Here is a 144,179-nt window from a genome sequence, read left to right on the forward strand (position 1 = left end):
CCTCTTTAACATATTTTTATGTATTGCTAGATGCTTATGTCCAGCAGTGGGCCTGAGTTGGCGATGATGATCTAAGCAGCACTAAAGTATTGCAATGTCTATTAGATATTTATATTTAAAAGTAGCTATATTGAAAACGTAAAATATAGGTTTATGTATACGGATGAATGTCACACCAAACCCCAAGTATAACTAACGCCTCAGAAATTCACCAAAAGTGACGTGAAGCGTGGTTTCTTAGACAACAACCCGCACCTGTTGGTCGAGCTACTCAGAGAATTATTTCGTCCCCTCTTCGAATGCAAACAAGTTCATAACTTCGGAATAACAAGGTTTCCTAACGTTTCTACTAAAACCGGATAAAAACAGCCCCACGGAGGCGTGTTTCCGGACCCTTGACTTCAATTCATTCCTGTACCGGCTTCCAAGTAGTCGTAAGATGAAATAGCTGTGATTTTTAAGACCCCTTTTTTGCGTTGTGTGCGTATTTTATAAAAAAAAAATATAGAATGGTTAAAGTAAACTAAATAATATTGTGTTAATTTTTATGTTTTTCGGTTTACTCACGTAACTGTTTGTCTCACGAAAGTTATAATATAAATGGTACAGATTTTTTTGTTATATTTATTTAATGTTCGTTTGATACTGCGAATAGCGATACCTTATACAAAGCAATATCAGTAATAACTGTTCTAGGTTCAAAATCCATAAAATAGTCAAAGTTCTGACAAAAACTGACATCATAAACTGATACATTTGTACCTGCATACTTCGTATTCAATATTCACCATTAAATCAGGTTATTACTAATAATGAAACAACTCACCAAGGGCAACAAGAACTTATAAATCACACAAATTAATATATTTCGCAATAAACATCTACGAGTACATCGAAACTTTGTAAACAAACACTACTCGTATGTAGCTGAGTACGCGACATCGACATTCAATAATCTTAATCCGGGTGGTCCCATGTGTGTTCCCGATTGCCATTGCTCGTTCCAATATCCCGGTCATGGGTGAAAATTTTTGCAACAGAAAAATCCAATTAGATTCTGAAGTTCACTTTGTAATTAAACCTGTGTGGAACTATCTCTGATGTAGTGGGCTTTAGTGGTTATTGAAGCAACGAGGTTGACTAATGGGTTGTCGTTTTATGGGTCACTGAGGTTTTAGAGAAGGGTTTTATTGACAGTAGTAGGTAGTATTAATTGTAGCAATTATAATGTTCAAGGTAGGCCGAGTTGTTCTGTAGTATAGATATGGTTGCAAATAAATGAATTGTTTATGGATTATTGTGGTTGACATCGATAAAGAGGGAAAATGTCTATGTAGACCGTCAAACAACACGCAATTTTTGCTAGTTCTTTTATTTATGAGTTATTTCCAAACATCAGTTACAACTCCAAGCTCCGTATTTACTAAGAAATCTATAAAACCGAAAATATTGCAATTGTACTTTGCTCTACAGGTTATTGGTTGGTCACTCTAAGGTTTTTTGACTAAAGGACATTGCATACTTCAACGTGCCGTTAAAACATGATATTATATCCGCTCTAATCCAGCAATTAACTTGTCATTGAACCCTGAATCTTATGTGGTTTGATATATTTCACAACGTCAATACAAAAAAAGCTGGAAGCGAGCGGTCCCTGCATTGACAGCGCGCTTACAGCATTTTTACCCAAATCAAAAAACACCGTGACGTGTCTGTGCCATGTAAGAGGGCGATGACCCTACCGAGTAATATTTATCCAGTGCTTATAATAGTCCGCAAAATTCCCCAGCTCAACACTTGCTCATTGATTGCTGAACCCTGGCAATGTGTTGTTGTCATTGAGACTAATGACACGGGATTACAACCGCCTAATCCTGCGCCATAACTAATCACTAGCTGATCTTACTTATGGCTTTGCTAGGTAATGAAGACGTAGGTCACCTAAGTTCTAGGAGATATTATGTTTATGTAGAACTTATCGCTGTACTTAGAGTCATTTAATGGTTACTTAACCCAGTACTTAGCAATTGTTTTCGGAACAAAATCGTTATTTAGGAATAGTCTAAGTAATCATTAAATGTCTCTGAGTACGGTAATTAGATCCTGGTTTAAGTGACGTAAGGCAAAAACATCAACTTTGTATCAAACTTAGTCTCAGTAAATTGAATCTGCATTTGGTATCATATACTAATTGTTCTAACAAAAGGCAACATAATTTCTAAATGCAGTACAGACGAATATCCTATTGGTATATCTATTTCTATATCCTAACTTAAATAACTAGTCATCAAATACGTTGCTCTTTGTAAAGGCCCTTGATAACTTTAAAATTGTGTCAAGCATACCTAACACTTTACCACCAAAATTGAGCCAAGCATTTATATTTCACAATGCACTACCAAAATCAACACATCTTTACAAAATGAGTTACACACAACTGTTACATATTTAGAGAGTCCCATAGAGGAAGTAACACACGCTTTAGGCTTTTAACTAAACAAAGGGTTGCAAATAGCTCAAGGACATTTTGAGGACACAATCCATGGGTACCAAAAAGGAAACCACTAACACATGCGCCCCAGGGAAAACATGGGAAAAAAATCTATTCGAACAATATTTTTTGGGCATCTATAATTCTAGTCACTATTCGAAAAGTATTGGTACTTGTGTGGTGCTTGTAAATAAAGAAATGTTGGCATTTATAGTTTGAAAATGAAGTGTCGAAAATCAAGTGATTTTATGGAATAAAAGTAAGAGAGAATGTGCCGAAATTCCTAAGAGACCGAAATGCATTTGATGCATCTGTGCAATATCGCGAGTAAAGACGCTAAAAGTTAAAATATTTTAGCAAATAGAAATCTCAACTACTAACCCTTACCTTATTTTCACTGCTTTTTGCGTTGCTGGATTACATGTCGTCTTCAGAAGGCAAATTCTTAATATTATTTTTTATATTTAGATTTTACATATATGTAATAGGACACAGCAAGACTTCATTGAAATCAGTTCATGCACCGTCATAAATACAATAAAAAAAAAACTTGATACTACTAGACTTTTCAATTTCAATTCCTTAAGTTTTATTTGTAAAAAAGCTACCAGTATCGAAACTCGATCTTCTTCAAACCAATCTGGAGCTGAGATCAGTCTTTATTGGAGCTCTCTAAATAAACTGAGCCACATACAGTCGCATGTTTTATCAGCAAATAATGAATGGAATCAGTTCTCTTGGGATAGTACGCTAGAATTAGTAATTCGAGTGATGCAACCTCAATCACAGTGCATACAGCTGAAATTATTTATTTATCAGAAGTTTCTGGTAGCGGTTTTGCCTGTTTTATTGTATATTGGATAAAAAGTAGTCCATGGTTTTGAAAAAACATTTCTATGCTATATTTCATTTAGATTTGTTTTTGGGAGAAAGGAACTAACATACAGAATTTATTTACATTCTTACTAACTTCCATCAGCGGTCTCACCCATGTATCCGTGAGATAAAAAGTCCTATCACCCAAGTCAGCTCATGCCCTGCCTATACACCAAATTATATCAAAATCCGTTCGGACAACGGACGGACAGACGGACAAACATTTGGATGTTTATGAACATGTGAACGTTTACACACACTTTCACATTTATAATATTAGTGTGATAAACTTTTGTTTCTAGGAAGTAGCATATTAAGATTCTTTAGTTTCATTCATAGAAAATTTTCACCGAGCACAGCTTATTATAGTTCTAAAGGGACATTTCCACAAATTTTGCTTCGAAATTGAAGCTTATATTAGTTTTCGAGAGTTTTGTAGAAATTTTTGGAGATTTTCAAAGTTAAGGATTTTTTTATTGGTTTTCTAATGAGTTTTGACTTCAACTTCGTCAGTTTTAAGGCGTATGAAAAACGCTGCAAGCGTCGTTGCTTTAATATAAAACTGGGAAAAATAAATGCGCTTTACAGCGCTGTTTACCTCCACAGTGAATAACAAACGCGATAGCAGTCAGAATATAAACGTTTTAGCAATATAAAAACCTTAATACAAAAAGTTTACTGCCAATACGGTTTAAGTAGAAATCAAATTGAAGCAACATAGCAGAGAAAATTGGGTAAACATTATCCATAATAGCTCTCATACGATCGAGTAGGTATCTTCACTCAGAATGGGTAGCATAAGCGTAACTTTTTATGAGCTACTTAGTTAGCAAGCAGAGCCGTTGCTCTATCGCGCTTAATACACTCCTCAGGAAACCCGGCTTCTCCCGTGATATCGATATTTTACCATTTTATAAAATAAATACACTTATTTGCTCCGTCCACATGGGCGCGTAGTGAATATAAAAAGTCCATAACAGTGGATATAACAAGATTTTCGCCGAGCCGAGGGATAAAAACAGAAGGCGCAATTTGCCCTCAGCGCGCTTGACTGATCCCCAGCATTATCCTATAGACCAAATCTCACAAAATACGAGTGTTTATATCAGTTCAAATCTGCCGGGACGGTTTTCGATGAAGGTCGGCCGAGCGGGCGAGTTAACGACGCGATCTAACAACTTTACTGTTCGACTCTCAATTGTTTTGGATTTATTCCTCCCAAACATCCGAGAACTCCTAAACGGGTGCCATTTCGGGAACTATTAATGTAGGCTCTCAAAGTTTTCCTTAGAAATGTGCCGTCTTGTGTAATGGGTCTGTCGCTGCGTAACCTGTTCGGGTAGTTCACTCGTTTTAAAAGTTGGGTAATGAGTTAAGCCCTGGGGTGCTGTAAACGGCCGGGGGTCGACAAACGCTTATCGTCAAATGGGTCGCGGAAACTTTCTACCTATTTTATTAACTTCTCTCGCAATGTTCTTTACTGTCTGCATTAAAAAAGCTATTTAGTTAAAACACAATTCCGCCCTTTTGTTCCTTCATTTTGTAGCTAAACATTCCGACAGTTAAAGTTGTTTTAGAGTCTGTTAACTCTTACTTAAAGCTTTTGATTTAGTTAAGTGTCACGGTTTAAAGCTTTCAACTTATTGTTTATTCAAAAGAGAAACATGAAATTGTCAATGCGATTTGGTGATGAAATTTTGGGGTCCGTTTTATTAGATTTAGAAAATAAACGAGTTATTGCGAACATTGTCTCTCAACTTTCTATATTTAATAAGATAATTCAATGACAGTTCTCAACAGGTATAATGCTCAACAGAACACGTTATTTGCAGACACTAAAGGAGCTTAAAATAGTCTCAAATTGAACTGATATTTTAGGAGGACAGACGAAATAGCTGCGTCCGCAACGTTATCTCACAGACGACGGGAATACTTAATGCTGTTAGTTTTCTTACTAAGTTTGCCAAGACACCACTTGCGACACGGAAACTAAGTAGTATTTATTCTGCTGTCTTTGCATTCAAACCCCAGTATTTGTTTGTATTCAAATTAATTTGCAACTATGCATAAAAACAATTGTATTCGAGCATTTCACAAATGTGAATTCATTAGCAATGCTAATATTTTCTTTGTTGCAATTTGTGTTATTGAAATGGGAAATGAAAATGTATTTTTAGCGCAAATTAGTTGTTAGTTGAAGACGACAATTGTATGATTAAAAAATATTGAAATAAGTTTAAATTGAAAAGGGATTTTATATGACTGGAATTAAAAACTAAGTACATAAGACGATTCACTCACCTACATTAATAGAGAAATGCTCTACTAGTTTCGAGTCATAGATGGGAAGCTTAGCCTGCTAGGCTGATGAAGAGTCCTTCTGTGACTCGAAACTAGTAGAGCTTTTCTCCATTTATGTACGTGAGTGAACCGTGATTTTTTAGTTAATTTTGTAATAAAAATATACAAAAAACAGGGTGCAAGAAAACAAGCAATAATTATATGTAAACCAACGTGTAATACATTTATATTATAAAGAGATAAAATTTCACATCTTGTAAATATTAGACATAATTTTTCATACAAATTCAGCGCAACAGACTGTTACACGAAACACACGATATAATAACATTTATTCATTAACTACTGTCGGCTCCTCTAGCTCCACATACGTAAGTATATGATTTCAACGTAAACGATATGAAAAGGAACGCACTGAGTAAGAAAACTGCTCAACTTTGCAAAATATGTTTGGTGTCTTTTATTCAGCAAAAAATTCTGTAATAAAAAAAAGCAACCTGAATGTTTCCGTTGCTATCACGATGATATCAATGAGAATCATTCGATAAATAAATACTGCAGTAATTGGCGGATTTCATAATACTTCATTTTAAATTGTACTACAAGTTTTTCTTATAAATCTTGAATAGAACTGTTACAAATATTGCACAAGATTACTTTAATTCGCAGACCTGTCGTAACTTTAATAGCGGCAACGTTTGGCCGTAGCAGTCAAAATGCCTAGTGCGTTCCTCCACAAGAGCTTGGATACATTACACGGAGAGTAAATATATGCCTTGGTTTGATTGATACGGATAACATATGTATGTACAAAGATTTATTGGTACAGACAGATGGAGTAATCCGCAAATATCTTTATTCTGTAGACAACTTATGCTATCAAATCCCCTTACGTGATAGGTTTACATGGAAACGCCGCACATTTCCCGCGCCCAGTAATTTCCCGGAACGTTTTACTCTTCGTGTAATATCTCACAAACTATAAAATAAGTAGTTGAGGAAGTTATCAACTAGAGTGAATCGAATAAAATATATTTCACAAAAATTACCATCGTAATATACAATCACATTTATATACAACTTATGCTAAAGGGAGGGTAAATTGTATGAATAATAAAATCCTATAATTACGCAATGATTTTTGTTTACAATACTTATGCGTAATTGACAATATTTATAGCGCCACCAACTTATCTGATCAGGTGGTGAAAATTGGAACTAAAAGAAGCGTCAACAAATTACCAATGCATTTTTATTCACGAAGATACTAGCGACGCAGTGAACGGAACATTTTAAATCGGTAATACGTCACTATGAAGCAACATAGACTTTATATTTACGTTAAAAAGAAACGTCGAATGTATCAGTAATTCTATTAAATCTATTACAATATAAAATCTAACTTACAATAGGACTTAAAGTTTATATAAAGAGTGTATAGCAATAAGGAAGACATCAATAGCCTGCATGAATTACATCGTCAATATAGAAAATACAGTAAATCATCTTCTGTTTTCAATGCAGTTTCTAATTTACATAAAGTCGTAGGATTAAACAATTTTAGGTCACACTACATATAGGATTAAACAATTAGGTATTAGGAATATTCTACGCCTGACAAGCAGAGTCGATTATATTACCAAGAAAGCGATGGTCGAATTCTCGTGACTGCAAATAATATATAATCTTAATAAATAATAATTATTAGGACCATTTTTCATAATTATTATTAACACTTTCGTTTTTCAAGCCAAGTCTTGTATCTATATTTAGTGTAATTATACCTCTTTTATTTTATGTTGATTACTATTTAATTGCTCGAAGCATGAATTTGATCAACTCACTCATAAAAATAATAAATGAATTCTGAACCTTATCTCAATGGCATTACTGATTATATTAATTTTTTGTTTTTATTTGTATAATTTAAAATCATATGAAAACATCGAGCAGAGATATTCTATATTATCGACATTGATCAAATGCAAACACAATACATTTAAGACAGAGATAATTTATGACTCCATTGATTTATCAATGAAATTTATTTCACTACGTTAGCTTTACTTACACATTATAAGTTTTACACACATTATAATTATCTACATCATATACGCTTTAAGCTTTGCTAGATATGATATTATTTTATAAATTAAATCATTTATACAATGACATTCATTACAGTTTTCATCAACCTTTTCGGTTTCAGAAAACATTGAGACACACTTAATACAATTTAAACATTAATAATTAATTATAAACTGAATGACAGTAACCTCTCCATTTTGACAACATTTATATAATTGTTTATACTTATTCACTCCTAATCATGATATGTTTCTGTTACACAATTGCTCCTTAACATTTCTCATTAATAAAATACGGCGTCGCACAACATGCCTCTTACGTGGTTCTATGCAAATGCTTTCACTAGAAATACGCCTTGAATTTATGTGAAAATTATGCTTGTACATTGGACTTTGAAATATGTGGTTATTTAATCACATTTTTGTTGGAAAACTGGTCTTCGGACGAATCAAATCATGAGGATAGTTATTAATTTCCGTGAAATGATGAATAGGTGAAATTATAAGTACATCATTAGGAAACGGTTAGGCCTTCATTTTTTTCTCTCAATAGCTAATGAGACAAACAGCTACATAACTATAAAAAATATAGTATAAGTAAACATTTCAGAAACGATATTGCCAACTTTTAATACCGTTAACGATTATTTATCAAATAACGATTGATCGTTTTAAAATCGGTACGTCAGAATATTGTCGTCAAACATTCGAGTGTGCAATGATTGTTGACTTTTAATACTTTTAACGATTATTTATCGAATAAACGATTGATCGTTTTAAAATCGGTACCTCAGAATATTGTCGTCAAACATTCGAGTGTGCAATGATTGCTGACTTTTAATACTTTTAACGATTATTTATCGAATAAACGATAGATCGTTTTAAAATCGGTACCTCAGAATATTGTCGTCAAACATTCGAGTGTGCAATGATTGCAGACTTTTAATACTTTTAACGATTATTAATCGAATAAACGATTGATCGTTTTAAAATCGGTACCTCAGAATATTGTCGTCAAACATTCGAGTGTGCAATGATTGCTGGATCATTAGGCGTCGCGTCGTGTAACACAGTGCAGTCGGTGTGTGCAGAAACGGGCTAACACCACACGTCCCACAGCTTCAGCCCGGCTTTTGTCTACTCTAACACGGATTTCACTACTGTGGGCACTATTAGATAGTAGCAACGATTATACATGCATACATGTAACTGTTGGATTGTATAGTCTCTTTTGTAATTAAGGAATAGGGATACTGACTTTTTTAAATCATACATACGTATGTACATAACTGTTGCGTCTGTCTCCTATGGGGGTAGGCAGAGACAATGGAATGTAACGCAAATTGATACGAATCTTTAAGTCAAAAATGTATGTTACAAATATTGGTTTACTTCAAATTTGTGATGTTTCATAATACATTTGTATGCTAAGATCATCACGACAAATGTATGAAATCGACGTGTGAACTTGCTTTTTTTTTACTACAATCTGAAATTGTTAACGTTGTAACTAGTTCTTGGAGATTATTTTGTCACAACTTACCAATTTTATAACTCGACACTTTTTTAAAGGCTAAGTTTCTAGTGTAAAATTTCTCGTGTAAAAATATCCAGTGCCACCAAAACTAGGTATTTATTTGACCTAACAGCGGTTGAAGTATACTAATCGCTGTACAGCGCTAAGTATGTCAACACCATTGGGCACGACGCGTTGCAAAGTGCTTTCGCACGGCTTTGTCTTTGCTGGCACGGATTGTACCACAGTGCAAATATACTAGAAATAGGTAGGTATATACCATGTAGAGAGTAATATGAGGAACGATTTTAAAACGCTATTTTTGACGTCATTATCAGTGAAAGATAGATGGACGATCGAGTCGATCAAGTTATAAAAGTGCTTGCAATGGTCTTCTAACCACATAAAGTCCAAATAAAAATAAAGTCATCAGCACTTATTTAGCTTAAGCATTGAATTGACTATATTTTGAAGCATTGATAATATTTTTTATATAACTTAGAGTAATATTATTCCACAGAGAAGCATATTTGTGCGACACATTTTTCACATATCATGTACATAGCAAGCATCTTAAGGCGTTTACACACGATCTTTTTTGAACGAGACGATAACGCACGCGTGGCGAACTTCAGATAATATTTATGTCGTATATTAAACTTTATTCTGACTTATCATTTTTGGTTTTTCGCTCACGTAGCTTTTATACTAGAAAAACGTGATATATATAGCAATATATGTAATGATTGTATTATTTCATCATTCTCAAGAGGTTTGTTTAAAACCTAGATGACCTATGTAAAAGTCAGAACAAAGTCTACGAGAGTACATTATATTTTATGGATTCAAAAGTTATTTCAAACTTTGTGACTAAGATTAAAGAGTTGAATCTCGAGTGGTTTATGTCTCAAGTTCGTTTTACAACTGTCATGCATTATACATACCTCAAAAAGTTTCAATGTGTACGCCTCACTCACTTCAATTCAATTCAATTCACTTCATCGATATGTTATAAATCAATTGACATTTTTCGCAATATGTGTAAAATTAAGTATCAAAATGATACACGAAAATTGATCTTAATATTTTACATAGTCTACACAATTGAATTAGTTTTTTCGTTAATCAATTAGGATAGAGTTGAACAATTTTAGGATTGTTTAACTGAAAGTAACATAGAAATTATATTTGGATTTTCAGAGCAAAATACAGTTCACATCAATTTCATTTTGCCTAACATAAAGATTTAATGTACACTACAAGCAGTATAGAAATATACAAAAAACATTTTGAAATAATGACTTTAAATTACTTAGTCACATCTTATTTACATTCACCTACATATATGGGTACATCTATATACGAGAATTCCACAAATACCTAATTATAGTAAAGAAAAGAAAATACAATCGCTCACTTTTGGATAGATATAATTTCTACTGATATGCAAAAGCCAATTTTTATTTTTTAAAGTCACGTATTTACTTGTAATATGTGACTTGTCTCATTTTCACTGTTGGCTTAGCCATTTACAATATATTACATTAAAAAATGGACACGGGCTCTCTAGCAATTGATAGGTGGATGTCAACTCGGGTCATTTACATATCTAACTTTCTAATTCAGTCTCATATTTGCGCATACATAAGTTAAAAAGGGTAAATATTCAAAGGATTAAAAGAAGCGTTGCAAAGCTCATTGATAAATTAATAAAGATAAAATGGGTCGAAAAATGTCAGCCATTTGTAAAATATTTACGGATTATTGGTTTGGTCTTGTATGCAGTTTATTATAAATTTAAAGCAGCATAATTTGTAGTATACTTTGATTAGATCGTCTTAAGAAACATTATTTAAACTTTTTTTTTTGTGATTATAAACCTTGTTCTCACAATTGTTAAAGAAGCACTGAATTTCCATTACTCAATATTTTATTATTTCTCACTTTAAAACTCAGATCTCAGACCGCATAATTATTGCAATGACACTGAAGATTTAAAGTGCGGTTTAAAATTAAAATGGCGGTTAAGATAATTATTTTCCTCATGTTTCTTTCACGTTAAGTTGACGCCATATTTAAAAGTTTACTGCAGTGACTTTATAATGACGTTTAGCGTCCAGTAAGTACCCTTAGTACAAGTTTGCTTTACGTTTATAGTAATAGAAACGAAAGTGAGTTCGGCGCTCTGATTGGTTGGTTTATTCGCGCCGGCCAACCAGAGTGCCGATCGCGATCTCGTTTCGATTAGTTTAAACGTAAAGCAAACTCATACTAAGGGTAAAAATACTTTTAGTAATGCCATTTGTATTCGAGTTTACATTAACTCGTCAAGTATAAAATGTACCATATGTTTTCAAAAGTTACAGTTCAAAAGTTATACAGTATTTTTATTAGGCAATAGTTAAAGTATGAATATTGTTACGATATAGTCCAATTCACAACGATTTAATTAGAAAATGTATCAGCCAATGTCATTTCTTTCATGTTCTTTCCTGGGTTAATCGACAATTACATTTTTTATTTCGAAACAACTGCTTATAAAGTTCATTTTGTTTTGATATGAGTCACTTTAACAAGATTATTATAAACAGAGTAAATTCGGAATTGCCTCATTCAAAGTTATTAGAATAGATTCAAATCGCGATTAACCGAATTCGGTCGACTATTGCCGCCAATTGAGTTGTTACTGAACTTTATTGTACGGAAAATTAAAATGTATTTGTTGGTCGATTTCACCATTATATAAATCTGAGTTATTTTTTGGGAGAATTGAAGGTGTTTTATACAAATAGGTATTTATTATACATCGTTTTTATATGCATACATTGTAGACTTATGGGTCAGTTCATATCTGAAGGAACATGCGTAGCGTATTATCGGTCGCGTAACGCCAGAACAGACAAATGTATAGAAAAACAGTTGACTGTTCACACTCAACCGATGATACGTCAGTACGACCGATGATACGCTCGACGTATTTTACGTCAGATATGAACCCACCCTAAAGGTCTCGCATTAAGAACGGTTTTTAACAAAGACTTTACTTTTACAGTTTGTAAATTATTAGGTAACAACTCCATGTTACTTTTCGCAACAAATTGTGTCTTAAAATATTAGCATTAAGACTGCTAATGGCTTGCTCGTACATCGCTACAAAAGCTAAAAGAAAATAACATAAAAATAATAAACAAAATCATTATTCTTGATATTCTTACAACGTTACAGCAATTAAAAATACATTAATATCGACATGTTCGTTCATTATAACACCTGTCAAATTGTAACGCACGGAACAAGTTATTAGAGGCACGCAATCAAACGTCATGTTGTCCGTAGAAAAATTGAACTTAATTTTGGTTTGGAGATTTTAATGTAAGAAAATGTAATAATAACTAACATTTTGGCTTCATGTCCTTGTAAAATGCTCGTATTAATGTCATTCGTTAACAAACATAAACCAAATTATGATAGGTAACAGAAATTGCACAACTTCAGCAATTAGCACCACAGTCAATTCACTTTTCACAAACAATTCTGTACCCAGTTACCGTACTATACGTTACTAAGCTCATAAAATACGTACTAGTAACATTCGTTTGTAATGTTCATTAGAAATGGGGCGATACGAATATCAAACATCAAGAATGATGTGCATGCGAGTAAAGGCTTCCACATTATTATTGCTCGGCGGGTTTTAACGCAGCACAATCTGTGGCGAATTGAAGCTATTTGATACGACCACCCGTTTGCGCGACCTGCCCTCGCAATAATACGCCTTTATGAAACATTTACTGCGAACCATGAACCTTAAATTACATGAGGACAAATTTGACAGATGTTATGTTTTACAATATACGAGTTTAGTTATAAATATGGCACAAAAATATCGCTAGAACAACTAATAAACGTTCTACGTGACATCGAGCCGATAAATTAAATTGCGAACTAACGATTTTGACAGGCAGCTGAGTTGGCGCCGGTTCGATGCGAACCACGTTGACTGAAAAAGAAAAAAGCGTTTTAAAAATTGTCGTGCGATTTTTAAGCGTTCGAAACGAGGGTAATTTAGCCAGGATGGAATTTGGCTACACATGTCCCGCTATTTAATTTTAAGAGCGCTATAATTACTGTATTTCCTCGGTTAAAATTTGAAATGTTTATCCTGCAAAAAATAATTATATCCGTACGGTATAAATAAACAGACACTTATTTCCTCACACAATACCTTCCCTGAACTGTGATGTATCGACATGCCCCAGTGACGTATCTAATTTGAATTTGTCACACGTGATCGGATTTTGATTACGTCACGAATTAGGAGTGATGTTTAACGATTAACGCTAACCCTTGTTTTATTTTCCAAACGGTTTTTGATACCTTTTCGGACATTCTATTTTTAAACGAAAATTCTTTTTTATTGCCGAGATTGCCACAATAAAAGAGCAAAAAGTCCTTATCCCAAAACGCTGGTGTGTTTGCATTAATTAAAAATATGCAAACAACGTAAGTTTAAAATTAGAATCCTTTAAAATTTCGCTTCTAGCTTCAGAACTTTTTTACAAAGCTATGTTTGAAATTAGAATATGCTCCGGACTGCTTCAACGTTTGGTAGTGATAACATGGTTTTGCTTTCAAATAAATTAAAAAATTACGATCCATATTGGGGTGACTTTTTGCTCGATTTTGGACATATACCTCTCAAGGCAAAAAGAACTATTAATTTAACCATTCATTTAAAATTGTACCTTGCACTATTAGTGTTAAGACCTGTTTTTGAAAAAGCATTTCCAGAGTCAGAATTCAATAGCTAATTCGACGTACCTGTGACAGTACTATTCTGTTTGTCAGCAAATCCTTCACCCTCGCTCGCGTAGCTGGGTATGGTGCTTAGACAGGTGATCTCCACAGTCCGGTTGGGGAATAGTTGCAGGGTTGTCAATGGGAAGTGCAGTGAGGTGTTCGTCACGGATAACGGGATCCCATGGTGATGACGATGGACCTTCATCGTTCCGTACGGGGTTGTTAGACTCTCGTCGACCTGTTGGCAGAAATGCAAAATGTATACTATATTTATAGTGGGGATTTTGTGTTATTGGTGGTGATAAGACTAACTGCTAAGTCACTTACTAGCAGTGACTTAGCAATAAGTCCCATTCCTCGATAAGACGCCCACTCTCAGTAAGGTTTCCGAAATTATCAGTAATAATTGGACATTCTACTTAATTCTTGGAAGTAAAATTCTACAGGACAACATTTTGGACTATAGAATATCTTAACGCAATATATTCGAATACAAAGAACGAGTTTAAGTTTAAATTAAATAAATTGACTTTACAAATAAGTATAATAGGATAGATGACAAATTTTATTTTAATGTCCGTCTTAAAATTTAAACACGTATTTTTTATTTTCTTACGGAAATAAATACTTTCGAAGATTGATTTGAAATATCGCGTGACGTCACTTCTAGGTACGTTTTATACGTAGAAATGACATATTTACTCCCACTGCTACAATATTGTTTTCTTTAATATGGTAAAATAAAAAAATACGTGTCTAATATTTTTTCATTACCTAAATAGATTTTAAATTTTTATACTCCGTCATCATCTCTATTACAACTGTTGAAAAACTTTCTAGAATGTTCTAAAACGTTATCTACAGGCGAAAACAAGACCTTTAACCAAACCTTTGATCTTGAGTAAATAAATAACATCATGAAAATAGACTTAATTTATTCAACAATCTAAAACAATTTACTTTAGTATTTCTATAAATACAAAGTACAAATGATGTACACCTACGCTTTCTCTTAGTAGCTATTATAGCATTTGAAACTGTAATTAATTTACAAATAGGTTTATTTTCCCTTGAGTTATTTCTGATCGACGAAGCGTTTATGTTTAGGTACTAAAAATACAATAGTTTATTATTTAGATCTTTAGCTGTTTCATTAGTTTAGCACTTTGTTTTGCAGACCAACAGCAAAACTAATAATAATCTATGAAACTATATAAAAAGGCGTAACACCACAAATAGAGTAAAATAAAATATTATTTCTATTGATTAGATATTAAATATTGTATGTGTTTTGTATTGTTGTATTGTGTTATATTGTATTGTATTGTTGTATTGTATTTTGTTACTTTTAGGATTTTACTTTTCTGGATTTGTTTGCTCATCCACAAATGGTTTGTCTCTGCATCACCCAAAGGTTTGGCTGGTAGAAAAGCCTCTGTGTACACATTTATGTGCATAAAGAGTTAAATAAACTAATAAATATTATTCTTAAAAACTACGTGAAAGGACATTAACAAAATTAGTTATAAAGTCACTCATTTCAGGTTCTCGCACAAATGTACCGCAAGAAATACGCGTAATAAGAAGCCTGGCATACCTAGGGAATCGTCGAAGTCAGATGGAACTTGAATTTGATAAAAGCCTTACGGGCGAACCTAATCAGATTACGAAGATACTAGGAATGAGAAAGAAAATGCCAGGATGTTCGAATGTTCGGAAGTGCGATTGATGAACTGGTGGTCTCTGCTTTAATATCTGTGTGGGATAAGTATTTCTTTAGCCTCAGTGGACACGGAGTCTGGAAAAACTTCGTACGTACATTAGTACGTACGAAGTTTTAAATATTAAATAGTATTTTGAAGACCAAAAGAGTTTTTATGGTAGGTATAAGCTGGTAAACGAGCTGACGGATCACCTGATGGTAAGCAATCACCGCCGCCCATAGACACCCGAAACATCAAAGGCGTTACAAGTGAGTTGCCGAACTTTTGGGCCTTAGGAATTTAAAGGCTGTTGGGAAATCGGGGTTGGGAATATTGAGAAGACGGGTAATTGAGTCTCCGGTAATGTTACTTACACAACGAAATACAATACGTTTTTGTGAGGCCGTGGTATCACTCTGGTCAAGCCAGCCCATTCGTGCCGAAGCATGGCTTTCCCACACTGATGTATTGTATTGTGTTTCATGCTCATTATTAAGCTACATAAAATGCCACAATCAGAAACCCACTAAAACGTAATAAAACTATTTTATCGACCTTCAATTCAATCACATAAACCTGACTATATTTGGAACAATTAGCAGCAATACCAAACAATTTCTTAAATACTAAAACAAAATGAAGTAGAAAATACTACATTGTATAGTTAATATCTTTCGGAAACGGTCAACCTCAAATTTAGCCGTTCTTGGTGTGGCTAAGCGTTTCCTTTAGCCACGAACCAAGGTTAATTTTACCAAACACGCGATACCCTTTAGTTTCTGTATAACTTATACGTAGGTATTTGTAAGTAGTTAGTAGTAGGTACATAAATCCAAGTCATTATTGATGTTTCTTCCAATTTATGTGAACTTGTATTATTTCGTAGTTAGTTGTAAGGATTTTTGAGTAAATTATTTTGACGTTTTAAGGTGCTTACTTTGGAAATAAATTTGGATATTGATGCAAATTCAAAGCAAAAATCTCAATAACTATAATGCACAAGTATGTGCGCAAACACTATACACTCTCTGTTCCCGCACTCCCTAAACCCGATGGGACGGTAGGCCGCCACGACCGGAGAGAGGTCAGATCCATGCAATACGGATGCAATGTTCGCTAGTGTTGCAGCTCAAGAGTACGAAATTTTACGATATCAATGTCGATCGATCGGAACTGGATTCAAGGGTAAGCCCCTCGAATACGATAAATCAAAAGTGTAAAAAATAAATTATATTTTTAAACTAGCTTCCGCCCGCGACTCCGTCCGCGTGGATGTCGGTCTTCGCGTGGATGTTTTATTTCTTAATTTTGAGTAACTCTAACAATGACATCTTATAAATATCTATTGGAGCCAAATACGGCTAGGCCCATAATAATTAAGGATATCCCTCTACTGCTGTTAAGCTTGCGTTCTGTAGTATAAAAGTGAAAAATTAAGTATTTTCTACATATTTTTCCAGGATAAAAAGTATCTTATTTTATGCCCAGGATAATAAGGTATAATTATACCAAGTTTCATCGAAATCGAACCGTTAGTTTTCACGTGATGCCTGAACATAGAGATAGACAGAAAGACAAAAAAAAATCACATATTCCGGTTTAGTATCGATCTATAATTAATAAAAGTACCTACGCCTTTACCTACTTAATAGAAACTAAGCGTAATTCATGTATATATTTGGTGTTTCTGTACCGATTTCTATGATTATTTTTTTTTATTTAATAGGTAATAATGTTAAATTTTTTTAATTAGGGATGAATGAGTGTCGTAAACGTAAGAATAGGTAGACAAATATAATCAGAAAGCTTCAAACTGCTAAGCTATCGGGAGTTATACGTGTTATTGTGAGTCAACCATAAAAGATAGACATTTGCTGTCTCGGAATATTTTTTAAACAATTTTAAGGAGAACATTTTCGTCATACATGATTTCTGTGTAGCTTTAACCATTAAGGCTGCACACGCGACGGAAGCTTCAAAAATGGAGTAAGTTCTCCGGTTTTCCCAACATTTCCCTTCACTGCTCTGCTCCTATTGATCGTAGCGTACTATAACCTGCCCAGGAGTATGAAGAACAATTGTACCAAGTTTCGTTGAAATCTGTCGAGTAGTTTTTGTTTCTATAAAGAACATACAGACAGACAGACAGACAGACAGACAGACAGACAGACAGACAAAAAATTTTCTGATTGCATTTTTGGCGTCAGTATCGATCACTAATCACCCGCTGATAGTTATTTTGGAAATATATTTAATGTACAGAATTGACCTCTCTACAGATTTATTATAAGTATAGATTACTTACATATCCAGATACTCTCATAAAATTAACACAGAAACCTTTTACGACGTTTGCTGTTTTAAAGACTGAGACATGATGGGTCTGTTGACCCTATCTCAATCACGAACTCCTTGTAATATCTATGAATGTAGATAACCTAATATAATAAGCAAGTCCCTCAATATTTTGAAACTTATATGGAATTACCCGAGTCAAATGAAGCACGTATTGTATTACCCTTTATTGCGTGGATGTAATACAACGCGGAAAAATGGGATTTTACTTATACGACACCCAATTTTTCAACATTATGTTACAGTAATTTTTGTGTACATTATGTGTGTTCGTTATTGTCGTTTTTGCTGTTAATGTTGAAGTAAAATAAGCGGAGATTGGAGTAAAAAATATGTAAAGAAATTAGGGTTAATCTTCAAAACGGGCGTGTTCGTGTGATCGCTCTGGTGCTTTTTAGATATAGATATTTAATGGTAATTATGTATCTCATGGATGCAGGTGGCGGCTTGTCGTTCTACGTGGAGGACTAAGGTGGAGGCCTTTGTTCAACAATGGACGTCCTTTGGCTGATAATGATGATGTATCTTATTGAAAATTATAAAAGAATACTATTGGAATATCATTATTTTCAATGAGATACATAATTATTGTTTTTTTTTTTAAATTAGATCTCTGTGTAAAGGAAAAGAAAATACTTATTACTGAAGTGAAACCTTAGAAATCATTGGAACTTTCTAACATGTCACACAATTAATGTTAATATACTTACAAATAAAAAAACTACTTTACCACTCAAAAAACAAAGTCCAATTTCTTAAAACATCGTTTTGAACGATGAAGCATTTCACCTCTAAATCAATACAGGTGGAATAGAACTATGAATATTGAATAACTCGCTAGCACCTTAATTAAAACAATTTCAAGCAACTACCACGTAGTACTATACCATGAAACTTCTGTAGATTTAAATGAAAATGGTTGATTAGTATTCAAAAATTCGTATCATACCTGTACAGAATGATCACATGCATATTTATGAAGTCAAACTGCGAATTCAATAGAGATATTTCGATGAATGATTTTGAATTTCATTGTCGATTTGATAAAAGTTTACAGATGGTAGCTCTGATTTGTTGTGGAGTGAAAGGGTGAGGTATTTGATTCAGAAAATTATTAATTTATTTGTATACCTATTTATTTATTTTGATTTCCACTGTACGGTTAGCGTGATGGTTGGCACACGGCTGCTGTATAACGTTGTAGCGGGTTCGATTCCCGCACAGAGCAACTCTTTTTGTGATCCACAAATTGTTGTTTCGAGTCTAGGTTTTAATTGTGTATGTGAACTTGTATGTTTGTAAAAGCATCGACGACACAGGAGGAAATCTTAGAGTGGGGCAAAGTTTTATTTAACAAAATATATGATTAAATAATGATGAACTAATCTATAATTTAAAAGACATTCTATATACCTATACGAGTATTTCTATCTTCTTTTTATATGGCGATAGATAGCGAACGCTTAAATATTCATATTACGTTTCAGACACATTTGTACAGAACTTATACTAATATCAAAAACATGTAACGAGCTTGCTATCATAGTACGCTGTTTTAGTCAGAACGTAGCTACTAAGTATTAGTGTTGCAACACAGTCTCCTGGGAAGCCAAAATGACGTCATCAGCGAAACGTATGATAGCGATATTATGTTCATGAACATGGCAAAGCGATGCAATGTAGGATATGTCTGAATATGGATAATATGTAAAATAATTTGGCCATTTTTACCATCTGATTATCAAAATGTAACGAACAAAACCAAATGAAAACGAAGAAAGATTTATGCTATAGCGAGGCTTTTCTAACGAATCAATGTTTTTTTGAAATGCGACAAACGATACTAATTAATTTTCTTTGAATTTTATTTTTGGTAATTAGCTAAATGTCACGTAATATTGTATTTCTCAGTAGTAGTATGGAGTTTGATATTGTGCCCAGTATAGACAATACACTTACCCCCTATTACATGGGACTTATAACACTAATGGTGAAAAAGTTGGTGTACTTTGTGTAGTGCCGTAAAGTGCACCTCTGCCTAACTCTTCGAGGGTAAAAGGCGTGACGATATGAGACACAAGTTTATTATAGTATCGCCTAAATACTAATAGTGTTACTCTATCAATAGTTACAAACCATATGTAACAAAAACAGGTACACACAATGTACGAACTTTCCAAAAGACAGAATTACACCTCTAGTTTGGAAACTCCACTTAACAGAGCCTAAATATTCTAGTAACACTTCAACGGAGTGTCGAGCTGTCGACAGCGGCTGAAATGCTCCATTAGACTGTCAATAAGTGACCTCTAACACTGAATTGAGCCGTCAACTGAACGTTATGACTGGACTGAAGTGCACACGTTATAGCTGGCAATAAATGTCAATTCATGAAGTGTGGACGATGCTTTAGTAGGATCAGGATTGAGGATGTGACTTTGTACTGGCTGGGAAGTAATTTTGGAGTTTGAAAGCCGTTATTCATAGTGGGAATGGGTTGTTATTCAGTTATGTAGGTTAGTGGTCAGAGTAAATGATTGAAAGATGTACGGTAACTTAATAGATTTTTGAACATCAAATGAGGAAGTATGGAGATCGAAGAGAGAGAGAGAGAAAAAAATAGTTTATTTGCACCGATGTAAGATAATACAGGCAAAACAAGAAAATAAAAAATAAATAATAATCTACACAGCGCAAAAAGATCATTGCTCAGATAATATGCTGTAGCCAAAGCAGAATGGCTCCAGTCATGGTGCTGATTTTCAGCACTGGCCATTTTTTTGGAAGCCGTCTCTCATAAAAATAGGTAAAACTTTGAAATTGAATGGTAACAAACAGATGTCATATTATTTGTACTTAAGTGGTTCGAAGTATGTTTGAACTGTTTACCATTTCGCAGGAATTCGTTTGGATAATTATAAATAGTTCTCGATATTCCCTCTGTGTATCGAAAAATAATTTCAATAGGAAACGAGGCACACATTCATTCATGACACTTAATAACATTATTATGAGTCCTACTCAGAATTACATTTTATAAATTTCTTGAAACATATTACCAACTCTGCGTTTTATCATGAATGTGTTGAAAATAGATTTTTACTTCAGGCTTTACATAACCGGTCTCCAAAAATGGGTTATTCTGATACTCGTACGAGTAGATCTATTTTATCTTTTTTCGGCACACTACTGCTAACTTTATCGTTGTATTTTTAGCAGGCCAGGCGTTGCTCGCGGTTTGAGAGTCAATGTTCAGCGTCATGAAACCAGTGGAAATCACTTAGATACTCCTTTATTGTATTGTTGAATTACACTAATGTTCAAATGTAGGCATTCTGACTGATATTAGTTTTGTTACGAATTTCTTTGGTTTTCAGAAATTGTGCAGTTTCCTAACTCAAAAATACTTAAATTAGTTTGACTTTTCATTAGAATAAAAAAACCCAAAATAACCGTACTTTTATTCATTAATTTGACCCTATACTAGCTTTTCTTCTCGCAATTTTTTGGGAAATAAGTATGCTATTTGACGCGAAAATTCACAGAAAAGTATCGTATTTCTATAAAAGTATTGAATTTGACTAGATGGAAACAACCGTATTTTAGACAACGGGTAGTAAGTAATAATAATTTAGGTACAGATTAAAAACGTTTCAGTTTACTTATCATATCATTATATTACCAGACTTACAAAAAACAGTCGCCAATCAATTTAGTTTAGACCAACACCTGAAATGAGGTTAACAATCGGTCTTTTACTTATTTCTCGAACTGATATCAGAAACTTACCTTGTTATTATTTATAAACCAGGTGAGGTGCGGGGCGGGGTGAGCAGGGGCGCTCTGACACGTCGCCTCCAGTTGGTCGCTCGAAGATAACTTTTTGTGCTTTATTTTTATCTTAGGACGGAATTTTTGACGAACTGAAAAAAAAATCTAGCATTAAAATAATAATTATTGTCAAAAGTGATATGAGTCATTTAATGGTAACTTAACCCAGTCATACACACACACACACAACGTCACGCCTTTTATCCCCGAAGGGGTAGGCAGAGGTGCACATGCACATTACGGCATGTAATGTCGCTGTACAATGTACACCCACTTTTCACCATTTTGTGTTATAAGTCCAATGTAATAGGGGGTGAGCCTATTGCCATATCCTGGACATAATTCCAGACTCTGTGCTACTACCGCGAAATTTTCGAAAATCCGAAAAAAGCTCAGTAATACTTTGCCCGACCCGGGAATCGAACCCGAGACCTATTGTTCGGCAGTCGCACTTGCGACCACTCGACCAACGAGGCAGTCTTACTTAACCCAGTCCTTGGCAGTGATTTTCCGCGCAAAATCGTTACTAAGAAATAGTTTACGTTTTTTTAACGTTGATAAGTCTGCGTTTGGTTACTAACCCGCTTACTGCCAGGACGGCAAAGCGAAGAATAAGAAGTAATCATTAAATGTCTCATGATGTGGGCGTTTCTGATAAAAATAGTACGTTGAACGTATTCTAATGTCATCTTATTTTCCAAGACTTTGGGCATTGCCTAGGGAATAAAGGTCGATGACTTTAGATGAATGATTGTCGTAAATAAGATTCGACTTTTGCTGATATATTGTATGCCAAGAAAAGCAAATCTTTAGTAAAATATATGACGAACTATCTATTGAAGATTACTTGGAGCTTATGTTTTTAATGTATTTGTCATTATAATCTTCTATGAGACATATTCAACTAATTAACTTGTAAGGCTTTCTCATGTAACTGTCCAGTTGGCAGCGCGACGCTCATTGTGATTTCATATAGCGAAGATTAAGGGCCCCAGGCGTGGCTTGAAACTAGTCGGTTAACCTTGTGGAACAGTGACTTGAGTAAGCCATACCAATTAATATTATTTAATGACTAATATATACAGATGAAACTCACCAATGACATTCAGTTCATGTATCTTGGACACTTTGGAGTATAGAGGCGTTTCAAGAGCGATTTCACAGGCGTATGGGCCTGATGCTGAGAAGTCCAACCTGTCCAACGTGATGGACGTCGGAGACAGGTTCATAAGCTGAGAACAAGAATATCTGATTAGTACTTACTTGCATTGTCTATTTTTTTAAAGAACGTTGCACTTGGCTTTCTTCTTGTATCATGGGTGCGTTTACAAACATCCATTCTTCACATTATGTCATGACATACAGTCCAGAAACAACAATTTATGGATCACACTAAGAGTTAAAACGTGCGGGAATCGAACCCATTGCGCGGCAGTCGGCCACCGTACCAACCGTGCAGTACAAATTTTACTTCGGTTCAAGTTTTAACTTGAATAAAAATATTTCAATTATCACCAAACACTAAATACGATGCTTATTTTTATAGAGATAATGAATCTTTATAAGAAATAAATTATTTTCAATTACAATAATACATATACAACAATGAGCCTTGCTTTATAAACACTAAACAAGAATTTAATTGTGTATAGTCTAGACAGCTCAAGACGAACAATAAAAAAAAAATACTAAAAATATTAGGTTCTACTTAGGTCTTTCTCAGAAGCTTGACTCGAGTATCTTTCATGAGATATTTTTTACTCCCTAACGAGGTAAACGCAGATGTCTACGGGGATTTTAGAAATAAATACTTTTTCGCAATTTTAGAATTTATATCTTAGAAATTAGATATAAAATCCCATTCGTATTCTGTAAGGCTATAGAATTTAGTATATTCGATAGGTTTGTTTTTTAAACTTTGTCTAACACTAGGGTTTTGCTCCTATGTCGTGGGTGCGTTTACAAATATACAAGTTCACATACACATGACAACCAACAATTTTCGGATCACAGAAAGAGTTGCTCCGTGTGGGAATTGAACCCACGACAGTTGCCCAGTCAGTTCTGTTGTGCTTACAACTGCTATAAAAGCTACGGCAATATAAATCATAATAACTTCAAATAAGCACTTAAACAGTCCCTAGCATCAAGTAAACCATGTGTGCTATTACATAATACAACCATTAACAGCAGCCATAATAAATAAACAAGTGTTCGTATATTGTTTGTTCCACTTGCAGCGTTTTAAAGCGTTTGTGGTCGACCCGAGAGAAAGACCGCTAAGGGTCCCCAAAACTCGGAGAAAATAATATTTACGCTAGTTCAGCTAACGAGAAATGTACCGTAAATTGTTTGTTTATGTTGATTTATTTATATTTATTGTTTTGTGGTGTTCCAGCTATTGTTTCCTGGGAGTTTTGTTCAGGAGTCAAGGGTAAACTACGGATTTATAAGGTTTATTTATGACTCATAAATTTCGTGGAAGATTCAGGATAGATATTAATTTGACGTTTCATTTCTATTTATAGAATATCTTGTATTATTTCATTTGTAGTTTCATCTTATAAGAACTTACGACTTTTTAGATTTTTCAATCAAGAGATAAATTTTATTTATAGTATAAAATTGACGTCTGATAGTTTTGTATGAAAAAACTATCAAAAGTTCAATCGCCGATATAATAATCAGGCGTTGGAAAATCGGCCCTTAATCGTGTACCTAATTAACCTAAAATACACCATAAATGAGACTCTAGGTATCTGTCATAAAATTGGTTAATGATTTTGGCATTGTCAAAATATAATGAGGTTAAGGAAGAAATTTAAACATAGAAAAAAACAAAAACGGTCTCTTTAGTCAAAAGTTAGTTGGGAATAAGCAATTCATCCAGGAAATAGGAAAAACAAATTATTAAACATTCTTGAATATTCTACATATAGACACTAAAACAACTTAGAAAACAATAAAAAGTTCTATACAAGAATACAAGTTATCTACTTACTTACACTTGTTCTACAAATACGACAATATTATCGATAGCTCAAAGACGTGTCAATAAAATAATATATTTTGCCAAGTCTTTTTGATATTCTCTTATTATTTATGAAGTAACAAGATGAAGGGTATCAAGTGACACTTTCACAAGAGAAATACGCGAATAAGTTTGTATGAAGTTATTTGTTCTAGGATATGTTGTTTCGTGTACTTTGATGTTTGATGAATAGGGGAATAAATTGATAGTTCCGTATTACTAGAAATAAAATAAAACAAAAATATTACTTCTAGTTCTTTCGCTGAAAGTTCGTTGAACTTTGTGTTGTTAGTAGGTATGTAATAGAAATGTTTTTTACAAAGAGTAACGAATAGAGTTGCTTACTCGTTCTTCTCAATTCAAATCTACATTTTGGAACGAGCAACTATCTTCACTGACAGGCAGACTGATAGACTATTATTTATTTCTTTTGATGACGTCGCAAAAGTACTATTTCTGGCTTAACCTTTCGTGTGCTGGAACACGGATCCACACGAGACACAATGTGTTTTCTATTAAATATTGTCTTATATACCGATACGAGAGGTTAATTGAAATAAATGCTATTAACTTTTAACTTTTCGACTACTTTTCACCGCAATTACGTTAGGTATTAATAGAACTTGAGACGGGACATTCACCATGTTTATTTATTTCGATGAGTTTCCTAAATTCCTAATAATAGTGTTAGTGACCATGCCAGTTTCAAAACTTATAAGTTAGGTACTTATGAAATCCACTGTAACTTTCTATAAATAGATCACCAAATCTCTATAGTATAGAATACATTTGACCACTTGACCAGTCTTACTCAAATATATGACTTGTAAAACGAATTCCTTTATTGTATCACGTTTCCGTCTTGTTGTAATCCCTTGGGTGTTATAGGGAATGAGTCTGGGATGTTATTAAAAACACAATCCAGACCCTTATTGAAATGTATACCCTTGACTGGTGTAGATTTCTTTCTTCCTTCCTTCCTATTTATTCAGAATATATTTAGACTCCTACTCGAGATGAAATCAGATCAGTAGTAACAAATTACTCAGTCAATAGAGTTGTTTTCTTTTTTATGGTATAAGCCGGTAAACGAGCAGACAGATCACCTGATGATAAGCAATCGCCGCTGCCCATGGACACCCGAAACACCAGAGGCGTTACAAGTGCGTTGCCAGCTTTTTATGGGTTAGGAATTTAAGGGTTGTTGAAGAATCGGGGATTGGGTTTTCCCAATGGTAACTGGGGTAATTGGACCTCCAGTAACCTCACTCTCTTTTCTCCATTAAAAATAAATTGTTACCAATCCTATCAGGATATCAAAACGTATGATACTTAGTTACATTCTCATATACTGATTTAATCTAATTCCCTTATTCACACGACAACACACAACGCGAGCATTGTTGAATTAATGCTACAACTGTTTTTAAACCGCTTTAGCACAAATAATACGATTTCTATTTATAAATGGAGCTAAAGAAATACTTTATTATGAGTTCTGTTCTTTGTAACATGTACAATTGTACACAGTATCTGAATACCGGCCTCTATATGCACTGCATATTGTTAGACGATCAGAGATTTGTTGCGTGTTCAACATATTTGAAATTATTGCGCACTGCTTCTGTACATATTCATGAGCATGTTTGATACTATGCTGTAATTCTTTTAAATCTATACATATAATAAAACTGTCTTAGTTCTGTTAATTGAAAATATAAACAAATAAATAGAAAGGAGTGTTACTAGGTAAACAAAAATCTAAATGGTAATTTAGATAAAAAATCGCTGTCCGATTCGATTAATTAGTCCGATCGATTAATGCTGCGTTAAAGCCATTGTATCAAATTCCGATTTGTATATTTATTACTTTACCAACTTATTCATTACAAACCTTATTTGCGAACTACAAACCGGCTAGTCTAGTTCAAACAATAGCACTCGAATTACCGACTGACAGCATTGGATTTCCCGTGTGTCTGCATATTGTTGAAACAGCAATGTAGTTACTCCTACGTGATTTTCATTCCATGTTGTAATAATAATAGCTACATTGTTCCGTCCACAGAGAATATATTTGCAACATACTTCGGGAAAGAAGCTCTTACTGTGTTTGTAAATAAATATGATTTACTACATACGATTGGTAATTCAATTTGTATTCCTTCACTACAATGCTACTGCATTCGAACACACTAATTTAGTACGTTCTGTGAACGTGATTTTGTAAATACGCAGCATTGTTTGCGCAGTTTGATTGGCTCTTGTATTACAATTGAATAATCAAGTCCAATTGCTTGGATATTGTTTATTTTTTCAATTTATTGGATTTACTGGGTTTCGTGGATGAGGAACGGTGGGTATTGTAAAAAGGTCTTAAGTACGTACGTAAGATCGTAAGTAGGATTTGTTAAAAGGTCTTGGTATTTCCAAGACCTTTTAACAAATACAAGGATGTTCATTTATTATGAGTCTTTTAATTTACCTACATAAGTGAACAATGGGATACTACGCTGCTAAGTTAGATATTGATTTATATAGGTAGGTACTTCGCATACCTAAATGTAAAAAATATGGTTGACCACATAAAGAATTGTGGTATGAAAATTAAAAATCGATTTAGTCTGTCAGTTAGGTAATGAAAAATATTAGACACGTACTTTTTTATTTTGTCACAAAGTTTAAGAATGGGAACAAATACGTCATTTCTACGTATAAAATGTACCAAAAAGTGACTTCACGCGATATTTCAAATTGATATATCTCCGAAAGTATTCGTTACGATAAGAATATAAAAATACGTGTCTACTATTTTAAAATAATCTACAAGACGACCATTCATATAAAAATTAGTCATCTACCCTATTATGGTCCTTTCACCTTTTTAGGGCTATAGAATTCTAATTACAATAATTTCTTTCAGGCCTTCGTACCAAATTAAAGTTCGGATCAATAGGTTAGTGGCCTAACCCAACGCTGTGGGGTTTAATTGTTATAGTCTGTCTAAGTAAACTAAGTGAAGTAAGTTATCTAGTAAACCATTATTGGGACTATTAAATTACCGCCTTCAATTAGAACTATTAGAAACAAAATTGAAACAATTATAAGCAAATCTAAGTTTAGTTTATAAAGGCAATGAATGAGCTTGTTGATTCGATTCTCACTTTTATCAAAGTAAAAAGGGAAAGTATTTTTTTAATATTTCTGTTTTTTTTTTTATAGGTATACGAATTCCTAGAGGGTAGGTAGTATGACATCGCATCTTAGTGTACAGAAATTAGCTCGTTCCATACTAATACAGCCTTAGCATCATTAGGGAAGCGTCTAAACCTATCTCTCATGAAATGAAACCTTAAATAATGATTTTGTTTCAACAACATACATACATATTATATACATAACCTTACGCCTGTCTCCCATGGGGAGAGACAATTATTATGAATCTTCCATACGTCTTTCTGTTTAAACAAAGTTCTACTAATATTACTAAAGCTACTATTTATAAAGTATGGTCGCCAGCAGAGAAACATTTTCTCATGTTAATTTTTTCATTTAATTTTCAACTTTATATCAAACAAAACAATAAAGTCGAGAATCCAATAAAGATATTTGCCAGAGAGGGCAAACAGACAACAGAGTGGCAATTAAAGTTGACTTACACTGATGTCAGCGCCGGTGACGTTGTAAAGTTCGAAGGGGGGATCCCTCCCCCTCACAAACTTCATGATGCGTTGACCGTTCTTGAAAAACACCACCTGCAAGGAACGTTAGCGAAGTTTAGCTTTCATTTATTTACTTTGAAGATTTTTCGTTGAGATTTTTATGAGGTAAATAAATATTTGTTTTAGTGGTAAGTTGTTAAAAGTGTTCTTAATCACCAAAGAGGTAGGCAGGGGTGCACATCTATATTTCACTTATATTTATGTCCATTGTCCAATCTATTCTCAGTGATGCTCCTATTTAGTGTTCTTACTAGATACTTAAAGCGCTTATCGCTGTCGAGAATAAGACCGTTCTAAAGAGGGTCTAACGTCCACTATTCAGTTGTTTAAAGTGTACTATGCAATGTTCTATCAAAACATCGATAAAGACTTAAACGCAAATCTATCAAAACCAACCCGAAAGGAAGGACAGAATTATTTATTCAGGCACCACCAGACTGTGGGGACTAAACAATCAAAGCACGACAATTCACGTCTCAGTTTGTATGTTTTTAATCAATATCCCGAAGAGAATGGACACTGGGATACCGTCGTAAAACTGGATCGTATTAATTCCAAGAACTTCGGTCTCTCGGCTAATAACAATCGATTGCAGTACGTCTCTATGTGCGTAGTACATGCGAATCTCCTCATTAGTGCGTTAGGAATAATGAAGTTTATCGTGTGCTGCGAAAGTGTCCCTGGATTTTTCTATTAAGGATTATAGAGTTGGGTAGTTGGGATTTATTTATTTTTTATTTATTGATTTACATCAGGCAACGAAGGCCCATATTAATACAATAATACTATACTAAAACATATTATACAATACTATAAATACATAATTATGATATTAATTATTGAGGTCACACGATGTGACGATGCGTGGCGTCGTATTACGCTGCTCGGTGTCACGTAGCCTGCCTCGAAAACGTCGGTATATGACACCCTTCGGCCAAAATTCTGCCTTGAGGAACTTCTCGAGATGTTGAATTGGAACTCGCACCACAAACGTTTAGTGGTGTACGCAAGAAACTATATTGTGTAGGTAGTTAATTGGTTAAGTTAGTAGACATTAGTATTCAAGACTTTTAGTAGCACGAACTAAAATACATTATGGCTTTATTTACCGAATATAATATGGTGGAGCAATTACCAAATGAAATAAAACTAATACATACTAACAAATTGTTTTAAATATTGTCTAAATAACTGGCCACTAAGATTTTATTTTTAAACGATTTTCCATCAACGCTCAATAGAGTTCCAAACTTCGAACTTTGAATTTCAAATACGATTTGGAATTCGGAATTCGTATACGCAAATCCGCCTTGAACAATCCGGTCTAGGCCGATTTAACGTGTGTAGCGTTAGTGCATTCACTGTTTTCTCTATTATCAGAAGCATTAGGACTATTCTCTTATCATTTATTTACTTGAATAAAAGGATAAGGAAATGATACTATCCGAAAACTTATACATACTTTCAAATATAGTGATATCTATGCAGTACTAAACATTTTTAAATCAAAACAAGTGAAATAAAGGTTGTATGAATTTTTTTTTTTGGTATGAGCTGGTAAACGAGCAGACGGATCTCGCCCATGGACACCCGAAACACCAGAGGCGTTTCAAGTGTGTTGCCGGCCTTCTGGGGGTTAGGTATTTAAGGGTTGTTGGGGAATCGGGGATTGGGAAGATTAGGAGGGACCGGAGGCGGAATTACCTAATTGGACCTCCGGTAACCTTATTCAAACAACGAAACACAACGCAAGCGTTGTTTCACGTCGCATTTTTGTAAGGCCGTAGTATCATCACTCGTGCTAAAGCATGGCGGTCCTACACTTAAAAAATATGTAATCGGTGGTTGCATTATGCAATCGATTACTTGACTAACGAGGTTGTAAAAAACGTCATTAGTAACTTGAAATATGAATGTGTGCATGTAATAACAAGCCTTTGTTATGTTACATAATGAGCTCAGTATATCAGTAGCTCAATCTCGAAGCTCAAATAAAGAATAATTTAAAACAAATCGTAAATAAGTATGTAGATTCCTACGTATTAGTAAGATAATTTTTTTTACAATTACCAATGTGTAATGTATTATGTTGTATAAGCATACGATGGGGTTGACGTAGTGCGGTGGCTGGGCAACCAGCTGTTACGGGTTCGATTCCCGCACGAAGCAACTCTTTGTGTGATCCACAAATTGTTGTTCTGGGTCTGGGTGTGATGTGTATGTAAACTTGTATGTTTGTAATTGACACAGGAGAACATCCTAGTGTGGGACAAAGTTTTTTTTTTAATACAATACAAAAATGGAACTCTTCATCACGAGCAGCGTGCGCAGACGTGGCGACGTCGTACAGCCTGCCTCTAATTAAGTCAACTAGACTAAGCTAGCTGAACATCTCTATTATATTACTTAATACTCATTATAATAAAAGCGAGCCTAAACCAAACATTAAGTAGTTTCCATTGTTCGAAGGCTACAAAGACAACCCCGACTTTGTTCCTAGATTTTGTTGAAAGATATCTGATAGTAGACGAAAGGCCATGTTTTAATTACTGAGTCTATAACCGAAATGTTCAAGGTGACGGAATTGCGTGCCTTTTTATACGGATAATGTCGGGTAACAATACAAAACGAATGTTTTATTTGAAATTAAAGTAGCGATTTTATTAAAGAAATAAGTAATTATATGAATTTTATTTATGATTTGGAATTGGCGATAAATGCGTTTTTCTCGTCGTATTATATTTATTTTTGTTTTTTTTTAAAGACGTTGTTCCACAACCCAGGATTTTTTGCTGTGTAGTGCGTGCGTTTGTAAACATACAATTTTACATACACGTGACACCCAGACCCGAAATAACAATTTGTGAATCACACAGAGGGTTTTCCGTGTGAGAATCGAACCCGCGACACGTTGCACGGCAGCCACCGCACCAACCGTGAAGTCAATATTAGTAGTTGGGAGGATTTCTCAAGGAACTGAACCATAAGCGGCTTATGTCTTTATTTTCATCATAAAATATAGTTTCTTTATTGTTATGTCTCGGGAGCAATAATTCTAACAGTAAAAATTAAGATTTTTTGTGTGGACGTAATTTCGACTGCCGGGCAACAGGGTTTGGGTTCGATTTCCGGTTCGGGTAAAGTACTACTGAGTTTTTTTCGGAGGCTAAAAGGCGTGAAGATATTCGTGTAATTTTTGTAAAACATAGGTTACTTAAAATTGATGAAACATCGTTATAATAGTAAGAGTATTCATAGAACCTACGCAGTTACTCTAAATTTAGCATACTTCATTACTCCATTTCTATGAAACAGCTTCTACAGACGACAATACACACTAATATACACTTTAAATTGTCTTCATACCCAACCATACTCACATGTAGACGAAAACGTAAGCAGCTTTTGCTCTAGTTTAAAGACAGAACCATTTAAGAGGTTCTATTTAAACCCTTACTTACTTACATTGTCGAAATAGAATTAGTTTGTGTTGCTCTGTTCTTAAGCAGCCTTAAGTAAAGTGTTTTAATCAGAGTATACAATCGGAATTATTTTGGAGTTGGTAAGTTACACTTGGGAAGAAGGGAGGCAAAGAAATAGAGCCACTTCTCATGACGTAGCTTTTTTATTTCTTGAGAAATGTTTTCTGTCTCTTTTTATTAATTGGTTAAGCATGTCCTATGATAGCAGTTTAATTACTTTTAAAACTTTCCAATTACTCATACATATTATTTGTCACTCCTAATAACTAATTAGGTATTTAAATAATTAGATTGATAAATAGAATTGGTCCTTATAACGCTAGTGGCATTTTTTTGCTGCCAAATGTAGTAATGCAATGTTCTTAAGCAAATATATGTCTGGAATAAGGTCTATATGTTATCTATATATTAATACGTGATGCAAAAACTTTGGACCGCTTTTTACGAAAATTGCGCGGACGTAGGAGCATAAAATTTGGTACACTTATAGTTTATGTGTAGGAGAAGTGCAGAACGCTAATATTTTTCAAAAATAATGCTTATAAAGTACATTAAATCAATAAATAAAACATTACACACACATGCATAGTATCTGATCGTATTTGACAAAACGTCAAAATCGATAGACATTGCGATGATATTGACGTCTCATATGAATAGTTTTATAAAAGAGTTTGTTTGAGTTTGAGTTAAATAAAAATTATCCTTGAACGTATGTTAAGTGGTATTGTAAATTAAATCGTATATGGTTGAATTTCAACCACTAGGCGACCACTAGTTGGTTATTATTGCGCGGGTACGCGGGCAAAACCGCTGGCAGAACCTAGTTCTAAAATAGAAAAAAAAATGTAACATAAATAGACAGTGCATTTGAAAAGTAAAGAATAAGAAATCTTACACATGTAATACAAAGTAAAAGGCAGCAATAATACTAATTAAGTGTAGAATATAATACAATTTATACCTTATAGAGTGATTCAGGATCAACATTGTGTTCGCAGCGTAGCTTGGCGCTATGGCGGTGCACCACAAAACGTGGCGCATTCAACTCCACCCACACCTCAGACATGCCTGCCACTGTCGACAACGGAAATTAATATTAATTTCATTATACATTTGGTTCAAAATTGAAATTGGTTTATAAATTAATAGATGTATCTTAGTTCTATTTGGTAGATGTATTGAAATAAACGCAATACCGTATCGTAGGTACTGGTAAAGAACATTTTTTGGGTGTTGTACTTTTTAAATTGGCGAGATAACTTTTGATTCTATTAATACGTTTGAAAATGGAGAAATAATAAGTTATTGATACGATTTACTCCCATGTTACTTAACATCAATCATTTGTCAGTATTACGAGTGATCTAAGCGATGGGTACATTGGAAGAGTAAATAGTTTCACGAAAGAAATTACAAGCCGATAATGATTTCTTTTTTAATTTGTGATTACAACTCATAATATAATGCATAATATTAATAGTAGGTATAATGTAATGCGTTTCGCGCGCATCTCTTGTGGTTTGATCAACACAGATGGGGCCCAGTTAGGCTGATGCCCGACCTGGAACTGCGGATAACTTAATGGGTTATCAGCAGTAATAGGAACAGGATGGTTATTAGTCCTTAAGAGTCTGATACTACCCTCTTGCCTCACCCAAGGCGGCACGAGTCATTGAATGACTTTCCCCACTAAAAAGGGTATTAACATAATAAACACAAAATACACATTACTATAATCAACACAACATTTCCACGTGCCAAAATATTCTCTATTAACTTTGACAATAGACCATTACAAGTAAGACACGACTTACAAATAACTATATTATCCCCTACTTTCCTCGTAAAAGCTTTCTGTTCATATTATAACAACACAAGGCTTTGTCCATTGTCCAGGAATTATTTTTGCTAAATCTTTTACCAAGAATATGTTAAGACAACTATTTTATTATACATACGTTAACTTGCTTACTTCATGAAGCTATGTAGACAGGTGTATTTAAATATTTTCTCAGAAAACGTTAGCACTAAACAAATAAAAAAAAAAACAGATATTACCTCTACCTCAAGAGGTGAGGTAACGAGACATGAAAGTTAAGATCACGACACATGGTGCCAGTTATGTTTATAATTTTTCAACCCACATCCTGTATAAGTATTAGTAAAGGTGATACTAGTTTTTGTTGGCGTTTTCTGAAAATTCATTTAGACATCACACGTTATGTTTATTAATTCGTTAGGTTTTTTTTTGAGGGGGAAAATTACCTGATATCTTCTCCCTCCTTGAGTGAGGCGAGAGGGAGTGTCATACTCTTACTAACTAAAAACTACACCACTTTTGCTCTTCGAGTCAGAGCCCCGCCAACCCAGCAGGCCTTCAGCGGCAATTCAACAGACTTTAGTCTGTTTAAAAAAATGTAGTAATGCACTATTAAACAAGTCTCCACGCTTTTCAGATACAGATAAATCAAAAATCCAAAATGCCATCAACGATAGACTCAGCAGAGTCATATTACAAAAAACAAAATTAAAAATCTAATCTAGCCAAAAATAACAACCTCACACACAATATTCAAATAAAGGCAGGTACGAGAACAATGAACATCGTTCTTAATAAAAAATCCTTTCATTTCAGCGATCATAAATTGTGTACAAAAGAACGTCTTTAAAACTTTTGTTCCTAAAGGTAGTATGTGACGGGGTTTAGAGCTAGGCCCGACTTTATGATGATCACTTTCCCGTGCCAGCCTACCGTCGCTAAATGACGCTATATTTCACGTCGCCCCCCGAGATCGGGAGCAGTAAAACCGGTGTAAATTTAATCTCTATCTAAATTTCAACCTCTGCTAATCACGATTTTCGTAGGATTGAAGATTATTTCGAAGGTAATTCTCGTTTAGCGGTTAACGTATTGATTGGTTGGTGTTTACTGTTTCTGTAGTGAGGTGATGTTGAAATTTATTGTGTTAGAATGCGAAGTGATGTTATAGGTTGGTTCAAGAGGTGAAAATAAGGTATTTTACTTGATTGTTGGATCAAAACACATTTTTTTCTTACTTAACTTCAGCGAGATCTTGATACCTTTTTTTAAAAAGGAAATTATCTAATGGCTTCTCGCGCCTTGGGCGAGGCGAGTAGACAGAAACAGTTTCTTACTAATGATGGAACTCAATATAAAACTAAAAATATTATAGGAAACTATTAACTCACAAACAAATGTCTAATTTAACTGAATATCACCGTTTACTTAAGTAAATATTTGGAGAAAAAGCTTAACTAGTTTCGAGTTACAGAGGAACTCCTCATCATGAGCGTACGGTGCTTACGTGTAGACGTGGCGACGTAGCGCAGCTTTCTACACAGTTATTATAAAAATGTCTAATGCGCAAAACCAATTTCTACCCGTTACAATAACAGAACAAGACAGTGAAAATAAATATATCATAACTGTAAGCTATTAAAGCGTAGAAAAAACCTTTAACAAAAACTGGTTGGTAGCAGATGGCAGACAGTGGAAGGAAAATTACTTTATTGGATACATTTGTTATACAAGAGATCAGTATTTATTTTTTCTAGGACTTTTATCCTTATAGATACTATTGAATTGCTATTATGATTGTTTTGTTAACGGGGTTTTGCTCTGAACATTAAAATTGAATCTATTTATTAAACTTGTATCACGAGCTATACTTTGTTCAAGTGGTGAAACGGCTATCGAGGACGAGGTTTAGGAATCGATATCAATTATCTACGTGCCTACTAAATTAAAAACTAAGACTAAAATACGTATAACTTAAAAAATATCTTATTAAAAAAATTAATCTAACTTATATCGTCAAAGAAATAGTCCTCATCGGATTCGTAACGTATGATACCCAAAACTCTACCAGCATTGCCACGTTGAATGGCAATGCTTAACCTTCTACCAAGGTATACGCCAACCTTTCAGTCACCTGAATTGTCTACCATCCTCTTTACCATATATGAAATGCTTTGACAATACTATATTATCTACCTAAGTAATTACATATATAGTTATTGATTCCATATCAATACAAATGTATTGTATAAAGTCATCAGCTAAAAGTTTTCAATACGAAAAAAGAAAACAAATAACCAACATTATAATTTCGTGACGCGAATATTACGAAAATAAAGAAAATAATAAACACGACAGAACTTAATGGATCGTGACAAACTAAAATACGTAAAGCTGTGAACACACTATAAGGATTAGGGATAAGTGAAATATAGATGAGGAAAAGGGTTTACATTGTAACTCTCTTTTACATAAAATTGCTTAGCATTTAATAGTAGGAAGCTTATATAATTAACTAATGCTCAATGCATTAGTTTAGTTTTTATTTTTTTTATGTTTTAAGCTGGTAGCCGAGCCGTCGGATCACCTAAAGCAATCGCCGCGACCCATAGACAATCGAAACACCAGAGGTGTTTCAAGTGCGTTGCCGGCCTTTTGGGGGTAAGGAATTTTAGGGTTATTTGAGAATCAGCGATTGGGAAGATTGTTAATTGGGCCTCCAGTAACTTCACGCTCACAACGAAACACAGCGCAAGCGTTGTTTCACGTCGGTTTTCTGTGAAGTCGAGCTGGCCTAATAGGCTTGTGTCAACTAACAATGAAATCAATGGATGAATGTTTCTAGGCGTAAATTGTGATATTTAATCAAGGAAAACCGGCATAATTCCTCACAAAATAATAAGATTATTGTTATTTTTACAAATACAAAATCAAAAAAATACACCACGCGTCCCTCCGCCGTGAACGCCAATCAGAACGTATGACGTCACATAGTGATATGCGCCATTGTTGTTGTTGACGTTTGGTTAAGATTTCCATACAACAGTACAAGCCACTTCGTTTTTTTGCTATTATTATCGTGTTTAGACAAGTTGAGAGTGCTATTGATTATTACAGATGGTGTGTATAGAGAAATATCACTGTCAGACTGTTCTTCTGGAATCAGTATATTTCTAGTAATCTTCTTTAGCATACATGATGAAGGTCTTGATTTTTTACAGGTTGTTACTTTAAATGGGGATGTAGTACTAGATGTCATAGATGGCTTCAGAGGTGATATTGCTTGATCTATTGTTTTCACATGGGTCTGGATCGCCTTACTTCTATATTTATGTGTAAAGATTACTTGAATGGATTTATCTGCTGTCGGCTTATATATCATGTTTGGTGTATTTTCTTCAATGGTTTGAAAACCTGCAAAAATTATAAGATATAAGATTAGAATCAAAAGAAGCTGTGCATGATATTAAGCATCTATTTAGAATTTGAGTATGAATCTGAGTTTGAAGAATATTTATATGTTTTTGGTTTTCGGTTTAGGCACCAGAGTTGCGTCTGGGAGGCCTGGGTTCAATCCTCGCCGGCCTAATATGTGTTATGTGATATAATTTATTAAGTTTATAAGGTACATACCTGCTGAACTTGTTTGAGGTTGTTGCTCTAGGGGAGTACTTGGTGTACAACTTTCTAGCAGTTCATTGGAAGTGCTAGGTGTACAACTTTCTTGAAGATACTCTGCTATTGTAGACATTCTCTGTTTTTTTATCATGTATGGCCGCTCTGCACTGGTGCAGCTTCGTTTTCTTCTGTCTTCTTGACATTCAAATTTACGTGGTAAACAACCTGGTTTCATTCGTACATAAGATACCGTTCCCATAATATGGTACTCTGTATAATTCAGCATATCGTTTAGCAACTGGAAAAATATGAAGACTGTTTAACACAATACAATGCAAAATGCAATTGCATTGTAATTTAAAACCAAAAAGCTTTGGTTCTTCTTAAGATTTACTAGTTGAATATGTAGTCACTACTTTATTAAATAATACTTACATCAAAATGATTTTCACAAAAATACATTCTCGATGTCGTTGGTAAACTATGAGCATCAGTCCTCCTTGCCAGTTTTAACCACTTTTTCGCATATTTTTCTTGACCGGAACACGTATGAATAATTTAGTCGGAGTTTTTATACTTGTACTTATACACTGGGGCACTATACAGCTTTTAAAATACGAAGTTTCCATTTTTATTTAAACAAAACAAACATTCGCCTTAATGTGATATACCTCTTTGCCACTATGTGACGTCCTTCACGACGCCATGACACTTTCTTGTGTTTTTACATCAGTTTAAAAATATTTTATTCAAACTTAAAATATGTGCTTTAAATATAAGTTTTATCATGAAATATTATTTTTTTGGGGTAATACAGGTACTAAACTATCGAAATAAGCCATTTTTGAAATTTACGACACAGGCCTATTGTGCCAAAGCATGGCCTTCCCACACTTATCTAAATAATGTACCGTAAAACATGGCAACTTTACCATATTTTGGAACAAAAATCGAAATATATTTTTAACCATAAGACGCATAGAAACCAAAACTATATATTTATAATTGTAGTCTATCTGGCTCACTTTACCGTAATCGTCATTATATACAAACGCTTACTTTAGCCGTAGTAAAGAAAAAACAACATGGGTAAAGATACCAAATTTTTGGCAACTTTACCTACGCGCCGTATTCATCGTGTATTGCATATTAAAGAGTTGTTGAGGTACAGAGGGCTTCATCTAGGACCTCTTCGTATTATAATGCAAACAATATGAGGAAATCTATAAAGATAACGGCTACACAGACGTTCGGGAAAGTTGCCACGGGTTTCATCGTAATTTACATACAAATAATTTGTTACGCTCGGGGTTGTCAAAAAATGAGAATTTTTTTATGACATGTATATTTAAAAAAAAAATTATAAACCTTAAACCTAAAGTAAAAAAAAGCATAAATATCTGACAAAAATATTGTTCCCTTTTAAACTAAATTAAGTTCTAAAATTTTAAGTATTTATGTTTAAAATTGTAAAAAAAGACTACAAAATGATGTTTAAACATTTGACTTTTTAATTTTTTGACTTCACTATCTCCATAGCTAATTTTAACATTACTTTCGTATACTTTTTATATTGTCTAGCTCCGAGTTTTCTGCGGTTTTGTTTCATGTGAGCCATTTTGGCTCTAAAACAAAAGGTATTATTAAATACATTATAACTTATCATCCAGGATATTCACTATTATGCTGTGAAATTTAGGTATTCGAAAATGGTTACATACACACAAACAAGAAAAAAACATTTATTGCCAACCCTAACTGTAGGCAAAGTTGCCACAAAGCGGGCCGTGGCAACTTTACCTAACCTGTGTCAACATTACCGAAGCGATTATTTATCAATAAATTAAAGAAAAAGCAATTGCTGACATTACAACAGTAATCCCAACTATATTATACATACAAGATCAAAATTTCACTCACCTGTGACAAATAATTAAGGCTCTGTAAGCACAATTTAGGAACTACTAACTTTTAGCACATTTTCTCGTACTACACTGTGACGGCCATTACTGGCATCATAACAGTCTTGCGTCTACGCAAAATATAGTAAATATTTCCTTTTAATGTCTAAAAAATACTACTATTATAAAACAGAATTCTAGTGGGTAGATTTTTAGATAAATGAGTTTATACCGAATACCTATAGTATGGTAAAGTTGCCAAGGGTCCGGTAAAGTTGCCATAGTTTACCGGTACTAAAACTATTAACTCTAAACGTATAACGTACTAAAACTATTCTCCCACACTTAAATATCCACGGCAAAGTTGTATATAATCATCTGCTATTGTCAGATATTCTACGAAACAGAAAGAAAAATGTGCCTTAATAACTTTTCCGCTTGTATACCCACAGCCTAATGTTTTGAGAATCGTGTTGTGAACGGAGCGTGGCCCGCGACGCCATTATTCATAATCAATCAGCAGCAAAAATATTAGAAACACTCATTAAGCCTACAAGTATCTGTAATTACAATTATTTATAAGAAAGCTGTAAGTTCACGGCTTTCTCTACTAAATTGTTATGTGTGTACAACATGCATATTCCATTTTTATGTTGTTGGAAAGATTTCCATATTTTAGTCAGTTGCAGTATAGTAACTTATGTTTATTCCTTTTCTTGATATTCTGAATAAAATACTGTAATTTTGCGTGAAGAAATGCTGTGGGAATAGAGATAGATCTTGCCCAACAGAGAATTAGTTCTTCAACTATTGGACTATATAATTTTTAGCAGCTAGAATGATTTAAATACAGGCAACATAAGTGTCATCTGGTGAACTCTAAAACGATAGTCCTCATTTAATCATAAAGCAGAGATACTAAACCATAAAGCTTAAAATGATAAACAAAAACACTTGTAACTTTCCCTGAAAAAATACTCATGGTGTTACAACCCACTTTCCCATTTACCATACTCACTCAAACTCATAATAAATAATGCAAAAACGAATGAGTACAGAATCAAAAATTTCCAAGACATGTGACGTACGCACTGGGCCCCGGGTGATGGATTACATTTCATAACCTCACCGAGCACTGGCTTTGAATCTCAGTTGGGTAATGTTCTGATTACAGAAATAGGAAGATTTTTCATGTACAGGAACATATATGTATATGTTTTAAGGGGTCAACCTTTTTTTCACCGTGTAAGGGATCGCTAAAATTGCTGGTTTTGGATTTTGCACTATCGATGTATCTATATAAAGTTTAGTATTAAATGATTATAATATAATGGAGACGGATATTTTTTTGGTTCGAACATGTTTAAATTCTCAGAACCATAAATATAAAGAAATAGGTAGTATGTTTACTTGTTAGGTACAAGTACATACATGTGTGTACCTGAACGTTAAAATCTTATGAAAACATAAATTAATCACGCATTAGGGTGCTTTTCCACAGAGTTTTCCACCACTTTTCTCATCTTCATAGCACATATTACTCGCATAGCTATTTATATATAGCTTAGTATCAGTGGAAATGGTCAGATAGTTTCACAACTTAGCTATTACATCTTCATAGCATAACTACATAGCACATCTCTCATCCTTAACGTTATAACACCACCAAAAACAAAAGATTATTTCCTACAGAAACCGAAACTCAGAGATTTTCATCAAATTATCAATGCAAATTGCATTTACCATTCAAGGATTATAGAAGTCGTTTAAGTAAATCGGTCTCCCAAAGGCGTCCTAGCCAAACTTTGCAAAACTTCACGAGGACATTGGACAGCTGGCGAACAAGTTCCAGCTGTAAGGTAATGCGTAATTAGAGGCGGGGTCATTGACCTAGTTCCACTCTAACCTGTCTGAACACTCGATAGCAATGTATATTTGATGTAATCGCGTTCGTTTGACAAGAGGCCATATTGGAATGTCGTTTGAATGAATTAGATTCGTTTCATTTGACTGTTTATTCCTTCTTTTTATGTTTTGTGTTTTCTTTTTGTGATCTAATTTTCTTTTTTTGTGTTGGTTTGTATTTGCTGTGTAGTAAAAATATACGTTACAAGAATAAAATATACAAATATGTTATTATTTTTCATCACCACCATCATTTTATATGTGGGAGAGCTATGCTTCGGCACGAATGGGCCGGCTCGACCGGAGTGATACCACGGCGTCACAGAAAAAACGCTTGCGTTGTGTTTCTTTGTGTGAGTGGTTACTGGAGGCCCAATTACCCCCCTTCCCAATCCTCGATTTCTCAACAACGCCTCTGGTGTTTCGAGTGTTTATGGGCGACGGTAACTGCTTACCATCATATTCATCAGATTCCATCAGGCGATACATCAGCTCGTTTACTGGCTTATACAATAAAAAACCTATATATTCAGTTTCAGTACAAATTTTCAACTTCAGACAATTACTGCTAATGAGTATTGAAATAGGGACACAACCTTAACCTAATTAAATCTAAAACTACGTAACTGACTATAGAACTGTATACATAGATAATGATCACAAACATTTTACCGCTTAATTTGCGTTTTGGCCAAACATTCAGACCATTGGGCAACCAATGTTTGGTCAAACTGGGTTACGGAATGTGTTTAGACAATGTTCTTTAGTCAATTTTTAACTTTCGTGTTAAAAGTAGAGGGTTGAAAATCGATTATTGAAGAAATTGACTCATTATGGTGGTTAGGTGTACTGACATCTGAATTTGTGCTAGAACTACTAAATATTTATTCTATGTTTGTACCAATGCTTCGCTTGTTTTTTTAACAAAATCTACATTGAGAATGACGTTGGTTTTTGCCATTATTTAGCTGTTTTTACTTTGTTCCCTTCGAACCTCAGTACCTAAAGGCTATTTTATTTATTTACTTTGATATTATAGGTATTAGGGCTCTCTCTATTCTAGTGTTGTCATTGAAGAGTATGGGCTGAACATTATTCTGCTGCTTTATAAGAACCAAACTTATTAAAACAACACCTGAACTCCATTTTGCAGGCAAACGAAAACATTTCTTATCTACTAACAAATAAGACCTTTCTAAAAGGCGATGTTCTGTAAAATGGTTAGAGACGTGACCAAGTACAGATAATATTTCGATTCTAACATGTATATTTCGAGTGCATGGTCACAAATCGAGATATACAAAACCAGTTTATCATGGTCTGGCTTTGTGAGAACTTGCAGTACATTCGACGGTCAGTTTATACTGGTTATATATAGGTTGATGTGCAGCCGTGTGTGCAAATACGATGCCCACGCCCTACCACGTCCAGTCAAGCAGTGTGCTGTATGTTCCGGTGAGGAAGCACGTGAGAGATTCTAGTATTGTGTCGATAAACCTTTTGTGATACTTTCAATTCATTCTTCTTTTGTACTACTACATGCTACTGGTAATGTTTCATGTCGATATTTTCTTTGATGTTGTGCCCCGGCGGTTTAAGACGAGGTAAAGATTCCGACAAGCCCCTCATTGTCTTCGTGACGTGAGAAGTCCATGAGGATTACCACGGCGATAAAAAAGCAAGTCGTGATACTCTTTTGGTTTTTTATATTATGTCTATGTATTGTATGTATGTACAACAGTAGAATTATACACCGTCAATGTCAATAGACACCCCTATTACGTGACATTGATAACAGCTGTTGGAACCTAGACAGTAGGTATACATACCGCAATGTATAGGTATGTAATCAAAGCCAGTCCCTCAGTTACTATCACCAATCACAGCCCTCAGGGCCCGAGGAATCATTAAGGTATCATACCTTGATCAATTGACCTCGATTAACAAAATGACATATGAAATTGGAAGTGGATTAAAAAAATTGGGTCAATGAAAACATGTGGATTGAAAATTATAATTATTATTATTGATTCTAATTCAAATAGTCATTTCGTTAACGATGAACATTGTGACTAGTACTTTTTAACGGTCTGATATTAATAAAAAACATTTCGAACTTTTTAATGATAATTGCAACGAGGATTACTTGGTGGGGCAACAACAAATGTACGGTAATAAAATTTAAAATCACTGTAATACTAAAAGAGCATATATACAAATATTTTGACCATAGAGGCCAAAAACAGAGAACCTCCATCTTTTACGAAGTTGATTAAAAACATCCACTATACCCACAAAAGAAAATACAAAACCACTATTATTACAAACTCAAAAAACGATTAAGCAATTATAATTTCATAAAAGAACTTCGTCTTTACAAAAGGGACGGCTGTACAAAACTAAAGTACAAACATTGCTTTGAAATTCATTTGAGTAGCGTTATTTCACAGATAAAATATTATTTCTTAATTACATAGTGGTTGTCCCAAGAGCCTGGAGGCTGTAAAAGGGTTGAGTAGAGTTGTTAGGCTAACGAAACGAGCGGCAAAATTTAGAAACCCATATCTACTTATATTCCTTTATAATAGGCCTTTGAAATACTTTTGTAAAAAGGAAATGGCACAATTTCGGTCTTAGTTGTGGATTAATAAGGTTTTACTCGTGTAAAGTCTATAAAGAGAGTTATTTTGTGCGATTAATGTTTCGTTATGAAGTTGAAAGAAGACAGAGATATATCATTATGTTTATACCTAACACTAAATAGATTAGCTTTTGAGAATAAATTTAGAATTCTACTTTCAAAAGCACCTAGCTTTTTGAGGAAGAAACTACGGAGTATAGGATTTTTATCTCATGTAAACCTCCCCGGTGACCACATCTGCACCTAAAGAAGGCACCGGGTCTTCTTAGTACTTAGACCACCCCTGGCACAACGCCTGTTATGGCACCTCCTTGGAGACGCATTCATGACGGATTCATGAGCCTCTCTGTGCAAAGTAATGCACAGCAGCATGTGACTCCGTCTTCCTTGTGGTCATAGTTTCAACACCCAGTGAGTACTATAAGTATTGGAACTATTTTTTGTCATAATGTCTGAACTTTAAAGACTCTGTGAGTTTGATTCATCTAGCTTAATTTTAATATCGACTTTTAACAGTGCTATTTACAGCGTATTCGGAAATAAAAATCATCTACCAATTTAATCGAAAAAACTTTAAAAGCTATTGTAAAGAAAATGTACCGTATGTTAATTTTCCTTCTAATTATATCATTATAAGCAAATTTTTACCCTAAATATTCACATGAAAGTTCAAATTTAATTAAGTCGACTAACAACACAAATAAATTAGTGAAAAAAAATGTTGCTACATTAGCTACACATAATAAATACGTTGGAATGTTAAAAGTAACATATTTTCATATTATAAGGCTTTGCGTGTAACAAAATAAAATTTCATTATACCAACTAGGTTTTAGTAGAACGCTAGAATTACTTAGAAACCTGAACGTATGGGTATGTATGGTTCAAGGGTTGTAAGAGTTTAATTTTATATACAAAATAAATATAGGGCCCGTAATCTGCTATAAGAATATGCGATTATTAATTGTTCTGTATTTGCAGAAGTTACTGCACGTAAAATGTATATTGATTATGGTGGTTCTTCAAACGAAGAAACGGAGAGAACGTCTTGTATTACCAATACTTGCTTTATATCTAAAATTGACATATTATAATTGTTCAGTTAAGGGCTTTCACAATGTCTGGATAGCCACTATGTATCAGATAATTTTGAATTAAGAACGTAATTTTTACGCACTATCTGTCACATAAGTTTATCAGGCACTTATATGAAGTTGGTGAAACAGGCGCTAAATGGCATATCTATTAAAAGTATTAAAACATCTGAAACACATAAAAGGTTCAACATTCTTAATTAAAACAAAACAGCACAGTTTGACAGCCCTGACTTAATGAACACGTGTTCGCTGACGAGTACCTACATGTAATTGCTACAAACGCTTACATTTAGAGTTGTCACTTAACGTCACACAGCCTCCGGGGAGGCGAAATAATTACATAAACTTGTCATTACTATACATACATTAATCTATTTAAAATAATTACATTTGACGTCACACGACGCGAGCGAAATTCCCCGCGAACAATTTCTACAAGATAATACACCGACGTGTAAATGAACCTCATACATTCTCGGTTCCTGTTTATTCTCTCTGATGAAAATGTTTAAAAACTTTCTCAAAACATTATTATGTTCTTACAAAACATATGTTTTTAGTATAAATTAACCGTTGTATTACACATGTAACATTCTGAAGTTATGACTGTGTACTTGGGTGCTTCGTCACTGAGGGTTGACATTAAAAGGGTTGTCACTTAATGTCAGCTACGCTTGGAGGCAACGGTTACGTTATTAAGCAATATGCTAGTGGTTACCGAGTACATAATTCTTGTTGATGTTGCGTAGTGTGGGTGAGATGGAGGATTAAATGTACATTAGAGCCATGAAATATTCTATGATTTGCTTCTAATCGGTATCTTCATTGTTATTTGACGTATAATCGTGTACGAGTTACATTCATGTTATGTTTTCTATTTACTAAGTTTAACGTAACTTCACCTAAGGGGACATAACATTTAACGACCACCGCTCCAACCTGCAATTAACTTGTCATTTAAATTTGAACTTTTAATTATATGTCGTATGACATATTTTAACGTCAATACAAAAAAGCCGACGGTGGATGGTCAGCGCACGGTTCTCTTGAGGCGTAGTCGTAGTTGTTAGTACATGGCCCGTCTGCCAAGCACTAATAAAAATCGTCGCATCGCGCGGTTGCTGCTCGCAGTCAGCGCGACGTAAGCGCGCTTGCAGCTCACAGTCGGCACACTGTATCCAAGCTGGTAGCTAGCGGTAGCTACAATTTGAAACGCCATACCAAAGCCGAGCCGAAGCTGTGCTTGTTATGTATGTTTTGATCTTTAGCCTTAATAATGTTACAGACAGTTTTGAATCTACATAAACTTAAAAAATGGAACTGTCTCTGAAATCTAATCTTAAATACAATATCCATAATAAAAACTGAGGTACACTAAGTAATTTAATCCGTATATTTAGGTACGGTCGCATATACTCGTAATATTTAATTTGTTACCGTGTCGTGGTTGCATCTACAAAATACCGACATTCTCTCCAGATGCAAGGCTAGACAGAATTAATGGAAAGCCACCGCATTTCATGTTAGGAGTCACGAATTGCTATGAGCATACCGCACGTGCCGTACTACTATATTAAATTATTACGGCAAAAACTTTACTATGTCCTGTCCACACATATCTTGGGAGCTTTGTAAATTGTTTTGTAGATTTTATAGATTAGTAGTAAGAAATTAAATGTTTAAGTAAAAAAATCGCTATCTTAAAAGTAGCAAAGCTAATATTTTATTCATGGGCATATAATTGTTTGCAAAAAAGACAAGGCTACACGTTGTAAACGATAAGACACGAGTAAGCTTTCTCATAATTTCTTGTTTAATATCATGTCTACGTATTAAAATTTGTTTTGACTACAAAGCTTTACTTGAGCTGTAAAAATGAAAAACAAAATGTATTGTTATTTCACGAGATTAATCTTAGACGTAGACGTCAAGATTAGTAAGTAACATTGCGAAGAAATGTTTATAAATAAAACAATATTCTACAAATTACATTCCCTGGACAGCGAGTGTCAGCTAAAGGTACAATATCCTCCAAATCCGCCTCCGTAAAAACAGCTTATCCATACAATGTTCTAAGAAAAATGAGATTATAGAATAAATACTCGACGATAGGCCGCGAGAGTGTTGGCCTCGTGTTTTCGTGAAAAAAAAAACACTGTCAAGTACGTCAGTTAATAAAAACGTTGACTTAGTTCGAAGTTGTTTGCTCTAAGAAGTGGGCGCCCGAAAACCGACGGAATGTAAATTCTCGAGTCCCTCCTTCCTTTATACGTAAATGGAGATTCCGATTCGTCTTACGGAAACAGGGAATTGCAGCGGACGGACAATTCTATTCTCGATACTTTTTATTTATATTCTTCAATAGAGAAATTCAGGTTTCATTTTATGATTTCCATTCCGATGAATGGATTGTGATTTTGCTGTGGTCTGGTAGCATTCAGTATATGGATAGCAATTTCAATATCTATCTGAATACGTATTTCTTAGAAATGAGGTTTAGGTAGGTATATGGCTTTTGCTTTGGTTTTGAATTCATACGTAGATCTCTAAGGTAAACGGTTGTATAGCCGGCCCAATCAATGCCGGGCAGAGGTGATGTAGACATCTCTGATTGGTCAATGCTGCAACCATGTTTGAATGCTCAAACTGCCAGAGTAGCTCTTGCATAATGTATGTTGGTATACACTGCTGTTTGCGTTCATCATGAATTTAATTTTGTCTGTGATTCCATTATAGAATTACAATATAGGCTTTGTAGATGTAATTAGTCGAGTGTGTGGACATGTCTATTATATTTATGGCTAATAAAAGTCTAATAAAATTTTACGCCGAATCTATTGTTGAAGAGAAATAATTCGTAGGCTTATTTCCAAAATCCTTTCTTCAATTACATTAAAACTGATCAAACTTAACCTGCAAAACACTCAAAACTTAACCCATAACACTCAAGAACATCACTAAAACACAACTAAAAGGGGCTCGACGAGGCAAGCCAAAAGCTGTATCCAAATCGGTTCGTAGTTCCGTGCCTGAGTGCATCTGACAGTTTGCTAACGGTCGGAAAACTCGTGTATCATTACACTACTCCAATTTACCAGCCAGCCGCTGTACAATCGATACATTCATGTGGAGTAAGGCGTGATATTGCGTGATTTTCTGTCGAGTATTTTTGTACGAAACAACTGCGTGTGTTTGAGAATTTTTTGATGGTTCATTTGTGAGAAGTTAAGTTCTAGAAACAATTTTGACGTTAATTACATTTCAATTATCTAGATATTGCTAGTCACGTTTTTGGAGAATTTGTCCTATGAGGAGACAATACGTGTATATTATACATCTAATTTATATTAATCGTCACGCCTTTTTTCCCTGAAGAGGTAGGCAGAGGAACACATTATGCCACGTAATGCCGCTATACACCCACTTTTAACCATTTATGTTATAAGTCCTATATAAAAAGCCTATTGCCATATACTGGGCATAATTCCAGTGCTACTATTGAGACTTTTTGAAAAATCGAAATAAAATTAATTAAACATATTTCATATCTAATATAACGTCGTTTAATTACCGAAGAGGATGATAGTGATGCACACAGAGTGATGCACATATAATATACAATGTAACACCAGTTACAATTGCCATACCATGTGCCAATAAAAATTCAAATAAAACAGTGCCATACTTCTAATTTTGTTAAAATAATTAATTTCCCCAATTAAATGGTTTCACTGTGCTTAGTTTTGTTGCGAGTGAGTTTATCGTTTAATTCAAATCGTTAGGAACTTTGTCGCGCGTCCATTGTTCGATCGTGACGGAAATGTTTGAGATTATTTGTTTCCGCTTGCACAATGCGCTCTTTTCTATTGACAGAAATGGCTTCCGTAGCGTGTGAAGTAAAAATACAATCGCTGTCATAATAAATTTATTTGTCGACGAATCTTTTTCTGTTTTAATTTTTTTGGCCTCTTTATAAGTTTTATGACATTTTGTCTGGCATAGTGATTGAACTTACGAGTTAAGATTGTAACTAGCTGTATTTGTCTGTATATACAAAACTTTGCCATTACTATAAGTGACTGGCTGACTGACTGACTGACTAACTGATGGACTGAATGACTGACTGACTTACTTACTAAATGACTGAATGACTGATTGACTGACAAACAACGTACATCCAAAACTACTGAATCTAGGAAGCTGAAACTTGACATGTATGTTCCTTAAGGAGTGTAGTGGAGCACTAAGAGAGGTTTTCCTTAAATTCCCACGGGATGGGAAAAACGGGAATCTTTTATTTATGCGTACAAAGTCGCAGTAACCATATAAACATTTTATAAAATCTATGTATAAGTAAATCTGATTGTTTATGTAATAGTACGTAGTACGTAACAAACAAATAAATGCTTTCTACTTTCTTACTATCTGGTTTCAGACTATATGATTGTTCACGTCCCAAAAATATCTCGTGAGAAATAAAACAATCGTGTCCAGAGTAAGACAATTTATTGCATACAACACTGCTCAGGTCATATATTGACGGAGACTCTTAACATCGCCATGTAGAAAATGACGTCACGGCACAGTGTCATCTATTATTTAATAAAGGTACTAAACTAAGAACATTGACAGTTGACATTGACTTTTGTCATAGTAAATAAATAAGAAATGTAAACAGAATAGACATTCCGCCCACCATGGACGGCTCTGTCCATCAACCAAAACATGACAATATTAACTTAAATTAATTCGTTTTCGATTACCCATTACAATCTAAATCTAGGGCCTTATATCTACAATACAAGTTCATGCTTTATGTAATAATATATAAATTTCATCAATAAAGTGATAAACAATAACTAAGTATTGACAGGTAAGATAATTAATTTAGATATAGGTCTTTTAATCTCATTATTTTTACACCGTATTGTTACCACGCGAGTAATATTGTCCAAACCTGGATGTTTATTTGTAATGATACCGTATAGCCATCTAGCGGGTGGAAGACCATCCTCCTTCACCAGAACTACGTCTCCAATCTCAGGTTCAGGCTTACAATCTGTCCATTTATATCGGTGCTGCAATTGAGTTAAGTACTCTAGTGACCATCTACGCCAGAAATTTTGAACCATTTTTTGGGTAAGATGCCACCGCTTCAGATTACTAACAGATGAATTTTCATAATTAACATCAGGTACAGTTACCAGAGGTTCACCCACGAGAAAATGCCCAGGCGTCAATGGACACGAATCCTCTGGATTATTAGAAAGCTGAGAGATAGGCCTCGAGTTTAGGCAGGCCTCAATTTGAGCCAGCACAGTTGTCATTTCTTCAAATGTCAATGTGCTGGTGCCTATAATTCTCTTTAAATGGTGCTTCGTGGACTTGACACCCGCCTCCCACAATCCTCCAAAGTTTGGAGCATGGGGAGGTATGAAATGCCATGTCGTACCATTCATAGAAAGGAAATCCGCTATCTCGGAAGCTACCACAGACCTTTCAGCATTGAATAGTTGTCGCAATTCTTTTGCACTACCAACAAATGTGGTCCCGTTATCACTCCACAGGTCCAATACTCGGCCACGTCTGGCTACAAAACGCTTGAAAGACGCAAGAAAACTCTGAGATGTCATGTCGCTGACAACCTCGAGGTGAATGGCTCGAGTGGACATGCAGACGAATAAACATATGTAACCCTTAGTGGAGTGATGACCACGACCTTTAGAGCTTCGGATGCTGATTGGACCTGCGTAATCCACACCACTGCATTGGAAAGGCTTCTGAACAGACACTCTGGCCTTCGGTAACTGACCCATCATTTGTTGATGTGTTTGTGTGGAATGTCGAATACAGATTACACACTTATGAACATGTTGCCTAACGAGAGTCTTTGCATTGATTATCCAATATTTGGATCTTAAGTAATTCAACATCAATTGCGGCCCGCCATGCAAAGTTCTATCGTGAGCCTCTGCAATCAAAAGATTGGTAAAGTGTGATTTGTGAGGAATTAAAATGGGATGCTTCATATTCTCATCAATCGAAGCCCGGTGCAAGCGGCCGCCAACTCTTAAGATCCCGTCATCGTCAAGAAAAGGATTCAACGAGGTAAGTCTACTACCCTTATTTAATTTACGGTTCTTTTTCACAGATTCTATTTCATCACTAAAGGACTGGAGTTGACAGAGTTTGATACAGGTAAGTACAGCTTCATTTAATTCCTTTGTAGTTAGCCAAGTAGTTATTTTAATTTTATTACGTTCTGATTCTTTCATTCGTAGAAACCTTCTACAATAAGCTATTACTCTTATTAACCTACTGAACTTAGAAAATCTAGTTAATAGACTGTCATCAAATTCTACTGCAGTTGCATGACATTTTCTTTTTATCTTTCTTTCTTCTAACGTAGTTTCTTGTATATTTCCTCTATTATAGTCTATTTTTTCATTCTGTAACCATACCGGACCTCTTTTCCAGAGTTGCAGGTCGCTACATTCAGAAGGGCTAACTCCCCGAGATGCGCAATCTGCTGGATTTTCCGACGACAACACATGTGACCACTGACTTCTATCCATAATGGTAAGTATTTCGGAAACACGATTCGCGATGAACGTTTTCCACCGACTAGGGTGGCTGCTTAACCACGCCAATACGACGGAGGAGTCTGTCCACGCATATAAGTGCTGTTTGGGAACTTCTAGAGTTGAAGCGACTTCTTGAAGAAGTTTTGCTAGTAAGACAGCTCCACAGAGCTCTAAACGAGGGATTGATACCTGCTTAACAGGAGCAACCCTGGTTTTTGAAGTCACCAAAGTTGTATGAATTTGTCCTTCTCTATCAATGATGCGAACGTATACCACCGCGGCGTATGCTACATTGGATGCATCTGAAAAGCCATGCAATTCTAGAACCCTGTTCTCTTTGCTAGAGTTGATCCAACGAGGCAGACGAAACTTAACAAGGTTATAAAGGCTCTTCCGAAAGTCAAGCCACTCTTTTAGCAATGGTGCAGGTAGTTCTGCGTCCCATTCGATCCCAGTCATCCATATTCGTTGAATGAACACCTTCGCAGTGATGATTATCGGTGCTAACCATCCGAGGGGATCGAATAGTCGCGCTATGTCCGAAATAACCTTACGCTTCGTAACTGGCAAATCTAGCTCATTAAGCTGAATAGTATAAACGAACTCGTCATTGTCTTTGTCCCACGTTAAACCTAATATCTTTGAAATTGCATCCGTTTTTAGTTCCATGTTCCCTTGTGTTTGTGGTATTTGTTGACCGTCTTCAATTAATCTATATAATTCTTTGTTATTACTAGCCCACTTTTGGAGCTGGAACCCTCCACGTTTAAGTAGCTCCGATATCTGCTTGTATATCTCTACACCTTCTTCTATGGTTTGACAGCCCGTCATAAGGTCATCCATGTAGAAGTCTGAAAGAACGCGGTTCTTTGCTAAAGGAAATTCAGCGCCTTCGTCCTGAGCTAACTGCTGCAATGATCTTACCGCCAGGTAAGGCGCCGACGATGTTCCGAACGTTACCCGCAAATGACGTAACACCTGAATTTCGTCATCTGGATTCTCACGCCACAATATGCGCTGAAAATCTGTGTGATCATTGCACACCCTAATCTGTCGATACATCTTGACGATGTCCGCGACCAGACAGATAGGTTCACAACGCCACCGCATGATAATATGACGAAGTTCAGGTTGTAGAGGAGGACCCACCATTAAATCGTGATTAAGAGATACCCCGTTGCTACCTACACATGATGCATCAAACACGATGCGCACCTTTGTTGTACTTTTTTCATTACGGATGACGGCATGATGAGGTAGGTACACACAACCTTCTTTATCCCTATCTTGTACTATATCCATATGATTAAGAGCTATATATTCATCGATAACAGCTGAATACTGAGCCTTGAACTCTGGATTCCTTAGAAATCGCTTTTCTAAGGTTAAAAAGCGTTTAAGAGCAATGTCTTTTGATCCACCATATTTACAAGCAGGATCGCTTGACCTGAAGGGCATATGCACAATATAGCGACCAGATTCATCTCGTTTGGTCGTGCCCTTAAATATCTCTTCACACCTTTGTTCTTCTGGGGTCAAGTAGACTTTGTCGTTAACGCCTTTGGGTTCAGCTTCTAGTTCCCAGAATTGTTTGAGGAGTGTATTCTCATCTGTGAGAGTAGAATGCAATGTGACGACTGTATTGTGGCATGTCTCGCTTTGGTTGATTTCACCTACTTGACCAGACAAGATCCATCCTAGTCTTGTATTTTGTGCGATGAGTTGACCAGGTGAACCTCTGATTAAACCTTCTAACAAAATCTGGCCATAAACTTCAGCACCTAAAAGCAAATCAATCTTGTTCGGAGTATCGAACGAAGGATCTGCTAAACTCAAAGACGAGATTGTAGTCAAAACGTTTGCCATAACTTTCCTTTCCGGTAAAATAGTCGTCAATTTCTTTAAAACATAAGCCTTAACCGTGATAATAAAACTAGGGTCAACGCGTGATTTTACCTTAATGAGAACCATCGAATTTAATGAAATTGTTGATTGGTCTTGATCACAACCTATACCTGAAATTGAACCTTTAGTTGGTATTCTTTTGAGACCTAAGAGCTGGACTGCGGACTCCGTCACAAAGGAAGCCTGAGATCCCTGGTCTAACAGAGATCTTAATACTATAGCAGTACCGCTCTTTGATTCCGCTGCAATCAGCGCAGTAGCCAATAATATTTGGCTATGACTATTAGCAAAACAACTTACAATATTAGTGGAATTACTCTGGTTTGAAGTGGCAACAGCAGACACACTGCTTTCTGCAACTTGATCAGGTTTGTTACTATCACCATCTGATTTGGAGACATTTTTGAGATGAAGAAGACTATGATGCTTCTTTTTACATATATGACATCTAGTGGACTGGCGGCATGCATATACGGAGTGATTTGCCCCTAGACAATTATAACATAAACCGTTTGTTTGGACAAAATTACGACGCTTATCAATATCGAGACCGGCGAACTTTTTACAATTAGCAAGCTTGTGGTTATCCTGACAAAATATACACAATATAGTCGATACATGAAGTGACTTGACTGGCACATTACGATTGAACTGACGACCTTGACCTTTGTTATCTAAAAATTCCAAAGACCGAAATCTTTGTTCAAGGAAAGATTTGAACTGATTCATTGTAGGCAATTCGTCTGAACAATCACTAATTTTCATTTCCCATTGTTTACGTGACTCAGTATCTAGTTTTAAACTCAATACGTAAATAACTATAACATCCCAATGCTCAACCATTATGCCTAAATTTCCCAAAGCATGTAAACATTCATTAGAAGTATCTAATAATTCCTTAACAGCACTAGAAGATTCTGTTACAATATATTTTTGACTCATAAAACGTTTAATTATACAATTAGCTAAATATTTTTTATTGTTATAGCGATTCTCTAATTTACTCCAACAGGTTGCATAATTACTACTAGTAATAGGGATGTGCCGTAAAAGACCTTCAGCCTCTCCAGACAAATGTGATTTCAAATAGTGCAATTTTTGAACGTCGTCAAGTGCACTATTATCGTGTATTAAGGATTTAAATAAATCTCTAAAACTAATCCATTCAGAATAACTTCCAGTAAACATAGGCAATTCAATCTTAGGCAATTTCACAGAACATATCTCTTTAGAACCTTTCGCAGAAGATTCAAGTACTTTAGCTGAACTATCCGAACAAACAATTTTTTTCAATGCTTCCTTCAACTCTGTTTTATACTCAGTAAATAATTCTTCCGTAGTCTCATAAGTGTTTTTTATGTTATATTCAGATTTTTCATAATCAATAGACTTAACAGATGACACAATTTTCCTATGAGTTTCAAAAAAGGCTGACCAGTTAGCTTCTAAATTTTCTAGTCTAGTTTCTATATAAGAACTGGTTAGTCGCTCCTTAGGTGATTTCTTAAAATTAGACCTTGCTTTACTGATAGTAGACTCTAGATTAAATTGTAAATTACTCAACGCTTCCATGTTGATATAAATAAAGTACTTTACACAAACTGTTCTGGAACGTTATGCTAAGTCCGTAGTCAACACGTAAAAAATCACAAGTCTTTGAACTTATTACACTTCGCTGCAAAATCGGGCATAGGTTCCCCGTAGTTCACTTTTTATCGAAATTATTCTAAGTCCAAATTGTTAAGTAAAATTTTCTAAGTTAATAAGGTCTAAATTTGCCTGTTATGGTTAAGTCTCAATGTATTAATTTTGTCACTTTGATATTATAAAGTACATACTCACAGTTTGTCCTCGTATCACATCACTTCACTGTCACTCACTTTTACGTAGCTCGTCGCAATGATATGCGGGGTACTCCTCCCCCCGCACCGCAGCTGCCGCGCACGCCAACAGGAACCACCGCCGACCGCTGTGTACCACTTGTACATATACGCGTAAGCGCCAAACTATACGATCCGCCGATGCTGCCCGCACTGACGTTACACTCGCGCCACTCGCGCCACTCGCGGCAGGTTGACCATGCAACCCTACGACCACAGGAAGACGATGCACACCAGTCCTTCATCCGGCTCGAAGGACCACTTGTTCACGTCCCAAAAATATCTCGTGAGAAATAAAACAATCGTGTCCAGAGTAAGACAATTTATTGCATACAACACTGCTCAGGTCATATATTGACGGAGACTCTTAACATCGCCATGTAGAAAATGACGTCACGGCACAGTGTCATCTATTATTTAATAAAGGTACTAAACTAAGAACATTGACAGTTGACATTGACCTTTGTCATAGTAAATAAATAAGAAATGTAAACAGAATAGACAATGATATTCATGTAACTAATCTTCATGTTAGGTATTATTTTGTTTTTGTGATTTTCCGCTAAGGAAAATTTTTTTTTAGGAACCCATTTTTTATGTATGCTCGGAAAATTTTAATACTAAAAGTGTTGTTAACGTTACGTTTTGTTTTTTTGTGACAAATTTTTCTGCGTATCTTTTTAAAGTTTCTTTTTTCACTATGGAAAATCATCTAGTAAGATTTACCTAAAAGTCTTTTACAATAACAAACCCATCAAAAAAAGAATGATCGAAATCGGTTCAGCTATTCTTGAGATTTGCGCTTAGCAACACTTCTTGCCATTCATTTTTACGTTATAGAAACACATATAAAATGATTTTTCTCAGTAATAAAGTACTTCTTACATTCAGTAACAAACGTATGTAGATTTAAATAATATGCAGATGCAAAACACAAATTCCCATTACAACTTTGGAAAATACAACTTTCCTCTCGCCATTAACACGAACTGGCGTAAAATAAATGTGCAAACAATAATTATAATGTAACACAAAATTATATACGAGTCAACGAGAAAATTAGAAAGGCGTGTTGCTAATCCAATTTGCGGACTATCAGCGTGGGAGGAGTTAATTAAAAAACGTGTTTACCGATGTTCCTAATTATCGGCTCGAAACGTTTTGACTTCTGTACCCTTAGTATAAGTTTGTTTTACGTTTAAAGTAATCGAAACGAGAGCGCGTTCGGCGCTCTGATTGGCCGGCTCGTATAAACCAACCAATCAGAGCGCCGAACGCGCTCTCGTTTCGATTACTTTAAACGTAAATCAAACTTATACTAAGGGTACTGTACCCTTAGTACGAGTTTGCTTTACGTTGAACGTAAACTGCATGGTTTGTGCGGTAGCTGGGCGACCGGCTGCCGCACAATGTGTAGCCGGTTCGATACGCAACTCTTTATGTGATCCACAAATTTTGTTTCGTGACTGGGTGTCATGTGCCTGTGAACTTGTAAATTTGTAAACACACCCACGACACAGGATAAAATACTATTATGGTGCAAAGTTAAAAAAAAAAAACAAAAAACGAAACGAATGTGCGTTCGGCACCCTGATTGGCCGACGCGAATGAACCAACCAATCAAAGCGCTGAACGCACTCTCGTTTCGTTTTCGTTCAGCGTAAAGCAAACTCGTACTAAGGGTACTGTACATTTCAATTTTATTCGCTCGGATTTATTACGTGTTAATTAGTATCTGTTGAGGTAAACTTGTGTTTGGTTTCTCTGATTGACGTATATTTTATTTCGTTGCTGTTTGGTTTATGTGCGTGTATAGAATTGCTTAGGTAGTCTACTTTTGGCTATATTTTTGTGAAACCAAACGAATAAACAATTAAGAAAATCAATTCAGAATTATGTTTTCATTTTATCAATTAAGAAAATCAAATTATGAATTTGATGCTTGCACAGGCCACCCGAAGCCGAAATAACAATTTGTGGATCAAATTGTTACTCCGTGCGGGAATCGAACCCGCTACACGTTGCGCGGCAGCCAGTTGCCCAGCCACCGCACCAACCATACAGTCAAATTTGCAAAAAAACCTTCTCAAATTATAAAATAACAATGAATTTCAATATATCCCAAATAAAATCCGGCTTTAAAATTTGGTTCGTGTAAAAAATGGATAAACAGAACTATAAATTGCCCCGATTAAGTGGCAATAGCATTCATTATGAATGTTTTAAAGCAATAAAATACTACGAACAATACAGGATTTAGTTCCTGTGATATTATCAAGTAATTTATGTTTTTTAATAATACGTTTTTTAGTACGTATATTTATGTGTGTTTGGTTTTATAGTTTTAAAGTAGGACTTTATATAGGTACTTCATTTGCAACGTTATAGAAACTGAAATAGTTAATTTTATCTTATAAATGAACTTTTAAAAACTGTTTTTTTTTTTTTGAGGAGGAAAATTATCTAATGTTTTCTTCTTCTTCTTTGGACGAGGTGAGAGGGAGTGTCAGATTCTCAGTGACTAAAAACCACTCCGTTCCTACTCCTGCTTTTTGAACCGGAGCCCGGTAAACTCGATAGGTAGTCCGCAGCTCCGGATACGTTTAAAATACTGATATGTGTATACGTGTTTTAAACATCATTATTAATTCCATTTGAAGCATTTATTGAGTGCACTACAAACACAATTCTAGCCATGTTTTTAAGGATCGACAAAAAGATATAATAAATAGGTAATATTGAGGACTTGTAACATAAAAATCGAGTTGACAAAGTGAAGCTTTCTTTGCCAAGAGGATGATTGTGATCCCCGTGGACACTGCAAAGTATACTACATACGAGAGCATTCGAATTTTCTAGAACATTTTCAAAAAGATCTGTCGTTTGAAAAATGGCTGAGATGAAAGTCTCATGTCTGTATTTCTTCTGTTTTATTTTGTAGTATTTATTGCATTGTAGTGTTTGCCTGGCATTTTCAAGTTAGAACATAGTTTGTCACGTGCTAAATAAATCACCTTTGTGGTGTGAGTCCAGAGTGCAAGGTAGTGTATTTGAAATAGCGGTAGCGGTTTCGATTCCCGCACGGAGCAACTCTTTGTGTGATCCACAAATTATTATTTCGGGTCTCGGTGTCTGAGTACATGAAATTGTATATTTGTACACTCACGATACAGGAAAAAATCCTAGTGTGGGGCTACGATTTTTTTTAAAGAAAAAAAATCTAAGAAATGTCTCAATGTCACAACACGAACACAAGTTTATCTCTAGAAAACATACAACAAAATGAGAACGTAATATTAAAATTAATGTACAACACAAAATTTTAGCAGAAAATACAATTTTAGCCAAAAAATAAGAAATAAAACTGAAGACATCGTAAGTACGCGTCTCAAAGCTACGACAGGTGTCTACGGCACGCTACGCCACGCTACGGTAAGCTACGAGCGTAGCCGAGCGTGTGCTACGCGCTGATGCACAAATGCGTCTCAAGAAACGTGCCACTTCGAGTAAATGTTACCGTCTGTCACAGCACTAATAACCTCTTCTAACAGTATTTACACTGAAGTTTACCTCATTTTGAAATTTTATGTGATGGTGTATTTTTCTTTACTATTTATGTATTTCTTTTTCATTTCTTTGACAAGACCTACGACTACGTAGGCACGACAGTGCAAACTTTAGGTATGTTATGCATAATATAGCAATCCATATTCTGATCTCAAGTTTGATGCCTTTTGCGGGAGACATTCCTGTCGGTGTCAGGGCATCGGGGATTGCGAGACAATCTCCAGCCACCGCAGCTCGCTGCCCGACCAGAACCAGACCCGACCGTACGAGTACGGCGCATCGCCATAGCACAGATGGGGTTCAGTAAGGCTAATGCCCGATCCGGAGCTGCGGACTACCTAACGGGTTTACCGGGGCTACGGCTCGAAGAGCAGGAGTAGGAAAGGGTGGTATTTAGTCAGTAAGAGCCTGCACACCCTTTCACTTCACCTAAGGTGGGAGAAGAAATTAGATGATTTTCTACGCTTAAAAAAATTATGGATGCTTTTATCAAGCCATCTAATTATTGTTCCTAATTCTGATAAAAATAGCATCAATCAGACTATCGTTATAAACCAAAATTGTTTGTATCAGAATTTATTGCATAGTTATGATATTCATTTTGCCTTCATTATTCAAAAATATATGCTCTAGTAGTTCATTACTATAATTATTCTATGTAATAGTTTGTTGGTGGATCACTTAATTAAAGTAAACACTAACAAACACGATCATGGCAAACATTGCGACGGTAGCGATGAAGCCAATTAACACTAATTGTGCCCACTATCCTGACCAGAGCATGAGTTTATTAGAACTTCGGTAAGCTGCAGGCAAATATAAGTCAAGTGCATGTAGTTTTAAGATTTATTTTTCAATGGTAAAGACTGAAACTGTATCCATGATGCTTTTGAATTTTCGTTCTAAAAAGGAAGTAATGAATTTATATCTGACCAGTTACGTTAGAGTCGTATTGCAATAAGGGTTAATTTCCAATATCAATATCAAAGTTTGTGAATAAGGCGTGGTGCGTGGTGGTACAACAGCCCTTGAAATGGACGAAATAGTTCTTTATTTGTTTGCTATCAAATCAAACAATCAACAGCTATATCATATCGGTAGCTGCGAACTATCTAGCAGGTTTACCGGGGAAAAGCAGGAGTAGGAACGGGGTGGTTTTTAGTCAGTAACAGTATGACACTTATTCATCTTACTTCACTCATATTGGATGATTTTCCCTCCCCAAAAAACCCATATCATATTACAATTAAATTATGTAAGGTCTCCTAACCTAAGAAGTATTTAACGAAGCGTCAATGATTAATTAAATCATGAATCAACATCAACATCAGTGGCGACAGCGGGAATGTAAAACTATTAAACAAAAAAAAAGTAATTAAAATTTATGGCGCACGAAGTGATCCGCCACGCCAATCACGTTGAAACAATAAAACCAAGCTGAATAAATGTCCGTTGAATATAAAAAATGTTTTTGCAAATGAAAATGAAATTTTTGCTGCGAACGTCCCACTTTTGATCATTTTGTTTACTTAGTACTCCATGTGTTGTGTCATCTTTGATTGTTTACGTTTATTTAATCGCATAAAAATTAATGATAGTGATTTTAGGTTATTTAACTATTAAGAAGCTTGCTTTTTTACGATTACTTTAGGCATATATGTTAATAATTGTAGCATATTTATAATATGTATATTTACTTATATAAAACATATATTTCCTTTTTTATATTCAAGTATGCGGTCACGGCCGTTGCAAACAGGAAATATTTATTATACATTAACCATTAAAAGAAATTTCAAGATTATTCACCGAATACCAAAAAACAACCACGAAAATTATCTTCGTCAAAATAATGACCCGAATTAATTGGCAAAAACACGAGTACAACAATAAACAGAGGGAACAAGCTTCTCCTTTGCTTGTAGGTAAAATTTAAATATAAATAAGAACAGAGGGATCTCATCGCTTGGAATAAACAAGGTATTTAATTAAAATAGTACGCTATCGTGTGTCAGAAGACCTTTCATTCGTACAAATAAATCTGAAATGGTCGGTATATAATGGACGTCGAATTATTTTTGTAATTACCTCAAAAGGCGGAATCGAGACTGTTATAAAGGTTTTTGGATTTATAGGTATAATGCATTTTTGTATGATTTCAAATGATACTTGATGGTAGTGAGAAGTCTAGTTTTTGATTTAAATTATACGCAACGCAACGTTACGCCTTTTATCCCCGAAGGGGTAGTCTGGAATTGTGTCCAGTATATGGCAATAGGCTCACCCCTATTACTTGGGACTTATAACACAAATGGTGAAAAGTGGGTGTACATTGTATAGCGGCATTACGTGCCGTAATGTGCACCTCTGCCTACCTCTTCGGGGATAAAAGGCGTGACGTTGTGTGTGTGTGTGTGGGGTAGACAGAGGTGCATATTACGACACGTAATGCCGCTATACAATGTACACCCACTTTTCACCATTTGTGTCATAAGTTCCATGTAATAGTGGGTGAGCCTATTGCCTTGATTTAAATTATGACCATTCGAAAGAGGAACTGTGGTTATAAACGCTTTATATTTGTCAGGCATATAAGAAGTTCTATAAGAAAAATGACAAAAATACTTTTTCCAACAATTTCACCTTTTATCCGTTTCAAATAGATTTCAAATTCCTTTGACGGTGTATCTGGCTCTGACATTCACACATTGTAGATTAAAAATTCCATTGGATACAGTATTTTTGGACATCCATTTGTACAGAAGACATAAAAATGTATGATTGGTGTTGACATCTATATGACATTTGACAGTAAACTAAATTATACAGACGCAGACGTTGATTATACATTAAAGCCTTTTCCTTGAATTACTCTATATAGTATAAATATAACATAAAAATCCGTGGCATAGTTTTAAAGATTAAGGCATACATAAGGACAGGCAGCGGAAAGCGACTTTATTTTATATGAATGTATGTATCTGTGTATTCATTAAGTGGCGAAAGAAATATTATTATATTTAACTAACTAAATAGATACTATAGACACGTATTATTTATTATCTATTCAACATAAATACTTGTATAAAACCTCGTTCTTGAAATCATTATACATTCAGGTCACCGCGGGGTTTTCGCAAAAATGTCATCTTCAACTTATTCGCGTTGTTTGTCCGACTTTGTCGACCAACTCGACAAACTCGCCCCTGATTTTAATAATTCCGTACCCGGACATTTTGCGTGGAAACGAACCTCTCTGTTGAAATGTTAAAATTTGACTTTATGATTAATACAACCTTATGCTGAGTTATAGACAATTTGACACTTTGTTATCTGTGGTATCTCGTTTCGATTATTAAACTACATAAATTTCTTTGATCTTTTATTTAATAAATTCATCAGGTTATGGGCCCAGGCCACCTGATCGCTTTCTCAAAATTGTTTAATAGTATAAAACAATATAAAAGAATATAAAAGTTTCATTGAATCCGTAATAAATGTAGTTCGGAATAATCATAACCTTAAAGTCAACACTCATTTGTTTTTCTTCCGAACTCTTCATCAGCAAAATGTCTTCTACAAACACGATGGCACTGATTGAAAAACTGACTGGAAGAGAGAACTATCCAACGTGGAGATTCGCCGTTCAAACGTATCTTGAGCACGAGGATTTGTGGCAATGCGTCACAGCGGAAGAAAGAGTTGACCCCAAACTTGACACAAAAGCTAAGTCAAAAATAATTTTATTAGTACATCCTATCAACTATGTACATATACAAGAAGCGAAATCTGCCAAGGAGGTGTGGAATAACCTCTCTAGAGCTTTTGATGATAAAGGGTTGACACGAAAGGTTGGCTTATTGAGAGATCTGATAACCACAACATTAGAATCTTGTCAGAGCATAGAAGACTATGTAAACAAGATTATATCAACAGCACACAAGTTAAGAAATATTGAGTTCGATGTAAATGATGAATGGCTTGGTACGCTATTGCTAGCTGGCTTACCTGAAGTCTACCAGCCAATGATTATGGCACTCGAAAGCTCTGGTGTGGCAATAACTGCTGATTCTGTGAAGACTAAGCTATTACAAGATGTAAGAAGCTCTGAAAGTAGTGCATTATATGTGAATAAATACAAAGGGAAACAGTTACAGGTTGCCAAACAAGCTACAGAGAAAACATCTAAAAGTAAAGGTCCAAGATGTTTTGTGTGCAATAAATATGGACATGTAAGTAAACACTGTTGGCATAAGAAGAAACAGTCGGATCAAAGTGGAAACTATGTGGCAGTACTATCTGCTACTGAAAACAATGAAAATGGATGGTTTATAGACTCTGGTGCGTCAATGCATATGACGATGCACAGTGACTGGCTATATGATATAATACCACCACCGATTAATACAATAAAAGTGGCAGATGACAAGAAACTCTTAGTGAAATCTTGTGGCAAAGTAAATTTAAATGTGATTGGCAGTAATGGCAAAATGAATACAATTCAAGTAAAGGATGTTCTTTATATTCCTGGTTTGGCCACCAATCTTTTATCTGTCAGTCAAATTATTAAAAATGGATGTAAAGTACAATTTGATGAGAAAGGTTGTAAAATATCAAACAGAAATAATGAACAAGTTGCCACTGCAAAGATGAGTAATAATATGTACAAACTAAATACTCATAGTATGCCTGCCTACACATCTGTAACAAAAGAAAATGACTGGTATTTATGGCATCAGAGAATGGCCCATTTAAACTTTGAAGACTTGAATAAATTAACAGAAAGCTCTGGATTTAAGCTAGAAAATAAAGAAAAAGTAATATGTATTTCTTGTCTTCAAGGAAAACAATCAAGAATACCTTTCCCTACTGAGGGATCACGAGCTCAAAATGCACTGGAACTCATCCACTCGGATGTTTGTGGGCCCATGGAGGTATCATCCCTTGGAGGTGCTCGTTACTTTGTAACTTTCATTGATGACTTCACTCGAAAGGTATTTATATACATATTAACTAAGAAATCAGAAGTGTTTGAAAAATTTAAGGAATTTAAAGCCTTGGTGGAAAATAAACTTGGTTTTAATATAAAAACACTCCGTACTGATAATGGGAATGAATATTTAAGCAATGATTTTCAGCATTTTCTTAAAAGGTCTGGCATTTCTCATCAAACATCCGCCCCCTACACCCCTCAACAAAATGGTTTAGCGGAGCGAATGAATAGAACCCTATTAGAAAGAGCAAGATGCATGTTGCTTAACGCAAAACTACAAAAGCAATATTGGGCTGAAGCAGTGACAACAGCAGCATATATCACAAATAGATGCCCGACAAGGGTGTTAGATTATTTAACACCAGAAGAAAAATGGAGTGGTAAAAGGCCGGATATTAGTCATTTAAAAGTTTTTGGTTGTGAAGCTATGGTTCACATCCCTAAAGAAAAAGCCAAGAAGTGGGATCCAAAGGCAATAAAGATGATTTTTGTGGGCTATAGTAATGAAACAAAAGGCTACAGGTTCTTTGATCCAAAGACAAGAAAAGCTTTAATCAGCAGAGATGCAATTTTTATTGAAAGTTCTGTAAAGAGAGATTATGCAGCTATGCCATTATCTGAGTCGGTCTCCGAATCAAAAATTGAAAATGAAAGCCCGACTAATAATGACACAACATCTGAAAGCACTGAAGACTCCTACCAATCAGATGATGGATCTGTATATGAACCAGATGAAACACTTGAGGAAATGGAATCAGAACGAAACATAACAACTAGATCTAGAATGCGGACTGCCAAAATGCAAGGTAATACATATATGTGTGCAGATGAAATAATTGATCAATATGATGTTCCAGAAACCTATGCTGCAGCAATATCCAGTGACAATGTGCATGCTGAGAAATGGAAACAATCAATCAATGAAGAACTAAGTGCACACCAAAAGAACAACACCTGGAGTTTAATGGAAAAACCAAAAGGAGTACGACTAATTGACTGTAAATGGGTCTTCAGAATAAAAGATAATGGGTCAGTTTTTAAATCAAGGCTATGTGCTAAAGGATGTGGACAAATAAAAGGAATTGATTACACTGAAGTTTACTCTCCAACAGTCAGATATGATTCAATAAGAATCTTACTCTCAGAAGCTGTTCAACATGAATATGCAATGATGCAGTTTGACATCAAGACTGCATTTTTATATGGAGATGTGAAAGAAGACATTTATATGAGAGTTCCTGAAGGTTTGAATGTCCCACCAAATCAGGTATGTAAACTTAATCGTTCACTCTATGGTTTAAAACAAGCACCAAGATGCTGGAATCAAAAATTTGACAATCTGCTTAAGAAATTTGGATTTAAGAACAGTCATGCAGATAGATGTGTTTATCTTGGAAATGTTGATAATAATAATATCTATTTATTACTTTATGTTGATGACGGCCTACTGATGTCAAAGTCAAACAAAGCTTTACAGAAAGTAATATGTGAACTTAAAGATAATTTTGAAATCACACAAAGTGATCCAAAGAATTTTGTAGGAATGCAATTAGAAAGGTTTGAAAAATGTATTTATATCCATCAAACAAAATACATTGAGAGATTATTATGTAAGTTCGATATGAATAATGCTAACAGTAATAACATTCCAGTTGACCCGCATACAACTCTAGAAAAGGGAACTGAAACACCAGACAAGAACATACAATATAGAGAAGCTGTTGGTTCACTAATGCACCTTGCAGTGGTAAGCAGGCCTGACATCATGTATGCAGTCAGTCTGGTGAGTCGCTATTTGAATAGTTATAATCAAACACATTGGAATGTTGTCAAGAAAATATTTCGATACTTAAAAGGGACAAAAGACTATGGCCTATGTTACTCGCCCTCAAGGAGCTGCCTTGAAGGCTACAGCGATGCAGATTATGCAAAAGACACTTGCACACGCAGGTCTTTGACAGGATATGTATTCATAAAGAATAGTGCAGCTGTAACATGGGCAACACAATGTCAACACAGTGTGGCATTATCCACTACTGAAGCAGAGTTCATGGCTGCATGTTCAGCAACCAAAGAAGCCATATGGTTAAAAAGATTATTAATAGATATAAATGCATTTAACCAGAACTCTATTTGTTTAAACATTGATAATCAAAGTGCAATTTGTTTAATTAAGAATGTAGATTATCACAAAAGATGCAAGCATATTGATATTAGATATAATTTTATCAAAGAAAAATATTTAGAGAAAGAAATAGATCTTAAATATGTAAATACCAAAGAACAATATGCTGACATCTTTACTAAGGCATTACCCAAAGAAAAATTTCAATATCTTAGAGATAAAATTGGTGTTAAACAATTGTCATTTTTATAAAATTATATGAACTAAATGTAACAACTCAAGTTGTAAGTGTAGTTACCAAGAGTTTATTAATGTAAGTGTGTAATGGGTAAAAGTAATGTAATTTTTTGTTTTTGTAAAACTCATAGAGAGATGTAAAGTTTAATTTGGTGAGAGTGTTCAATTCTTTTGTTTTTATAAGTATAACTTGTAGATGTAAAGTTCAAATTTGGTGAGAGTGTTGAAATGTTAAAATTTGACTTTATCTTTGATTTAATATTCATACAACCAGATTTGAAAGTAAAGTATGCTGAGTTATAGACAATTTGACACTTTGTTATCTGTGGTATCTCGTTTCGATTATTAAACTACATAAATTTCTTTAGCGCGATCTTTTATTTAATAAATTCATCAGTATGATTTGTGTGTTTATATGTACGTTTTTGCGATTATCTCGCGTTTGGCTGAACCGATTTTGATTAGATTAAGGATATTACTTAAAATAATGAAGGCGGGGAAGAAAATTTAAGGCGGTATTTAAAAAAAGATCTGTCTTATTGATATAAATTATTTCATTTTTATATTTATTAATGCGCAAACCATTCTATGTTGAGCCTATAATGGTTTGCGCAATTAGCTCAAATAAATATTATTGGTTATATGAAAACTTAGTTTTGGAGCAAACTCATCTTAAACAGTTATTCTGAGATCTGATATTGTTTTTACTGACTTCGAAATAATGTTCTCAATATAATTGATGTATTCAGAATAATTATAAGGATAGTTGCTGAACTTTTTGTGTATTTTGTATTATCTAGAATAATTTAGTCTGACTGAACTTTGGATACTAAAATTATCAAGAATAACATAGGTTGTTTTTAAAGAGAAATTTATGCTCTATATCTATATACATAAGAGTTTAATTTAGGCAACCTTTAACGATGGATGTGTTTTTTAAACTTTCTTAATAATAGACGTATTTTTATAATAACTAACGTGAGATAAACTAAATTGACTAGAAATCACGATTTACTCACGTAAATTAGGCATCACGTTTTTAGTTTCGAGTTATGCGTGCGCTGCTCATGAAGAAGAGCCCCTCTTTGAATCGAAACTAGTAGAGCGTTACATTATCGTATTAATTTAGATGAGTAAACCGTAATTTTTAGTTAATTTCTTAGACGTTTTAAACTTTCATGATATCAATATCAAAAAGGTTTCAATGCGTACTAAATGCGTACTTTTTATTGAAACCTTTTTCATTTAAAATATAACATACATAAACCAACACATTTAGTTGGCGAATGTTTCACCAATTAGAAACTAATTGCCCGTAATTTGCACACCTCACTAAAACGTTCGCTCCTGTCCTTGAAAACAGACAATGTGTTTTATTTGGGAAACAAATTAATATCGAATACCTATCTATTGAATATAGTAGAGGATCGTCTGTTTTTAACCGACTTGAAAAAAGGGGGTTCTTTGTTTGACCTGTATGTATGTATGTATGTTTGGGCGCGATTAACCCGTGGATGGCTGAACCACAATACAGACAATGTATGAGCTGACTTGGGTGCTAGAACTTTTTATCACATGAGAACGCGGGTGACGTCACGGGCAGAAGCTAGTATCTAATAATTATATGCTATTTTGATGAGTTCAGAAGTCTATCTCAATTCTATGCATAGCTCGTACCATAGACGTGTCCTGTTGGTTAGTATCAGCGCAAACGCTTTCGAGGCTTTGATATTCTGTAGACGCGGGCAACAGCAAACTGGTTAGTTTCTACTAAACTAACATATATAATAATTATGTATAGTAGATAATTTAATATACATAGGCTGTGAAAATGAAATTTGTGGATTAGTGTCATTGCTACAAAATAATTTAGGTACCTTTTTTTGGTCAAACCATTTCCCAACTCGTTTTGTCACTAGTAGTATGACAAAACGAGTACCTGGTATATAACACATAGATAGTAATAGATATTACATAACACATAAGACTTTTAACCAAAAGTATCTAAAAGTATTCCGTGTTTTAGCCCGCCCTTATCTAATCACGAAGGTAGTAAAACAGGATAAACGTATAGATTCTCACTAAACAAAGGGTTTTCTTGTCGTCTAACAAATATACCTTCGAAATTACGTAAACACGGTGAGTATACTTGAATTTCTAAGTTTTCCGAACGGATGTAAAATAAATTTTGTTCCAAACGAACTAAATTAAGTTGTAAGACTTGTTATATTGCCAGGGCGGAAAGTTTCGCATGGGTTGAAGGGAAAGATGAAACCTTAGTAAAGGTTCGAAAATGAGGTTTTCGACGAAATTAATTTATAGTAAACGGGTATGTTGGTATATGTAACTAAGTATAAGGTGAGTGAGAGATTTACAATCACTTATTTACATATACAAACTGATGGATTTTTTCAACCAATCGCCTCTAAACCATATCTTTACTAAAAGATACTTAGCGTGTCGTAATACTTAAACTTAAACGTTAAACGTCGTTGTGTGAGTGAGGTTACCGGAGGCCTAATTACCCCCCTTCCCATCTTCCCAATCCCCGATTCCCCAACAACCCTTAAATTGTGTCTGTCTTGTGGCTCATGTTGTGCCAATGGATAATGAATTTATTATGCAGGGTATAAAGTATTTATTTATTTCTAGGAAAACATTTACTCTCGTATAAACCATAAAATCAACTTATCACAAAAATTCCCAAAAATACACAAATAAACAAAATAAAAATAATTGTATAAAGAATTTAGAGGCCATTAAATGATTATTTTAATGAGACGTAAAAAAATATTTGAGCATTACAAACACCACAAATGGCTGTAGAGTTTTTGAGCATCGCGTGTGTAGGAATCATTATGTTGAACGAGATTTATTTACATAAATACAGCCTTCCTATGTTTCGCTAAAATCTTAACAAGTTGTTGAGCTTGCTCGTAAAACTGGGAAGTTTTGAATTACCCTTATTTTACTTTGAAGCCTATGTTTAAATTATTGCTTCAAATGGTTTTGTGAATTTACTTACTTCTTTCTTTGTTATTGGTTGAAAATATTTAACTTTCATTCTGTTTGGGACATAAAAATGGGATAGTACTGACTGTGACATTTACGTAGTATATTATCTCTATCAAGTAACTGCGATACAAGTGCAGCAGCGTAATACGAGATTTGTTGGTTTACTTTTTGGGCAGCCAAAACGTGTTTTGTGAATAAACTAGTTAAATTGGACGTAAAAGAAATTATTATTAGTTTTTGCAAGTGCTATGTTATGATATCATCAATATTTTAAAATAACTATAAATCATGGTTTATTGCCTGTAGGCTGCGCGACGTTACCGCGTCTGCGCACGCTGCTCATGATAAAGAGTCCCTCTGTGACTCGAAACTAGTAGAACCTTTCTCCATTAATTTACGTAAATAAACCGTGATTTTTAGTTAATCTCTTATACTTTACACGACACAACAAACATTTACATTCACAGTTCAAAAGTTAAATCGAAGTTCTTGTTTAAAACCAGGATTAGACTTTGCTTAAGACTTGTCTATTCTATTTGTCTGCATCCTTGTAGACAGCATTGCAACTTGTACTTGCATGCCAATATAACAGCGTTAACTAGTTTCTAAAGCTAAGCTGCCGACTCCATCTATGTTTGGACCGACTAATGAGTGTGTATGAAATGGATTTCAAGCTGTAAACACTAGTCTTAGTGCGATTGTTCAGATCTATATGTACGTGTTTGTGTATGGGAAACTAAGCATTGTAACAATGTTGTTTAGAGATGATAATTGCATATACTTTATATTAAAAGTGCGTACAAAATATCCAATGATATTAAACATAATAATTATGGTTAAATCGTGTATGGCTTTACGTTATTGACAGATCTTGGACAATTGAAAAACATAAATAGCACCTAATCTTATTTAAGTAACATTCCCACGTCTAAATAACAAATCATTCGTCATTTATTATTTATTACTTAAATAATAATCCTACAGGTACTCGGGAGGAAATAAGAAATCTAAAAGCTAACGACCTTTTACCCACACATTTATTCAGATTTGCTCAAGTTTGTGAAATGGCAGGAACAAGGAGTAGCTGAGAGCCGCGCGCTCATTACGTGCCTAGCCGCAAGATGGCCGAACAAGCTCCACTTGAATCGAAACTTTAAAATAATAATCATGAGGAATAAAAATATCCTTACAATAATACTTTACTACATACCATTAATGCACGGTACATATTATAATGCAATACTTAGTTGTGACTTAGTTTTGAAGGTGTAGACAGATGTGCACATTACAGCATGTAATGCTACTTTATTTTCACCATTTGTGTCATAAAGTCAAAGTCAAAGCATTTATTTCAATTAATCCTAAATCAGGCACTTTTGAAACGTCAAATTAAATTGTCCGTCAGTCTGTCCGTCAGTGAGGCTCGGCGCTCGTTCTAAAGTGTTGTTTCGAATGGAGAAGAACGAGCAAGAAACTTCATATATGAGTCCTATGTAATAGAAGGTGAGCCTATTGCCATATACTGGGCACAATTCCAGACTCCGTGTTAAAGTTCACTACTGAGAAATTTTTGAAAATCCGAAAAATGCCTCGTCAAATTTTGCTCGACCTAGAGGAATACCTAGGAATAGGAAGGGATCGGGATGTAATTTGGAACAGGGATAAATTGTGCTCTGGAATAACACATAGGATACTTTTTATCCCAGGAACGCGGGCGAAGCCGCTGGCAGTCGCTAGAGACTAGGCCAAATTCTTAGTTTTATATGTATATACTATCATCCACATCTTAGAGCCTTGATTTTTTTTTATGTTAATTGGGCCGACGTTTGGCCGCTATCTCGCCTGATGGTAAGTGATGATGCGGCCTACGGCGGAGCACGTCTGCCCATAAGCTACCTATTCACTCGGGCTTTGAAGACACTTTGATTCACTAAAGAATAACAAATACGGTGTTAAACAAGCAAAAATAAATGTGCATGTGAAACAGACTTGTCATGTCATGTTTTTCGAAATGAATAAATATGCTAACGTCAAATCTCACGTTAGATTACATTATTGGGGTTGACGCAGCGTAAATGACATGATACGACATATATGGGGGGGGGGGGATATTCAAAAACAAAACAACAACGTATGCTGTGCATGTAACACGTAATTGATTAGTTTTTGATCAAATATGACGTTTGAATCTGTATATTCGTGTGATTACTTGTTTCGATGTTAACTAAATGCTGTAATGTAATTATGTCGGCAAAACTAAACATTGAATTGATTTAATATGTTATTTTGTTGTGAAATTAATAAATAATTAACTGCCTCGTTGGTCGAGTGGTGGCAAATGCTACTGCCAGACAGTTCGATTCCATTGTCGGGAAAGTATTACTGAGCATCTTTTGGATTTTCGAAAATTTCTCAGTAGTAGCACAGATTCTGGAATTGTGCCCAGTATATTGTTATGGCAATAAGGTCATCCCCAATTACATAGGATTTTTAATACAAATGGTAAAACGTGGGTGTACATTGTAAAGCGGCATTAAGTGCCGTACCTCTTGGGAGATAAAAGGCTATTTTTTAACGCAACGCCACGTTGCGTTAAAAATTAATTGCACTCATTGACATTCAGCTAGAGCAAAAACTATATTAAAAGAAACATAGATAGCTCTTAACTATATACATTATTTCTAAAAACCAAATAACATACCAAAACGAACCTTTAGCGCATTAGCCCAAAGTTCAAATCAAAAACTGATCACTACAATCACGGAACAAAATCTAAAATCTGTCGAACATTTCCAGCATATTGTTAGACAGGTCCTTGTCTCCATTAGAATCTTGGAAACGAAAATAAACTTTTAAAGTATACCCCCACCTGCGGCCTTCGAGAACTTTTAGTCTTCCACTGAAGTAATTCGGAAAATCTAATTACTGTCAGTGAGACTGACACAAAGAGCCTTCGAAGTTGCTGTAGTTTTACTCTGAGATTCTGTGCCGTGTAAAAGTGTTGTATGCTGTGTTTGTATTGAGCCCTGTTTTGTTTTAGGATTGGCTTATAGTATTGGTGCTTGTTAAAATAATGATTGGTTATATCTCTGAACCTTTTATTGATTTTGATAAAAATATAATCTAGACACAAAAACAACATAGATTATTCACGTGAATTAGTGGAGAAAAGCTCTACTAGTTTCGAGTCACAGAAGGACTCTTCATCATGAGCAGCGTGCGCAGATGCGGCGACGTCGCGCAGCCTACTGGTTAGACGACGCTGCTCATGATGAATGATGTGATCCGAAATTAGTAGAGCTTTTCTCCATTAATTTAGGTGAGTAAACCGTGATTTTTAGTTAGTTTAGTATGTCTCCTGATATAGTTATTATAAAAAATATATATAATCTAATTAAAAGGTTTGTATGTATTCCAATTTTGCTGGTCATTCTGAAACATAATGAGACAGAAAGAACATTTTTTAGTTAGATATTGTTAAATTTTCGTTGCATATCTTCTGTGTATCTATAAGACATGCTAACTGCTTACGAAACAGAAAATCTCCCTATTTCAAAAGAAACAAACAAAAACAAAAGATGTTACCCACACAATTTTCCTCCAACCAAAATTAAATTCCCATACAAACAGGGGTTCATTTATAATTAAAAAAAATAATTAAGCGAGCAAATGTCATCCCTTGCACACAAAACCTTCTTCTATAATAGCCACCCAATTTCCTTGACTGGGGCGGACAATTAAAACCCGGTCACAGTATCTTTTCACTCTAATTGAAATGGGGATGGGGACAATAAGGTTTTTAAACAGAGTAAAATCCCCAGATTAACTTTTGTTCAAAATATTAACACTTTATTCCGTAGATACTGCTGAGAGAGCTGATAACTTCGGTGTAATAAAATAGAAAGTTCTAGACGCGCTGGGAATTGGTGAAAAATGTAAGAAAGTTGGAAATGTCATGATGGCAGGAGAGGAATGAAAATAAAATTAGTTGATAAAAATGGTGTCCATGTCAAAGTCATGGGACTACTATAAATAACTACAAAAAGTGTGTTACGTAAGAGAAATGATGACAAATGCATGTTACTTAAAAAGTTGCGTTCTCTAACTGTTTTGTTTGTATACAAGACATATTCTTTAAATAGGTTTATTTCTGGAGCCAGGACAAAATAAACCTATCATCAAATCTGTGGCGACAGATGACAGAAGTCGCACATAGACGATCGATGAACAAATCAACGGATGACGTCATAAATCCTACATCGCTTATATGAAATTTTAATGCGAATAAACAAAGATAGAAAATCCCAGTGAACAGCAGTTGGGCAGAAAGCCCGTCAGGTACGATCACCTGGTCGGAAGATCCTCCTTTTATTAGGGAACTTTACTCATTATTCCTATACATATTTGCAAGTATAATTGCCTACCCAATAATAGCCTCTATGAGGGATTAAAACAAACTCTGTACTTAGTTAATATACCATTATGTTATGTTAAACAACAACTAAACTCCAACCAAAAACACAAAACAAAACAAAACATTGATTTTAAAAGTTTCGAAGGCAAATCATCTCTCGAATATCGTACGTGAGTTTAACAAATACTTTGAAACCAAACAATATCATGTTTTCGTTCGTTACATGAATATTCAGTAACATGAATTCATATATCTATAAAAAGATACAAAATGTATGTTTGTACGCTACACTCTGACCCACTTTGTCAGGTTGTATCAACAACGTTATTTGTTGACTATGACTGGACTATGCAAGTTATAGTCTTGTTATTGGTATGTGCTATGACATATAAAACGTGTATTTACTTATTACAATGTAAATAAGAATATATGGTAATATTGTAACTGCTGTTGGCCATTGAGATTATTAATTCCGAAGAATGTTGTCCCCTGTCTACTGCTTAACTTGTGTATCGTCAACACCTCAATACCAAAAAGCCAACGGCGAGGGGCCAACACGCGATCTTCTTGAATTGTAGTTGATTCGTCCGCGGGCTACGTGCTTACTGCTCGCCGACAGCGAGCCGCCCGCCAGGCGCAAGCGAAACAACGTCGCGCGCTGATTGCGAGCTTGCACCGTATGAGCACCGCACTGTAAGCAGGCTGGCAGCTAGCGGTAGTCACAATTCGAAACAACGCTATGCTCGGTAAGTGTGTTTTGATCTTTACGAGGTCAAAGTAAACTTTCTTCTTTCCCAACTGGGTTGAGATCAATATTTTATACCGATCGCAGTTGGCCATCTTAACTGGCATTTTGAATGATAAGCTATACTCAACTAGTTAGTTTTCTCCTTCTTACATATCTAGTAATGGTAACATTCAGTAGGTAAAATATAAAATTAGTTCATTTTAAAAAGGCCTGGTAACGACCTAGATTTATATTGTTAAAAATAAAACTACAAAAGATAGGCGTGGGCGTTATAATACAACATACCTACATATAAATTATAAAGCTATGTAATTACTTATACTTTATTCAAAAGTCTTTTATAACTAGCAAACCAAATTCTTCAGAATAAACAATAGATTACTAGGTAACTGAACTCATTAAATAATAACTTCGAGTAAGGACGCCTGTTCGAGTCCACCTATCTTAAGGAACGCCATGATTATGTCAGATACTGAAAATGTCATGATATGTATAAAATCAAAGAAACGAACTATTACTAATATGGTGGTCGCAACGTCACGCCTTTTATCTCCGAAGGGGTAGGCAGAGGTGCACATTACGACACGTAATGCCACTATACAATGTAATTTTTACCATTTGTGTTATAAATCCATGTAATTCGGAACATTAAAGGGCGATCCCTAAAATAATTCTATGACTTGAACAGGTGCACTTACCCTATGTCGAACATAAATAAATATACGTTTCTGAAGTGTTACACTAGTGACAGTCTATTACAAATATATATTTCAAGGTCAACCTTGTAACGATAGGTTATGTGTGTGTAATTAGGTGTTTGTTTCTTCAAGAAAATAATGAAGTACGGATATAATTCCTATTATTGTAATTCGTTTTGTTATTTCTGTGTTGTAATGTTTTCGGATTTGTTGCTATGTTATCTCATTTGAGAATTATTTATGTGTGTATGCTTTGTCTATGTGCCTACCAACAACTCAAGGTGAAAATTAAAGATTAGTTATCGCTTGCAAGTTTATTAGTTATTTGAACTATTAGGTCATATTTGCAAGTTATAAAAGTTTAAGGAAACTCTGATTAAAACATTAAATTAATCACTATATCGTACTGTATCGACACGCATCTTTATCCCCGTAGTGGTACGTATAATGTACACCCACTTTTCACAATTTTTGTTATAAGTCCCATGTAATAGAAGGTGACCCTTTAGCCATATACTGGGCACAATTCTAGGCTCCATACTACTACCGAGAAATTTTCGTATAACCCGATAAATGCCCATAGTATAATAGCCAAATAATATCTAATGACACTTACTAAGTTTCACTAAGTCTTACTAAGTTTCATATTATGAAAACCTGACATTATAACAACTACATACATATTATGCAAGTTCTAATGGATATATTTTTGAAGATGATATTTCTTGGCTAAAGATATTCCATGCATTGTTTATTCCGTAAGCAGAATGTGTGACGGAAATTGGATTGTTCTAGTGTAGGAGGCTGCATCCTGCTTTCAGTGAAAAGTTTTTATATAAAATTTACGTACCTACCTCTCTCTACAATAAAATTTACATGTTGATATACTCGTATTTTATTTTCGTCTACCGTGCATTGTTTTAAATTCAAATTGATATTTATTGACTTGTGTGTGTGTCGTGTGGGTTCATTGAATTTGTGATTTCAGCGATTTTTCAATTCTGTAGTGGGTGATAAGTGAATCTTTTGATTTTTTTATGCAATACGGTATAGGAGCAGACGGATCACCTGATGGTAAGCAATCGCCGCCGCCCTTGACACTTTTAAACACCAGACGTTTGAGCCTTTTGGGGCTTTTGGAGTTTAGGAATTGAAGAGTTATTGCGGAATTGGGAATGGGGGTTAACCTCCAGAAATCTCACTCATAGAACGAAACACAACGCAAGTTGTTTCACGTCGGTTTTCTGTGAGGCCGTGGTATCACTCCGGTCGAGCCCATGCCATGCTTCGGCACGAATGGGCACGATTTAATAAAATTAATTAAAGGCCATGATATTATTAACATTTCTATCACATATTTAAATAGTAATAAAAATACTCGTACTTACTAAACACTCGATATCGAGTATTAGGTACTAACCAACATTTCAGTAAAAAATAAAAGATAATAAAAGTCAATATGTTGGTTCCACACAAAATTCAGAAAGGAGGTCGATGTACTTTATGTCCGTAGAGGATTCGGTTACCTCAAAGTGTTTTTTTTTTTTGAGTGAAACGTCAAAGGTTAGAGTGATTCCCTTTTAGGTTCGAAATAGTTTGAACTGATATACTCGTAGATGTAGGGGTAAGCGTTTAGACTTTATGTATCCTCATATGTGTTTTACCTATACTGTGGCCTTTTACAATAAAATATCTAACCATTGGTATCTAGATATTTATTCCAGACCAAAGACCATGACCGCACCGATTGCTTATTATCAGGAGACCCGTCTACTGCTTTACTACGACCCGTATGCCATAGCTTTACTTAGCCGTAGCCTTTATAAAATTAATGTGATTTGTTAGTGTTTTTACACGCCAATATCATTTAAATTGATCTCACCTGAACCTGTGCTCTTAGTACGAGTTAAATGTAATCGAAATAAGAGCGCGTTTGGCGCTTTGATTGGATGGTTTATTCGAGCTGGCCAATCAGAGTACCGAATGCACTGTTTTGATTACTTTGAACGTAAAGCAAACTAGTACTAAGGACACTGGTATTTGGCAGTCGCTCTTGCAACCATTTAACCAACAGAGATCTGGTTCGATTTTATGTTTCTATCCTAACAGTACAAGGAGTAGTTTAGAATTTTGATTTAATACACAAAGTGGGGACCCTTTCGAGGGATTATGACCGATTGTTTGTGTTATCATACCCCAATAACTGGACCAGCAATCCTGTTATCTGCATTGAAGCCACGTAAATATTGGATTATTATCCTTACCGTCTTATAAATACAAGACTTGCTTTGAAGATTGTTTTTTAAGTATAATTTCTTGTTTGATGTTTTTTTTTTTACTTTCTTTGTAAAGATCAAGTTTAAGGAATAATATATCACTAGCCAGCAGCTTTGCCCGCGTTCCCATGGGTCAAGCCTGTTAATACCCCATCTCATCAGTATACCAAATTTCATCAAAATCCGTTCAGTAGTTTAAGCGTAATTTACTGACAAAGATCTTAATATCCAAACAAACAAACTTTCACATTTATAATATTACATTGTAGTATGATACAGATCGGATTAAATCGGTTAATGCTGTCGCAGCTGTGAGCAAAATGAGTAATTTCAAAAGCATTTGCTACTACTAAAACAAAGAAGGCGTAATACTTCACAAAGAAACTCCCAACAAACTCATATTGTAAGATGAACGGACGTCAAATCGATGAGCTTACAATAATTAATTGTCCAATCCTTTGAGCATAACTTTGAAGTATAATGCGCAAAATTTTAATCTCTAACGTCAAAGAGTGGAACAAACTGGCTCAAACTTTGTCCCGCTTCTCTGGCAACAGGTATTGCGGTAGTTTTCATATTTTATATAAATTAATGGTTAAGATTTTTTCACAGTACCAGCAGAAGTAAGTAAAGTTTTAAAGGATCATAATATATTTTTATTTGTGATTAATTTTAACCGCCACACTCAGAGTCATTTGATGGTTACTTAACCAAGTCCTTAGCAATTGTTTTCCGAACAAAATCGTCACTAAGGAATAGTTAAAATAATCATTAAATGTATCTGTGTAGAGCAGTAAGATCAATTTTTAAAAAGATACAGAACCAGTGCGATGTGCAAATAGCTCATAATATAATAACCAATTGCGTAGTGCGACTAGACGAGAGAATCCAATGATCGTAAAACTTATCAATAAATATCCCAATTCGAACCGAATCAGCAACAGCAACACTCGAGTTTGGTCGTCACACTACCGAATGACCATTGAAGCAGTTCTTCAATGTAAATATAAACAAAACACCCAAAATGATTGATCTTCGTGAAACTAAAAGCTTCACAAGGATCAAGAAGTCAGTACCTATTTATGCAAGTACAAAAATCATTTTCGAACTACTTTAAATACTTAAGACATTATTATGACAGAGATTCTGCAAAATACCTCCTTGAAGGCAGAGCGGGTGTTGCAAATGGCTGGTCTTCTAGCATAAATTGAGCGTAATTTTATCACCACCCCGCCCACAAACTTCTAGTGTGAACACACAAGAACTCGGAATTCGATAATGTTCGGAAGTTTCCTGTTGCGTAAGTAATTAGCTCAGCAGCATCCACCATCTTGAAATAGGTAAATTGTGTTGTAAAACGTGAAATGAAGATTAACATAATTTTGGTTTTGGTAGGAAAATTAAATTAGATAGTTGGATTATAAATTAGGAATCTTGTTTTGTGGTGATTTTAATCTGGTATTGGGAATGTCTTCAATAAATTATTTATTGCTTTTCAAGGATATTGTAAAGAGGATGGTTGACACTTCAGTTAACCGACAGGCTGGCTACTACCTTGGTCACAGGTTAAGCATTGCTATTCAACGTGGCAATGCTGCCAGTCTTTTGGGCACCCAACCTCAGGACTCTGATGAGGATTATGTTTTCGACGCTTTAAGTTAGTTTTTATTTCTTTTTAGGTGGTTTTAAGTTGTCATTATTTCAGTCATAGTTCTTATTATTATTTATTTTAAGTATACACAAAATACATAATTTTAGTTTATAAATTATTTAAAAATAATGGTTTACTAACGTAACTGACTGAGAAAAGCTATAGTTTCAAGTCACAATAGGACTCTTATCCATGAGCCCACTCGAAAGTTATTCATCCTTATAAAATTAATAAACATCATTTTGCACTAGACTTTGCTCATAGTAACTGTAACTGGAGCATTAGACTTCGCTCATAGTTTTAAAAACTTAATCAATGTTCCAAAGTTTTCCCATAAAAGAGAAAAAATCGTTTCATTTGTAAGGCTATAAAAGTTCAATAATTAATTCGGATTCTTCTGCTTTCCTAAGTCCTAAACTAATTTTAAGTAGTGTATTTTTGTACAGGTTTGGAGACAAACATATTTAGTATGTCTAGTTATAACAAAACAAACATATTTATTGAGAAATTTATTATTAGACACACTTTTTTATTTTCTTACGGAAACAAATACTTTCGAAGACATATTGATTTGAAATATCGTGTGATGTCACGTTTTATACGTAGAAATGACGTATTTGCTCCCACTTTGATTCGATTTATCTAAGTAATCAGCATTTAAATCTAAATCGTAACAACCCAAAATACATTTATCCATCCAACTCAAAACTGCTCGGAAACATACGGCCAACTACAAACTATATAATGCCTAAAAGGTTTGTTTGTAAAACTTTAAGGACATGCCTGAATAGTTACCTAGGTATAGATACTAACCAAAGAGCATGCGCGGAGGTAGTCGAGCCTGCTACTAAATGATAATACCTATTTAATTATACACCTGTCTCATTAGTCTCCGCAAGAAGAAACACTGGAAATGTGAGCCTGGATACACGAAAGTTTTAATGGATTTTTAAAGTCTGAGTCCCACATTTTGTATTCTAGGCAGCGGAATAGTGCCTATTTGGTAGAGTATAAAGTCGTTCGTTTTTACTTGGAATTTGGTGCTGCGTAGTTTCTCTTTTTTGGGAGATGTTTGTACTATTGGCTTTGTGATTTGACACGATGAGTTGTTTCGAGTAAGATTCTGACATCTCCTCTCGCCTCGCCCAAGGCGAAAGGTGTCATTAGATGATTTTCCTCTCTCAAAAAAAGCACTTGGCCTTAGTCGGTATACTATTTAAACTTAAACATGAGTCGTTATATACCATAAATCTATTTGTGTCTCCAATAAAGTTTAAGCGGGTAAAGGTTTGCTCTCGTAGGACCAATGACACTATTTTCAAGGAAAAATATCGCCTTCCCCAGTCTTTATAAACATTAATAATTAAAATACTCCTTAAGAGAAAGTTATTTTCATTACGGCTTTACTTTGCAAGCCCAGTTCAAACATACGTAATCTCATGTGACAAGGTAATAAGGCTCAATTTCCCAAACCACTCTCAAAAATAATAAATATATCAGAATAAACTTAAAGGTCAAAATCTATTCTGGATCGCAATATAAATAAGAATGAATAAATGAGTGAGAATAATTTTGCAGGGAAGATATGAACGGAACTGTCATATTATGAATAATATATCAAATTTTCTTTTTTTTTCACGTTTCCTTTTTTTTGATTGATTTTAACGTTTAACACGGATAAACGAAATATAAATATTTTAAAAGGTCGGTAATATTGTGTTGGAAATGAATTTGAAATTGAGAGAGAGTGAAGGTGTAATTAATATTTAAAGAGCGATGGAGATTTAATTCCTATTTCTCTTATTCGAATGTTCTTTGTTCTTTAGAGCAATGCTTTTCTTTGTGTTTGGTTTATTTACGTAGAACCTTATTATTTATGCCTTTTTTGAGGGAGTAAAGTCATTCAGTGACTTCTTCCGCCTTGGGCGAGACGAGGGGGAGAGTCAGACTATTACTGACAAAAAATAACCACTCTGTTCCTACTCCTGCTTTTCGAGCCGGAGCCCCGGAACCGGAGCGCACGGAATGCAACGCGGCACACGCACGGGTCTGGTTCTGGTCGGACAGCGAGTTACTCTTGCCCGCCGTATACAGACCCGCACTTACAATGCCCGAAGTGTCTTTCGTCAGGCAGGGGCGACTTAAATGACTGAAATGTTTTTGAATACAAAAATATTATAAAATTGAAACAAAATGATTGATAATACTCATAATATTGATACCAAACATGAATTGTTGATACCTTTCGATTTAATTACCAACACAAATGAACATTACAGTACGCAGAAAGTAAAAGAACTAACTGAGAGAGATGAACAAATACATTTTATTAGAAGCAAAGTAAAGTTTGCATTAACGAACGTGTGACAGCAAGTAAGAATATATAGTCCAATAAAACTTGACCTCTTTTTATATACATTGGATATAAAAATTGAGGTCAATTTGTATTGAACAATTGTAAGATTATAAACTATTGTAACTTGAGCTCTTTTTCTATAGATCGGATATAAAAATCAAGGTCCATTTATATTGGTGGGTATAGTTTGATATGCCGTCGTACGTGAGTGTCAAGTTTGGTGGTATCGGTAAACGTGAACACATTAGCAATGTTGTCGTGTTTGTCCTTCTAAGTTACTTGTAGTTAGATTTTTGGGAAATTAAAGTTTTACCGAAGATTAGTATTACGAAGGACGGATAGTTGTTTCAGTTTTTCCTAATGCCAGGTATTATATGGTTTTAGTTTTGTATCTGTTGTAAGGAATAGTATATTTTCTTTTATGTTTGTTTTTGTTTTGAAGGGCGGTAATCATCCATGAAGTCTCCTGTCTTGGGTAAGGAGAGAAGGAGAGTCAAACTCTTACTGACTGAAAACCACCAAGTTCCTGCTCCTCCTCTTCGAGCCAGAGTCCCGGAAACCCGTCAGTCGGGATGTTTTTAATAATAGTAGGAAAATGCTTTAGTCTGGTTTTAATATTTCGATTCTTGTATAACCATATAAACTAAATCTTTGTTAGTTTGACCTTTTATACTAAATTCCTTGTAATCATGTGCTACTGATATTAATCTAATTTTTTTCCCGATCCACTACTTTTTTACATGTATATCCAACTCTTAAATAAATATATCACTGAGCAACAATACAGTTTGCTATAAAAATATGAATAATATAGTTAAAATATTACAGTTAAGTATTAGGCTAATAATAATTAAACTCGTGTACTGTAACCAAACCTAGAACAAACCAGTTCATTAACCTCGTCTTTTATAACAAATTTTATTTGCAAATTCATCTGGGATTTGAAAAATATGGCGTGTTGTCCACTTATACATAAAAGGTTAAAGTTATCTACACGCGTGTTTTGTCATTTGCCTATAATATTTATAGAACATGATAAAGTTACAAAGCATCGCTCTAGTTTTGATTTTATTATTGTTTGATTCTCATTGTCATACATATTATGAACTGTCGGAGCTTGTACCGTTTTTTAAATGAATTCGAGAATAGTAGGTTCTATCTTCGAGTTCAAATAAAAATTCGAAGTAAAATCTGAGGCGCGAAAGCCGTTTATTGCTGATGGCACCATTACAATTATTATTATCTCGATCATTAAAATCTATATAATTATACTTCCCACCATATTATTATCTAATCACTATCTGTTCAGCCGTTTCAGCACAATTTACCTACAAACACACATTTAACTCTCACGCTTAATATATCGATATACAAATAATACTCCCGTCCGTTCGCAATAAGCTCCCATTAATGTTGTAATATGGGGAAATACAACTGCAGAACTAGTAGATTACTAGTGTATTAGGTAATTGAGTTGGAATTAGCTCTGAGTGTTATTAATAGACCTAACTGCCTTCATTATATAGTGCTCCTGGAAAGGGCTTAGCTAGATATTAAGAAGGAAGATTATCTTGATTTTTTTATTAAGTACTTGTTGGAAGCTAATTTTAGTAGTAGATAAGTAGTTTATATATTTTTATAATAACTATCGTGAGACATACTAAATTAACTAAAAATCATGTAAATTAATGGAGAAATGCTCTACTAGTTTTGAGTCATAGAGGAAATCTTCATCATGAGCAGCGTGCGCAGACGTGGCGACGTCGACGTCTAGGCTACGTAGCGACGTAGGCAGCGCGACATCGCCGTAGTTAATTTTATAATTGATTTCCTTTTTTTAATTTAAATTTCTTTAGCATGAAACTAGCATCTTGTATCTAACTTTAAAGAATATTCATTAGTTTAAGGCTGGCTAAGTTATCATGTAACATTGTTATTTTTAATCTTAATGGTAACATGAAAAACATGGTAAATATCCCGTTTCAAGTTCTAATACTAGTGTTAGTCATTTAAAAACTTATATATATGTCTTCTTTTGACCGCTGTGTTACAATATGAGCACAATAATAGTAAACAAAAATAATTTCGTTTAATTACCGATACGGTACGATAATGAAGTAATTTTAACCCTGTCCATTGTGTACAAAGACGTGTTAATTAACATGCGTGGAACAGACACATGATTTAATTTTATATCAGTTATTAATTTATTGTTCTTTTAAACATATATTTTTCAGGATAAAACCTTTACAAATACCTACACGTTAAAGTAAATACTTTTTTTCATTTGTTCTAACTTATTATCTAATGGTGAAACATACTAAATTAATTATGATGTTATCGGCTTACTCACGTAACTGTTTGACGAGGAACTCGACTAGTATGTGTCGCGGAATGCTGCTCATGAATGTGAGCCTCTAGCATGGCTTGAAACTATTCGAGTTTCTCATCAAACAGTTACGTGAGTAAGCCGATAACATAATAATAATAATAAAAAATGTTTAAAAAACAATAGAACTTACCCAAAATGAGTCCAGAAAGATGTATGAACATCAACAACAGTTGCACGTCACACCTCCGATGCATTTCGGTAAAAATCACGACCACTTCACAACACGAAACTATCGAATATTATCACTATTATACTGAAGTAACACATGGCTTCACTGCTTTATACACAGGATCTGTAAACAAAAGAAAAACCTTCATTCAATAATAGAAAAATGAAATTTCAACTTTAGACTTTCACAATAAAGTCCAAAATGCATTAGGTTTAGTGATTTGATCTTTCAGGTTAGCTTGTTATGCTGGTGTGTGTACAAAATATGATCTAAGAATACACTGGCCTTGCCCCAGACCAACTGCGCAGATATGTCTATTAGAGAGCATTTTATCGGTCAATGTTGACGTCACAGGGTCATATAAACCAATTTACTGCTATCCCGAAGTGTCCATTTATTGAAGTTAAAATACTTAAACTGTGCAATTTGGTGTCTTTAACAATTTGAGATTTAAGTGATCGTCATGCAGTGCTACCGTGAAATATGCCACCAGTTGCTTGCTACAGCTGAGCTGCTGTTTTTAATACGGACTAGCTGCTGTTTGCCATTTTCTACATTGTCGAGGCAATTTCTAGAAATCCTTTCTTTGTGCTTTGCTCTACACTCTTCAAAAACATGCACGCCATGTCAAAGCTTCTTGTATTTAGTAGTCGACCTTTGACTGTGCGTTATCTACGAGTTAGTTATTCAGTAACGGTAAAGTTTTGTTTTGTTGAGAGTCAAGTTCTTTACATATTTTTGTTTCATAATATTGTCATAAAAAGTGTATTATTATTTAAGTAATTTCTAACAAACATAAAGGAGACGCAGATATTATAAACACATATTTATTGAAGGATAAAAGTCTTAAACGATAATATAAATAAAACCTATATTTCTGTGAAAAATAGGAGCCACGAGTAAACGATAGTTAGTCAACAAGTCTATCTAGTATCCAGAGGGAAATCTTCGACCTATAATCTTTACACGTGGACTACTATTACCAGAAAAAGCGTTCATAAGCACAATTTCGGTTCTAAAACCCGGTTCATTTTATAACAGGTTTCTTTTAAGACTTGCTTTGTAAATAACTGTTCCTTTGAATTCTAGAACCTTTTATCGTCTCAATTAGATTTCCTTTTATTACGTATTCTGGCTGGCAGTTTAAAGAAAATATTTCTGAAACTCTCGCGAATAAATAAGTAGAAAGAAAATGTAGATGTATAAGCTTTATTAGTATTTATTTTAAAGGAATGTAGGAGTAGAAAAATGAAGGCAAATTACTCGTAAGTATTGTTTGTTTATCTCGTTATCCTTGTGAAATGTCTAGTCAAGCAAAGGTCAAAATTATTTTAGTAATGAAAGATCTTATTTATTTTACTAAAATAAACCTTAAATATAGCATAATATCACGCATTTTTGATTAGAACTGAAAGTCGTACGTGGCACAAGTCTGAAGCCCACCTCCGCGCTTTTACTGAGAAGATTTAAAAAATAAAACGAGAAATCCCCCAATAACATTATTAGGAAATTCAGCTTTATCTCTCGGTATTTAAATCGGTTTGGTTGGGTTTTATGAGACTGACTTACATCAAAATAACGAGGTACTTTTTGTGACTCAAAATCTTTAAAGAACATTCCTATCGTAGCATCTCCCATCAGTACAATGACTTCTAAAATCACTTGTTGTATTATCAAAATAATTTCTAACTTCTGCCACACCTGCTACAGCGATATCTAGCAACATAAGATACATTAGGAGATTACTGAGACTGATGTTGTGGGCGATTTATCTCGAGAACAGGTGCTACTCGATGTTCTACTCGAATAGTCTGAGCTATTGTTGAAATTACACTAATCTTCTAAGTTATATTGAGCTGTTACACTTTTGATATTTCGACATATAATGTTTATTTTTTGTAACTTTGGACTGAAAGTGGCAAACAAAATGTATTATCAAATATCAGCCATAGATCTACGAGTAGATCTTAATATCTATCATTCAAAAATACAATCTGAAATTGAAAAAGACATCTGTATTCATATATAAATCTACTGAAACATAGAGACAAAAGCACATAAACTAAGTCTAAATGAACCAAAACATAACATAGACGTGACCATAAGTTTACCAAACCCAACCCATTTCACCACAACCTCATAAAATTGAAATTTCAACCACGCGCGTCAAAGAATACGACCAATAATCAAAGTTTTGGGGTACCCTTCAACTCGTGGTCTGGTTGATAAATTGAACATTTACTCACACACGTGTAAGTTTGTATATGTATACAGATTGTAACACATGTACTCATGATGAAGGTAACAAAAGGAATCATATAGAGCCGTCATTACTTTGCCTCGAGACAGGACAATGAATTTGTGGATGCAAGCGGAATTGAGACAATCAAACATTGATTTTTTCTTTTGAAGTTCTATACCAAGGATTTTATGTAAGTCAAGTTTCGTTTTCCTTTAAATGCAATGAAGATTTTTATTCAATTATTATGTTATTTGGCTTATACGTTAATGTTTGACGACAAACAGTCAATGTTTGATAGTAAGTGAGTTGGTGGCCAAACGCAGACTTAACAACGTTAAAAAACTGGACTAGTTTCAAGCCATTCCAGAGGCATATTCATGAACAGCAATTCGCGACAGTCATATTCAAAATTTCAAATACAGTCACGGTTCATAGTAATTCAAAATATCATACAAAAAAATAGACCAATCGCTATATTATACCTCCAAGTAATAAGATCATTATAATAGACATTATCTTATACAAATAACACCTGCCTAAACAAAGTAACCACTCCGTCTAGAATGCCCCAATCAGACGGAGATCACACCGGTTAAGCCTACTGCTATAGAACCGTGCGAACCGAGTCGTTACGTGCGATCCAATCTTACCCGGCTAACCCCGGTTTATTAGCTAGATACCACGTGATGTACTAGTTGCAATGTTGTGCTATTGTCTCACTGATAGCGAGAAGCTCTCTTAGAAATTAGTATGTGTTATCATAGTCTCCAATTTTGTTGGTAATCATTATCTTTTTCGCACAGCTACTTTGCTGCGGCGCATCTTCATAGCACATCTTACTCGTACCGCTACATAGCTTAGTATCAGTGGAAAAGGTCACATAGTTTCGCAGCTTAGCTTTTATATCCTCGCATAGACATAGCACATCTCTGGTGGAAAAGCACCATAAGGGTCTACAATACAATACTAAACAGTAGCTCTCAGTGATACATCGAAAAGCTTTAAATTCTTTTCTTTTTTATCTAACATTTAAATATCTTTCTTCAAACATTACACCAGAAGCTGTAATATCCATTTTTTATATCCAATATCTCTACTTCTTGAAAGGAAATTTTCTTTAAAGATTATACTAAGTTTCATCGGCTCAGTAAATATAAAAAAAACAAGATTAGTTCAAATACATTTTTGTTAGAAGCAAGCATCAATCTCTTATCTTCTATTAGGTAGTTGATCCACTTTATGCGAAGACGTCTGTATAAATAATGGAGATAGATACAAACACAACTTTGTTTGTTTTTTATTTCTGTCATGGTTTTCTACAAACAAAACTGGAGATTTGTTTTGAATGATTGTAATATTATTATGGATTAGTAATATAACTTTATTGATTTTAAAAATCTAAATTGTCTTAATTAAAAATATATACTTTTGATAAATGCATGAAATAGAATACTACAAATATTTTAAAGGTGAAAGATTTTATGTTCGTTTGTTTCTTACGCTCTTTCACGTCACAAGGGCTAAAGGGATCGAGATGAAATTTTGTACAATGGTAGAGTATGGTCTAGAATAACTCATAAGCTACTTTGTAACCCATGGGAACGTGGGCGAAGCCCCTGGTAGACTTAATGTAATGTAGATATTTACTTTATTTACTCATTTATTATACACCAGACGAAGATCTGTTATCATAATAAAAAAGAAAAATATAGGTTACTGTCAGATGAAAGAAAATATTAGGTTAGTTTTAAGTAAATAGAAAATGCTTTTAGATTTTATTCAGTACATCTAGTTTTTTGTAATTCTTTGTTGGTAGCGAAAAGATTTGAAAGATTTGCTAAGTCATATTTATTCTGATTAATTATGAAGGCCCGTTTTGAACTTAGGTACCTACTTATCTGCCAAAAACCATCTCTATTTTTTTCAATATTATTATGTTTTAAGTAGATTACATATATTATTATAATTAACTAGCTTCTGCTAGCGGCTTCATTCGTTACCGTGGAATAAAAAGAGATCTATGTGTGATTCCGGACCATAGTCTTATTTTTTTTATTTTTCTTCTTCTTGATGGCAACAGATCATAATTTGCTCTTGTTCCAAATTTCATCTCGATCCCTACAGCCGTTTTGACGTGAGTGGGAAATTCGTAAAAAACAAACAAACATTCAAACTTTCACATTCAAAAAAATATTAGTAGGATAAGTAATAAATCACCAAAAGCGTGTTGTTAACATCACAACCTGAAACAATTTGACTAATTCAAAGAATATTTTTTTCCTCACTGAACTTCTAGGAAGGTTTTTATGTCGTCTTATTTAATATTGGTAATAAAAAATAATAAAATCGGCATAATAATAATACAATCTTCATAAATCCTGGATCTAAGGACTTCCTAGAATTGAAACATTGCTTACATATATTATAATAATACATATATCCTTCGGCAAATGAACAAAGAAAGGTAATCGTATGAAGTAGGTACATTAGGTTTACAAAGGTCCGTTTTTGAACTCAAATAAGAATATTTTATAAAGATTTCAGTTGTGTTTGATAAAAAATATTGTAATTCCTTCCTACATTTTGGAACGAGCAAATAAGTTTAATAAAGCTTTACTATAGGACTGGCGGATAGACAGATATTTTTAAGATTATAATTATATTTGTTTTGACGTTCAAAAGTGCCAAGTTCTATTTAACACAAATAATTTATGTTTTGACTTTGACTTGATTTAAAAAGTTATATAAAAAATTGTTCACAAGTCTTTTTCATTACCATTTATCGACAGCCCGTGGCAGTCCAATGCTGGAACTATTGGCATCCTTCTACATGAAAGATATGGCTAGCCATTTTTTTATTACTACTTGTCACAGGAAAGTCGAATAAACGGTTTTTAAATGATTTAAATTCAGATTAACTTCTCATTTATTAAGTTTTTTGTTGTGATTTTACTTCAAACGATGTACATATGTAATTCCCGATTATGAGCTACAACTACAAATATCCATCCTATATCGATATTGAAACGTAATTTTATTCCATACAACAATTTGAGTTCCGTTTAATCATAGTATATTCTGATAAAACATATTACACAATAAAATTGACCAAACTACGGCCGCCTCATTACTCTTGTGGAAAATCAATTTCCAGTAAAGTTAAATATTCGTATCAGAGATCATTAAGTGCGAGTAATGAACAGATACTGCGGTATGACAAAAGTTTAATGTACAATCGCTAATAGGCCAACCTTCCCCAATCTGCCAAATTACTGAAATATATTTTCAGTTTTATGATTCTGTAATAAAATCGAAAATCGACTGTGAAAAACTGACAAGTTAATCTGTTGGATTCTGTAGAAAACCTTATTAACTGCATGCCCATTTATTGAATGAGTGGATTTTCAATTGAATTGAACTAAACGTAATTCTGGATGGATTCTGGATAAATGTAATTCTCGAAACTGATTTCAATTAAATCAAGCTAAATAAATTTTAAAGTACTTTTTATTAATTGATATTTTGGAATTCACAATAGGAATAGTTTTATTAGGTAAGCACCACGTTTTGAAGTTGGGCAATGACGTAGAAGCATTATGAATATGTTGTACGCAATGATTTTACACACATTCAACATGTCTTATTTATTATAGATGCAACTACGATGCTATGTACGAAGGTATTATTTTAAGGGCTGTTCACAAGTTAATTATTAACATTTTTTTGCCAATAATTTTCTCAACAAAATTATAGTTTCCTAAAAACACAGACTCCATTCGAGAATTACTGTCAATTTGTGATATGATTAGACATCCAATATACTTCTGCCTACATTTCCATAAGTCAGTTCTTCCAATCTATTTTTACCTCAATTGATCGCTTAGCCATACATATTTAATGGTAAACGAATGGAATGGCCATGGCTCTCCAAGTGACAACCCTAATCATTGTCACATTTTAGGCTATTTTCGTCAATCAATGTTATGGGGACCATGGTATGATGATTGACGTCTTACATGGGTTATGTGAGCAGTGTTGATATTAGGTAACTGAAACCAGAGCTCAAGGTTGCAGGTGAAATTTCATGGAATTTTATTTTGTGATAATACGTATAATGGGCCTGGACTACCTAGCGGGATACCGGAACTTCGGTTCAAACAGCAGGGTGGTTTTTAGTTAGTAAAAATCTGACACTCCTCACGCCTCTCTCTCCGCCTCATCCACCCTTCGAAAACGTCTATATAGTAAAGAGCCATGGTTTCCATCCATCGAAGATACTAGTTTATAGAATGATCTTCATAAATATTGGTCTTATAATCACTGGTATACGATAAAGGGATAATGCTGGTCCCATCTACAAGAGACTTCCTTTGCCTACGCAAAGGAGATCACTAAGACAGTTATATGCTGTGTATACCTATTAGAAATTGGAATCTTTTGGAAATCCTAAAAAAAAAATATGAATTTATCATAAATTATCACTAAACTTTAACATTCAATATTGTCATTCTACAACTAAAACATATACAACCACGTTATATCACCGAAAACTTATAACAATTGAGCCGTCACCTTATTTGTCAATCAATATAATCGAAGGCTTTCCAAGGATAGTCAGCATTAGTCAGCGAAACGTACATCAACAGGTGCAGAGACGAGAACAAATGGAACAGGCTTTCTTTTATTGCGTAGCGCTTGGCTAAGAAAAAAAAGTAGCTTTTATGTAGATAGAGAAATACTGTTGTAAGGTTACATAACGTCATTAAACATTATGTGATATTTTTTAATTCCCACAAAAAGCCCCAATATATACACTGCCGGACAATGAAATCTAATCGAAACTCTTTGTTGAGCATTCAAACTGGCGATCACTTGACAAACACGAGGTGTATAAATGGGATGGTATTTAGTCAGTAAACGTATCACACTCACTTTCATCTCACCCAATGTGGGAGAAGCCAATGGCCCCTATTCAAAAAAGGGTAATGATTTCTTAAACTAGATAAAAATAATAATTTTAAGATACAACTGAAGGTCTATAGAGTTGTATAAATACATACCAATTTTTATACTATAGGTATAGGTATGATGAACGTGTTTCATTGGATAATACCTTGTTATTCACGGTTCGTTGGTCCCAATTGTCAGTCATGGTTAGTCATTTCGGTTAGCGTATTTATAAAGTGCGAGTGGGCGATAATAGTCGTATCTCAGAGTCGTATCAAAACGATTAGTTATTTTTGTCATAAATATCAATATTTGGAATCAAACAGTTGTTTCTTAGAATTATATTGTTAATCTTATTTCTTAGAATAATAGTGTTACAATTATGTGTTTATTTTAGTTTATTTCTTAGAAATTAAAAAGTTTATTTCTTAGAATCAAAAAAACCTATCATTGAAATGTCTTGTAATTTTTTTACAAAGATATCGACTTTTACCAGTCTTCAATACACTTATGTACATCTTTTCACCGCTTTTCCCATCACATAGGTTTCGTACCTTTTACTTTTGTCCCAAATACAGCGAGTGTTTGCCTCTACCGAGCGTCCGGTCCCAATGGTACATGGCGGATAGAGGCGTTGCAAACAAGATTAACAAAACGCTCTAGACTATTTTTACACTATGAAGTCGATCTTTCATTTGATGCCGATTTGTGTGTGTTGGATTGGGATATTTGACCAAATGGACAACATGGCTATGGAATGAGTGTAATCGGTTTTTGTTTCAGATTAGGATGATTGACAACATGGCTATTGACAAAAATTGAGAGAGACATTATAAAAATGGTTTCATTAATGTTCAGTTCCAACTCATTTGGAGATAATTTCCTTGTTTTTACTTGACTGAACGACAAAATATATAAGATGAATTTTACATCAAACATTAAATAAATACGTGATTTTCTACATGTGTTATACTATCCTGAACAAATGTTTTTTATAGTAGAAAATAAACAAAATAAAATTAATTATTAGTGGCTAAAGTTTAGCCTGCAGGGTACTGGGTTACCTTTAGCTTAACCCAAAAGTTGTAAGGCAAGTTAGGAGAGCTAGGTTGAAACTTGGTTAAAACGATACTAATACTCGATGAATACTTTAAATTATTTTATGTTCAGGCATTCATGTGAATTTATTTTTGTGGACTAAAATAAAATTAGAGTATCCGTTTGTAATATTGTAATGACAGCTTTTTACTATATGAATATGAATATATATGCACATACGATACATACACAAAAATAATATTCTTTATATTTTTTATCTGTCTGACTGTTTGTTCTGGCTAGATAACATTTAAATAAAAAAAAACTATATGTCATATGTCGTACTTTTCATAATTAGGTTTATGATCAAAATCATAAGTTAAATATCTAGGTCATTTAGACTCCGCTCGGAGGACACGGTGGAGTATACGATGCCGGTGTGCAATGCATTGGCCGAGCACCGCCGTGTAGCCCAGATCTGCCCATTAGGGCTGATGCCTGATCTGGAGCTGCGGACTACCTAGAGGATTTACCGGGACTCCGGCTAGAAAAGCAGGAGCAGGAACGGGGTGGTTTTTAATCAGTAAGAGTCTGACACTCCCTCTCGTCTCGCACAACGCGGGAGACTATTTTCCTAGAGCTAACATTCATTACGATCCAAATTCCTGTTACTACGTACTTTATATAACTTTGTACGCATTACGATTTCTAGGAAATGATGGAACCAAGCGAAAACAGCAACATTTCCATCTAACTAACACAAAATAAACATCAAAATTCAATGCATAATTTACGCACATTTTACGTAGACACACACATAGATAGGTATGATACAAAACATGAATGCGAAGTTTGTTTTAAACTCAATGTGGTATAAAACGTAGCTTCACCTGCGAACGGGTCCGCGTGATATAAGTAACTTTGCTAATTAACTCCCTAGTACCTTGTTAAGAGTTTGCCGTTCCGTCATAGCACGCTCGAATAGCAGGATAACATTTTTGCTTTCATATTTAATTAGGAGTTTTATTAGACGATTTAAACTTATTACATACGTTGTTTGCTCAAGGGAATTTTGATTGTAAATGCTTACATATCAGAAAACGTATTTTTTTATTCAGTGTGTTCATATAAATGGTGATTAAGTGAGGGAGAGTCATGCTTCGGCACGAATAAGCCAGCCGACTCGACCAGAGTGATACCACGGTCTCACAGAGAACCCTCGTGAAACAACGCTTGCGTTATATTTCATTGTGTGAGTGAGGTTACCAGAGGCCAAATTACCCATCTTCCCAATCCCCAATTCCTCAACAGCTCTAAAATTCCTAACCCTTAAAAGGCCCGCAACGCACTTGTAACGCCTCTGGTGTTTCTGGTGTCCAATTGTCCATGGGTGACGGCGGCTTACCATCAGGTAATCCGTCTGCTTTACCATAAAAAAGATACAACAACAGTGCTAAATGTCTGTTTGTGTTTTTTATAGACGTTTTGGTTGAATAAAAGTTAGAAAATCGCCTTGGAAATAGCTAAGCATTTGCCAGTGTTATTATAAAGACTAATTAATTTAAATTGATTACTCAATTCACAATCAAATAATTTATTAAATCCAGCAATAAGTTTAACCGTAACCAAACAAGACCTAATCAACGTCAGAAAATAACTAAATCGCTTTCTACACAAAATCCACAAATTGTATCCAAACAACAATTATTTTATTACAGTACTAGACATTGAATTTGATGTCTGTTTATACAAATTACGAGCGTTTAATTAAAGAAGATGTTTGCCTGACCCTGTCCACTGTTGGCGCAGGTTAGAGAGTTCGATTGTGACTAGGGGTGACATTTTATATTGGAAGGGCGTGCTCTATGTAGGTCGTTACAGCTTACAACCTTACTTGTTGCTTTCATAGAACAATGTGGCACTGGATAGTGTAATTTGCTAGTGAAATATTTGGCTAAAAGCCAAATGTTGAAGTAATGGCAGATTATATTGTATGTATTTGTGTTGTTTTTTTTTTAATGGTCGAAAATTGAATTGTTGATTTAGTTCTACGTTTTTCATGCCATATAATACCTAGTCATAATATAAAAGTTTATTTACCTACACACAAATAAAAACATACATAAATATTTTCTATTTTCTATTCCGAAGCCATTTCCTACGGAATGAAATTGGACTGCAAAATAAAATTCAACTCATTGAAATATTGGAAATGTAAACGAATAACGGTATATTTCTAGTTTTCTAGTATTATGTGGATAATGATCATTATTCCGTCTAAAAAGTTATGCTGCATGCAAATTTCATTCGGTCAATGAACATTAAACATTACTACAGATTAAAAAAAGGAAAATACATTCCATGTTATTTCACTCCCTCGTTAGTAAAATGGTTGCAAGTATGACGACCGATTAAGTTTATGAATAGTACGTACAGGGTAGTATCATTTTCTTGATAATGTCCGTTGTTCGTCTTTGACAATACTATTAGTGATAGCATACTTATGTGATAGGATTAGGACTAATTAGATTTTAATTTTAATACCCTTGCTTGCTATACCCATATTATAAGGATTCTTCGATTTTATCATTTTAAGTATAGCTCGTAGTTTTGAATTATCCCTATACATAGCGACAGTATGCCTCTCCTTTACATGGTACCTTAAATAATTATCACTCGTTAAAAGTAATGTTATATTGTATAGGTACATATTATTAACAGATACCCTTTACCCTTTCGCAGATATAAAGGCTTGACGTTGTCTAAACCGATGAACGCCATAGTAACAATAGCTAGGTCATGTCGGGAACCAAATACCTCTAGATCAATTAGGTAAAATTGACTTTAAATTAAATTAGACACTAATATAGCAATTAAATACTCCGAATTGAGTTACACAAAAACAAAACAGAAACCTTTAGTATAAATTGAAGTTGTAACAGAATACGGACAAGATATCGCAATACCTAGTTGTTACTAATTAGTTTAAAATATTATTTGTTTAAATCATTCAAATTAATGTTCGAGGTATTGAGAATCTACATATACCTACCTATATATAATTGATATATAATTTCAGATTTTGTCTAATAGTATAAAAATATATACATTAAAAAAGAAATGTTTAATTAATCTTTATTCTGTTATACTATTATCCTCATTAAGATTTTCTCCTGAAACCTGGGTTTCAGGATCCACAAATTGATTGATGAATTGATTGTGTGATTTTGTATCTGGATACGAATCAACAATTTGTGGATCACTCATAGAGTTGCTTTATCGAACAGACTACACGTTGTGTAGCAGCCAGTTACCTAACCACCGCACCAACCGTACAAGCGATATTAATATAATTCTATTTCTTCTATATATATGTGTTCTGAATGTATCAATTAGTATTAGTTTCAGCGTGGATAGTCACAGATGCAAAAGTTTGACTACAAATATTCGTAAGCACTTAACCGCACGTAACACAAATCCAACACTGCTGCTAATGACAATTTCAAAACTTTTTGAACTCTCCAAATTAACCAACATAAAGCCTTGTGTTCTTTAGCCACATTTGTAGCCAAAACATCAACGAGTCAGTCATGCAATCAAAAATATATATATCTCTTTGTTACATTTATTTAACCACATGCTCCTTTGGGACCCTTGACAATATATTTATTCTTTTGTTGAATTATTCATACTGAACAAAAGTCTGAGTCAAAGGGGTCAGGTATAGGACATTTTCGTAAAGCACAATACATGTATATACCTAGACTTCAATGTCAATGCAATTATGTAAAGATATTTGAGTTCGATATCATGTTTGGCAAACGACTTGCGCTATTCGATTTGAATAATACAATTCGATTTTCAGATTCAATAGCATTGATATACAGTGTTGATTGTGAGTTCTTTTTAAGTTTGTTTGATCAATCGTAATGTATATTATGTTAGTCTGCTGGGGCGCCATACGTCACTCAAGTACGTGAGTCAGTTGTTGAACTTTTATTCGATGGGGAATATCAACACGGTAACTGTCGCTTCGAATTCAACGAAGAGTAAATATGGCCGCTGTGTGAGAATTTAAATTACGTAAGCAACATATACAACAGTAAATTATGCGCATTTTCGAAATGCAAATAAACACGCAACGCTGCGTTTGCCACAACTCCTGGGTTCTGCAAAAATAGTGTACAAACATTTTGTTTTGTATAATGACAAAACTTTTGGTTTGTAGTTTTGTTTTGATTCTAAATTTTAAAATGAACTGGCAAATTGTTACTGTAAGTGAATTGTATAAACGCTGTTAGTACATCTACCAAATCAATTCATTTATTCTAGTTACTGTGGGAGAGCCATGTTTCTGCAAGAATGGGCCGGCTCGACCAGTGATACCACAGCCTCAAAACCGCTTGAAACAACGGTTGTGTGAGAGTGAGGTTATCAAAGGCCCAATTACCTCCCTTCCCAATGTTCCGTGTTTCGTTTACCAACTTATACCACAAAAAAAAACTTACCTTCATGGCCAGAAGATTTATTTTAGTAAAGCGGTTAATAAAGATTCGCAGACAAAAAAATAGTAGAAATTTAGATATACAGAGAGTATTGGAATTGAACGCAAGAGTAGACGAACAAAGTCGATACATTGTACCTAAACATATTTAAAAGAACAACAGCTTCTATAATAATTATATACTAAGATTTATTATCTATTCCTTGACCCGACTGCGTTTCTTTATAACGATTACAAGAAAAATTTAAGCAGTCGGGACCCATTCTAAATATTATGAGGGCACACACGGCTGGCTTTCTAGAATGGGTCCCGACTGCTTAAATTTTTCTTGTATTCTTATTTTAGGGTTTTTTCATTTTCATGTTATAAAGAAACGCAGTCGGGTTTTTTAGTTTTTTAAATTACTTTTTTTATTTTATATTCTTTTAGTTTTATTATTTATTATATTTTGATATATCTAGTGTCACTCTCACAGTAAATACGAATCAAACGACCCCTATCAAGCTGAAATCCATCGAGTCGTTCAGGCTAGAGAGTGAGCAATATTCGAATTTGGCGCCAAAAATCCGCCATTTTGATTTTATTATTATTTTGATATATCCAGTGTCACTCTCACAGTAAATACGAATCAAACGACACCTCTCAAGCCCAAATCCATCGAGTCGTTTAGGCTAGAGAGTGAGCAATATTCGAATTTGGCGCCAAAAATCCGCCATTTTGTTTTTTTAAACATTTTGATATATCCAGTGTCACTCTCACAGTAAATACGAATCTAACGACACCTCTCAAGTCAAAATCCATCAAGCCGTTTAGGCTGCAGGGCGTGCCAAACAATTATACATACATACATACATACATACTTACATACATACATACATACATACATACTCTCGAAAAACATAACCCTCCTTCTGGCGCAGTCGGGTAAATACTAAAATACGCAGTGGAAGAACAGTCAAAATGGCTCCAAATTACAAACTGCGAATGCCACAAGTCCCTGCATTATTAAACATTTCGGTAATCAGTATTACAACCGTTTAGAACAACAGAATATCAGAGTCCGGTACGATTTTATAAGCTCTGTTTACAGAGTCATAGTAATTGGAAAGAGCAACATAATGAGTTGCTCGTTCGAAATAGAATCTTGGCTGAATTAAATGAGAGTTGATTTTTGAATACCGCTTCGAGTCGTATCTAGGTTCAAAGTATCTTTGTATATTTATGAAGTGTATCGATTTAAGATTATGTTTGTTTTGTGTTATTGATAAATTGAAGACGTACAATGTTTACAATTTATGTGATACGATGTTTATTCGTTTGGAAAAAATATGAGTATGTTTTCAATAAAATTGTAGATTGCTTCATTGATGGAATAAATGAAAGAGAAATAAAGTTGAGTAAGCAAATATAGTTGAGTAAGCATAGTACTCTTTTTTTAACTCAAGTGATTTCATATCAACATACTTATTTAAACACGTATAAAAGTACGAAGTTTAAATCGGGTAATATACCTAAAACTTCTTGTAAGTCGGAAAAATACTATTCTGTAATATAACCTCATCAAAATTTATCCAGCCAAACGCGAGATAATCATGCAAATACAGGTCAAAATGAGAATCTCCGTTTCTTTGAAGTCGGTTAAAAAAATCATAGGTGTAATCTCAAATTCCGGGAATTCATTATAAAATTTACGATGGGTTTAAAAAGACTCATATTCCAACCATTATTAAGCCAATAGCGTATAACTTATTTGAAACTTATGAGAAACAACATATCCAAGAAAAACCATATAAACAGGTTAATACAACATTTCCTTGACCTCCCATTAAAAAACTAACACAATTAATAACTCCCTGTCCTTCCTATAATAAAATTATTCACGCACGTTTGCAAGACGATACCAACATCATCTATAAATGGATGACCTTTTTTTATAATGAAAGGAATGTGGAATACGATAATGACAGGTAAGATTTATGAGTCTTTATAAGGGTATTTTCTTATGAATAAAGGGTACTATACTATACTCGATAAAAATATTTTGTTACCGACGCAAGACTCGTTTCCTATATCGATAACGGCTGTTTACTTTGCTAAAAGGATATTGCAATAATCGATTTGAAAGCTATCGGCTGTCTTCTCGAGTATAATGATGTTTTGATTTTAAGTGAAACAGTAGCAGAACTTTAGTGATGTTGTTTGTTTTTAGAGGTAGATTGTGTTTTTTTTTTTATTTAGTGTTTTTGATATATTGTGAAATGATTTTTTAAGGTATAAGCCGGTAAATGAACCTTACCTGATGGTAAACAATCGCAATCCCATAGGCACTCGAATCACATGAGGCGTTGCAAGTGCATTGTCGACCTTTTAGGGGTTTAGGAATATAAAGGTTGTCGGGGAATCAGGGATTGGGAATATTGAAAAGAGGGGTTTTTGGTCCTCCGGTAACCTTACTTACACAACGAAACCCAACGCAAGCGTTGTTTCACGTCGGTTTTCTATGAGGCCGTGGTATCACTACAGTCGAACCGGCCCATTCGTGCCGAAGCATGGCTTTTTCACACTTAAGCATGGCTCTCCCACACTTAAATGTAAAAGGTAGATATTTCAAAAGCTATATGTAATACGTAGATATTTTTAAAGTTTGACTCATGTTGGCCGTCCCATCGGCATAATGGCTAAGGTACGAAGACCGCACCTATGTTTGCGCACACAGTGCAATACAATATCTTTTACATACATACATACATACATGTGTACATATGTATAGTAGTTTGGTGAATTCTTTGAAAATAGAGACATTAGATGAACATTATTTTAATTAAGACTTGAGTTTAGAATTACGTTCATTTAATTAAAATGTTAAAAGCAATTAACTTAAATGAAATTCTGCAATGGAGCTGTCAATGTATTTTTAATTCATTTAGAAATGAACATGTATGAAAAATCTCAAAGTTACTGAGGAGTCATTGAACTGAGTTATTTTAATAGATGTATCGTATCGTCACGCTTTTTATCCCCGAAGGAGTAGGCAGAAGTGCGCGTTTCGGCACGTAATGCCACTGTACATGTACACCCACACCATTTGTGTTATAAGTTCCATGTAATAGGGAGTGAACCTATTGCCATGTATCGTAAAACCGAGAGAAGCCCAGTAGTATTTTGATGGACCAAGGAATTGAAAACTCAAGACCCCTTGTCCGGCAGTCACACTTGCGACCACTTGACCAACGATCAATAATAGAGGTTTTTTTTTATTATTTTTTTTACTTAAATCTTCTTCTTTGAAAGACAGACGTAAAAGACCAGATAGGAGATATATTATTACAGCTTTTCTCATCTTTAACCCTTTCCACAAATTAATCATTACATTATTCTGTTCCTAACCCTTTCATTCTATTATGCTTATAGCTCAGTCCCTGGTAACTATGACGTCATTAGCACTGAGATTAATGGTGTTGCTTTTTCAAGGCTTTTCTTTTGTTTTCGACCAGTTCACCCACAATGGACATAATTAGACATACGTAAGTGGGCCATCGAAGTAATGGGTGTTATCAAATGTATCCGGGTCGTTAGTATTGACGTCTGTATTAGGGTGCCTGTCTAGCGGAGCGGAGCGAGATAGCGGAGCGGAGAAATGGAGAAATATTAACCAATAGGATTTTAGAGATTTTGTCCTATTGGTGTAAATTGGTATGGAATTTAAAGTGGTATTATGAAAGTTTAAAGTTGATTTTTCTTTAACGTTGTTTTTAAACGTTGCCCCAGCCCCTACACTACGGCTTTCTCCTTGTTAATCTTCACATGCACATTTTTGAGGTATTTGAAAGATTATAAATATTAAAAATTTTGCTTTAACATCACCCACATCCGAATCAAAAAATTTTAGTCAGGTGCTATTGTCAATGACAAATGCTATCCTAAATTGTCCTAAAGTCCCCTATCACATTACACTCACACTTTCTACTGTCAGTTCTTTCAGCAGTACCTATGTGCTCTCAATCACTATCTCCCAATGCAAGAAAATGCATACACACTAATCATAACTTTTCAAAACATAACCAAAGTCACTTAAACAACTTAACGACAAAGTAAGTCTTCCACTCTACCTCTATAACTTAAACATCAAAGCCTTGAAAGTTAAATTCAAATTAAATTCTCACAGAACAAATACACTAAGTAGGTACACATAACATACATAATATAAGATGGGAGCTTCTTTTTAATCTGTGCACCGTGCAAGCTTCTCTCCCAGAAACGAGAGTAAGTATGAATATATTTAGCATACGTTATCAATGTTTCCCGTCGTATTCAACAAGTGAGAATAATAAGTGTGCTAATGCCATTTTTTGACGTACTCCCTTGAATAAATGTTTACTGATGTCGGAATTAGTGATGTGTGCCGGATTATACTTGGACTCTTTTTTTTATTTCTTTATTTTATGTTTAACATGAAGATTAAATGTTGTGTACTTTGGTTTGAAGAGATGAAATTGTTTGACTAAAATAATGTTGGTTTTATGCTTTGTTTGTTCACGTCAAAACACAAAATTAATGAGTATGTGTTTTAACGTTGTATTGTAAAAAAAAACCTTTGGGTTTTAACTTTAAAATATATATTGCAATAAAACACATACAAAGTAATTTCCGAGAATCCTTTCATCAGTTCAGTAGTCAATCCATTTCATTTCGATATAGTATTTCATGAAAATAATTTTCATTTTCGCTATAAATGCTGCATTAAAATTTTGTTTTTCATTTATCACATAAAATAAGTTAATTTTATTCACTAAATACCAATTTATAAATTAAATGCACAACCATTTTTAGAACGTGAATCTAGAACAAAAAAAAAAAAGAAAATCTAAGCCCACACTCTGCAACGAGTTACCATACGATTCCCATTTAAATTTGTAATCACCTCCAACTGCAATGGCTACCGTTACGAGACCAACACGCTTAGTCATACAATATGCAACACTATATTTATTTTATACGTACATACAAATAAACTTAGGCTGTGTGTAGTACCATACTACAGTTTTTTACTGTCAATCCTGTTAGTATCAACGTCTTTTGCTGTTATTTTATCAATGGTAACTGAGTCTTCAATTAAAAGCTCTGTACATGTTCTTGTAACAATAATGAATAACTATTTAGAGTATTGTAATAAATATAAATGAACTGACAGATATAATATTAATTTTAAGATAGATACATCAAAGCCACTGACTCAATCAAAATTAATTTCATTTAGAATATTAATAAGTTTACTAATTCTGTTGGTAAATGGCCAGCACTTAATATACGTAAAATAATTGACGATAGAATAATTAAATCAAAGTTAATCTATTTTAGACACTCTCTTTATAACAATAAGGCTTAGTATTTAACTAATTGATTTTTATTTGACTAGAGATACATTTCAAATATTGATAATCGGACGAAATTCTACTTTGACACCTTCTAAATAACTCGTGACTCAAACATCATTTAACAAACGTCGACCTAGCAAAACTAGAAGTGTCACCACTTTTTGTTACGTGCGCTCATGTCCAAGACTGCGAGAATTATTACAGAGAACAACAAACTGTGTCTCAAGCGTAACTACGCTCAGAAAAACTGGTGTACACTCTAGTGGGTATAAATCATTGGAACGAAGATGTATAAAGACGTTGTGTAAAAGGCGCACAGTTCGCCACAATAGTGTACCTACGAGTGAAGTTTGAACGTACGAGATCCCTAGGCACTTCATATAACTTTAGATCTAGGATTTGCTTCGAATAGATCGCTTTTGTTTTCTGCTTACTAGTGGTCGCCTAGTGGCCGAAATTCGACCATATACGATTTAATTTACAATACCACTTAACATACGTTCAAGGATAATTTGTATTTAACGAATTGCTATTAGTTTTTTAAAATTCAAATTAATATATTCCGGCGCATCATGAATAACCAAACCTCCTACAATTAGAAACCTCTTTTCATATGAGACGTGAGAATATCATCGCAATGTCTGTCAATTTTGACGTTTTGTCAAATACGATACTATGCATGGTAGTGTGTGTAATGTTTTATTTATTGATTTAATGTATTTTATAAGCATTATTTTTGAAAAATATTAGCATTCTGGACTTCTCCTACACATAAACTATAAGTGTACCAAATTTTATGCTCCTACGTCCGCGCAATTTTCGTAAAAACAGTTACAAAGTTTTTGCTTCACGTATTAATATATAGATATTTTGAGTATTTGTAATTTATATTTCACTATTCGAAGTCGAAGAGAGTCATTATTCGAAGTCTATGTTCAGTAGTGAGCGTCATGTGGCTAATTTGATGATGATGCTTCCACTACATTATCTCATTACTATAATTGGCTTGCTTTACTTTTCATATACTTTACACATCCTTGATTTTTTTTTGTTTTATACTCCGGTAAACCCCCGCCACCCATAGACACCCAAAACACCAGAGGCGTTACGGATACGTTTCCGGCCTAAAGTTTGAGGAAAATCAGGGATTAGGAAGATTGGGAAGGGTGGTTTAATTGGGCCAGCGGTAACCTTACTGACACAACGAAATGCAACGAAAGCGATATTTCATACTCCGGTCGAAATTATTAAGCTTTCAATTGTTTATGCTGATTTATTTTTTAAGAATGCATAAGTACTATTGAAATCGATTTTTAAGCAAATGTATAGGTTAATTAACACACACAATCCGAAAGAATCAAAGGAAGATTAAGAATTCATCAACTATTAGATACATTCTAAACCAAAATCTAAATTAAAACATTTCCTTGGCTGTTTGTTTAGTTTTGATAATCGATTATCGCGTGACCGCCAAACAATGTAAAATCGATTTCGAAAACGAGTTTTTGACTTTAAGTAATATAACTTTGATCGTAATTATTACTGTTATTTAGTTTCTTCAGTAGAATGAGAAAATTAGTAAATTGATATCAGATTTCATTAAAACAAATTAACACCAATTACCATATAAGTCAAGAAATTATTTCATTAAACATAATTATCACTTGAATTGGAAGTTTCCATTTTATGCCTTTTAATAATAGGTACAAATTCCGACTTAGTTTCCCTACTGAAAGTGTTTAAATAATATAATATATTATTAAACTCTTTGCAATAGCATTTTTAGACACTATATCAGATTAAGAAACCAAAATTAAATATCTTTTGAATTTACAAAGCTCAAAGTTTTCCATACATCAACTCTAATACCATACATGTAAAGAAACCACACAAACTTCTATTTCCCACTTATTGCATCACTAATCTTAGTAAAAAGGCTTTACACTAGAAACGTGCTTCAAATTCAGTTAATAGTTCCATTTTGTCTGCAATGAATAGACCGCGTAGCACTGCTACAGAAATATGTAGTTCGTAGTACTCTCGTAGTAATTTCGTAGAGGTTTCGTAGCAGTTCGTAGCACGTTTCAATTGATTAATTAAGTGCAATGCTTGGCGCAGTGAATAGAGCGAGTGAAATTATTGAAAGGGTCCTTAAATTAAGAGGTATTTTTTGGTCTTTTTTATGTCTGAGGTTTCAACAAAATTACATAATTTTGTAAAAAAAATGATTGTGTAAGAATATTTTAACTTTATAGTTTACTTTATCTTTAAGAATAGTTAATGAAAGAAACCACGGCGTGTTATTTGAAAAAGTACTGAAATAAATCTTGGTCATTTTTATGAGCGCAAAGAGCGGTCGTAAAATAAAATTCTCTTTGTGTTAAATTCCTGTGTAATTAAAAGATGCACTGCGATCCTCAATTGGAAGTAATGGCTTCGAGGCACTTACTTTATTTTACAGTTAACTTTACTTCGGAAAATTTGCTGAAAGCATATAAAAGTGAACTTTTGTGTTCTTCCAGTAATTTCAAGAAGCAAAAATAAAATATTTGTGTGCTTAAAAATATAAAATTAAATCCTGGAATATTATTTACCGCGAAATGTATTCTTTATGAACTTACTGTGTGGTTTTATTCTCGTCGTATTTTAAATATTAAATTATTGAAAAGAAAATAAATTTTATAATCATCTTATTCAGGCTATTTTAAAATAATTCTCTCTTAGCACAAAAAATAATAAAGAAAAGAAAAATATTTGCCATAAAACACATTACGAACTTCGGTACTATGTTTTGATATTAAACCAACTACTTTATTTCCCAACCTATAAAAATAGGTCGAATTGGTGGCAAACAATTGGCAGTCCATGTTGGTACGAAAATGATAGGCTGGACACCCAGAGAATCCACAATGGACACAGTTTTGGGACCGTCATTTATCAAGAATTTTCGAGGATAAAACCTCCTTAGATTTCATTCAGAGTGTGGAGATAACAAACGGATAAACGTCAAAATACCCTCTTCATTGAAATAAATGGGCGTCTGTGGCCACATATCATCAGGTGGGTGGCGTAGGAATACTACACATACGATCTTAGTATACCTAGGTACTTTCTTCAAATGTCAACACTACGAATACAGTCGCGAAAATTCTATTTATTTTTATGTCCTAATAAATATTTTCACGCGAGCATAAAACGACGTTGCTTTTAATTTTTAATAAAGCTTTTTAAATTATATTGTACGGTCCTTAAAACTTAGTTCCACCTAACACAGCTACCTCAAACTTCAATAATAATAAACACAACCCCACTAAAATCAAATAATCATAAAATCTGTTGGCAAAAGTAACTTCCGAAGCATAACTGCAAACTCATAAAAGTTTAAGCGAACGATTTAATAAAAGTACAACAAAAGTAAGAATTATTGCACGGAATCACCATTTAGTGGAAGTTACAATAACGACCTGTTGAAAAGGGAGCCGCTTGTTGTCTCTTTCTAGCGTCGATGATTACGTATGTGTGTCTCGTTTCGGCGGTATAAGGGCCTGAGTGCGAGGCGTCCGCGCGGGCCGGCACTTCGGTACTCACTGGTCGGGTTCCCCTCGATCCATAAGCGTGGAACTACGCCCCCACAGCGAGCACTTGAGTAAGTAGGGCGGTAAATAGCAGCGGACACCTGGCCCATAATGACGTACGCACAGACATTACAACTGCTATCTATCGAATCGAATGTCCGAAGTTCAAACTGTTTTATGCATTTCGAAAAGTTTTGGACATCAAATATTACTCGGCAATTTTATGCGGGGAATTGTTTCTCCAGGAAATTTCCTTGAAGAAATGATTTACAATAGAGTTATAGAACGATGGTGCATTGTAAAATCTAAATAATTAATAAATAAATTATGACCAGCGAAGTTTTGATACTAAGTCAAGCTAAAATTACTTTGTTAATTAATCACTAAACTTACTTTAGATTAGAGTAAAACTAACTATAATTAAGTCATTAAACTGCTATGAACTGACATTAATGGATTTTAAAAATAAATTTTAAGCTCTAGTGTTAAATTAATAAAATTAAAAGCGATCAAATTAAGTCGGCCCATCTGCTACTGATAACTTTTGAATGATTCAAAATGGCAACTTTTGCAACGACCAAAATTATTAATAGCTCCTTAGAAAATTTTAGACAATGGATTGAAAGTTAGAGTTGATTGTCTTCTATTTTTGAACGAACAAATTTTTTATTCATCGATTCAATTATGAAGAAGGTTAGGAAAGAAAAACAAGTCTTTTCATGACGTATTCCAACGAAGATTGATTGAATTATTTAACGTTTCGAATATTATTTTTCTTTGATTGATTTCTTCGAGATTTTTAAAATTGATGTGTGTTTAGATACATTTAAATCTTATTAAATGTTGCCTAATAAAACGACGTAAAATATTGTGATACGTTGTGTAAAATACAATTGCTTAATCGATCTGAACGTTTGATACCTAAAAACAATAATCGAAATAATCAGATATCTATTTTAAATTCGTGTAATATTAATTCACCCAATATGCAAAGTTACCTCAGCTTAAAATCAAACCTGATACATTTCGTACACACTCAGATCCGTTTTATAAACAAATTAATAGACTTCAATTTAAATAATTACACAAAGCCAATGAAACAGCTAACCTAGCTCATAGTTATTAAAACTTCAATTAGACCAATAATTACACAAGAATTTTCAAAATAAATTACAAAGCTAAAATGTTTTTATAGGACTTCGTGGCAGTCAAAGGCGTTCCTTAGACGACCACAATAAAAAAATAAAATACAATGTAATGACGCTAAGTCTCTTGTGGAAATAGCTACCTTCTACTGTCTTCAGACTGTGACAATGCAGACAGATGCAGAAGTCTCACTTCTAGTGAAAAATTGGTATCAATGACAGTCTTAACAGAGAAAGAGAAGTGAGAATAAATAAATGTTATTTCTTTCTTCTCTGAGTGAAACTTCTGCATCTGTCTACATTGCAATAGTTTGAAGACAGTAATATTCGACAGATACGTATGAAAATTCATAAAATACCAAAATAAAACTTCTAATTTCTTATTCGCTAAAACCAATCACCAAATAATCGCATGTTATCGTGTCTCAATATTTTAAATGCGAAACTTTGAGTTTATATAATTGTGTGTATATTTGTTATTCAATGTCGTAGAAACGGCTGAAAGGACAAAAACTACTAATCTGACAATGTGGAAAATTAACACTTTTATTGTATTTTTTTTATTATTCTTATTTTTAAATAAGTAGAAAAATCCTCACTATACCGTGACACCTTTTATAAGGAAACTTTACTCTTGCTCAAAATTTGAACAGAGCTACAAAGATCAAAAATTTATCGTTTTAGTAATTTTTATCCTATACTATTAGGCAAGTATTGTATTAGTATATACCTTTTAAACTTGCTACTTTATAGTGGTCGTTGACAAAATCGAAGACTTTCAACCGGTTTCCTAAGTCCTTCAACGTGAATCAAGTACTAATACTTCAAGAATCTTTTATTTAATCTTTGTCAAAGTCCACTTGAAAGTCTGAAGTGCTGGTGTATTTTTGTCCAAAACAAGTTTTCTTTTCTTACTTTCTAGTGGTTACTCCACCTTCAGAATAATTTATTATTAAAACGAGGCTCCGTGCGATTCGTTCATCGCTCGAATCTAATGCTAAATTTAAACTGTGAACATGAGTTTTAAAAACACATTTGTTCTGTTCGCGTTCGGATTTTTGTTTACAACTTTGTTACATTGTACTTTATTTAGTAGACTTTCGTGATACACTGTGGACAAACAGACACGATTTTTATCTAGCATTCTATCGCCATGTTAACGACTTTGTAACAACCAGTTAGTATTTTTAAATTCAGGATAATGTTTACAATGTATCAGTGGAATTACTATCTGTCGCTTTAGTTTAGTGGTTGTAGGCACGCATGGATTTGACATTTAAGTAAATAGGTTAGCTGTGTTATACTTTTAGAAAAATAATATTTAGCAGTGCTGATGTCATAAAGAGTTTTTAATTAGAATATGTACCATGGAATGTTGTTGAGTTGATTAGTGCGGGTCTGCGGACAGCAAGCAAGGGAAGTTTGCCACCTGACCAGAACCGGACCGGTGCTGCGTACTAACTAGCGGTTTTACCGGGCAAGGGCTCCGGGTCGAAAAGCAGTGGTGGGGGTTGTTTTTAGTCAGCAAGAGTCTGATACTCCCTCTCACCTCGCCCAAGGCGGGAAAAATCATTGGATGATTTTTTCCTCTAAAGAAAATTACAATTACAATTTTCATTACAAACAATCCAACCGCACACCGAATACGAAACCTGTTGAAGGAAAGAGAGGATATTTCCTTATAACAATGCATGGGACGAAATATCTACTGGGCGGATAAACGAACCTACGTGGGTGTTCTTTACACCTCTGCTTACGCCTTCAGGGAAAAAGCTGTTCTATTATATAAGTACCAGGAGATAAGAACTGCTATGAAGGTGTGTTCAGTATCTCTATCTCTAACCAAGCCCTTGGCGTTTTGTTTCATTAGCGTTCATCAAATATTTAAATAAGCAAGGAGACGAACTTTCTAGACACTACAACATTTTTACTTTCGTCTAATATTATTATTATGAGTCACTAATTAAATTTATTCTTTAAAAACAAAGCCTAGGAATAATGATTGCGGCATAATTTACAACTCTTTTTTAATTGAAAGGTTTATTAGGTTAAAGTTAGTAAGAAATCTGTGAACAACCATCGTCGTTGATGAATTTCTTCTTTCACAATATAAGTACATCGATCCCTGAAAATAAAAAGAGAGAACCTCCTTTTTTGAAGTCGTTAAAATACAACAGTTGAAATGTAACACGTACATTAACGTAACTAACTGCCATACTCAAAGACATTTAATAATTACTTAAACGATTCCTTAGTAACGATTTTGTATCAAAAACAATGACTAGGTCAAGTAACCATTAAATGACTCTGAATACGGCGGTAAGTTGCGAAGTATACATAGGTACATAAGCAAGTACATAAATCTGTCTACTCAGTGAAGTCTATGTTATTTTGTTCACTTATCTCCACAAACATTTGCTTCCACTAGTTCGTGAAGTAGGAGCAACAAGTAGGATTATAAGACTGACCTTGATGACACATTGCGACTTCCAACGCCATTGGGATCTCTCCAACTTTTCCGTTCATAGATTTTTGCAACTTATTAATTAAGTATAATAGATAGAAAATATTTATTAAGTTTGCGGTCTTTATAAGTTTTAGGTAATATCTATTTAGATACACGAAAGACTGTCAGTATATAAACGAATATAAAGTATGAAAAAAGCGCAGAGCTGTTACGTAATACAGAAATTGACCATATTGTTACCTAATTGGGTCTCAGTACTAACTTTAATATTCTTTTGTATAAATCTTATCTAATGGGGAGGCCTACAGTAGACGTCTTCCGGCTGAGGATGATGATGACTAACTCTAATTTAACAACAATGAAATTAAAACCTGCAGTATGACTGGAACAAGCCAAAAATCGATTTAGTTACGACTACGATGAGGTTTGGAAAAAGGATTTTTATTCAACATTGGGGTTTAAAAAGAATCCCATATTGATATCATGATATCATTGTGTGATCCAAACCGTGTGCCCAAAGAACATGCGAGTCAGCGTCGGACAAGGTCAAATTGAATAATGGACAGACGATAGGCTGCCAACTTGTTGATACAACCGCAACAAGCAGTGACCCACATCAATTAGTCTTATCGACGTATCCGATTACTGTCTCTATTATAACGGCATTTAGTTTGATTTTAGTTTAATTTAGGGATAAGTGATAATATTAAATGGCTTAGTTTAATGTCTAAAACGTATATAATTATTAAATCTAGTCTAGTAAAAGATTATTGTAATAAAATACACCCAGTTATCAACGTAAGGTTTATTATGTAGATTTTTTTTTCTCCAGAAGCACTTGACATGTTTTAGTTACCAACTGTTTGTAGAAGTAAAAAGTACGTGTAAAATATGGAATAACTTATGTACTAACCTAACATAAAGTGTGCCACCTGCTTCTTTCCAATCCGACACACTCCAAGTCAAGAATTTTAACGTCTTCATTTGTACTCGGTTACGGAACATAAAACAAGAACCAATAAAATGCACATACAGTTCTACGTACTACACATTTCAATAAAGATTTTTCATTCACGAGGAAACATGGTGGCGAAAAATACGCAGTTTTTCACCTAAACAGCAAAACGAGCCATTAAACCGGCTGCAACTTTACGAGATATTGCAGAACCCTCGTAATTTTATTTGATCCAAATTTATTGTCTTACGTAAGGTTTTGACGGCGCCCGTTGACATCAGAGCCTACCTCCACCAATTTAAAAGCATTACCTATGAGATTTATGGGGTACTCCCCCGTGCCTTTGTGTAAAGTTATTTTTAATGCATCCACACTTATTCCATTAGGAACGGCTTCCAAAAACTCGTTAATGAGTGCCTCGGGCCTCGCTAAAGTACTGGAGTCTCGGATTTCGCTTTGCGTTCCATTACGGCCTTTACAATATTTCAATTGTATGCATAATATAGATACTATGGTGACAACATTAGAGGTTTAAGCTATTTTAATAAACTTCCGACGGATAACCATCGTAGGTAGGTTAAGAAACTTTGTGAACATATCTTAAGAAACTTTGTGAACATAATTAAAACGATTCCATACAAAGTAAAACTACAGAAGTGGCTAACATTTAACAGGCATAGAATTGATTTTCAAATTATATCAAGCCATCTGTATACGGTATTACTCTACAATGTCTTCGAATTAAATCCCGCATAATAATGATCATTCACACTAATCCGTCATGGACGAATTTGATATTTTGATGAATCGTGAAAAAACTCGATTCCGTATGCAATGTGAACTTTCTTCCTACATTACATATCGTCTTTTATGACAAATCGTCGTTGATGGAACCGGTGTGAATGAACCCTTACTCAAAGACATGAGAGATCCAGGACAGCAGATACCCGCATAATATTCACCCCATGTTATGTAGCTTGTTACATATAATTTTACATATCCCTCTTACTAAATAGGTGGTAAACCTGTACATGTTAATGCAGTGACAGATTTTCTAGCCGCTAGCTACGAGTACACTGACCCATTTTCTTTAGTTGACTCTCACAATTTTCTCGCAGAGATGAGCAACCGGAAAAATCCTTATGTTTTTCTTTCATTCGTTTTCACCCTCAAGCCTTTTTTAGGAAATATGAAACTTATTTTCAACTTTTGTAGTTGTAGAGTTAATATTTATCTAATCAGGTATTTTTTCTAGAATGATGTACACTGTTCACGTACACTAAAATGTGGCCACCCGTGACACCAGAGGTGTTACAAAAGCGTTGCAGGTGTTGTGAGAGGCCACAACATAAATATTATCAAAGCGCACTGATCAAAGTGCACAGCTGACACTAGTATCATTCTGTTCGAGCCAGTCCATTCGTGATGAAGTATAGTCTCCAAGTGAAAAATATGTTCAAAAGCCAAATTGAATTGGCTATTTAAAAAAAAGTCGGTTAAGGAATCTTATAATAAACTAAAATTATTATAGTGAAGATTTAGGTCAAATTTATATACGCAATCTAAAGCGAAAATGAAAAATAATATGATGATAGGTAACAAAAAAGAAACCTATTCGCAGATTTCACAAACTAGATTTTATGCTAAGTGGAAAATAAGATAGCAAAGCATTTTATTTGAGAATAGGCACAAGTCAATATATTCAAAGAACATTCGCGTCTGTTCGATTACTCTTTTATCTGAAGTACCTGCTTATAATGTAGGAATAGTTATGGCAAGTAGAAGCACGTACGGTACGGGCAGACGCACGAGGGTACTACGTGAACAGAATACTCACCTTCCCCTTTTGAATTTGAAGATTATCATCGTCCACGAAGTTATCAGTTTGCCGATATAAATTATTACGTCTTTTATTTTGCGGTTCCGATGTTGCGTTGTTGCTCATTAGTTTGATTTAATTAGGGTTGGTTTTTGTGTTTTGTAGATGGCGCTGTTGTGGTTTTAAGTCTTGTTAGTTTGCGGAGGCAGTCGTGTTGGCGACTAACACGTCGAATATCATGTCTGCATTATTTGCATAAGTTTTGGGGGCGCTCAGAGTGGGAACGCTAAGTGCCCACCTAGTGACCTCAAGGAAAACAGTGGTACAGTGGTCACATACCACCGTGCACAGCGAGTCTAAAGGGAGACACACGTCACCCTTAGGATGCGATATAACACCGTGCTTTAAACTGTGGGGATTTTCCGTAGATCTCTCAGAGGACCTGGTACCACCTACTGACTCCTGTAATAAACTGCTCAATAGGTACCTTACGCCTTACACCGAGACGAATTACCTAGAATAATTAGTGCCCATTATGACTGTAACTAACAGATATTTCTTTGCCGGCCAAATTAAAAATAACGAAAATGTTATCATTCAAAGACTTGAAAGGGAAGGGTTAGCCTGGTTTCTGTTTTTGCTCCTCGTAGAATAATGTAAACGCTTAAAGTTATCCGTTTCCCTCCATTGAACGCAGAAAAACTGACTAGTATGATAAATTGAGCAATTTTATCACACTTTTGCCTCATTTTCCTTGAATAATTCGCAGAATCAGCTATAGATCATGAAATTGGAGGATTTGAGGCTGATTTTGAAATATTATGGGTCTTGTTGAATTTGCCTTGCTAAGTCTACCTACCAATTTGCACTTGACATTCTCTATGAACGTATTCTCAGTCAAGAGGCGCCATCCCTAAGGATTGGTATGAAGGTACATAGTTTATTAATTACTAAATGGACAGTTTGTGTGTGAGCACACTATGGAAACATTAATCAATGCAAAAGGTGAAGTGCAATTGCATCTTCTGTATATCTACTAAATTCTCGTTACCTATAATGATACTGTGATATTTCTTATAAGGGATTTGTCCCGTACGGCCATCGAACTGTGAATTTGATCAAACAACACGTTGCACAATAGCCAGCCATTGTGTCGATTATGCACATTCGAAATGTCGTAGCGTAGCACTATTAACCTACGTAGAGGACTAAGGGGGAGGCCTGTTTCAACAACAGGTCTTGTTTAAGAGTGAATGTCTTCCGGCTGATGATGATAATGATGATGAAAATTAGTAGTCACAAAAAATGTAGGCATCGGCATGAATTGTAACACAAATTAAACTATAACAGTCATGGTGTTTTTTATGTATAGTATGTTACGCATTAACGATTAGAGATTACGAACAGCGAAAGCACAATACAAATTGAAATAATAAAAAAAAATGCTTTTAATGCTAAAAATAAACTAAAATAATTACGATAAAAATGTAACAAAAGGAAACTGGAACGCAACGTTTGACAATCCTTTTTAAGGTTTAACCAATGAACATAGTCTGATCCTTTTTACTAGCACTTGATTGGCTGAAAAACCAAATTACTGTCAAGTTGACATTTTGAATGTCAATGTCTAAAATGTATTGTTTTGATAGTGTGCCTCTATTTGGGTTATTTTAATTTAATATTTCTAGTGTTCATAGTAAATCCTAATAATGTCTGAAAGTATTAGAAATTTAAAGATACACAACACGTGTCGAATATGCCTATTTACAACGGATAATGTTGAACAATTTGTGTTCTTAAATGAAGACAGTGTGTGGTTCGAACGTTTCGAGTTTTGTTTTGGTATCAAAGTGAGTTTTTATGTTACATTTCATACTTTATCTAGCTTCTTTAAAGCCCAATTACTAGATTCATTAAAGGTTTGCATAATAATAACCTCTAAATCTTTATTCAATGTAGTAAACAATGGAGGAGGTTAACAAAATGAGGTTTAACATGTGTATAACAAGAAATATTTTTTTTTCTTTTAATAGTCTATTTAATTATACCATCGCATGCCTAGTGTCTAATATCGCAGTCTGCCAGTAATAAATGTGAACTGCTACAGACTTTATTTCAAAACAAACATTATTGAAGAAGTGTACTGGTTATTGGAGGCTGAGTGGAAAAACTTAAGATATAAGATCTAATTCTTTTTAAATTTACATTTTTATTTAACCCACATTTAACCTAACACCAAGGTACAGAGTATATTCTACTGTGTCCCGTAAAATCAAGAGGTTAAACCACATTTTTTTATTGTTTTAGTTATCAGCTCAAGATCAGCAACAAGTAATATGTCTAATGTGCTCCATAGACATAAAGAAGTTTATATGTTTTAAAGAGAAATGTCTACAATCACACCGACTATGGGAATCTTTGACATCAGATGTGGTGAGTATTAAGTTTATTCAAGAAATAATTACTTAAAACATTGTTTAATACATAGTAATACTCACATGGACTCTTAGAGCTGCTTAACAAATTTAAAGTTGATCTTTATCTAAACTAGGGAATGTTATAGAGTTTATTATATTTCAATGACCTAATCTCCTTAACTAACTACTGGTTCAAATTGAATAATTCTTATGTGTTGGATAGTCTGTTTGTCGAGGAGTTAGTAGGTGCCAAACAGAGGTGACTTTACATTTTTTTCTTCATATTTATTATTGTTAGACTGTATAATTCATATTTATTTTATTCCGTAACTAGCTACTATGTGTATTGTAAACAAGTTAATATGTAGTACATTACTTGAACTGACATGTGGTCATAGTAACAAACTTTAATATTTTAAATAGAAGAAAGAAACAAGAAGCATTTATTCAACAGAAGACATGCACACAAATATAATATAAAAAATATAATATACAACTAAATACAGTATAACCATATTTGTTTTAGAGGTGTAACATTATTAAAATTGATTGTATTGACAATACCAAAGAGGACAAGATTACAATTAAATCAGAAAAATTGTGTACATCATCTGACAATGACTACGACTTCTTACCTGACGATAATAATGCGGATGACTTTATCGAGATTAAAAATGAACACAAAGAAAATGATAATTTAAGTAAATATGCAGCAAACAATGAAAAGGAATCAAAAGATGTAGAAATATTGAAAAATCTGCCAAAGATTGTACAAAGTAATAAAATTAATGAGAGTGCGGTGATAGTAGACAAAAAATTGTGGTCATGTAAAAAATGTCGCAAGAAATATTGTAAGGATTTTGTTTTTAAAGTTGGTAGTTAATATAGTTGTTCTTATAAACCTACTTTTTTATATTCTATCTACCTTTTGCTTTACACTTCTTTTTTTTAAATATTCTTTGCACTTTAACATTTATTGTAGCGATTAACACTAATAGTATCTGGAAAAAGAAATACATTTGAAATTGTTGTCACTAGAATCTACTCTATAACTTATTACTATGTCTTTTTTAAATATTTTAGTACAATGGGGCTCTTACCTTAAACATATAAAAACCTGTCGGACAAGGAAACATCAAAGGAAACCGTGGTGCACTCCTGACTTTGTTTATAACTGTGGTATGTACTGATTTTTTTTTTTATTTTATTTCATTTTATGGGATAGGGCACAAACGAGCAGACGGTTCACCTGCTGGTAAGCGATCAGCGCCGCCCATGGACACCTGCAATACCATCATATCAATCAATTTTGATATTTAAACATAATATTCCTTTTTTTAATTATACTTGGATGAGGCATTTTTCATTTAGGCATTTGATGAATACCAAACTGATACATTATTACTGAAAAAATATTGACATTCTTATAGGACAGTTTTTATTAACTTTTAATTTATTTCAGGTAAAAAATATGATAGTAATGTTAATGTAAAAAAAGACATTGAAGATAAAATGTGTACACAAAACAATTTGACAATAACTCAGAACAATTCACTTTATTCATGTGGTAAGCAAATATGAAATGTGTTGTAATTATATTAAGGTTGATTTTTGTTCTTGAATCTTTTTTTTTATATTGTAGGTCTGTGTAGCCATAGTTTTGACAACATGCAGGATTTATTTAAACATCTGAGCGAACACTGGGATAATAATGATTTGACGTGTCAAGTATGTGATTTTGTTGGTGTCGATTTAGCAGCTATAATGGCACATAGGTAAACCTTTAATGTATTATCTACCTACTTTTATTTACCTAGGTTTTGATTGTTATACAATGTGATAGGGGCGAGAATTTTATCGACAAAAGTCGGGGGTCGAAGTGGTCGAATCCCCTCCCCCTAAAAGTTATGGCTATTTTAATATTTTTTTTACTTTTTTTGATATCAAAGGTTGTATGCGTCGTAGAAACAAAAAAAAAAACAACAAACGGTAGCTAATAACCTTGGCTAACTAATTCATTACTTTTTTCATATGTTTGATAATGTTTTGGTGAGAAAAAAAATCATTTGTGAATTATTTTTACCGAAAAAATCACTATTTTTCAATATTTTCAATTAGGGGTACAATTTTTTTTTGTCGATAAAATTAGATGTAGTACTCAGCCTTAACGGGTTAGAAGTCTCGCCCCTATCACATTGTATATTTAAGCGATTTAACAGGAATAAAAGCAGGCCACTCTTAGGAATGTACTTATTTGACATATTATTTTATGATTTAATGTCTACTAGTGGTCGCCTAGTGGCCGAAATTCGACCATATATGATTTAATTTACAATACCACTTAACGTACGTTGAAGGATAATTTTTATTTAACTCAAACTCTTTTATAAAACTCTTTTCATATGAGACGTGAGAATATCATCGCAATGTCTATCGATTTTGACGTTTTGTCAAATACGATCAGATACTATGCATGTGTGTGTAATGTTTTATTTATTGATTTCATGTACTTTATAAGCATTATTTTTGAAAAATATTAGCGTTCTGTACTTCTCCTACACATAAACTATAAGTGTACCAAATTTTATGCTCCTACGTCCGCGCAATTATCGTAAAAGGAGGTCCAAAGTTTTTGCATCACGTATTAATATATAGATTAAGTTACAATTTTAAGATACATTCATATCTAAGCTACTTATAACTCGAACGTAGAGCCTCATAGAGCATAACTCGTCTAAATTCCCGCCTTTTCTAGGCGGCAAACATTATCGAATCGAACATCATTCAATTTTTTTATTGTTTACGGCCAGTTATAAAAGTTCTTGTGTGCGTAAAAATAGGTTTCAATTCATACATTATTATATGATTTTAATTGGAAAAAAATAAAAGTAATATCTAACATTAACGATACGTTTTTGCGAAATAATGTAATGTCTTATGTGTTTCTAATTTAATCCATTATTGACACAGTAGAAAACCCTCATGTATCTAAAGTGATATAGATAATTTTGATTTTGAATTTGATAATGTTTTAGGTATTACCATTACCCACGAGAAGGAAAAGTGCATTATGTTTGCCACATATGTAGGCATGCATTACCATCTTTACTGTCCTTGCACTTCCATTACCGAAAGATTCATTTAAGAAAGGTTGGTGGGTACTGCGCACAATGTAATAAGGACTTTCCCAAACTATTGATGTGGAGAAAACATGAAAGAAGGAAACACAGCACTCCTAAATACATCTGTGATATATGTGGAAAAGGGTGAGATTTCTTTTTAAAGAGGGCAATATTTGTGACTGGTCACCTAATGGTAAGCTGTCAGCGCCTATGGATAGCCATCAGACCACCACAGATTGAGCCCAGTAGGGTTGATGCCTGATCCGGAGCTGCGGACTACTTAGCGGGTTTACCGGGGCTCCGGCTCACAGCTTGCTTGCACGCCGTTTTACTATGAGAAAACTCAAAACAACACTTAGTTCATTTTGGTATAATACCTTTTTTTTAAAGAGGGGAATATCATCCAGCCTTCGGGCGGGGGGGGGGGACTAAAAACCACCCCGTTCCTACTGCTGCTTTTCGAGCCGGAGCCCCGGTAAACCCTCTACGTAGTCCGCAGCTCCGATGGTATTAATACCTGTACCTCCAATTTGTTTAGTGATTTAAAAGAGAGGTCCGCTGTTTTTATCGTTGTCTTTCCTATTTTCTGCAGATATATTTTCAAGTACTCTATAAAGGATCACATGATTGAAAGCCATTTGGGAATAAAGCAGAACATTTGTGATATTTGCGGGAACTGTTTTAAAAACAAAAGGTATTTAGGGGTGAGTTTATTTTTTCAAATAATTTATTTTATTTTAAACCATTTTATTCTGTCAGTTGATTATAGTTAATATCCGATTTTAAATGCTAGCTTAAATTCATAAGAAATATATATTTTGAGTGAAACATTACTTTCCTAAAACGGGATGAATAGAATTCTAGAATGAATAGAATAGGTAAATAAATGTTGTGAAAATGTTCTAACATCTATTCAACCTATTCTTATGTCTATTCACCCCGTTTGACCGTATTATATTTTGTAGAACAATGAGAAAAATCCTTAATGTAACCAAAAGATATTTAAAAAAAGTTAAAGGCCTTACTGATTAGTTTTTGTCTTTCAGCTTCACATAAACGTAGTACACACAAAATCAGAGCCATTAAAATGTACACACTGTAATAAAATGTTCAAGAGTTACCATACGTTACATGTGCACCAAAGGAAAATTAGTATGGAGAAGAATCATAAATGCGAAGTCTGTCATAAAGCATTTACGGACAGCAATAGTTTGAGCTTGCATATGGTTGTGCACAGCGATGTGCGGCCTTTTACGTGTGATATCTGTGGAGCCAGGTAAATAAAACATACTCATTTTTTTGTGTATTTGTTTGTATATACTTTTAAATAAAAATTCAACACTTAACAGTTTTAAAAGTTTATTCAAGACAACTATAGAAAAAAGTATGCATGCGCATTCGAACTTCCAATCAGAATCGCCGTTAGCTGTTACAATTCTTAGCGCGGGAAAATGTATCTACCCGTCACATTTGACAGCTGACAGCACGATGCATGACAGCTAGGGGTGTCGGTAACACAGATTACACTAGTGACGTTCATTTAGTTGATTTTCGTCGTCTAACAATACCGAGAAAAAATAGACCTGTCTTAGACGCGGTATTTATAACTCGGTGTATACATGAATAATAAATAAATCTTTATTCATTGTAGTAAAATAGTCAAAGTACACATAAACATCTTAATTGAAATCATAGATCTCTGCAAACTTAGAATACCTGTACTAGGACCAATATCCTGTATCACAGGCGAGAGACTCCTGCTCTCCAAGCCGGAGCTCCAGTAACCCGCTAGGTAGTTCGTAGCTCCAAGTTCACTGCAAAGCTACGACCTTTCAATGGCATTTATGAAACCTCAAAATAGAATTAGACATTACTGAGTGACTTAAATCTAGTTGCTCGTTTCAAAGCGTAAGGCTTAATGCCGTCTACCTAATGGAGATATAACAAGGACTCTGAAAACGTCTTTGTCAATCCAAACGAAAATAGTATTGTCTGACTAAGTTTCTAAACCACTTTAAAGCCTATAGTCCTATACAGTTCACGTATCCAAGTTTCGAAGTTTCAGTTAGTTCTATCTTGAATCTGATCTTTGCATTCAGATCGGGTGCTGTGATATTCTTAGAATAGACATTGAGATGATCTTCCCTACTTATTTGGTTTTTGTACCTAATAATTAATGTGAAAAAAATCTTGCTCCCGAAGATCCACATATTTTATGTTGATGAGTAATGTTATTGTAACTTTTGTGCTTATTTAGTTTTTTTCTAAAGCGAAATTTGATGTGCATAAACATGTTTTTACGAGCAGTTTTAGCGAAATTTATAAAATAAATCTACTTACTTATATTTGAAAATTTAGGAAGCCCAACTTCCCAAACAATATGATTTAGTCAAACATTAATATCTTTTTTGTCTTATTTCAACAGCTACAAATACAAAACGCACTTAAACGTCCACATGTACAAGCACACAGGATTTCATCCACATAAATGTCCTCATTGCACCAAAACATTTGCTACTACGTCACAATTAAAAAGACATTCTTCGGTCCACACTGGCGTTCGAAGTCACGCCTGCATCGCCCAGAACTGCATAAAAACTTTCCACTCGAAGAAACTCATGTTGGCACATTTACAGTCGCGGCATAAGAATGACAATGCTGAACCGAAGTGATTTATTGGAGGAGAAATGGTGAGATTATTGGTATAAGCATGTCTTATTGTGATAAATATTTTTGTTATGTAGTTGTAAGTAGGTCATTAATAAAGATTGTGATTATTTAGTCAAGTCGTTTTTTTTTTCTTAGTCTAGTCTACATGAATCCCACCCAAAACATAAATGTGAAAGGCTGCCAAGTTCGATAATATTGGAATGCTTCGCCTATAAAAGAAGTGAGATCTAAATAAGTACCAAGTTCCATACACAGACCTCAGTTAAAAATGATATAACAAGTTGGCAAGTTTTCACACACTTTGTTATAAACCTACTAAACGCAATGAGTCAAGTATATAATTTTCTATTAAAACTTGCCAAGTTATATCATTTTTAACTGAGGTCTGTGTATGGAACTTGGTACTTATTTAGATCTCACTTCTTTTATAGGCGAAGCATTCCAATATTATCGAACTTGGCAGCCTTTCACATTTATGTTTTGGGTGGGATTTCATTTATTTTTGTAAGGTTTATTTTATTTTTTTCTTATTTTACTTTACTTTGACTAAATACAAACCTTCGTAACCAATTTTAGGTCGGTACGACCATTGGAAAATATAGATATTTTTTTTGTTTTAGTTCCTTAGGGGTATGAATTTACACCTTCATTATTTTTAAAACCGACTCACACTTGGCCATTTTCAGATTTTTTCCTTTACTTTGACCTAAAGACCTACCTCCATGCCAAATTTCAAGTCAATACGACCATTGGAAGTGGTCTAGGTTTTTGATGAGTGAGTCAGTCAGTGAGTGTATAGTAAAAATAGCGATTTTCTAACGTCAATATCTCAAGACCTACAGTAGGTACATTAATGAAATTTTGTATTTTAGATAAGTAAGTAGATCTCGACAGATACTAGAAATTTCATATGCGTAGATAAAATAGATTTTGAGTTATAGGTGGGTCGAACTTGGCCCGAAATGGTTCGTGTAATATAACCCACGGCCGGTGTGTCGGTTTTTTGCTCGAACTTGGCGGACACACTGCCGTGTGTCTAGATACACAGTAGGAACCCATACAAAATCTCTTCAAAGAAAAAGCAAGAGCAGTTCATTTTAATTCACCACTTCTATTTTCTTAGAAAACGTCGCAAAGTTACAGCGAAATGCTATTTTCACTACGTAAGAAGGAGCCGTGTTAGCAGTCTTGTCTACTCCGCTCTACGGGTCTGGAAAATTTCAATAACCTAATATTTTACGTCGGGGAGCGCCCAACTTTTGCATACACTGTTATTGGTCCATTTTTTACGCATTTCCTTTCGTCCTCGCGTTTATGCGAAGGGGAGAAAGGCTAATCCATCACCGTCGGAGGCAGCGCGTCTCGTTAGCATAATGAATTAGTGGCTCATAGCCGTGACAGTTCGACGCTCCTGCGACGACGTCATGACTGTTTATGAGGATAATTTGCTATCTGAGCTTTATAATTTATGATAATTAACTTTAATTTATTATCACTCTTGTCTTGGGAATAGGTCCACCTAATAAGTGTGTTGTTGACAAATTGTGGATGACTAAGCAAAAATCGTTTTTAGAACCTTTTCATACTTCGCGGATCGAAGCCCAATATTTGTGCATTGATGTCGAAAATAGCAAATAATAACTTTGTTGCTTTCATTGGCCGATGCAATCAATCAAATCGTTTTGTGCACGGCACCGCTCGCCATCAGTTTAATAAACAGTTCTAATTAGGTGTGGAGCTCTTGTTTGCACTGTCTAATTATGGGATACGCAAACATAAACAATTTAATTAACTCTGATAGCTTTCGTAATGGTTTGATTCAATGGAGCGAGCGTTTGGAATTGACAGTGACTGTAGATAAGGGATATTTCACACAAGCGGCTCACGTCGCCGCGTCGCGGTTGACACTCTGTTTTGTTCTCGCTAAGTGCCGAAAGCTACCACGTTGTCGCGTGCTCCGTGGCAAGCCGCCAGTAGACACTACAGGCAATTTGTACTCTGTAAACATTTTATGAAGCTCAAAAATGTTTTCACGCTATTTTTCGAGGTGTCGTTTTCATTCGTGCTGTGTTCGTGAAGTGATACGAGAGCAGTGATTACATCCAGTTGCTTATCTATATCCGTACCTAAATAAAGATCTGTCTTATGAAATTCGTTAAAATGTACATAAATACCTACCTATTTTTAAATACAGTTTATTAAATACTTAGTTTATCTTAGCTAGAGCTTCTTATCGACGTTTTTCTCATTTAATCAGAATGATAGACTATGTCTGCGAAGCCATTAAAAATCTTTCAGAACAGTCTTAAACTATGAAATAATAGGTAGATATATGAGGAGAGGAGAGAAGGAGACCTATGAGGTCGCCCGAACTCATAAAAGATACGACATTTTTCAACAAACATGTCAATGTTACTCGAAAAGAAAATTATTTACAAGATGTATGTACTTTATTGTGTAGGTAGGTACGTATGTATCGTATATTGGATGCCTATCAATTTGTTAACAAATGACATCACGCACGAAGGCGCGCGGCGTCGCTGCTGCCGTGAATGGATAATGTGAAGGAGCTCTAAGATGTAAGACTATTTTTTAAAGCAACTGTCCAAAAATGTTGTTTGGGTGAATTTTATATTCTGGCTACAGAAATATCCATTTATTCACTTGGTTTCGTCTGGACTGATACTTATTGCGATATTTTTTATTAGTTTTTGTATAGAAAGTTCTAGACAAATAAATGTAAGTTTTATGTCTGTTTAGAACAGGTGAGTAAGTGGTACTACTATAGGGAGTAATCTTTTCTTTTTTATGGAGTCTGCGTATGACCTAAAGCACCAGTTTGTCTGCTATTAGGTATTGCGACTTTTTCTATTTAGCTTAACTTTACCTAATCAACTTTAAGCACAGAAGACGTCCTCGTTAGACGTAAAACAATCTTACACTAGGGCTTAGTGTAAGATTGTATTACATCTAACGACGTCGAAACGTTGCCGCGTTTAGTCCTCTGATTGGTTGGTTCATTGGAGCCAACCAATCTGGAGCGCGGAACGCGGTAACGTTTCGATTACTTTAAACGTTAAGCAAACTCGTACTGAGGTTAAAGATTACCGATCTTATCGACGGTTATTAGACGTAATTTTACACATCGAAAATTCACACATCATTATTTTAATCATAATATTAGGTACCTACCTACCTTATACATTATACCATTTACCCAGCCAGACAGAATCCTAACATCTTATACAAACTACAATCATTATTATTCACATATTCACGGGTCATCCATCTCGACGTCTCGTCGGTCGCCATGACAACAAAGAATAGGTAAGCATTGGACAGTATCGATTCAAAGATTTTATTTTCTCATTTCAAGAATTCGAATTAGGAAGTTCGACATTCTTTTATTTGTGTAAATCCTTAACTATTTTCAAATAATGTTTGTTGTTAAGCGTGCGTTACTGCTTACTACCCACTATAAGAGAGCCAGGGTCGGACTGGGGTAGAATAGCCCGCGTGTTTTTTTTTTTCTTTTAGGGGGAAAATTATCCAATGACTTCTCTCGCCTTGGGCGAGGCGAGCGGGAGTGTCAGACTCTTACTGACTAAAAACCACCCCGTTCCTACTCCTGATTTTCGAACCAGAGCCCCGGACAACAGGCGGCCTACGTTTGACTAAAGAGCGGGCAGGTGACAAGTACTTATGGTAGGTAAGCTTTTTTGTTAGCAACTTTGATTTCTTTGCAGGGCTCTTGGATCACTTTGGTTGCATAGTTGCAAGCGCTACAGCTGAGTAAGGTGTCTTATTAGCTTCAATTCCACATTTTTGCGTGGGTAAATATTTACTGTTTTCAAAAACCCACGCAAAGGCTTAGCTGGCAATCGCTATCTTGTTTACCTAAATCGATGCTGGAATGTATCTACCTACATAATTATGTATCTGAATTGATTATAAGGAAATTTAAATACGTACCTAACTCGCAGATATTTAACCAGCCAAGTTTCTATTTGGCTCTTGTACATATTCTAGTTACACACAGATAACTATTCAATTAAATAGTTGTGTCGGCGTTAGGTACAAATGCCTGGAGCGTCCCAATTAACTAAGAAGGATATTAAATTAACTGTGTCTTAGGAATCACTTGGAGTCGGTCGTGCTCGAATATTTCGCGAAATTCCCTGAAACAATTCACTGCAATTGCTTAAAATTATGTTAGACTATTAGTAAATCCTTGTGTTTGTTAGTAATTGACTTTGGCCCAGAATTTGCAATGAGTTTGGAGTCTGATTAAGACGTGGTATCGATGTCTTGTAACTACTTGAAAAACTGTAAGCTTAATTCGCTGGTATAGCGAACTGATTATTCTGTAGTTGCCTATTCAGTTGCAGTCTACGCTAAATGTTCCTTACCATTCTGTAAAAACAATAGAAGGTAAGAACTTGGTATAAAATTGAATCTTTTTAGGTCCTCTAAGTTCTGAGACTAGCTGGCTCCAGCTAGAGTCAGTGAGCTACTGATATATGTTTTCGGTATAGGTGTAGTTATCCAAAATATTAAAACTTCTTGGCAAAATATCAAGTCAGTGAAAAGTTTGAAGCTCAAACGTTATGGTCCATAGAATATCGAACGAAAATACAAAATAGGGATGTCTCCCAAGGCATAACGATTCAATAGAAAAAGGTAGCTAACCCCTTGTGGGGGATAAGCCGAAAGCTTCTGCGACACAAAGGTCAGCTTGAAAACGACGTTGTGGCAACCCTAATATTGCATACACAGATATAATATTCCGGTATAAAGATGAGGCTCTTTATTGAGCGTAGATTACGGTTATGGGAACATTCGATGATATAAATATTTATTTACTTATAGGTACTTTCTTTTACTAATGCCATTCTAGTTTAGATTAGATCTATGTTACGAATGAGGACTGTTTGTTCTCAAAATGAATAAATTAAGTCTTGTTTTGTGATCTCTATAGAGTTCAATGTGTGGGTGGTATTCATTTAATGGATATAAGACCGGGGAGTTGGTTTCGAAATAGTATCTTTTGTCTGCTGTTGACGTAGTTTAGTTACCTACATAAAATCTGAGATATGTTTCATTTGCGTCAAGCCCGAGTTTTTCTTATATTGTGAGCATTCTGCTTTACTGTTTAATCAAATTGTTCTATTATCTTTCTACAAGCGTATTAACACATAAAGACACGTCATTATTTTCACATAGGGAACAAAATTCTAATGAAGCTACTAAAAATGCGACATTATAAGAGATATTAGGGGCTATTTCAGTCCACACTTCTCAGCGACGTAGGTTTTTCCATCGAAAACATAAGTGCCTATTGCATCAGATCCACCCACGTTCACTGTACCTACGTCCCACGCTCTCACTTCTAACATTTGCTCGATTTAGTCCCACATAGGTACATGTTGTCTAAAGTGATCACGTTTTCAGTGATTCCGTAAAACAAAAGTGATGTTGAACATTTCTTATAAGTAGAAATGATAGGTAGAGTTATAAATAGAGTGTGAGATAAAAATGTTAAACGTCTAAAAGTTAGAGAAATGCCTACTTCTCATAAGTTTGGGTTTTATACTCCTATAAATGCTGGTACCTACCTGGTAGACTTGGGTACCTGTGTAAAAAGTAAATCAGTAACAAGTAATACAAGAGAAATTTCATTTTAAATTTCTGTAGATAATATAATAGGTACCAAAACCAAAATTTCATATTAAATAATTTACCTCTGCATGCAACACACACACACACACAAAGTTATTCAACCTTACTGACTAAATACCTATTTATAAACCCATATTCAAATCTAAAATTCAATCATAATGAATTTTCCGATGTGCACACGCTTCTTATTACAGCCATTATATTCCGAGGAACGGAAAACGAACTCATTATCGATGCACACGCATGGTAGGAATCGAATAAATTGCCAGTGAATGCGAGGGCTGTACGCCTACGTTTCGTTGCTAAAAATCGTTTTCTACCTGCCCGTGGGAGATAATTACGTGTGGGTTGACTAAATTATTTTTAAAAATATCTTTTAATTGTGTTTGTTGGTTTGATTTTGTATGGTTATTATTAGTACAGGACTACTCATACTCCTAGGGTTTTATGGATGAAATAGAAGTGTGAGAGAGCCATGCTTCGGCACGAATGGGCCGGCTTGACCGGAGTGATACCACTGCCTCACAGAAAACCGACGTGAGTGAGATTACTGGAGGCCCAATTCCCCCTTCCCAAAACGCCTTATGTCTCTGGTGTTTCAAGTGTCCAAGGGCGGCGGCGATTGCTTACCATCAGGTGATACGTCTGCTCGTTTACCGTCGTGTTTCATAAAAACAATACTTTTTTTATATCTAAAAATACTTTAGTTAAATTGCAGCTTACAAAAACACAGTCTGTTAGAAGGTAGAACTATTTTAGTAGCTATCTTACCGCTTACAGCCTTAGGACGGAGGTTTTACGGTATGAAGGAAAGGGTAAACCATGAATAATCGCAATACGCGTATCAGATCGCCGAGATCTGATTGGTGGGTTCATTCGAGCCGGCCAATCAAAACGCCGAACGCAATCTTGTTCTCTTGTTAAATATAAAGCAAACTCGTACTAAGCCCTTAGAAAAGTAACAAGCACATTGCAAGTTGCTAGTAAAAAAATGTGAACATCTTTTTAAAAAGACGTTTTATGGTTACCGAAAATGGATTTCGAATAGAAGATTAAAAGGCAAATCCGTTTGCGAAAAGTAGATGTGTACGTAAAAATACCTGTGCTATTTATTTATCCCAAAATAGAATTAAAAAACTTTTATTTTTGGTACCTAAATACTTAGGTTTCCGTCACAGTTTGTATTTTAGGTGTGACCGTGAATACATTATGGCTCTTGTTTGGGACTGAAAGCTGACTGTGATAGCACGCTTAAGGGATTAAGTATTATTGTTTTATTCGTGTCGTGTTAAACTCAATTCCGACTTTATTTAGACAACTTTTGGTTCTTTTTGTTACATTTTTAATAAGGGTAAAGAAAAAAGAATAGGGTCCTGAGGGTATTAAAATCAGCCTGTATACTATCCCTTTGCAAACAAAGGGGAATGGACAGATACCCTTAGAATGTACATAATTCTGAAGCCACGAGTATTTTTCAGGTATTGAACCAGAAATAAATACTTGAAAAGCCTTACCTTAACCTTCGGGCAACCCCAATGATGTTCAGAGTATTTTCAAACAAATAGTTTGACGCACGTTCAAGCAAGCGTCGTCTACATTCGATTAAAAGACATCACGTCGCCACCAGGTGCCACACTCGTGCGGTTGTACTCAAGTACACTCAACTGTCGAGACTGTGAACTTCACGTACAAATTACATCTTGCATTGTATTTGCAACTTCTCCATTATTTTTAACGAAAATAAAAATAAGTTTTTATTAAAACAATTCATACTAAATATCTGGCACAAAATAATGGTTTTCGGTAAAAAAAACATTAAGTGCCTTCGCTTATATTTCGTAAAGGAAACTACTTCAGATTCTTACACACTTAAGAAATGTTTTAGAAATGCCAATCCGGTAACAGTATAGAACGCCTTGGTATATGTACTACCCGGAGCTGCGGACTGCCTAGCGGGTTACCGGCTCGAAAAGCAGTAGTAGGAACGAGGCTGTTTTTAGTCAGTAAGAGTCTAACACTCCCTCTCCCTCGCCCAAAACTTGAGAAGTTATTGGATGATTAACCACCACCACAAAAGACGTATAGGTACTGGTAACATATACAACGTGTAACAAAATACCCATATACATCAAGAAGCCCTGATGTATACAGGTTGGATAGAATCTCAGCTTCACAAAGTTTCAGCTTAAAATTCGTTTAAAAAAAATTAGTACCAAATACTTGATATCGCATGGTTCTTGATTTCAAATCACACAAACGTGTCACAACAGTACAGGGGTCACTCGCTAGTATTACCAAACATTTTTTCTGTCAATCTGATCGCCTAGTACCTAATTATGATTCGCGCGGCGGCGCGATTAGAAAAATTCATAACTTGGTACCATGAAAACATGACATTAAAAACCCTTCCCGTATCGTTTGTTATGTTGTCTAGAAACCGTGCACTTGATATGTATACCCCCTTTTTGTTACACGTTGTATATTATATGTCAAGCTGTGAAGTCAATATTATAAAAGTCAAAAAGCAGCCTTAAGTCCGAAACAAGTCTTTTTTCCCCAAATGGCACACGCTACTAGCAACTATTAACTTTCCTTATAGGTATAGTGGATTATATCTTGCAGTGAAACGAAACAGCGTCCGGTTTGGAACTCAAGCTCCGTGCTAGCTATAGTGGCTATAAAGCCATTGATTGTGGACCAAAGGGGGCAGGAAAGTGGGCAGGAGCCAGATTGATAATAGAATTTTATTTTAAGACCCTAACGTTGGTGATGGCTGCTATAAAACGTGATATTAGACTACACGGGGGTCATACAACATGTCGGTATCAGGGTGGTGTACTGATACCAGTCGTGTTTAGGGTTGGTTTCTATAGTGAGCGATTATGATAGTGGGATTGTGTTTTGGGATTTTTTGCATGTTATGTAGAGGAAAAGTTCTATAAAAATTACGGGAAACAGAAGAATAATCTTCACGCAGGTAAAAAGAAAGCTGAATAGAGGACCTTAAAATATCCTATGCCAAAGTCCATTGTGTTAGTTTAAAATTATGTACTTGTAAATTATATTTCAGAACACATTTATTTTGCTAGCATCGAAAGTAAAAAGAAATACAAAAACGATCATTTAGAAACGATATCAAAATAAATAAAAATTAAAAAGAACAAGTAAATCCCACCTAATCTAACACAAACAACAAAATAAACCTTTATAACGGAAAAATCCATACATTTGCAAACACAACTTTGTGGAGGAGCATTCATACGTACAAAATAATATATTTATTACTTAACTTGAGGTTCAAATAAGCACATTTGGAAGCATTAGGTTAGGCTAAAACGTTTTTATGTCAAGCTGATCGTGTTCCGAATCTTAACGGAATATTGGCTAAAAGTTTTCCAGCTTACACATAACCTCTTTGGCTCGTAAACGATATGGGTTACGGTGAACATCTAAAATAATATCGATTCGATATAAAGTAACAGTTTTGTTGTGACTATGTATGGAGAAACTTGCTGCGTTGGCGTTCTGAGGTAGACTAATCGCAATTTGATGTTTCAATTTTCTACGTGTTCGGTCGCAAGTTTGTTGCGAACTTTTGGTATTTAGTGGTCCTTGGTGTTTGGAAGGACCAAAAGATTGATCTTTTAAGATATGGTTTACGAAAATTTGAACTTTAGTAACTAGACAGAAAATGTCATGAATCAAGTGAAGTACCTACAAAGAGGAGATGCCATAATGTGATTGTGCACTGTGACAAAACAAATCGGCCCTGACCAATGATAAGTAAAAATGTGTAGATATTAACCTTTACTGCCTATAAGTGCTCAGAAAGTGGTTAATCAAAATGTGGACAAATGTTTTTACCCGACTGCCAAGGAAGGGTTATGTTTTTCGCGCGTATCTTGTATGTATGAGCCTAATATTCTTTATTACCTCATTTCTTCGAAACGGCTTGATGGATTTCGACAATCAGGGTATCGTTGGATTCGTCTTAATTACCCAAGTGTTCTTAGATATGTGACGTAAAACAAAAACCAACATGGCGGCCGTGAGGCGCCCTAGATAGGAGTAAAAAAAAAATTTTTTTATTTGCTACAATATGGGTATCAAATTAAAGAGCTCATCATGAGGATTCCAAAATGGTATATCACTGACATATAGAAAAAAAATACTATGTGCAATTATGCTCTTTATTATCCAAACTAAATACTCGTATAGGTACTACGCGACGCGATTGACTAGCGGTTTCTGAACTGTCGTTTCGTGTCGCGGGTGAAATCTTGAGAAACACATAGCCGTATTGTAACTAACTAAAAAGTGTTAAATAAAAATAAATAAATTAAAAAAATTAAAAAACCCGACTGCATAAAAAACACTTTAAATAAAAACTGAAAAGTAAAAAACAAGCTTAGTCTAAAAGTGTAGATAGCAATGCTATTACCACAAAAAATAATAATCTTATGCGAAACATAATTGAGTGTAACAGTCGGGACCCATTAAATAAACTAGACTAAAATCATTCAATATGGGTCCCGACTGTTGCACTCAATTATGTTTCGCATAAGATTATTATTTTTTGTGGTAATAGCATTGCTATCTACACTTTTAGACTAAGCTTGTTTTTTACTTTTCAGTTTTTATTTAAAGTGTTTTTTATGCAGTCGGGTTTTTTAATTTTTTTAATTTATTGTAGTATGGGACTGCTAGTTGAAAAATAGAGAGGGGGGAATAGGTGGGAGGTATTTTCTATCGTCCCGCGCTCCCCGTAAAGTGCCACGTATTGTTTCATGGAAAATCTCATTTATAATTCCAAGAGACAACTTAAAAATGCTATGTGGTTCAGGGATTAAGGTGAATTCTCAAAACAATAAACATTACCGAAATAATGCTAGTTAGGTACCTATCTACTTACAGGTATGTATTTTTATTCGTGGATAAATTACTAGCAAACTGACGTTATTGTAGAACTTACATACGTCAAGACGTTCGTGACGTCACGGACTTGGTATTTACAAAAATAATCCTTCCCATAATATAACCTACTTATGCATAGGTTTGTTTTGGTACCAGGAAATGTTGCCCCTAAAAAATATAATCCCCGAGTGTCACGCCAGTCTAATCACAATTTCGCGAGGATTTCCTTGTAAGTAAGTAATTGAAAATGTGTTTTCATTATACATACCTTATTGATATATTGTATAAAATTAAATTGTATAAGCAGCTTTAAAACTATCTGCCACGGCTTTTATGGGAGGTAGTATTGAAGATTTCAATAGTAAATATAAATGATTGATTATGAGTTTTTTTTTTCATACAAAAATATCTACGTATGAGTTTGTTATGAAAGAGCTATCTTTTTCATCTCTCATCTTTTTGACTATCTCTGTTGCAGTCAATAAGCAACGTATCGGGCGTAACCACTTTATGTAGAGAAGAATCAATGAGTATTTAACTTCTTTGTGTTCTCAAATTGAATTAACTGGTACGGGGAACAAAGTGTTTTCACTATTGTAACCAGCTTTGTAGCCAGCACATAAGCATTGCTTATTTATTTAAGTTTCCTTTATTTACAAGCGAATGTAAGTAATAAGATATTATAGGTAGGACAGTTGTCCAGCCAAGCGAAACATTAGTTTTACGCTCCCGATTGTCTCCTGAGAAAACCGTTTGAAACTACTTTTAAAGTATACAGTTTTACTTTACGTTCAAGCAATGTTAAGAAAACATTTAAAGCAATCTTAGATAGTCTCTAAATACCATAAATATACAAGCATCATCATCAGCCTGTAAGGGCCTCTTCTCACACAGAGAAGAAATATTGTATATAGCAGCTTGTTAGTTTAGTGAAATCAAGGCAAGCAAAACACAAAAATTAATGTAGTTATCAAAAGACCTTGAACGTTGCAAAGATCTTTGAACCAACTGAAAATATAATTCAATTATACTAAAAGAAGAGAAACAGACTTATAACAAAAACAAGAGCACACACATCACAAAAGCGGAATCTAGAACAGACAACGTAACAAAAGCCAATAATTGCGTAACATCATAGTGCTTATTACGTACAGCAGCGCTCAGCGTCCAGTCGAGCGAAACTTTAGCCGTTACGCCCCCGATTGTCTCCTGAGGAAATTGAACCGCACCGGAGTACGCCGTCGGCAAGATTTAAATCTATGTAATTACTTAGAGCGGACGAAACAGACGTTCACGGTCTCTCTGACCTTTGGTTTTGGTGTGAATTTTGTATTTTTGTGGTTGAGAGTTAAATAAATGGACAAATATTGTGATCTTTTTACGACGTTCTTTTCTTGTTTGACTGCGACACGGTGATTGGTCATTGGCAAATTTTCTGTAAGGGTAAGAAAATAAGTAGGTAACCTAGTAGTGTTTCGTGGGAGACACTCCGGGCGTTGGGGATTGCGTGACGATTTGCGGCCGAGTGCGGGTCTGCGGACGGCGAGCATGGGTATCTCGCTGCTCGACCAGAGCCAGAACTTTGCGTACGGCGCGTCGCATTCTGCGCTCGCTTCAAAGAACTACTAGACCACCACAGATGGGGCCCAATAGGACTAATGTCCGACCCGGAGCTGTGGACTATACTTAGCGAGTTACCGGGGCTCTGGCTCGAATAGCAGAAGAACGGAGTGGTTTTTAGTCAGGAAGAGTCTAACAATCCCTTTGGCCTTATCCTAGGCGGGAGAAGTCATTGCATGAGTATCCTCTTAGTTGTATTTCATTTTTGTGTCCGACTTTTTAGTAGATCACTCTCGGGTAGGGATTTGGGTTTACAAGAATAAAGATGGCACCCGTGATTGTTCATTCGTCTGGTGAAAATCTTTTAGTCATGTGATTTGTACAACAGCTAAAACCTTGGTTAATTAACTTTTTCTTTTGCCGAACATTCTTAGCAATGTCTCGATATTAATAAGATATTACCTATCTATCATACAATACTTAACTAGCCCACTTATCCTATCCTCTGCTAAGTCAGTCACTTAGAACACTTGGTCTAATTTAGGCTAGATTAGTGTTTGGTCTGCGTTCTAAATCCAAGTCTGCGGTAACTGACACAGTAATGAAGTACGACTAAATAAGCTTTTAGTTTGCGACTCAATTCCAACAGGCTTATGTGTGTAATTGGTTTCTTTACTCAAGTAGTTTTTTTTAGCAATTTATGATGTTATCTTTTTGTCGTCATCGTAATACAGTTGCAAGATGTCTACTACCGAACATAGGCCTCCTTCAATGACTTCCATACTAAAATGCACTATATGAAACCAAGAATTTTGACTACACGGTTGGCGCGGTGGTTATCGAATGCGATACACTTTACACGGCAGCCAATTTCTTAACCCCCACACACAAAGTCAGTACGGTACTTTATACACAAAGTACTTACTGACTTTGTGTGATGCACAAATTGTTGTTTCGAGGCTGGATGTCATGTGCATGATATTGTATGTTTGTAAACGCACCCACGACACGACACAGTGAAAAATCCTAGTGTGGGACAAAAAAATATCAGCCTAGATATCCACTACTGAACATAGGTCTTCTTCAATGACTTCCATACTCAAATGGACTGTGTACGAAACTAAGTATCGAATTGCAGATACTTAGAACTTGGAACTAAGTTACCAGTATCAATACTATATTGTATTTAACTTTATACATTATTGTTCTGCACGTTATGTGAGAAGTTTAGTATCTGAGTCACTTGTAGTTTTAGTTTACAATTTACAAATTAATTAGGTATGTAATAGGCGCAGAATACACTTTCGAATTTGACAAAAAGTATGATGTTTTTCCTTTGAAGCGAGGGAAACCAGAGCAGAAGAATAAAAGTTATATAAAAATACTAGCGGACCCGACAGACGTTGTCCTGTCTACACGTTAATTTGAAAATTTTAAACTTTTTTAATAAGCTAAAACATTCTCGACCTTTTTGATGAAAATTATTATTCAAATGTTATGACAATATCTAACGTCATTAATATTTGACACTGCGATGGTAGCGCCGTCCGTCGGATCCGATGTAAAACATTCCAAAATCAACAACTACTAATAAATTAAAAATTAATTAAAAAAACTTTGTCCAGCGGACAAAATTGTGAATCTAAACCATTCTCAGATCCTCTTGAACACACACAAAAAGTTTCATCAAAATCCGTCTAGTCGTTTAAGAGGAGTTCAGTGACATACACACGTACAGAAGAATTATATATACATATAAAGATTTACCTATCATTCATTTTAATATAATTTTAGTAGATAGTAAATACGCAAAATAGACTAAAACACGTACAATTAATAAATCTATTTGCCGACCCACTTATTCAAGGTAATCTTCAAGCATCGCGCAACCAAAGTAGGTAAATGTCTTTCAGATACCTCTTATCTTAGTATTTAAACACGCTTTGATACTTAAATGTGGCTTCGTGAAGAACTATAAGTCTTCGTTGCTCTATCTAGATTGGGACCTAAGACAGGGATGGTGAACCTTTATTAAGAGGGTGTCCCTGTAAACAAATGTTTATTGAGGTCATAAATAATTTCTATAGGGATGATGACGGGGTATGAAAATTAACAATCAGTCAATTATTTAGGTTACGCAAAAATAATGGGCATAATATTTAATACACGAATCAAAGTTAAGGAGTGGGAGCAAATACGTCATTTCTACGTATAAAACGTACCTAGAAGTGACGACACGCGATATTTCAAATCAATATATCCTCGAAAGTATTTGTTTCCGTAACAAAATAAAAAATATGTATCTAATGTTTTAAAATAATCTACAAGACGGTCATTGAATTATCAGAAAATGCTGCTATCCAGTCGCTTTTAAATAATAGTAGTCTCTTACGACACCCACCAAAAGTGTAAAGGTGGTAACAATTAATGTTGTATTCTACTCTGCCACTACTGCACCAAATATTAGTATTCCGTGACATTAATGGTCAAATGTTCACTATCCCTGGCGTAAGAGATATTCAAAGCAACTTTCGATTAGTCCAAGACGGTAGAGGTCCCTTCTTGTGTAAAGAACGATAAGAAAAGATTGCGTTTCGCCTTGACTTTGGGAATGGTGTCGGAAAATTGATAAGCTTGTTTGTATACTTAAGCAAAAGGTTAAAATTGTATGAGAGTTAGTATTAAAGAACTATTTGGGTTAAAAATGCTTTGGTGAGACGTTTTTCTTTAAACCTGGTGTGGGGTTAAGCTACTGTATAAAATCGTGTGTTTGATCTCTTTGTCCGACATTGTTTATAATCTACGCAATTTAATTTAAATAAATTACGCCATCTTGAAAAATGACTCTGTTTTTGAGTGGGCGAAAATAATTTAATGACTTCTCCCGCCTAAGGCGATGCGACAAGGAGTATCAGACTCTTACTGACTAAAAACCACCCCGTTCCGACTCCTACTTTTCAAGCCGGAGCCTTGGTAAACTCACTAGATAGTCCGCAGCTCCAGATCAGGCATCAGCCCTACTACCATGGATGGGAATCTGTGGTGGTCTGATGGCTCTTTGAAGCACGCGCGGAACGCAACGTGCCGCATCAAAAATGATGCTAGAATTTATAAATGAAAAGAGAAAATGTTTATTAATAGGTTATTTTAATAAATATAAAAGATCTATTAAGGTACTTAAGATAAAAGACTAACGTATTCAGTAATTTAATGGTTAGGTACTTAACCCAATCCTTAGCAATTGTTTTCGATACAAAATCGTTACTAAGGAATAGTTTAAGTAATCATTAAATGTTTCCAAGTGCGGCTGTAAGAAAATGTATAAACATTATTTTTCCTAGCATAAAAATAATTGGATTCACGACAATAATCCCAAGTAACGGTCTGTTTGCTTTGGCTATCGTTGCACCTTCTTTATAATGAAATGGAATCATTCACTTGTTAATTTTGAATGCTCACTCGTTTGTAAAACCCTTTTTAGCGAAAGAATTGATTACACAGCATAATTAAGAGCATTTAAATATATTTGAAGCCATTGATTTTGGTTTGACTTATTTAGGTAGGTACATATTATGTATATTATTAAAATAGAAAGGGGCGTGATTTGTAACATTTTACGCTCCCCGTAAAGTGTCACGCATTATGTTATGTATTTGCTTCACGATTAAAATTAAAAGAAGTAATAGGTATACCGTATTACCGGCAAACAGAAAACAAATAGACGGATCTCCTGATGGCAAGCAATTGCCGCTGTACATGAACACCTAAAACACCACAAGCGCGTTGCCTGTCTTTTGGGGGTTAGGAATTTAAAGGTTGTTGGGGAATTGCGGATTGGAAAGGGGGTAATTGGGCCTCCGGTAACTCATTCACACAACGCAAGCGTTGCTTCACGCCGGTTTTAGCCCATACGTGCCGAAGCATGGCTCTCCCACACTTAACTACTGCGTAGCATTACAAGTAATATTTTACAAAGTTCCCTGCGGAGTTTGCCGAGTTTTATCATTATCTTAATAAAGTCTCAGCATGAGAACTCCCCTGTAGATATAAATTACGTAGTCAATAGATTGCTCACAAAGTGCCGGGTACTTATGTGCCGCGTATGAAAGTATGTGGGGCGCACAGGGTAACCATGGTTGATAAAATATTGATGCGTAGAATGTGGTAATAAATTCAAAGGGTTTTTTTATATAAAAATATGATTTAGATCATATTGAAGGGTTAATTGATTTATTTGGGTCAGTAAATATCTTAATATTATTTCCTAGTCATATACATAGTACCTCTTTCCAAAATTGTCTTAAAACCATAGACATGTAAGTTCACCACGACACCACAACGTCCATTACACCAATGTTATTGATAGAAGTACCTAGTAGATCTCTACCTACCTCTTTATAGATTAACAAATGTTATCGTATTCTTATGCAATTTTATAGACATTCAATTTATATTCAAAACCATAGAACAAAATTTGTATAAAAAATTGTTGCGAAATAAATGCAAATGTTTCCAAAAATCTCATTTGATATTCATGGCTACTTACTATTCAAATAAAAACATTGAATAAAAAATATTATTCTTTTATTTTTTTAAATAATGTAACCTTTACGAATCACATTTTTTTATTAACAATAATAAATACTGCTCTAATATTATGTGTTTTAAAATAGGCATTGACGAAAGTTTAGTGAACCTTTTTCTCGAAGATTCGCTCAAAGGTTGCGTGGCTGTGTAAAAAATATTTTTAAGACAAGGCAATATTTTTACACCCCCAGACGCCGTTTTTTTCTATAACCAGTCATGTTTTATGATACCTAATATTAGAAATACTTTTTTACGTTTTCAATCTTAACTTTGGAACACTGTTTGCCTTTTAAAAAGCGAATAAATGTGAATTTTAGTTTGAATACTTTTTTGTTAAAGGGTTCTGTGGTAAATGTGATTTTTAGGAGTGCTGATAAACTTTTTTTGTAATGATTTGGTGTATTCTTTAATAAAGAAACTTTGAATGCACTATAAATATATCTAATTTTAAAGTACAAAATTAAAAAAGAAATTACTATGACTGTCTCGTTGGCCGAGTGGTCGCAAGTGCGTCTAGAGGTCTTGGGTTAGATTCCTAGGTTGGTCAAAGTACTGGATTATATCGGCTTTTAAAAAAAAATTTCAGTAGTAGCACTGAGTCTGGAATTGTGCCCGGTATATGTCAATAAGCTGACCCCCAATTACTTGTAACATAAATTGTGATAACTGGCATTATGTGCTATAATGTAGTTATACCCCTGCCTACCCCTTCAAAGATAAATGGCCTGACAATATTTGTTAGTTAAATTACTATAATAAAAACCTAAGGCCTCTTATTTCTTGAAAAGAAAAGGAGAAACATAATACAAAAGGCAATACTTCAAAACGCTCTTTTACATTAAAAAACCTAATCGTCTTCTACCTATCACAAAGGTAACTAGGTACGTGTATCTATATGAAACATTCTCAAGATAAATGTAGAAAAGAGGCTTTAAAACCAAGGTTTCTCCGTTTATTGAAGCCAGTATCGTTCAATAGAAAATGCTTTCCGAGCCGTGTCTAACGGCCCCGGGCTTGGAATGCAACCGATTTCTACCGGACGCGTCAACGGCTGGGCGTTTGTGAAATTTGTGCTATAAATAAATAGGTGTTAGGTTTATTTTTGTGGCACCTAGATTTGACTTTTGATCTTCGAATGACTGTATCTACTGACAGTATTTTTTTTTATAGTATAAGCCGGTAAACGAGTTGATGGATCACCAGATGGTATCGCCACTGCCCTTGGATACTCCAAACGCCGGAGGCGTTACAAGTGTGTTGCTCGCCTTTTGGGGTTAGGAATTTAAGGGTTGTTGGGGAATCGGTGTTTAGAAAGATTAGGGAAGGGAATAATTGCAATAATTGCATGTGCATGTGAACTTGTATGTTTGTAAACGCACCCACGACACAGGAGAAAATCCTAGTGTGGGGCAACGTTTTCTAAAAAAAAAAAAAAAAAATTGGGCCTTCGGTAAACTCACTCAAACAACAAAATGACGCAAGCGTTGTTTCACGTCGCTTTTCTGTGAGATCGTACTTACGCTTTCTTTTTTGTAATTTTAGCTAATTAAATTTTATTATTTGGTTTTGTTAGAAAGGCACATATTTCATTCATATTCAATAAGTCTAAATAATGACTCAATGGTTGGTGCTTTTAGTTTTTGAGAACTTTTAGTTTTTTGTTGCACTTGTGCGTTTTTGGGCTATTATCAAAAGTTTATTATTGCATCCGATTATAACCATCAAATTCAGATTATAATATTTCTCAAATGTATAAAGATGTACAACAATAGGTGCGCTATTATTATTTTCTACTGACCTAAATATGGCGGTGCTAGAAGTGTGAACACCAAATCGATTTCCCGTTTGAAGACGTTCAGCTATTTTTGATTGAATCCGCTTCTGACAATGTGCACTTATAGAATAATGATATCGTTGAAATATTTGTATTTGTACCCAGCAAATGGTCGTATGCTGTAACTTTATCGAGCAGTCTAAGAAATATATACATTTTGTTATGTAGCATATTTTATTCTAAACATGATTTATTCATATTTTTTTAAACGACGAGCATGCATGATAAGACTGATAACTGGTGATGAAGCGAATTATATGATTCGTAGCAATTGGCGTACCATTGTCTCTACCCATGGGGGTACCCATGGGAGGTAGGCGTGAGTTTATGTATGTATATACGTACATTAATGGAATTAGTCTTAATGCATGTAATAGATACATACCTATCGGTATAGGTAAATAACCTATACCCAATGGTAACTTTTTTTATAATTATAAGGAAATGACCTTCAGAAACCCCACTTAATTTTAATACATTTTTGAACTACTAAATATGAAACTTAATGAGTTTAAAATTAACCACCCTTTAGCGTATCAGCATTTGTGAATATATTAATGTTACAAAATTCAACGTAAAGCAAACAAATGATCTTGTATCGCGTGGGCGAGACCTCCGCCCACACTTAAAACTACAAAATTAACTTCAAACCTTATATTTTAATGGATGTTATTAATAGTTGCTTTTCCAATAATTTTAAAAATACTTACACATTAATATATAATGTTATTTAGATAATCCCGGAGTAGATTCAAATAGTTGGATACTACGTGGAATTTTACTACTAAAATGGTGTACTATAAAACAGTAAAGAACGGATTATACATATTATTAAACGTTATCTCACTCTCATATAGAAATCTTTATTATTTATTTATTTATTTATTTCTTTTCCATATAAATTACATTATAATATACTTAGCCCCACAAAACCTTTGTAATGGTTTGACTGTGTATAATATACTACATATATCTTATAAAAAAAACCATATAATCATTATCACCAGCAAATAAACCATTTTTTTACCTAAAAATACTATGTATTAACATAGTCTGCCCAGTCTACCATATGCCCATTGCATTTAACAGCCATTTTTAAACTACCATCAACCGCTATCTTTTGGTCCTTCGAGCCGGATCCTCGAAGCGTTTTGATTAGACCCTATAACACTCAATAGGGCTCTTAAACGGCGGGGTCTGTCTCGGTCTTTTCATAAGCAGCAAGTATTAGTCCATAAAGATACTCGTTACACTGTTATGTTATGACAGATGGTGTAGTAAACATGTTTTCTGTTAATAATCCTAGTTTTATGGGCGTTGGTGCTTCGGTTGTTATGGTTAGGACTTGTGCTCACGAGAAATTTGGTTCAATAGATGGAACAGACAGAGAGTGACAAAGGTCGTAGTGGCCTGGAGGTTTAAGACGCCCATTTCTCAATTTCTTACGCAAGAGGGTGCAGGTTCGAAACCCATTAACGGCAAGTTCCAATGTAACTTTTTAAAGTTATATATGTACTTTCTAAGAGTATTAAGACACAACTGACAAATGATGAAAAAAAACATTGTGAGGAAACCTTGGTTGGTAATTTCTAATTATAAGTTTGAAATTGCTAACCCGCATTGAGCAAGCGTGGTGATGAATGCTCAGATCTATTCCGTGTGAGAAGAGACTTTTGGTCAGCAGTGGCCATTAATTATGATGTAAAATGAGATGATGTGAGATTAAGCAGGCAATAAGGAAATAATTATCAATTGTCTAGCTGAACGATGTAGTAATAGACGAGCCTCCTAATAATTATTACGTACTAGTCTTTTTTTTTAATAGTAGTACTTAAAAGCTTGTCTGCCAAGATTCTATAGCACTTAATGCCTGATTGCCATCGTACATGCGGCTATAAACGAAGTATTCGCATCTTTAATACGAAAATGGGTTTTCAATTTTCTTTAAGCGTACTGTTTTCGTTAAGTGCTCCATTTCAACAGGCTTTTACTTATTGCACTTCCGAGAAAACTCATTTTACGGCGGACATTATTGTATGATTTCCACAAAAAGCGCCCTAAAAGATGTTCTATTATGCTTAGCATCGATATAAAATCGTTTGATTTAGGTGAGTAGAATCGATTAGAATTTTACGATTTATTTCGGATGGATTTACGATCGCTTTAGACGTAAACTTACCGAAGAATCCAATTAAAAAATCTGTATTCTATGTCATATTAGAAAATTGAAAATTTTATCTAGCTAAAAATAGTGTAGCTGGTTTTAAAAAATTGATCGTTTTTTCAGGGGTCAGTAAATTCAATTGTTTTTTTTTTAGCATCATACTTACGGTACTTAGATTGAAACTCTTATGGGATTGACGAAAATGAAATGTTACTGAAAATTTTGACAATAACTCTTTGCCGAACTATACAGGTTCAGAATTCATATATTATATTGATAGTCTTCCTCCTTGGGAGACAGGCGTGAAGTTATGTATGTATGAAATAGTGACAAATATTATAGACTTTATTTCCATACAAAAAGCGTTCGTAAATAACAGAATACAAAACTGTCCGTATCTAGTAAGTGCAGCTACCTTTTAAAGGATCGACATTTACGACTCGCGTCGGATGTAAAACACCTGCCCCTCTACACCTTTCGTTCTAAATTATTAGGGAAACACGCATGTTGCTACACGGTGTCGGTATATCAGTAATATATTACAGGAAAACTGCTTAGATGAACGATTTTGTGCTCACTAGCTACGTAATAGCGCGCTTTAGTGGCTGAATTTTCTATAACATTGTAGTATAATCACACCCTGATTAAGATTTGTCTAGAATGTTAGTATGTCGTAAAAGTATACTTACTGTTAATTTAAATGACTGATTTTAATCTCCGAATCTTTAAATCGATCTTCATTTTTAGATCGAGATCGGTAGTAAACGATTACTAAGATGGACAAATACAAAGTAGGTCCTCCTCGTCTATATTAGTAGGGACATACAATGATCTGTCTAATTCCAATGATATAGTATTATATATGTATATAAGAAAGTCTTATTATAACTTTTGTGAGACATACTAAATTAATTATATATAATGTTATCGGCTTACTCTTACTTACAAGTTTCAAGCCATGCTAGAGGCTTATATTCATGAGCAGCATTTTGCGACACACGACTGTCGCGCTGCTACTCATATAGTGGCAGTTCTAGCATGTCTTGAAAGTTTGAAACTAGTCGAGTTCCTCGTCAAAAAGTTCTATGATAGTAAGCCGATAACAAAATAATTAATAAAAAAAGTTACCAATATAGTAATTTTCTTATCAACTTACGTTATTCTTACTTTCAACCCCATAGTTCAAAAATTACAATCTAGAAAAAAGAACAACCACAAAACATTTCCAACCATAATTATGTCGTTATATCATTTTCGTTTCACAATACGCTATCAGCGCACAATCTCCAACAATGAAAACATCGACGGAGTATAAAAGCCATATTATGCCGCGTCAAACGTTTCTCGAATGCCATTCAATAAGCGATGCCCAATCAATCTCCATCAGGTACAGGCAAAGAAATGTCTTTACAAATACCATCGTCAATAGTTTGGCCTTTCCACATACAGAAGCGCTGCTCGATTGATTTTGTTATAGAGAAACCATTGAGAGACACTTGAATTATATATCGATGAAATGTATTTGTTTCGTTTAGTATGTTTTTGTAAAATTGTCGATGTTATATGCGTAATTTGGAATAACCATAACGTCCTATAATTTTATGTTATTTACTCACTTGATCATTATATTGCTGACTGCATGGTTGGTGCTGTGGCTGGGCAAATGGCTGCCGCGCAACGTATAGCGGGTTCGATTCCCGCATGGAGCGACTCTTTGTGTAATCCACAAATTGTTGTTTCGGGTCCGGGTGTCATGTGCATGTGAACTTATATGTTTGTAAACGCACCCTCGACACAGGAGAAAATGCTATTGTGGGGCAACGTTTAAAAAAGTATATTATCATTGATAATATGATATTACGAACATTTTAAAAAGTGATATCACACATTTATTATCAAGCGATAAAATAAAAAAAGCGACAAAACAAATTAAAAGATAAATGAAACAATGAAAAGACGTGGCCAGGAATCGTTTAAATAAACCAATTAAACTTTAAATCCGAAGGCTTAAAACCAATACACTGCAAGACTGAACTCAAGAACAACTTATTTGTATTTAGATTAACGTCTGAAAACGTAGTTTACTTAGTTTTAATAGAGACTTTATAATCTAAGTGTTATTGCTCAATTTAAAGACTAGCCTTTGAAGGGCTTTCATTTTGTAATTACTTTACCTGGGTAGATAGTTCTTTTTAACAAATCTGGGACTAAAAACCAACAACACTAACTCGTTTTATCTCCGAAGGTCTAACTAAAAGATTTTTTCCTAAACTATCGTGATTTAAATAATTAAATTAATTCGGTTGTACGGCTGTCACTTGACGCATCAGTTGTCGCGCATGCTGCACATGGCTATGGGCCTCGTCGTTTCTTGAAATTAGTCGAGTAACCTTATCATGCCATTCAATGGCAGAGCTATACAACCGAATAAATTTAAAACTATGAATGTTAACTACTATTATAACTAAAATATACACTGGTTATATTCTATTTTAACAAAAAGTATAAATAGCCAACAACAACACGTATTTGTTATCTTTAAAAGCTTCGAGTCGCTCCCTGAAGACCTTTGAACTTTAAAGTTGAATGTGGGTGTAAAAGTAAACATGCATAAGTTCAGCTGAATATTGTTTTAAGTTAATGTTATGATACACATTATGAAATTAATTAAGGCTACCACTGAGGGTATCATCCTACACAAATTACGAATTAATTCAAGTATGATTTACAACAAAAACAACCTACGACCATCTGCTGTAATCGAATGAAATTAAATGAATATTTCTGAGAGAAGATTTTGTATAAATGGATTGTAGAAGGTCTTTCTAAGTAACTCCATTTAGCCTGATAAGTTTTGATGAATTAAGTGAAACAGGAGGTTTGTTTGGTAAATTTGTTACTTTTTAATCATGATTGTAGTAAATGCAAGTCATTGGATGATTTCCGGTGGTGGTGCAGAGAGAGGGTGTGTAAGAC

General features: G+C 34.5%; 2 protein-coding genes and 1 long non-coding RNA gene across 3 annotated transcripts; 1 reads left to right on the forward strand and 2 right to left on the reverse strand.

Moving 5' to 3' along the window:
- Positions 1 to 6,321: 6,321 nt before the first annotated feature.
- On the reverse strand, positions 6,322 to 9,228 carry LOC126912693 (uncharacterized). Its single transcript, XR_007707338.1, has 2 exons — positions 8,755 to 9,228; positions 6,322 to 8,649 (listed from the first exon to the last, which is right to left on the reverse strand). It is a non-coding gene; the product is annotated as an uncharacterized LOC126912693 (long non-coding RNA).
- A 42-nt stretch (positions 9,229 to 9,270) lies between these two features.
- On the reverse strand, positions 9,271 to 105,875 carry LOC118265156 (uncharacterized). The gene is made up of 8 exons (XM_035577878.2): positions 105,760 to 105,875; positions 84,151 to 84,312; positions 33,160 to 33,272; positions 28,651 to 28,746; positions 23,057 to 23,192; positions 21,919 to 22,052; positions 14,093 to 14,309; positions 9,271 to 13,271 (listed from the first exon to the last, which is right to left on the reverse strand). The coding sequence occupies exons 2-8, from the start codon at positions 84,212 to 84,214 to the stop codon at positions 13,132 to 13,134; spliced, it is 900 nt and encodes a 299-aa protein (XP_035433771.1). The 5' UTR covers positions 84,215 to 84,312; positions 105,760 to 105,875; the 3' UTR covers positions 9,271 to 13,131.
- An 8,026-nt stretch (positions 105,876 to 113,901) lies between these two features.
- Positions 113,902 to 120,576, forward strand: LOC118265571 (endothelial zinc finger protein induced by tumor necrosis factor alpha-like). The gene is made up of 10 exons (XM_035578511.2): positions 113,902 to 114,106; positions 114,564 to 114,689; positions 115,200 to 115,524; positions 115,757 to 115,852; positions 116,136 to 116,240; positions 116,316 to 116,448; positions 117,709 to 117,939; positions 118,388 to 118,499; positions 118,842 to 119,071; positions 120,221 to 120,576. Exons 1-10 carry the CDS (start codon positions 113,966 to 113,968, stop codon positions 120,465 to 120,467), a joined length of 1,746 nt encoding a protein of 581 aa, XP_035434404.2. The 5' UTR covers positions 113,902 to 113,965; the 3' UTR covers positions 120,468 to 120,576.
- The last annotated feature ends 23,603 nt before the right edge of the window (positions 120,577 to 144,179 follow it).

This window comes from Spodoptera frugiperda, chromosome 28 (genome assembly GCF_023101765.2).
Source record: "Spodoptera frugiperda isolate SF20-4 chromosome 28, AGI-APGP_CSIRO_Sfru_2.0, whole genome shotgun sequence".
Classification (NCBI taxonomy): Eukaryota; Metazoa; Arthropoda; class Insecta; order Lepidoptera; family Noctuidae; genus Spodoptera; species Spodoptera frugiperda.

What these genes read in the sequence shown, in the direction of transcription:
- LOC118265156 (XM_035577878.2), bottom strand. Translation starts at nt 84,214, where the DNA reads ATGCATCGGAGGTGTGACGTGCAACTGTTGTTGATGTTCATACATCTT. An exon ending in ATCCTGAATCACTCTATAAG is followed by an intron (nt 28,747 to 33,159) that starts GTATAAATTGTA and finishes CGTTCCTTGCAG; the next exon opens with GTGGTGTTTTTCAAGAACGG. An exon ending in TCACCGGCGCTGACATCAGT is followed by an intron (nt 23,193 to 28,650) that starts GTAAGTCAACTT and finishes TCTTGTTCTCAG; the next exon opens with CTTATGAACCTGTCTCCGAC.
- LOC118265571 (XM_035578511.2), top strand. Translation starts at nt 113,966, where the DNA reads ATGTCTGAAAGTATTAGAAATTTAAAGATACACAACACGTGTCGAATA. An exon ending in GCAGCTATAATGGCACATAG is followed by an intron (nt 116,449 to 117,708) that starts GTAAACCTTTAA and finishes ATAATGTTTTAG; the next exon opens with GTATTACCATTACCCACGAG. An exon ending in TGTGATATCTGTGGAGCCAG is followed by an intron (nt 119,072 to 120,220) that starts GTAAATAAAACA and finishes TTATTTCAACAG; the next exon opens with CTACAAATACAAAACGCACT.